Source organism: Hypanus sabinus, chromosome 16 (assembly GCF_030144855.1).
Source record: "Hypanus sabinus isolate sHypSab1 chromosome 16, sHypSab1.hap1, whole genome shotgun sequence".
Taxonomy (NCBI): domain Eukaryota; kingdom Metazoa; phylum Chordata; class Chondrichthyes; order Myliobatiformes; family Dasyatidae; genus Hypanus; species Hypanus sabinus.
In genome coordinates this window covers 64,876,778-65,001,399 of record NC_082721.1, presented here as the reverse complement: position 1 = coordinate 65,001,399, position 124,622 = coordinate 64,876,778, and the positions used below count along the sequence as shown (strand labels likewise).

At 45.5% G+C, this 124,622-nt stretch overlaps 1 protein-coding gene across 1 annotated transcript; it reads right to left on the bottom strand.

Moving 5' to 3' along the window:
* Positions 1–15,201: 15,201 nt before the first annotated feature.
* LOC132406385 (adhesion G protein-coupled receptor E2-like) lies at positions 15,202–97,155 on the bottom strand. The gene is made up of 21 exons (XM_059991988.1): positions 97,091–97,155; positions 88,222–88,317; positions 86,916–87,032; positions 86,065–86,202; positions 79,400–79,540; positions 69,629–69,760; positions 63,544–63,684; positions 55,217–55,348; positions 48,697–48,782; positions 47,419–47,514; positions 43,887–44,061; positions 41,866–41,985; positions 38,723–38,910; positions 37,810–37,980; positions 36,068–36,262; positions 34,479–34,714; positions 25,584–25,650; positions 23,246–23,337; positions 20,458–20,626; positions 17,612–17,698; positions 15,202–15,487 (listed from the first exon to the last, which is right to left on the bottom strand). The coding sequence occupies exons 1-21, from the start codon at positions 97,128–97,130 to the stop codon at positions 15,446–15,448; spliced, it is 2,661 nt and encodes an 886-aa protein (XP_059847971.1). The 5' UTR covers positions 97,131–97,155; the 3' UTR covers positions 15,202–15,445.
* Positions 97,156–124,622: the final 27,467 nt, after the last annotated feature.

Here is a 124,622-nt window from a genome sequence, read left to right as displayed (position 1 = left end):
AAGAGGCTGTTCTGACGTGATGACGTATAACGTGGAATTTTGTTACCGCACTTTCTGTTCAGTGTTTTGTGTTACAATACATGAATTGTTACTGTTTTTCATAAACATAAGACACTTCACATCATTTTATTTGTGAAAATATACAGTGACCACTTTACTAGGTACAGGAGGCACAGAATAACGTGGCCATTCGGTGTATTATTGCTGTGTATGCTGTTTACTCTGTGGGTTTCTTGCAAACAAGGAACTTCACTGCAGCCTGTATATAACAACAGGATAAGCTAAACTAACCTAGAAGCAGATACATGAAGGAAATTGAAGCAACTCTTAGACAGGTACGTGGATGATGGAAAAACTGTGGGCTGTGTTGCAGGAAATGGTTATTTTGATCTTAGAGTAGGTTAAAGGGTCAGCACAACATTGTGGGCCAAAGGGCATGCACTATTTTGTATTGTTCTATGTTCTAATCTACTCGGAAGTACTGAAGGACTCCTGGCATTTGGGTGTTTCACTGATTCTCATGGTTAAGGTCTTGATCACAATCTAATGGGCAGACCTGATTCACTGCTGCAGAGTTGTTGTTGGTGTCAGTGGAAAAGTTTCAGGGACCTAGACAGAGCAACCTGTGTTTTAATGAGGATTATTTCAGGGAAGTGGATTGTTACAGAACAAAATCTGATCGCCAATTTTCACAAAGTTCCCTGTGGCCTTCCTGTCTACCCCCCATCACGTCCTTCAACAGCACGAGGGGGTGAACCAATTATGAAGGGGTATAAGAGCATTCTAACTGGTTGCATCACTGTCTGGTTTGGGGGGGGGGGCACTGTCCAGCATGGAAAAAGCTGCAGAAGGTTCATTCTCAGCCAGGTCTATCATCAGAATCAGAATCAGGTTTATTATCACCGCATGTGATGTGAAATTTGTTAACATAGCAGCAGCTGTTCAAAGCAATAAATAATATAGAAGAGAGAGAAAAAAGTAATAAATAAATAAGTAAATGAATTACAGTGTATGTATATTGAATAGATTAAAAAATGTGCAAAAAACCGAAATATGTGATAATAAAAAACTGAGGTAGTGTCCAAGGGTTCAATGTCTATTTAGGAATCGGATGGCAGAGGGGAAGAAGCTGTTCCTGAATCGTTTAGTGTGTACCTTCAGGCTTCTGTACCTTCTACCTGCTGGTAACAGTGAGAACAGGGCATGTCCTGGGTGCCGGAGGTACATAATAATGGACGCTGCCTTTCTGTGACACCGCTCCTTGAAGATGTTCTGGAAACTTTGTAGGCTAGTACTCAAGATGGAGCCAACTAAATTTACAACCCTCTGCAGCTTCTTTTGGTCCTGTGCAGTAGCTCCCCCATACCAGACAATGATGCAACCTGTCAGAATGCTCTCCATGGTACATCTATGGATGTCTTTGAGTGTATTTGTTGACATACCAAATCTCTTCAAACTCATAATGAAGTATAGCCCCTTTCTTGCCCTCTTTATAAATACATCGATATGTTGGGACCAGGTTAGATCCTCAGAGATCTTGACACCCAGGAACTTGAAACTGCTCACTCTCTCCATTTCGATTCCCTCTATGAGGATTGGTATGTGTTCCTTCGTCTTACCCTTCCTGAAGTCCACAATCACCTCTTTCATCTTACTGATATTCCTAATTCTTTTAATTTCACCTAATGTATCCTGTGCCAAATTCAATTTCTGTTTCTTCTCTAGTTCCTTCAGCCTATTTTGTAATTCCTCTAATGTTTTATTCCTTACCTTTTTCTTAAATGAAGATATCGCTATAATTTTCCCTCTTAAGACCGCCTTCAGAGTATCCCATAAAATGGGAGGTGAAACCGCTCCATTATCATTAAATTCTAAGTAGAGATTAGTTTCTTTTTTAATGTGTTCCTTAAAGTACAGATCATTGAGTAGACTTGAATTTAGTTTCCAAATAGTATTCTTTGGTTATAGGTCAAAATCAATAGATAAATATATAGGTGCATAGTCACTTACATCTATTTTTCCAATTCCACAGGTGTTTATTTTGTCTTTGTCTTTTCCAAATGTTATGAAATAGCCTATTCTTGTATATACAGAATGGGAAGCAGAATAATGAGTGTAATCCCTTCTGTCAGGGAAAAGGTCCCTCCATATATAAATTTAACTAATATCCTCAAAAAGTGTATTGACCATCTTATGTAAAGATTTTGTTTCATAGGTTTTTCTACTGGTAGAGTCTAAGTTTTGTTGTAATTGTAAATTTAAGTCCCCCCCCCCCACATATCAGGAGACCTTCTGTTTCCATTACCATAATATCAGTAATTTTCTGAAAGAAACCAGTATCACTTCCCGGGGTTCATATATATTCAATAGAGTAACTGAATTGCCATCTATATTCCCCCTTGCCAGAATATATCTGCTGTCTTTATCACCCATTTAAAATACGTTTTCAAATTTTAGCCTACTTGAGATAAGAATAACAACTCCTCTCCTATGTCCTGATTTATATGAGGAGAAAAACAGATTAGTGAAGCCCATTCTCTTTAGTTTTTTATGCTCATTATCACTTCAATGAGTTTCCTGCAAATATACTAAATGGGCTTTGTCTTTTTTCATTTTGAATAAAATTCTATTACATTTGATTGGATTTAATAGCCCATTACATTAAAAGAAATGAATTTTACCTGGTCCTTAGCCATCTGTATTTATCTGTCCATGTATCGTTGAAATTAGAATAAAACTTAATGGATCTACTCCCTGAACAAATAAGAACCAAGAAACGCAAATAATAACAAAAATGGCAATGAACGTGTGATTCCAAGGCCGAGGTCTCTGGTAGATGACCCTGCATTGAGCTAGAGGAAATGCCTAGCTGTGGGGGATAACCCCTCCTACTTGAGAGTTGAGAGCCCCCGCGTTGCAGTATTCATAAAAGTCAGTGAACAAATCCATTACACAGAAAAGATTTCCCTGTGTACTCTTCCTATATATATATATATGTATACACACACACAAATATATATATATATATATACATACATACATAAATACACACACACATTACACACATACACATATATGCACACATATATATATATATTCTCATTTTGGTGGGGGAAAAGGAGTAAGTGAGTGAATAAAGAATAACAACTAATAACAAATATCCACATTATATTAAGAATTTCTCGAGATAGGTATATCACCATGTACTTTTGCTTCCCTTTAGCTTCTCAACATTTTTAAAGTTAGCCAGACCTTATGGCTCTTCTGAAGGGGGTGAGGTCTGTCTTTGGGAAACTCCCAGTTTCTACCTGATATATTTCTCTCGGCCTCCCCCTGCCTCCTGCCTTCTCGATTCACGCATTATTTCCCAAGCGGAGTGGGATAATTCTTCAGTCAGGCTTTCCCTCGTTTTGGTCATGCTGACTGGCAACCCTCTGGCCTTCTTGTCTGTAGTCGCCTCTTCCACTGTCTGGTACAACCGCGTCCCGTTGTCTTAAAACACTAAGTTTAGCAGGGTACGGAATTTGAAATCTAATCTTATTTTGCTTTAGTACTCGCTTTACTTCGGAGTATTCTTTGCGTTTCTGGAGGACCGCGGGGGGGGGGAGTAATCTTGGTCGAAATATATTAATTTATCCTCTAAAAACACTCTCTTCTTACCCGGGCCCTTCGTAGAATCTCCGCCTTGGTGCTGTACCGCAGGAATCAAATTATTATTGAACGTGGCTTTCTATCCTGGGTAAGTTTTGGGACGAGCACACGATGGGCTCTTTCGACTTCCGGCTTCATAACCGAGGGAAGATCCAGCGCGTCCCGCAGTAACTTTCTGACAAACTCCGTCATAGACGAGCCCTCCACTCCTTCGGGAACGTTGTAGATTCTGATATTTTTCCACCGTGACCTTCCCTCCAGGTCAAGCAGTTTACCTTCTTGGTGATGTATTATTTTTATTATCCTGCTCAGTATCCGTTGCACGTTTTGAACGCGATCTTCCACCTTCTCCATTCGAGTCTCTGCCACCGCTATTTTTTGATTATTTTTTTGATTTTTTGGCGAGCTCTGCCTTAATATCACGGAGCTGCTGCTTTATATCTTTCTGCACCTCTATTATCTCTTTCAGGATTTCGAAGACATTCGCCGCTACGACTGAACGAGGACCAGCCTCCGCCTCGCTAGCAGACGGTCGGGTAGGAGAGCCGCTCGCTGCACCCCTCTCGGATGCAGTCTCCGCAGTGTCGCTTTTTTATTTCCATTTCTTCTCCCCATTCTTGCCCGTCTTTTCAGTTCAAATATTTTTCGAAAAGTATTATATTTGATGGGTAATACGCGTTTTTCCGGAGGAGCTGTTGACGATGACGGTGATTCTCGACGATGCCGTCACCGGACGACATGGGAGCTTTTCAAGGAGGACGTGCCACAGATGACCCTCACGGCCGTATCCAACTCACGGTGGGAGTGCCGCGTGGAAAGTGTGGAAGTCCTGCGTTGCCAGCTTCCCGATGTTGGCAATGCGCTCCTCTCACTGATTGAACATGCCACACAGAAAGGTGACAGTGAAACCACATCTGCAGCCAGAGGCCTAGAACAGGAGATCATGTCATGGAAATTCCTGCTGACTGTTATCATCTGGTACAACGTTTTCCATGAGGTGAATTGTGTCAGCAAGCAGCTCCATAGCCCACAAGAGGGAATCGTTGTGCTACAGCGCGAGGTGCTCTGAAATTTCTCAAGGAATACAGAGAGAACGGCCTTTCATCCGTCCAAACAGATGCCAGAGACATAGCTGAAGAGGTAGGCATGCCAACGGTCTTTCCTACCGCACGAATCAGAAAACCAAATCGCCAGTTCCAGTCCGAGTCCCAAAATGCAGATCCTTCCCTGCCAGTGGCACCCGAGGAACGGTACAAGAGAGAAGTTTTCCTTCCATTAGCGGACTCTGCCATCACAGGCAGTACTGAGCGCTTCAAGCTGATGGAGTCATTTTACAGTCTGTTTGGCTTCATTTATGGAAGAGAGGAAATGAAAAAGTCACCCAAAGTCGCACACTGAAAGACAGCTGCGTAAACATGGAGAGGACGCTTGGTGATGTAGATGCTGAGGACCTTTTGCGCGAGGTGTCGGCTGCTGTCAGTGCCGTGCCTGCAAAAGAAACCACTGGCCTGCAGATTCTGAGCTACATTTACAGCAACAATCTGGTTGAACTGTATCCTAACCTCACCATTGCTCTAAGACTCATGCTGACAGTGCCTGTGACTGTAGCTAGTGAAGAGAGAAGTTTTTCGAGGCTAAAGCTCATCAAAACGCATCTGAGGACAACCATGCTCCAGGATCGTCTGTCAGCTCTTGCTCAGATATCAATTGAGCATGAAATAACACGACCACTGGACAAAGATGAGCTCATTAAAGCATTCTCAGCACTCAAGCACAGGCGAGTGGTGAAGTTCTAGTGGTAAGTCTTTTAACACATTTTTAGCAGAAATAAAGTTTATAATTAAAATAATAAAATAAACCACGTATTTCACTTAAAATGTGTTTAGGCGGTTAGGCGGGGTTTCCACAAATCGTGATTTCTCTCTCCCGCTTGCGTCCCCTCTCTCTCTCTCACTCTCCTGTTCGCTCTCCAGGCCTCACGTGAGCTGGCCGTGGTGCTGAAAGAGCGCGAGAAGCAGATTGTTGTAAACTTCCAGTCGTTAACTTTCAGACACTGTTCATTGAATAAATAAAGTGTGAATTTTCATTAAATATTACTTTGCTTCTGTTATTAATTTAATTAGAGGGAAATTGTTTAAGCTGTTCATATGTCAGCTGATACCTAACACGTAGTGCCATTCAATGCAGACTAGTTGCTGAAAAGGTCGAGGCTTCTCACTCCAAAGCGAAAAATGTCATTGTTTCAGTTTTTAATTAAGAGAATTGTTTGGATTATGTTGAGCTGTCTGTTCATTATGCTGAAAGTGCTTATAATGCATCAACGTTTAAGTCCGAAATTATACCATTATTGATGCAAACCAACTTGAATATTTGCTGTTCTTTTTTTGGGGGAAGCGGGGGTAGGGTCCCACATTAACTCTTGAAACCGGCCCCCAGATACTTAAGGCCGCGCTACTCCGCGGCACTCGTTTCCGCAACCCGCAAGAACAAGTCCCTCTCCTCCTCCTGCTCCAAGAGTAGCTCCCAGTCAGACTATTTCCATCGTTCTGGGAGAGGAACTCATGCAGCTTGGACGGACCCGCCTCTCTCCCGCTGAGTGACTCCAGAGATTTGAGAGCGGCTGAGAGTCTATATTGCAGCCAGTCCGACCACTTCCGAGCTACCTGTCCCCTTTGGCCAAAGAAGGAAGGCTCACCAGTAGAAAGAGGTACTCTGGTGAGCCAGACAACATTCCCTTCTGTTCCCAGAACGCGGATGCAGATCCCGGCAACTTTATGTTACAACAAACTATCCCTGCATCTGTCAGCTCTAGTAGACTCCGGTACTGAGAGCAATGTTCTGGTTGAGGACATAACCTCCCGAGCCGGAATTCCTCGGGAGCCGTTGAGTGCCCTTCTGGAGGCCCGGGCGCTGGACGGCAGACTTCTGGGCCGGGTCATACACTGCACACCACCCCTGTCTCTATTATTCTCCGGGAACCATCGGGAGCAGGTACAATTTAACTTAATTTCCTCCCCTTGAGCTCCTACAGTTCTTGGGTATCCCTGGTTGGTTCGCCATAATCCGCATATCGACTGGTCTACTGCGAAGACAGCCAGCTGGAGTTCGTTCTGTCACTCCACTTGTCTTCAATCGGCCCTTTCCCCTGTGAAAGTCACCACGACCTCGTCTGCCGCTGACAGCCCTGACCTATCCAAGATTCCGGCAGAGTATCACGAACTGGGAGAAGTGTTCAGCAAACAACGGGCCCTTTCCCTGCCGCCACACCTCCTTATGATTGCGCAATCGACCTTCTCCCCAGGGCCTCTCCAACCACCAGTCGGCTGTATAACCTGTCCTGGCCAGAAAGGGAGGCAATGGGGGCGTACATAAATGAATCTCTCGCGGCCGGCATTATCTGGCCCTGATCCTCCCCTGTTGGAGCAGGTTTCTTCTTCATGGGGAAGAAAGACAGTTCACTGCGCCCCTAGACTACCGAGGCCTAAAGAGCATAACTGTAAAGAACAAATATCCACTGCCCCTTCTCAACTGCCCCTTTTCGAATCACTTCACGGAGCCTCCACCTTTGAAGTGCCTAACATCTGGTCGGGATAAGGGAGGGAGATGAGTGAAAGACCGCGTTCAACACCCCTCTTGGTGACTCCGAATACCTGGTCGTGCTATTCGGCCTCACCGATGCCTCCGCCGTTTCCAGGCCTGATAAACGATGTCCTTAGAGATTTCATTAACCGCTTCATGTTTGTTTATTTAGATGACATTTTAATCTTCTCCAGTAATCTTCAGGAACACACCCACCATGTCTGTCAGGTTAGGCACAGGCTTTTGAGAGAACAAACTACTCGTAAAAGCCGAGAAGTGCGAATTTTACGTTCCCTCAGTCAATTTATTAGGATACACCAACGAGAGCGGGCAAGTGAGGGCGGATCCCGAAAAGATCCGGGCGGTAGCGGAATTGCCAACACCTACGACACTCAAGCAACTCCAGCGATTTCTGGGGTTCACAAGCTTTTATTGTCGTTTCATCAGTGATTACAACCGGGTGGCAGTGCCGCTTACTCGACTCACCTCTCCTAAGACCCTTTTCAGTGGGACCCCGATGCCTCCTCGGAGCTGAAGAGGAGTTTCACCTCCGCTCCCTTCCTGGTCCAACCAGACCCCTCTTGTCAATTTACTGGGGAGGTCGACGCCTCTAACGCTGGGGTGGAAGCGGTCCTCAGAAACTTCATCCGTGTGTCTCCTTACCTTGCCGGCTGTCCCCCGCCGAACGAAATTACGACGTAGGGAACCGGGAGTTACTGGCGGTCAAACTGCTTTGGAGGAGTGGAGGCACTGGCTGCAGGCAGCGGAACGTATGCTTATCGTCTGAACCGATCTCAGGAACCTTGTATGTTTCCAAACCGCCAAACGTCTGAATCCCCGCCAGGCCCGTAGGGCATTTTTTTTTTTTTTTTTGGTCGGTTCCTCCGGGGTCAAAGAACGGGATGCCCGATGCTCTCTCCCGTAAATATGTCTCCGAGGAGGCCCTTCCCAACCCCGAGACCATCCTTCCGCCATCCTGTGTAGTGGCTGCTATCATCTGGAAGATCGAGTCCACAGTCAAAGAGGCCCAGCGGACTCAGCCGGACCCAGGCAACGGACCCTCAAATCGCCTCTTTGTGCCTGACTCCGTTCGATCTCCGTTTCTCCAGTGGGGCCACAAGTCTCATTTCGCCTGCCATCCCGTGATTGATCAGACTCTGACCCTTCTGAAGAGGCACTTCTGGCGGCCCTCCATGGACGCTGATACCCGTTACTTTGTCTCTGCCTGTTCAGTTTGTGCCCGTGGAATAGCCTTCCTCCGACCACCTGTTGGATTGCTTTGTCCCCTACCTGTTCCTAGCCGCCCTTGGTCTCACATTGCGCTGGATTTCGTTACTAGTCTACTCTCTTCACATGGGAACACTGGTGTACACACCCTGGTGGACCGCTTCTCCAAAGCTGTGCACTCCACAGCCCTTCCCAAACTCGTCCATGATGTGGGAGGTCAGGGACACTGATGGTGCCCCCGGCTGCTGCAGCCATGGAAAGTGTGTCCAGATTCAGCTTCTGAAGGAGCAAGTTGAAGTACTGAAGAAAGAACTAGATGACCTCGGGTTCATCCGCGAAAATGAGAGTTTTCTGGATAGGACCTACTGTGAGGTCGTTACACCAAGGATATCAGAAGAGAGAAAGGGATTGACGATGAGGAAGGAAAGGATGCTTGAAGTACAAGAGACCCCTGGGGATGTACCTCTCATAAACAGGTTCACCCTCTTGGAAGCTGTCAGGACAGAAGATACTGCCAGTCTGAGAGGCGGACAGGTCTGTGAGTCGAAAATTGGTACAGAAGCAGAGCCGAGGAGTCAGACATCAGGAAGAGCCGGGGTAGTAGGGGACTCCATAGTAAGAGATACAGAAAGGGGTTTCTGTGGCAACAGGTGAGATTTAAGGATGGTGTGTTGCCTCCCTGGTGTTAGGATCCAGGACATCACAGACCGATTGCAGGGAATCCTCAAGGGTAAAGGTGAACAGTCGGAAGTGGTAGTGCATGGTGGCACAAATGACATCGGGAAGACGAGGAAGGACATTTTGCAGCGGGACTTCAGAGAGTTCGGAAGAAGGCTGAAAAGCAGAACTTCTCGGCTGGTTATCTCCGGTTTGCTTCCAGTTCCTCGTGCTGGAGTGGGAAAGAACAGGGAGATAATGGATCTGAATGTGTGGCTGAGGAACTGGTGTAGAAGGCAAGTATTTACATTCTTGGACCACTGGGGTATGTTTTGGGGTAAGGATAAATTGTACAAAAGGGACGGGTTTCACCATAATGGGTGGGGGACGAGCATTCTGGCAGGCAGGTTTGCCACTGCAACACGGATGAGTTTAAACTAAGTAGTGGGGGGCAGGGGATGAACTGGAAATATAAAGATGGAGTTAAAGGGAAAGTGAAAATAAGAAAATTTAAAAAGGACAACAGAATCAATGGAGCAGAAAGCGCAAGGAGAGATCATACAGTATGGCCAAGTGAAATAGGAATTGATATGAAAGGTGAGGGGAGTAACAAATTAAAAGTATTATATATGAATGCATGAAGTATTAGGAATAAAATAGATGAGCTTGAGGCTCAGTTGGAAATTGGCAAGTATGATGTCTTGGGAATAACAGAGACATGGCTTCAAGCTGACAGGGCCTGGGAAATGAATATTCAAGGATATACGTCTTATCGAAAGTACAGACTGATGGAAAGATGGGGTGCAGTGGCTCTGTTGGTGAGGAATGATATTCAGTCCCTTGCGAGGGGGGACATATAATCAGGGATTGTAGTATGGATAGAACTGAGAAGTTCTAAGGGTAGAAAGACCCTAAAGGGAGTTATCTACAGGCCCCCAAACAGTAGTCTGGATGTAGGGTGTAATTTGAATGAAGAGTTAAAATTGGCATGTCGCAAAGGTAATGATACAGTTGTCATGGGGGATTTCAACATGCAGGTTGACTGGGAGAAGCAGAATGGTACTGGACCCCAAGAAAGGGAGTTTGTGGAGTGCCTCCGAGATGGATTGTTAGAACAGCTTGTACTGGAGCCTACCAGGGAAAAGGCAAATCTAGATTTAGTGTTGTACAATGAACCGGATTTGATCATAGACCTCGAGGTAAAGGAGCCATTAGGAGGTAGTGATCATAATATGATATGTTTTATCCTAAAATTTGCAAAGGAGAAGGGAAAATCGGATGTGTCAGTATTACAGTTGAACAAAGGGAACTATGGAGCAATGAGGGAGGAGCTGGCCAAAGTTCAATGGGACTATACCCCAGCAGGGAAGACAGTGGAACAACAATTACAGGTATTTCTGGGAATAATGCAGAAGGTGCAGGATTGGTTCATTCCAAAGAGGAAGAAAGATCCTAAGGGGAGTAAGGGTCAGCCATGGCTGATGAGGGTAGTAAAGGACAGTATAAAAATAAAAGAGAGTATAACAGTAAAGATGAACAGGAAGCCAGAGGACTGGGAAGCTTTTAAAGAGCAACAGAAGATAACAAAAAAGGCAATATGCGGAGAAAAAATGAGGTACGAAGGTAAACTAGCCAAGAATATAAAGGAGGGTAGTAAAAGCTTCTTTAGGTATGTGAAAAGCAAAAAAATAGTTAAGATCAAAATTGGGCCATTGAAGTCAGAAATGGGTGAATTTATTACGGTGGGGGACAAGGAAATGGCAGATGAGTTGAGCAGGTACTTTGGATCTGTCTTCACTAGACACAAACAATCTCCCAGATGTAATAGTGGCCAAAGGAACTAGGGTAATAGATGAACTGAAGGAAATTTATATTAGGCAAGAAATGGTGTTGGATAGACTTTTGGGTCTGAATGCTGATCAGTCCCCGGGACCTGATGGTCTGCATTCCAGAGTACTTAAGGAGGTAGCTCTAGAAATCGTGGACACATTGGTAATTATTTTCCAATGTTCTATAGATTCAGGATCAGTTCCTGCAGATTGGAGGGTGGCTAATGTTGTTCCACTTTTCAAGAAAGGAGGGAGAGAAAAAACAGGGAATTATAGACAGGTTAGCCTGACATCAGTAGTGGGAAAGATGCTGGAGTCATTTATAGAAGAGGAAATTACAACACATTTGGATAGTAGTAGAAGGATCAGTCCGTCAGCATGGATTTACGAAGGGAAAATCATGCTTGGCTAATCTTCTGGAGTTTTTAGAGGATGTAACTATGAAAATAGACAAGGGAGAGCCAGTGGATGGAGTGTTCCTGGACTTTCAGAAATCTTTTGATAAAGTCCCACATAGGAGATTAGTGGGCAAAATTAGGGCACATGGTATTGGGGGCAGAGTACTGACATGGATTGAAAATTGGCTGGCTGACAGGAAACAAAGAGTAGTGATTAACAGGTCCCTTTCGGAATGGCAGGCTGTGACCAGTGGGGTACCACAAGGTTCGGTGCTGGGACCACAGCTGTTTACGATATACATTAATGATTTAGATGAAGGGATTAGAAGTAACATTAGCAAATTTTCCGATGACACAAAGCTGGGTGGCAGCGTGAAATGTCAGGAGGATGTTATGAGAGTGCAGAGTGACTTGGACAAGTTGGGTGAGTGGGCAAATGGATGGCAGATTCAGTTTAATGTGGATAAATGTGAGGTTATCCACTTTAGTGGCAAGAACAGGAAGGCAGATTACTATCTGAATGGAATAAAGTTAGGAAAAGGGGAAGTACAACGAGATCTAGGTGTTATTGTACATCAGTCAATGAAAGTAAGCATGCAGGTACAGCAGGCAGTGAAGAAAGCTAATGGCATGCTGGCCTTTATAACAAGAGGAATTGAGTATAGGAGTAAAGAGGTCCTTCTGCAGCTGTACAGGGCCCTGGTGAAACCCCACCTGGAGTATTGTGCGCAGTTTTGGTCCCCAAATTTGAGGAAGGGCATTCTTGCTATTGAGGGAGTGCAGTGCAGATTCACAAGGTTAATTCCCGGAATGGTGGGACTGACATATGTTGAAAGATTGGAGTGACTGGGCTAGTATACACTGGGATTTAGAAGGATGAGAGGGGATCTGATTGAAATATATAAGATTATTAAGAGATTGGACATGCTGGAGGCTGGAAGCATGTTCCCGCTGATGGATGAGTCCAGAGCTAGAGGCCACAGTTTAAGAATAAGGGGTAGACCATTTAGAACAGAGATGCAGAAAAACTTTTTCACCCAGAGAGTGGTGGTTACGTGGAATGCTCTGCCCCAGAAGGCAGTGGAGGCCAAGTCTCTGGATGCTTTCAAGAGAGAGTTAGATAGAGCTCTTACAGATAGCAGGGTCAAGGGATATAGGGAGAGGGTAGGAACGGGGTACTGATTGTGTATGACCAGCCATGATCACAGTGAATGGCGGTGCTGGCTAGAAGGGCCGAATGGCCTACTCCTGCACCTATTGTCTATTGTCCATCACGTCTTCCGCCTTCACGCGATTCCATACAATTACAGCATGAGCATGGAAACAGGCCATCTCAGCCCTTCTAGTCTGTGCCGAACGCTTACTCTCACCTAGTCCCACTGACCTGCCCTCAGCCCATAACCCTCCATTCCTTTCCTGTCCATATACCTATCCATTTTTTTTTTTAAACACAATATCAAACCTGCCTCTACCACTTCTACTGGAAGCTCGTTCCACACAGCTACCACTCTCTGAGTAAAGAAGTTCCCCCTCGTATCACCCCTGAACTTTTGCCTCTTAACTCTCAACTCATGTCTATTCCCTCGGGCATTATACCGCACCGGGGCCCCCAATTCACCTCTCAAGTTTGGAGATTGTTTTGTCAAGCCCTTCGAGCCTCAGTAAATCTGTCGTCCGGCTTCCATCTGCATATGAACGGGCAAACAGAGCAAGCTAAACAGGATTTGGAAGCAGCCCTGTGCTGCATAACAGCCAACAACCTGTCTGCCTGGAGCACCCATCTCGCTTGGGTAGAGTACGCCCAGAACCCCTTGGTCAGCACCGCCACCGGAATGTCTCACTCTGAATGCTCCCTCGGTTACCAACCCCCTCTGTTCTCCACTCACGAAGATGACATTGCTGTGCCCTCTGTTCAGACCCATCTCCGCCGGTGCTGCAGGATCTGGAAAGACACACGTGCATCTCTGCTCCGTTTAGCCGACCGCAACCGGAGGATTGCCAATCGCCATCAGATTCCTGCACCAGATTATCGGCCTGGACAGAAGGTTTGCCTCTCTTCTAAAGACAACCCCCTCAAGAACGAGCCCAGGAAACTGGGACCATTCCAGATTGAGAGTATTATCAACTCCTCGGCGGTCCGACTCAAACATCCCAAATCTATGTAGATCCATCCTACATTCCACGTTTCCCAATTGAAGCCGGTATCTGTCAGCCCTTTATGCCGTTCTGCTGAACCCTCTCCACCTGCCTGGGTCATTGACGAGCGCCCAGCATACACCGTATGGCGATTATTGGATGTGCGCCGCCAAGGCAGGGGCCTCCAATAACTGGTCGATTAGGACGGCTTCAATTCCTGACCACTTAGAACCGTTTGTTCTCAGTTTTGCTCCATTTTCTAGGTTTACCTATGAAGTTCCGTGTCGAGATCCCTCCTGTTTCCTGTTCAACGTTCAAATCCACGTAAGAATCCTAACTCAATCTCCGTGCCTGAGTCCTGCACTTGGGTTCGCTCCAGTCGCTCAATGCAGCACAGGTTTACTACACTGACAGATAGTATATCATGAAATGAATTATTTTGTGGCAGCAGTACAGTGTAAAACATAAAAATTACTATGTTATAAAAAATAAACAGAGCAGATGAATAGTGAGGTAGAATTCATGGACCATTCATAAATCTGATGGCGGAGGAGAAGAAGCTATTCCTGAAATGATGGGTGCAGGGTTTTAGGTTCCTGTACCTCCTTCCTGATGGTAGAAATGAGAAAAGGGCATGTCCCAGATGGTGAGGGTCCTGAATAATGGACTCTCCCTTCTTAAAGCACCACGTCTTCAAAATGAAGACCCACACCTACATTTGAGGAAATGTTTCTTCTCCATCATCCGATTTTTGAAAGGTCTATGAGTCCATGAACCGTACCTCACTGTTCCTCTCTTGTACTGCTCTCCCTCGACCAAGGCTCTGGGTTCTCGTCATGCCCATGTGCCTCGCTCAGCACAGGAGTACCTTGCCCAGCCCAGTGCTGGGTTTCCCTTGTCCCATCCAGAAGTCCCTCGATCCATCCTGTGCCACTCCTCGTCCTGCAGCCTCGTCTTGTCCTCTGGAGTCCGAGCCTGAGTCAAGACACAGGTTCTGGGTCCTTGTCCAGTCTCTGGCTCGGAGACCAAGCCCAGGCTTCTAGTTCCCAGTTCCATGTCCTGGTTCTGCTGTCCTGGTCAAGTCCTAGCCCAGGCCCGGAACGCTTGTCTTGTCCAGGACTGGTGTCATGTCCAGTGTCCTTTCTTCCCCATTTTCCTTGCTGCTGTGCTGTTCCTAGTGCTGTTCCAGATACTTCAGTGTCTGTGTCTTGCATTTGAGTCTGCTCCCAATGCCCGCTTATGACACTTGAAGTGGTGTGTGTGTGTGTGTGTGTGTGTGTGTGTGAACGTGTGCCTTCATGTGTGCATCTGCCTTTCTGTGTGAGTGCATGTGTGTGTCTCTGCCGCACGTGTGTTTCAGGGCTCTGTGTGCATGTGAACGTTTGCCTTTTATGTGCATGTGTGCATTTGTGTGTATGTTTCTGCTCTACAGTCTGTGTAATGAGTGTCTGCATGTGAACATGAACTGTGCACATATCCAGGTTCTGTATCAATCTACTACATGGGTTTTGTATCCGTTAGAGTCTGGTGTGCATGATGTACATGAACTTTATGTCTAAACTGTACAGATGCAACATGTTCGGTGAAGGTCAAGTTCAAATCTCATCTCACACTGAGTTCAGGTAAGATCTCAACAATGTTGGCACCAAAGTCATCTCGTAAGGAATAACTATCAGAGTACCAGGATATCTGGGAAAAACTTGGAAATTTAGCAAAACTCCTGAATTATTTTTTATAATCACACTGATAATAACACCAAATCTCATACATATTCCTATACAGACTCATTTTCATACACACACACTTCTAGAACTCCAGTTAGATTCTGCCTTTTTAGAAGCTCAGTACAAGCCAAATAATTCTGCTGGTGTGACCACTCCCGCAATGTTGCTTTCCATTCTTGGGAGCCAGACGCAGTGCGAGAGCGAAAGAGAATGAAAGAGAGAAACTCCACTGAGAAGGATCCTGTCATTGGGTCTTGAATGCCTCTGATTGCATTACTTTATAAGTCTAGATAAAACAAAATGAGATTGCTATTATTTGTCTTGTTGCAGACAAAACTTAGTTAAGACCAACTTTAAGGAGGTAAAATTCTCCTATTTACTGCCCTGGGGGTTCTGCCAGAAGAGTCAAAGCTCCTTGAGATTCATGGTCAGCAGGAGGGCTTGAATGGGAACAAGAACCACAGTGAGCTCATCACCTGTGTTGGCCCACAATGGTCTGTTGGGAAGCTGGTGCCTACTCGTGTGTGGTGGGCAGAGGATGGGGCAAGGCCAAGGAACCTTGCTGAGACCCTGCAGACACCATTCCCAGCAAGGAGAGCAAACTGACTTGTTATTCAATCATCAGATCTCATGCAGCAGCAGAGGGCAGCAAAAAGCCAAGTGGAGGCAGAAACAATCTCACCATTTGCATGGATTAGAGTTTCAGCTGTGAGGGTTCACTGTCCATTGTCAGGAGCAGTAACCCCACCAATGTGGGACTTAAATAGGTGGTTCGGGGGGGGGGGGTCTGTGGGTCTCGAGCTGAGATCACGAGAGAATGTTGTAGGAATCCAGCGGTGTGTTGGGCCCACTATTGTCACCAAGTGATTCACACTCATAGATTTCTTTATCAGGAGACCAATCATTATGGATCATTCATATCATCTCCTCCTCACTGACAGTCAAGGATGTGTGCTGAGCTCATGGCTCTACTCTGTCCAGACTCCTGTGGCTAGGCCCTGCTCAAATACCATCTACTTCATTAGGAGTTCGAGGAGACACAAGAAGGTGCATCCATCTTTAAAGACCCTCAGCATCCGGGACATGCCTTCTTCTTGTTACCACCATCAGGGACGAGGTACAGGAGTCTGCTATAATCAGATTTCTGAACAGCCCATGAACTCTAAACAGTTGCACTATTTATTTTGTAACTCTTAGTAACTTTTATGTATTGCACAGTGCTGGAACGAGAAACCAAGTAATTTCACAATGTATGTCAGTGATAATCAATCTGTTTTGGCAGTGAAATAACTGTGATGGTTAATAATTAATAAATAATGATGTGGATTGTGCTAATGTTGTAACAGAAAACCACAGACAAAAATTGTTTATCATTGTTGTGATAGAAAATTGGATTTACTGCTAGACCCTTGGATCATCATTTTATTCTGCAATCTTACCTAGACTCAGTGAACTCTTCCTATAGATCCCATTCTGTTAACAAAATATAGTGTTACGGGTAATCTCATCAACTGAGAATGTAAAAGCTGCATCAAACTCTTGTTCAGCTAGATCAGCTTTGCCTGGTTTCCTAGTGTTCAATGGTTCAATTTAATATCAGAGAATGTATACAGTGTACAGCCTGAAACTCTCACTCTTCGCAGACATCCACAAAACAAAACAAAACAAAGAATGACTGACAGAAACATTAAAAGCCCAAAGACCTACCCTCTCCTCTCCCATGCACAAGCACTGACCCTCCCCCTCACTTTCCCCCACTTGCACCAGCAAAAACACTGACACTGCTCCCCCCACCACAAGGCAAGCAAAAGCATGGTGTACACTACAACCCGATTCTGATTCTGATACAGCAAGGCAACAGGCCTGTGGACGAACTAGTCCATGCCAACCGAGATGCCCCATCCTAGCTAATCCAATTTGCCTACTTTGAGCCCCTATTTTGCTAAACTTTTCCGATCCATTTACATCCAACTACCATTTAAAAATTGTTTTGTACCTGACTCAAGCAATTCCTCTGGCTGCTCATTCCACATGTATACTACAGTAAATGTGGCTGGTCTGGTTCAGTTAGTTAACGGTGACAGCTCCAGGATGTTGATGGAAGGGACTCAATGACATCATTGAATCTCAGGGATAAGTGGATTGGTGTGTTCTTGATGGAGGTGGTGATTGTTTGTGAATTATTTCCCATTTCTCAGCCCATGCCTGATTGGAGGAATGAAGTTCCTGAAATATTCACTCTTTCTCCCTCTACAGATGTCAAAAGAGACCATCAATGTTTGGGTGGATGATCTTTCATTGGAGGAGTTTTGATGGAAGATCATCAACTCTAATCACTCAATTTATTTCTGCCTCTGTGGACACAGCCTGGCTGTCTGAAGGTTTTTGTCCTTCTGGAACAGCTTCTCACCTCAGACATGTTCATCTGCATCTGTGAGGACTCTGTGGTGATGCTCTTCCGTTTACTGGTCAACCATTTCCGTAATTCATCAACCACCTTCAATGAAATGAAAATGATACATTAGTCACACCCAGTTTTAATGAATTTTATTTTTGCACAATTAAATTGTTTGATTCTTTGAGCTCGACATGAGTTTTGAACGTCTTTCATTTTCTGTTATTTATTTTTGCAATGGTCATCGCTATCTATTTTTGTGATGGTTATGCAAAAATCATAATGTGGCTTTGAATGGAGAGAGAAACCTTTACACACTAACTAATATTTTGTAGCATGCTTTAAAGAAGTTGCTTTAATTCCTACCTAGTAGAATAAAACTATCTTTCAATCACCCTTCAGAGTCCCAAGGCCAAGTAAGAATTACAATTTTATATTGTAACTATGTCCCATTGGCACCTCCAGTGGATCATTCAGACAGAAACAAGTCCAGCAAGTTTCTTTTATCAAAGTGCAATGAAATCATGATCTTTGAAAAAATTTACAGTGGCGGAGAGCTTCTGGATAAGGGGGTGAAATGTTATGAAGGTGAAATGAAAATGAACATTAGAGGTCATGATCAAATCAGCCTGATCTTATTAAATGGTGATGAAATCCTGAAGGACCATGTGGCTGACTCTTTCTTCAAATTCATAGCTCAATAAAAGACTCCCTAACTATTCATTACTATGGTGATTATATGCGGTGAGTAAGATCAGGAGAAGTTCATAAGATTTATGGAGACATAGAGGAATACTGTTCGGATAGAGGCCCTTCGAAAAGCTCAAGCCATATACAGTTCTCACCTGTAGTTCCAAATTCCTGTGTTAGACCATGAGACACTGAAGCAGAATTAGTCCATTTGGCCCATTGAGTCTGCTCCTTTCAACCCCCGTCCCTCAAAATGTCACGGTCCGGAATCCGCGTTCCGGGTTTCGATCCGGTCTGAGTGCTCCGGACTCCGGGTCCTGCAGTTGTCCCTCCCATCACCCGTGAACTAGTTAGGACCCTCCTGGCTCAAGGAGGCACACCTGTGACTCATTGAGCTGCAGGTGTTTATAAGGGGCCTTGGGACTGGGACCAGGCAGGTGGTCGTTTTGTTCTGTATCCTGCTCTGCCCTGCCCTGTTTGCTGGACTGTTCTGTATATGCTCTATCCGGTTGGTCTTGATCCCCTGCTTCTCTCCTGTGTGCTGGTCCCGCGGTTCCACCTTATTCTCCTTGCTTGTGCTGCCACACTGTCAATTGCCTTTCCCAATTTACCGGAGTATCATGGTAGTCCTGCTGTTCTCCCTGGACCCAGCATCCTACCCGTTGCCTCTGTCGGGCAGGTCCAGTTGGACTGCAGCTGCCCCGGCGGGGGTTTTGCCCCCTCCTACCCGTTGTTTCCATCCGGCAGGGCCGGCTGGACTGCCGCTGCCCGGCGGGGGTTCTGCCCCTTCCACGTATTGCTCCCTAAGGGTGGTGCCCCGCACCTGTCCAGGTATCCACGACTGGCACAGGCCTCTGTATTTTCCGCCTGGGTGGTGGCCCTGCCCGGGATCCATGCGGCCCGTCCTAGGGACTCCTACTCTTTCCTCCCTTCGATTCCCAGGGACTGTGCCCTGCATCTGCCCATGTGTCCACAACTGGCCCAGGCTTCTGTGTTCCCACCAGGGAGGCAGCCCTGCCTGGGATCCCTGCGGCCCGCCATAAGGAATCTACCTATCTGCCTACCTACCTGCTTGCCTGCCCCAAACTGTGGGATCTGCCTGTTTGCCCGAACTCCGGGAGCCTGCTCCGCTCTGCCTGTCTGACACTCTATCTATCTGAACCCCAGCTCTACCCTATGGCATCTCCATCCTGCCCTCCCCCTAAGAGGTCAGTTATTTAAAACAGAGTTGAGGAAGAGCTTCTTCTCCCAGAGAGTTGTGGAGGTGTGGAATGCACTGCCTCGGAAGATGGTGGAGACCAATTCTCTGGATGCTTTCAAGAAGGAGCTGGATAGATATCTGATGGATAGGGGAATCAAGGGATATGGGGACAAGGCAGGGATTGGGTATTGATAGTGAATGATCAGCCATGATCTCAGAATGGCGGTGCAGACTCGAGGGGCCGAATGGTCTACTTCTGCACCTATTGTCTATTGTCTATTGTCTATTGTTTATTGTCTGCATCTGCGTTTGGGTCCATCCGGCCCCCGTTCCTGACACAAAGCCCCAACCCTCCATGTACATATCCAAATACTTCTTAAATGATACCACTGTACCTGCCTCAACCATTTCTTCTGGCAGCTCATTCCATTTACTCACTACCCTCTACCTCTCAGGTCCCTTTTAAATTTTTCCCCTCTCATGTTAAATCTATGCCCCCTAGTTCTAGTCTCCCCAGCCCTCTGGAAAAGACTTATCACCCATCTTATATATGTTTCTCATACTTCCAAACATCTCTGCAAGTTTGACTCTCATTTTCCTACGTTCCAAGGAATAGAGACCTAAGCTGGCCAACCTCTCCATATAACTCAGGCCCTCTAATCCTGGAAACATCTTCAAATATAGTCTGCACTCTTTCCAATTTACCATGACTTTCTGATAACCGGATGACCAAAATTATACACAGTATTCCAATTGCATCCTCACCAACAAATTATGAAACTGCAAAATAATGTTCAATCTCCAATGCTCATTGCCTTGTATAATGAAGGCCAGTGTGCCAAATTCCTTTTTTACCTCCCTGTCCGCCTCTGACACTGCTTTTAAACTCATACTCATAGTTTCCTCGGTTCCTTTACGTCCCGAGTGCCCAACCATTCACAGTATGTGTCTGTAGGGAAGAGGTTCTTACCCGGCGATTGAAAACGCAGTAAATAAGGAAAACGAACAGACCCTGGAGACTGTTGATGACTGTGAATAAGTGGGAGAACACTGCAGTGCTCTGATCAACTTGAAATATTCCGAAGATCCACGTGGATCCCAAAACAAACATTCGTGCTGCAGCTTTAATGGTTAGGGTTCTGTAGAGAAGAAGGAAAAAGAAACCAGGTGAATGAAAATCACAGGAATGAAGAAATTCTCTTCATGTGGGATCTTTCATACCCTCAGGGTTTTCTCAGTGGCCAACAGCATATTCTTGTGTTTATTGGATACATTGCTGGGCCCCAGGCATCACTGGAAAGGATATTGCTTATTGCATCAAAACTGCCCTTGAGAAGGCGGTGGTGTGTCACTGCCTGGCAGTGCTGCTTTCCTTCTGGTGCAGGTGCTCCCATGAAATGGTTCAAAAATGGGTCCCAGGATTTAGACTCAGTCACGGCAGAAGAGCAGTGATATATTTCCACATCAAGGTTCTGTGCTACATAAGACATGAAGCAGATGCAGGAGTTGCCTCTTTGAACCTTCCCTGTTATTTGGTAAGATCACAGTTAGTCTAATCTAATCTTGGTTTCCACAATACACACCTGTTCTCTGTAAACCCATTGACTCTTTCATAGCTCAAACATTTGTTAATTTCTGTCTTTAGAATACTCAATAACTGCATATTTGCATCACTCAGGGGTTGATCACAATCTTCCAAGTTATGAAGTCTTTCCTGATTCGATTTTGAAATGTGTCATCCCCATCCGGAAACTGTTCTTTGCTCTGAGTGCCACCATCGTCTGCTCAACTTATTCTCCATCCCCTTCATAATCATTTGTTTTTCAAAGTTGGCCCTTCTCACCCTTCTGAAGTATACTGAGTGAAGTTCCATTCTGCTTAAATGTCTCTCGAACATTGGATCAGCCTGGTAAAACTTCTCCACAGAGCACACCAGTCAATTTGTAAACATAGCCAAGAATGGGTCCTGAGGGTGAGTGGGAAGAAGCCTTCAGGGCTGCTGAGTATCACCTCATCTGCCTATGCGATCTAGCCCCAGAAGGAGTTCTTCTGTCATAAAGTCCAAATGCCTTCTGAAGACCCAATGGCTCCTCCTTCTCTACCATATTTATTATTAGATTCATGATAGGAATCATGCATTTCCCTTCATGATAAAATGTTGGCTATCCCTGGTCATGCTCAGATTATTGAAGTGTCTTCTGAATGAGACCTTAATGATGTGTCCCATCTTTTGGTGATACCATCAAACTTACATTGTCTGTGCACCTGTTCCTGGTCATTGGGTTTGAGGGTAAGTGGCAGCAATCGTGTCAGTCCTGACACTGTTCTCAGATGGCATGTACACAAGAACATTTCCAACAGCAATCTCTGGCCAATGAACTAACCAGCTCCCCACTTTCAGTGTCACCATTGGCAGAGATCAGCACCATGGACAGAAGCCCTTCCTGGGAACCTGCTAATTGTCACCGCACTTACACACCAGGGTTCAATTGTAAAACAATCTAATTCTACTATACAAGATAGAGTTAATTTGCTGTTACAAAACAACAAATATCATGACATAGACTCAGTGGTCACTTCATTACGCACATTTATAACTCTGTTCGTTAATGCAAATATAGAATCAGCCAATCATGTGGCAGCAATTCAATGCATAAAAGCATGCAGGCATGATCTAGAGTTTCAGTTGTTAATCAGAATGGGGAAGAAACCTGATGTAAGTAACTTTGGCTGTGGAATAACAGTTGGTATAAGATGGGGTGGCTTGAGTATCTCAGTTACTGCTGATATCCTGGGTTTTTCATGCACAACAGTATCTAGCATTTACAGAGAATAGTGTTCTCTATTCTGGTTGAATAGAGAATTCAACCTGGTTGAAGCTGAAAGGAACAGAACTGTAACTCAAATAACCATGCATTACAACAGTGATGTTCAGCAAAGATTCTTTGAACACACAACACATCAAACCTGGAAGCAGATGGGCTACAGCAGCAGAAGATGTTGGTGTATGTAATAGACATGCCTAATAAAGCCACCACTAGTATGTCTGCGATAATAAAGTTTTTCAGTGCTAACAAACCTGATTCTGATTCTGAAAGGTGAGGTATGTGCAAAGAGATCTTGGTGTCCCCTCCCTACAATTATCCAAAGAGGATGCAAGTGCATATATTTACTTTGTAACATCAAGGATGCCTCAGACATTTGGGACCTAGCCACATGGGTCATGTGCTGTTGGCTCTCAGTAGGAGTGTCTCTGTGTTTTGCCAGGTCACAAACAACAGCAGCTTCCATGTCAGCTTCCATGTCAGCAGCTTCCATGCCCCATGTTGGGGTCCCGACAGGCTTGGCTAGTGATGCACACATAGTGGAACATAGAATAGTGTACATGGCACAAAAGAGACCCTACAGCCCATGATGTTGTGCTAAACTTTTCACCTTCTCCAAGATTAAGCTAACCCTTCTCTCCCACATCGGGCTTCATTCTTTTTTCATCCATGTGCCTATCTAAGAGTCCTTCAAATGTCCCTAATGCACCCCCCCCCCTCTACCAGTAACCCTGGTAGTGTGTTACACACTCACACCACTCTCTGTGTGAACAACGTACCTCTGAGATACCCCCCCCCCCTTCACTCAATACTTTTCCTCCAATCACATTAAATTATGCCATCTTGTATTAGCCATTGTTGCTCTGGGAGGAAGATGCTGGCTGTCCACTCCATGCCTCATATCATCTTATATACATCCATCAAGTCACTTACTTGGTTTCCTTAAGCTTCGACACCTCCTTGTCGCGTGAATTGAAATGGCGTCTCAGTAAGTAGAGAGTCAAAAATAAAAGGACTGTATTGACCTGGAGAGAGACAAACAGAGAGTGCATGAGAGGGAGAGATTGCAAGAAGGAAAGAGTGTGTGAGAGAGAGAGAGTGAGGGAATGATCGAGGGAAGAGTAAAAGAGGATGAGAGAGAAGAAGAGTGAGTTTCAAGAGAAAGGCAGAGTGGATCCTTCAAATCCCACACTGAATTCACCCCTCCCATTTTCCATTCTCACTCACTGACACTCACACTTACTCCTCAATGTTCATTGTCTTTGCCCGTGACACTCTCTCTTACTTTATCTAAAATTCTCCCTGTCCCACAGAATTCTGGAGGAGCTCAACGGGCCAGCAGCATCTATGGAAAGGTGTTTCGGGCTCAGACATTTCAGCAGCTCTGGGGAGATTTAGACTTGTTCAGGGTAGCCCTACCTGGAAGAGACTTAGCAGTGTGGTAATCGAATGCTGGAAATCTAAGCAACAGATGGAGAACGGTGCCAAAGGGTCTTGGCCCGAAACGTCGACGGTACTTTTTCCCATAGATGCCGCCTGACCTGCTGAGTTCCTCCAGCATTTTGTGTGAGTTGCTTGGATTTGTAGCATCTGCAGAATTTCTCTTGTTTCTGCTTGTCCAACATGTCTCCCCCTCAGACTCTCCACTCATACATTTTGGAAAACCAACATTCTTCCAGGGGGTGGGATTTTTCACAGAATCAAAATGCACTGGCATGACTAGGAAACCCAGGAGAGGAATTAACTGGGAATTGTTCACCCTCAACCACTATGCTGAATCAGTGGGATCTGTGAGCTGGGAATTCCAGGCCAGAAGGTTGGGAAGCAGGCCCCCAGTTTCTGTACTTCTTTCCTCCATCCTGCCCTGAATCAATGACCTGGTGCCCCTCAACCTGCCTATTCCTCCTCACTGCTCTTCTTAATTATGCAGAGAGACACAACCAAACCCAAGACCTAGGCCCACCCTACTCAGTGATAAATAATAGGACGATGAAAATGGTGGAAAGAGATACCATACTTCAACAACAGGAATTGCTTTTAGATCAAAATCTTTCATCATCTCCAAAGTGTGAAACATTTGACGAACTGTCCCAACACTTGGGGTAAAGTGGTATCTAATCTGCAAATGTGCCGATGTCTCAAAGGGATGAAAGCAACCATGAAGATTCCGTTATCACTGGGCCCAGTGCACACACGACTCAGAGAGGGTCTGGGGTGGGGTGGAAATAATGGAGGAAACTACCCAGGGTGAGCAGGCTGGGTGCCTCCCTTGTGTTGGTCAGTGGCTGGAGTTCAGGATAACACAGGGTTCAGGTTGATAGAGGCAATGGCTCAGGGTTAGGAGAAAGGGTTGTAAATTTAGTGGGCTCCATCTTGGGCACTAGCCTGCGAAGTAACCAGGACACCTTCAAGGAGAGATGTCTCAGAAAGGTCGTGTCCGTTATTAAGGACCTCCAGCACCCAGAGCATGCCCTTCTCTCACTGTTACCATCAGTAGGAGGTACAGAAGCCTGAAGATGCACACTCAGTGGTTCAGAAACAGCTTCTTCCCCTCTGGCATCTGATTCCTAAATGGACATTGAGCCTGTGAACACGACCTCACTTTTTAAAAATACATTATTTCTGTTTTTGCACAATTTTTAATTCATTCAATGTATGTATACTGTAACTGATTTACTTATTTATTATTACTATTTTGTTACTTTGTCGTCTATTATGTATTGTATTAAACTGCTGCTGCCAAGTTCACAAATTTCACAATACATGCTGGTGATAATAAACCTGATTCTGATTCTGATTCTGAAAGCAACAGATCAGAGGTCAAAGGCCAGCCCCTAGGTCAGAGCTGCGATTCACACACACCTGAGGGCCAGGTTCACTGATATTTCTTCAGTTATCAAATGTGCTGACCACGCTGAGTGTCAGACACATAAATATTGAGAGGACATGATGCTTCTCACAGTCCATGAGTTATTCGTGAGGGGTTGCTACACTGGACACAGCCCCACAGCAGAGGCACCACCCTTGACTGTGGTCCTTCCCCACTGAGCTTTTGCAGTGTCTGCACCGAGCTTCAGTGCACCCCCAAGCTCGTCCTTCTCAACACTGGACACCAAGAGACTCTAGTGCACAGTGATATCTAGTGTCTGTGAACCCTGGGCATAGAGATACACACCATGTAGACACACATAGGGGCCTGAAAGTGAAGCACACAACAAGAGAGAACCCTGGTCTGGAATGGCTGGTGTGTAGAGAGAAACAGGAAGCTTACCAGAATCACGAAACAGACCGGGCCCTGGAAACTCCAGTTAAACCCCGACTCGTGCTTCAGCCAACAGCTGTGAAGATGGAAGAGTTTAATCACTGGGTGGCAGTCAGTTTGTGAATTACATTGAGAACGTCAGCGGATCTACATTGCAGGAAATTGGCAGCCAATCTCTGCATGGCAAGATCCCAAACAATATCAGTGCGCTGATGACCAATCAATGCCATTGGTTAAGGGATGTTGGCTTGAATGTGGGGGAAAACAGGCTGTGCTCTTCTTGGATATAATTTTGTTTGATAAGTTCTGACCATCTGAAACCACAGACAGGACTGTGATATCTCCTCCAATGACAGCACCAGCGACAATGTGACTCCCCTTCAGCTCTGCACTGGAACTCAATCTCTGTCCAGAGAGTTGGACGTCTGTCATTAAACTGGGAGGATGGATCCACTTAGCACAGGATGGACTTGAGAAGGATGGGAAGGGGCACCACCCCGTCTCCCTCCCTGCCTCACATGCAGAGACTAGGGTTGATAGTGACCAAGTCCAACAGCATCAGGCAGCTTGTATTTCAACAGGAGCCTTCTTTGCCTCTCTCATTGTGGTCAATCCCAGAAGAAGTTGAGGGAATGATTGGCCATTAGCCTATCAACTCTGCAATGTTTTGTGAGACTAGGATCTCAGCCAAACTCACTTTTGCATGTCCTTGGATAGAAATCAGTGGGATATTAGGTCACTGCAAACTCTCCCCTTTGATCACAGGTCAACAGGCTGCCGAGGTGGGTGGACACTTGTTGGATCAAGGTGTAAAGAGCTGTGGACCTAGATTGGGGAAATGTGTTCCAGTCAGGTCTGTATCACGGTCCCGATCGATAATTCCCTATCTTGCTCCTAACTACCTTTGATTGTGCCATGGTTCAACCATTACTTTCCCAGTTGCTTCTAATTCTCTCTGATGATGGCACACTTGGTTTCCATCAAGACCTGCAGCATAAGAACCCTGGTGTTACAAACACTAGTTGCCAGATCGTTGGTTTTGCCTGTGTGGTGATTAACATTTCCCGACCGCTTAGAACCGTGTGTTACAAGTTTTGCTCCAGTTTCAGGGTTTACCTATGAAACCCCATCTCTCTGTGTCAAGGCTCCCTGTCAAGGTCCCTCCTGTTAGCTGTCCAATTTTCACTTCCGCATAAGCATCCTAACTCAGTCTCCATGCCTGTGTCCTGCGCTTGGGTTTGCTTCATTCGCTCATTGCAACAGAATGATCTGGTCGCAATGGACCTGTGCAGGCTTGAAAACCTTGCAACAAGCCTTCGCCAGCCAGTGCTCCCTACTGGGTCTGCACGATCGACTTCTCCGGGATGTCATGGAGAAACTCCATTCCTTGTCAGCTAACGTAACAGAGATCAGTGACCAGGTGGACCATGTATCCACTAATTTTACTCCATCCGCTCCTGGAACTTTGTCTAGCCAGCCCAGACAGCCTGTATTGGCAACCCCCTACGCTTCAGCAACACCCCTGCCCAGAGAGCCTCACGTACCTGAACCAGAGCACTACGCTGGAGATTTGGGAAAGTGCCAGGCCGTCCAATGCTTCTTGGTATCTGACCAGCAGTCATCCACATACTCCCGGGATAAGTCAAAGACAGCTTATATCATGGGGTTGTTGCGGGAAGTGCCTTAGCGCGGGTTACAGCTGCCTGGGATAATCAGCTGGGTATCTGCTCATCTTTCCCCACCTTTATCACAGAGATGAGAAAGATCTTTGACCACCCTGTCCATGGAAAAGATGTCGCTACACATTTACTCACTCTCTGTCAGCCCTCATCTATGGAATGCTCTGCATCAGAAGGCAGTGGAGGCCAATTCTCTGGATGCTTTCAAGAAAGAGTTAGATAGAGCTCTTAAAGATAGCGGAGTCAAGGATATGGGGAGAAGGTAGGAACTGGGTACTGATTGTGGATGATCAGCCATGATCACATTGAATGGCGGTGCTGGCTCGAGGGTGGAATGGCCTACTCCTGCACCTATTGTCTATTGCCTCATGCAGTGTTTCTGAATATTCCGTGGAGTTCCGGACGTTAGCGGCTGACTCGGGGTGGAACAGTGAGGCACTCCGAGGGGTATGTCAGAATGGTCTCAGTGACAAGATGAATTGGTGGCAAGAGATGACACAACAGCCTAGATTCCTTGATCTCCCTAGCCACCAGGTTGGACTATCATCTTTGAGAATGCCATAGGGAAAGATCTGGTCGTCCACCACCCTTGGCCACTCCACGGCACTCTTCACCGTCTCCCACCAGCACGAGCCTCTCTTCTCCTCCTGCTCCTTGAATAGCTCCCAGACTGGCCGTTTCCACCGCCCCGGGAGAGGAACCCATGCAGCTGGGATGGAACCGTCTTTCTCCCACAGGGCGACTCCGGAGATTGAGAGCGGGGGTGTGTCTCTATTGCGGCCATTCCGGCCACTTCCGAGCTACCTGTTCCCTTTGGCCGAAAGGGAAGGCTCACCAGTAGAAAGGGGGACCCTGGTGAGCCAGACAATATTCCCTTCCATCCCCCGAACCTGGATGCAGGTCCCAGCTACATTACGTTACAACCAACAATCGCTGCCTTCGTCAGTTCTAGTGGACTCCGGCACTGAGGGAAACTTTTTGGATGAAGGCTCAGCTTCCCAGGCCGGAATTCCTCGGGACCTATTGAGTGCCCCTCTGGAGGCCCGGGCACTGGACAGTGGACTTCAGGCCCGAGTCACACACTGCACAACATTCCTGTCTCTTATTCTCTCCGGGAGTCATCAGGAGGAGGTATGATTTAACTTAATTTCCTCTCTTCAAGCTCCTATAGTCCTTGGGTAATCCTGGTTAAGCCGCCATAATCCCCATCTTGACTGGTCCACCGGGAAGATAGCCAACTGGAGTCTGTTCTGTCACTCCACTTGTTTACAATCGTCCCTGTCCCCTATGAAAGTCACCATGACCTCACCTGCCTCTAAAACCTCCAACTTATCCAAGGAGCAAACACGAGGAAATCTGCAGATGCTGGAAATTCAAACAACAGCACACACAAAATGCTGGTGGAACACAGCAGGCCAGGCAGCATCTATAGTGAGAAGCGCTGTCGACGTTTTGGGCCGAGACCCTTTGTCAGGACACTTATCCAACTTATCCAAGGTTCCAGCAGAGTATCACGACCTGGGCGAAGTGTTTATTAAACAACAGGCTCTTTCCCTGCCTCCACACTGACCTTACAATTGCTCAATTGACCTTCTCCCCGGAGCCCCTCTACTCACTGGTTGGCTGTATAACTTGTCCCAGCCAGAAAGGGAAGCCATGGAGGCTCACCTATATGACTCTCTCGTGGCGGGCATTTTCCAAGCCTCATCATCCCCTGTAGGTGCAGGTTTCTTCTTTGTGGGGAAGAAAGATGATTCACTGTGTCTGCACCTGTAGCATCATCATAAAGAATTAGTATCCACTGCCCCTTATCAACTCTGCTTTCAAACCACTTCACGGAGCCACCATCTTCTCCAAGTTGGACCTACAAAGTGCCTACCATCTGGTCAGGATAAGGGAGGGAAATGAGTGGAAAACAGCTTTTTACACCCCTCTTGGTCACTTTGAATACCTGGTCATGCCATTCGGTCTCACCAATGCCCCCGCTATCTTCCAAGCCCTGATAAGCAATGTCCTTAGGGACTTTATTAACTGTTTCATTTTTATTTATTTGGTTGACATCTTAATCTTCTCCCGCAGTCTTCAGGAACACACCCACCATGTCTGTTAGGTTCTACAGAGGCTTTGGGAGAACAAACTATTCGTTAAGGCTGAGAAATGCGAGTTTCATGTCCCCTCTGTCAGTTTCCTGGGGTACATCATCGAGAGCGGGTAAGTGAGGGCGGATCCCGAAAAGATCCGGGCGGTGGCGGAGCAGCCAAAACCCATGACACTCAAGCAACTCCAGCGATTTCTGGGATTCCCAAACTTCTATCATCGCTTCATCAGGGATTACAGCCGGGTTGCAACGACCCTTACTCGACTCACCTTGCCTACGACCCCTTTTCACTGGGACCCTGAAGTGGACTCAGCCTTCTTGGAGCTGGAGAAGCGATTCACCTCCGGTCCCGTCCTGGTCCAAACTGACCCCTCTCACCAATTCATTGTGGAAGTCGATGCCTCCGACTCTGGGGTGGGAGCGGTCCTCATCCAACATTCTGGCCCCTGACCAAAAACTCCTTCCCTGCGCCTTCTTCTCTCACCGGCTGTACCCCGCCGAATGGAACTACTGTCACGTACCCCGTGACCAGGTTAAAGAACCGGCAGAAACGGAAAACACTTTGGATTCTGGTATTGCTAGTAACAAATAGTGTTTATTAGTAAACTAAGCAATATAGTACTATAAAATGCAAATATATGAAACAGGTTAGCAATGATATATACAGAAGTGTGGAAATAGGAACCAAAACCAGGCTCTTTCAAGCCTAGGGGTAAATGGATGGAGTCTTACGATGGTGAAGAGTTCAGTTCGAGGTAGTTGTTTGAGGAGGAGGGGGGGAGGGGGAGAGAGAGGAGGAGTGGAGGAGAGAGAGAGGGGGAGAGAGAGGGGGGAGAGAAAGTGAGCGAGAGAGAGAGCGAGAGAGAGAGAGAGATGATGCTGTTGCTGTCGTTCTTCCTGCTGTCTTCCGAAGTCCTGTTATGGTCACCGACTGTGACCACCCTACATATGACCGTTCTTCAGTGGTGGACCTGTCACCCAGGCGAGGGTGAACACACAAACAGCTCCCCCACCAGTCGCACCTTCGCACACTATGAGCCACTGATCAATTTTCCTGGATCGATCTTCCAAAACCCCACATTCACATGGGTGCACAACACTCTTTCAGTGTCCCGTGGTGAGTCTGTCTGTGTAACAGTGGATCTGCCTTTTATCTCCACATGCTGGACACCAGCTGTCCATCAACCAGCTCCGCCCTGCCGTCTCTGCAGGAATCTTAACAAGCAGGCAAAGTGTCCTTGGAGAAAGGTAAATAATCAGCAGAGGAACCATAACATTAAATCTTGTCTCGCTCTCTCTCATTTGCACTGGATGCCTACCTCCTCTCTCTCTTAATAGCAGCACAGTTCATGGGGGTCAATCCTGGACCCCGTTTCAAGCTCAGTTTGCCCATCACACTACAATGTAGGGAACCGGGTGTTACTGGCCGTCGGACTTGATTTGGAGGAGTGGAGGCACCGGCTGGAGGGAACAGAATATCTGTTTATTCGCTGGACAGATCACAAGAACCTCGCATACATTCAAACCACCGAATGCCTGAATTCCTGCCAGGCCCATTGGGCATTATCTTTTGGCTGTTTCAGATTCACACTCACCTATCATCCTGGTTCCAAGAACAGGAAGCCCAATGCTCTCTCCCATCAATATGTCTCCAAGGAGGACCTTTCCAACCCCGAGACCATCCTTTCACCATCCTGTGTAGTGGCTGCCCTCATCTGGGAGACCGAATCCACAGTCAAAGAGGCCCAACAGACTCAGCCGGACCCAGGCAATGGACCCTCCAGTCACCTCTTTGTGCCTGATTCTGTTTGGACTCATTTTCTCCAGCGGGGGCACACTTCTCATTTCGCCTGCCATCCCGGAATCGATCGGACTCTGTCCCTTCTGAAGAGACATTTCTGGTGGGCCTCCATGGACGCTGACACCCATTCCTTCGTCTCTGCCTGTTCTGTTTATGCCCATGGAAAAGCGTCCCACCGACCACCTGCTGGGTTGCTTCATCCCCTACCTGTCCCTAACCACCCTTGGTCTCACTGGATTTTGTTACTGGACTACCCTCTTCACAAGGGAACACTGCCATGCTCACCGTGGTGGACTGCTTCTCCAAAGCTGTGCATTTTATAACTCTTCCCAAAGTCCCTACAGCCCGTGAGACAGCCGACCTCCTTGTTCAATATGTCTTCCATCTTCATGGAATTCCCACTGACCTTATTTCTGACTGGCGCCCCCAATGCATCTCTCAAGGTTGGAGATCCTTTTGTCAAGCCCTTGGAGCCTCAGTAAACCTGTCTTCCAGCTTCCATCCATAAACAAATGGTCAAACAGAACGAGCTAACCAGGATTTGGAAGCAGCACTGCGCTGCATAACTGCCAACATCCCGTCATCCTGGAGCGCCCATCTTGCCCGGGTCGAGTACGCCTACAACTCCCTGGTCAGCACCACCACCGAAATGTCTCCATTCGAATGCTGCCTCGGTTACCAACCCCCTCTGTTTCCTGCATATTCAAGATTCAAGATTCAAAAACTTTTTTGTCATTCTAACGATACATCAGCTCTGCAGGGCAGAATGAGACAGCATTTCCCAGGAGGAGTGCAATCATAACATAACAAACGCAACACTAAATAATAAGCACAACAATAAATAGTAAAGCGCAACAGCCACATGTCGGTCAAGATCAAGTTATAAGTGTCCAGTGCAAGTTAACAGTGTCCAAAGCAGAGTCAGGTAGAGCAGCTATTTAGCAGTCCGACTGCCTGTGGGAGGAAGCTGTTTAGTAGCCTTGTGGTTTTAGTTTTGATGCTCCTATAACATTTACCTGATGGCAGAAGAACAAACAGTTCATGGAGAGGGTGTGAGGGGTCTTTAATGATGTACCGTGTCTTCTGGAGGCATCAACTCTGAAAGAGGTCTTGGACAGAAGGTAGGGAGACCCCAATAACCTTCTCTGCTCCCCTAACCACCCTCTGCAAGGCTTTTTTGTGGGCAGCACTGCAGCTGGAGTACCAGATTGCGATGCAAAAGGTCAGCACACTCTCAACCACTCCTCTGTAGAATGTAGTTAAGATGTTAGTGGGGAGTGATGCTTGTTTAAGCTTCCTCAGAAAGTGCAATCTCTGCTGGGCCCATTTCACAATCCCAGTGGTGTTCCTGGACCAGGTGAGATTGTCCGAGATCTGCACCCCAAGGAACTTGATGTTTTCCACTCTCTCCACTGTGGAGCCGTTGATGCTGAGGGGTGTGTGCTCAGGCTGAGACCGTCTGATACCGACGATCATCTCCTTGGTTTTGGTGACATTAAGCATCAAGTTGTCACTGCACCAGCTCTCTAGGTGTTTGATCTCCTCCCTGTACATTGTTTCATCATTTTTGCTGATGAGCCCCACCACTGTGAACTAATCAGCAAATTTAATGATCAGGTTCTCCTTGAATCTGGCTGCACAGTCATGTGTTAGCAGTGTAAACAGCAATGGGCTAAGCACACAGCCTTTTGGGGATCCAGTGCTCAGTGTGATGGAGTCAGAGATGTTCCTGCCCACATGGACTGACTGTGGTCTCTCTGTCAAGAAAATCAGAATCCAGCGACACATGGCAGGGAAGTCATATGAAGATGACATCGCTGTGCCTTCAGTTCAGGCCCATCTCCGTTGGTGCTGCAAGATCTGGAAGGATACACGCTCGACACTGCTCCACTCAGCCGACTGCAACCGAAGGATTGCCGATCACCATCGGATTCCTGCACCTGATTATCGGCCTGGGCAGAAGGTTTGGCTCTCTTCTAAAGACATCCCCCTCAAGAATGGACCCAAGAAACTCACCCCTCACTTCCTGGGACCACTCGAGATTGAGAGTGTCATCAACCCCTCAGTGGTCAGACTCAAACTGCCCAGATCCGAATTGAAACCTGTATCTGTCAACCATTTTTGCCCTCCTGCCGAACCCCTCCACCCACCCGGATCATTGATGACCACCCAGCATACACCATCTTGCTCCTATCTTGCTCCTAATTTCCTTTGATTGTGCCACAGTTCCAACCGTTAACTTGCTTCTAATTCTCTCTAATGCCGGTACACCTGGTTTCCATCAAGACCTGCAGCATAAGAACCCGGGCGTTACAACCACTAGTCACCAGATTGTTGGTTCTGCTTGTGTGGTGATTAACGTTTCCCGGCCGCTTAGAATCGTGTGTTCTAAGTTTTGCTCCAGTTTCAGGGATTAGCTATGAAACCCCATCTCTCTGCACCAAGGTTCCGTGTCAAGGTCCCTCCTGTTAGCTGTCCAATGTTCACTTCCGCATAAGCATCCTAACTCAGTCTCTGTGCCTGTGTCCTGCACTTGGGTTCACTTCATTCGCTCATTGCAACAGGTTAATTGGTGGATGCATTGAGATGCCAAATGGTCTCCTCCTGTTGCTCTTATGATTCCTAAGATTCTCCTCCGGCCTATAGACAATGTCGGACCCCTCAGTGGCTCAGCAGCTGAGGTCAGTTGGGACAGGAGCTGTCAACGTGTGAAGTCAAACCCTCCCCAGTCTCCGGGAATATCTCAGACACGATCCATACTAACCCTCGCAAATGTTTTCCTTTTTACAAGTTTCACAGCAGCTTCCTACACCTCTCCATGCAATCACCACTTGGGGAATATTTAACACAGTATTGTCAAGGTTTCTGATGAAGGATATCGGGTGAATTGTATGCTTTGTTCTCAGAGCTGGTACAGGACTCAGCTCACGTCCTGTGTGAGGGCAATGGTGCAGCCAATTGCGCCGCTGCCTCCAGGACCCGGGACAATCCTGACCTCGGTTGTTGTCCAAGTGGAGTTTGCATGTTCTCTCCATCACCACGTCAGGATTTCTCCGAGAGCTTCGGTTGGATCCCAAATCCCAACAGTGTGTTATTGACAGTAACTTGCCCCTTGTTGTGGGTGGGTGGAGAAAGCATCAAAGGGGAGTGGATGGGAATGTATGGGAGGATAAGATGCAGGGGTAGAGGGAGATAGGGAGAGGGGCAATGGGACTGATGGGCTAAATCCACAGGAAACCAGCATGGACCAGATAGAATGAAAGGCTCTTTCTGCATCATAGTCGGTTGTATCACTCTATCACATTTCCTTATCGTTTAATACTCACTCGGTCTCTGTTCCATAGCCTCCAGGGTTTACTGCCGCTGAGATAATGACGATCACAGCAGGAACAGCATAAGCAGAAACGTACAGGTATCTTGGTTTGATGATATGTGTGCGAGTGTAATTGGTGACTGTCAGGTGTCTGGACATGATGAAAAGCTGCAAACTGTCCAGGAACATCCAGACGAAGACAGCAAGGAAGAGGTAATGCAGACACCCAGCAATCAGGGCGCACGCAACCTAAAGAAAGAGGCAACACAGTGGATAGTGAGCAGCTTGGGGCAAAAGCAGAGGGCAGTCAGAGACAGGGACGCAGGCAGGAACATGCAGAGACACATAGACGGTTATAGACAAGTGGAAAGAAACAGAGAGAGATAACCACAGCTAAAGACATTCACACGGACACAGAATAAAACACACGGCATCAGAAACGGACTGATAACCTTTTCCAGCTCCCTCTTACCTCTTCTCCTCACCTGCCTATTATCTCCTCCGGTTCCCATCCTTCCCTTTCTCCCCTGCTCCACGTTCCTGTCTGATCAGATTCCTTTTCCTTCAGCCCTTTAACTTTTTCACCTATCACCTCCCAGCTGCTGCATTCGTACCCACCCCCACCACCCACACTCCTTCCCCTTCTCCTCATCTCACCTATCACCTGCCAGCTTGTATTCCTTCCCCTCTCCTCTCCCTCTGATTCTGACTTCTGCCACCTTCCTTTCCAATCCTGATGGTCTCAGCCCGAAATCTCAACTGTTTATTCCCTCCATAGATGCTGCCTGACCCACTGAGTTTCTCCAGTGTTTTGTGTGTGTAACTCAGAGATACTAACACAGAGACACGGAAATAAACCAGTACACCAACACATGTACACAATGGAAGAGAGAATGTGCAAACATATAAAGAACACGGTGGGGATACACACCAAAGATATATTAATGAGTAGTAATTCAGTGATACAATTAGAATAATACACAAAGGAGATGGAGGAACTCCAAGGGTCAGTAGGTATCTATGAAGGGACACGGACATTAGACGTTTCACATTACCTGACCTCCTCTGTTCCTCCAGCTCCTTTGTGATTTGCTCCAGGTTTCCAGTGTTTACAAACTCTTGTGAGTCCATAAACTTAGAACAACTTTGGTACTTTTTACAAAATATCTTGTTGCAGCTCCAGATCTGCAAAGTGTGCTGATGTCACTCATTCTCCAGTGACTGGGAAACTCAGTGACACGGTTAATCCACTGCACCCCAGGGTGAATGTGAATGGGGAGGTTTGGAGTGTCCCATGAGGTCATTGGGCAGGAGAGCAGAGAGAGGGAAAGGGCAACGTTCTGTGGTGACAGGACCGTGGGGAAGGGGTGGGTCTCCAATGCTTGGAGGCTTTGGCCACCATTGCAATGAGGATCTGATTAAAGGGATGGCACACTGGTCATGATGGGCCAATGGAAGGAGAGGACACCAGAGGAGAGTGGTGGGAGAGCAGGAACTGAGATCCCACCACTCCCACGTTAAGTCTTGCTTTGCCGCAGAATTTGACTAACTGCACATTCAGAAGACATCTGAGAATTAGAGGTGGTAATTTGGGTTTCTTACCGGCTGTTTAATCCACATTCCGATCAGAAAAATGAACTGTGCCAGGAAGAGGGTGATACTCAGGTGCTTGTGGAGATTGGTGTTAGCATTCTGGATGGATTTGCAGTTGACAAATACGGCGATGGAGGCAGCGAGGCAGAGCAGGGAGATGATGAGGCCGATGTAGGTGATCACCTCCAAGTGCCAGTCATCAATCTGCAAGCACAAAGTGGGGAACCACGCTCAGGAATCGGCTGTGATAGAGTCTCCAGGGACAGCATTAGACATGGTGAACACTGGTGGTACAAAGCAATTGCACTCACCACTACACTACAATGTCATCCACATCTGATACCGCAGTGTATCCCTGGCACAACTAATAAAGGCAGGAACGCTACAGTGCCACCCATAACTAATACCGTACCATAACCTTGGCACGTCTAACAAAGGTAGGAGCAATAATTGATCTGCTGGAGGAACTCAGCGGGTCGAGCAGCGTCTGTGGGAGGAAAGGAACTGCCGGTGTTTTGGTTTGAAACCCTGAATCAGAACCAGAACATCAACTCAGTCCTGATTCGGGGTTCAGAACTGAAATTTGACAATTCCTTTCCCCCTGCAGATGCTGCTCGACCTGATAAGTTCCTCCAGCAGATTGTTTGTTGTTCCTCAGTCCAGTGTCGGTGCTCCCTCGAGTATCTGTAATAAGGGTAGGACTTACAGCATGAATGGTGAGGACCTGGTGTGTGGAGGAACAGTGTGTACAAGTCAATGTATTCCCAAAGGTGGAAATAAAGTTCGCTAAGGCAGTAAAGAAGGCACGGGTTAATTCCCTGTATTAGTCAGGCAACAAAATGTAAGTGAGGTACAGGCAGGAAATGCAAAACTTTAAGCAACATTGTGTAGACCACAGCTAGGGTACCGCTGAGTGAGCTGCTGGACTTGTTCTCTGAAACTGAGGCTACGTAATTTCCTGAGAAATGGTGACAGAGGGACTCCTCCTCTTACAAGCCTCCTGCCAACATTTGGCGGTTATCGTGTCTCCCTCCGCACTGTGGGAAAGTGTCATGAAAAATATCAGTGGAGAGGGTGAAGAGAAGTCCTGGCTCACTGAACCTATCCTCTTAAGACATGCTTTCCAATCTGATAAATCCCCCCTAAATCTTCCACATCATTCCTATAGTGAGGCAAACAGAACTGAACACAGTGCTCCGAGAGCAATCTAACCCACAGTTATATCGAGTTGGAATATTTCTTTGTGGTTCTTGAACTCACCCACTCCCCCCCCCCATCTGACTAAGGAAGGCCACCACACCATATGCCTTCTGAACCATCCTTTTGACTTGCATGGATCAGTGTTTTGTTTTCCTTGCAGCAGAGGGTGCTGATGGAGCACAGAGTGAATAGATACTGGGAAAATCTACACCATAGCAGAAGTGTCGAAATGCAGTCACAGAGGTTGAGCAGACGGGGTAAGGATTTTGAAGGGATTTGTGGAAGGATTGTTTTCACCCATTGGGACACACTGCCTTGAGGGGGTGGCAGAGGCAGGTGCATCACCACATTTCAGCGACATCTAGACAAGGATTTGTATCACCAGTATATAGAAAGCTACAGAACAAATTTTAATGCAGGTGACCCTCGATGATCAGCATGGAGAATGTGGGCTGAAGGGTCTGTTTCTGTGTTTGTGTCTCTCTCACACTGACTCTCCTCATTCACCCTTTTCATCTGACTACAGATTTTTCTGTTGAATAATTTCTTACCTCAGTCTGAACTGGAGCCATTAAAACAGCAAAGCTTGTCAGATGGTTACACTGGCAGATTACATGGGTCTGATTGGAATGGATCCGTTCACAACCATCAGATAACCAGACACTTCTCTCTTTGGTATTACTCCAATAGACACATTCTGGCTCTTCGCCATCTTCCTTTTCCTGTTTCCAGATAGGAACATATTCTTTCAACCATTTTTGAAAATATTCCAATGACAACTTAAATCTTCACAGCCACCGGACAGGAGACACTGGTTAGAAACAGAGCGAAGCTCCACCTACATTGTCCCATCAAACTTGCGAAGTGCAGGGCAATAAAATTAGAAAAGATTACCTTTATTTGCCACATGAACATCAAACCTTTGAAACATACAGTGAAATGCATTATTTGTGTCAATGACCAACACAGTCTTTGATGAACCCCATGTGGTCACAAAGAGAAAGAACAAGCTCCTCACAGACACTGGCAGGAATTGAGCCCCTGTTTTATTGCTGGCACTGTAAAGTGTTATGTCAACCACTCTGCTACTGTGCAAACTCGATGGCTGAATGGGTAATTACAATGCAGTAATGGGTATTTTCCTTTCAATGAAATGGTGGTTGTATTTTGTAACCATTTACTCAATAACCTGAGTCTCATGATGTGCCTCATGACCAGTCTCTAAACATTCCCCCATCTCTCTCAGGTGAGGGATCTTCACTTCCTCTATCAGGCCCCATTGTACTGTCCCTGAGTAATGGTGACTGGAAAGGCCACCATAAACTGACCTGAAATGGCCCAAACCCAGTTTCCATGGAAATGTTATAGCTAAACCCAGGATCTGCACCTGTTCAGCTTCCCATTTTGCATTTTAGCAGGAAGTTTATCTACAATTGGGGAACATTACAGATTGTAACCACAAACCTGGTTCAGCTTCAGAGTCAAATTGAACTTTTCCTTCAGATTAGAGCTGATATCCTTGTTGCTGATGGTGGCGGCTATCACCTTGGAGTTTAATGACACATTGTTCTGAGATGGACGGCCGCCTTTAATCTCTTGGTTCAGCAGAGATTCCAAGTCTTTGAATACAATTAAGGAAAAGGCCTGAAACTCTGTGGAGATAATAGATCAGCCTTTGGTGAATGTGGAGAGACATCACTGAAACACTCCAGCAACTGGATATAAAGGCAGGTCAACACAAAACACACACATTTCAGTAGCGCTTTGAAAGTCTATTAAAATCAGCTCTCAATGGGGATGGACAAGGAGATCATCATGTGGGCTGCTTTATCATGGATGGTGTTAAGTTAATTTATGTTGGTTAAGCTATACTCTTCCAGGTAAATGGGAGTCTACCACATTCCTGACCTGTGTCTTGTGGATGGTTCAAAATCTGGAGATCCACAGAAAATGGTGTCTTTCTGGGAAAGGAGATAAGACCATAAGACCATGGATCAGAATTAGGCCATTCAGCCCATCGGGTTTGATCCACCATTCCATTATGGCTGATTTATTATCCCTCTCAACCCCATTCTCCTTCCTTCTTCCCTTAAACTTTGATGCCTTGGTAACCAGAATCAGAACCAGATTTAATATCATTGGCTTAAGTTGTGAAATTTGTTTCTTAGGGCATTAGTGCATTGCAACGCATAATAATAATAATAATAATAATAATAATAATAAACCTTTAAATTACACTAAGTAGTATTCATAGAGAAAATTAAATTACATAAGTAACGTGCAAAGATAGCATAAAGTAAAATGGTAGTGTTCGTGGTTTCATTGTCCATTGAGAAATCTATTGGCGGAGAGGCTCCTGAGATGCTGAGAGTGTGTCTTCAGTACCTGTTTCTGTGTCGTTGATGGTAGCAATAGGAAGACAACATGTCCTGAGTGATGGGTTTCCTTAATGACAGATGCCACCTGTTTGAACATTGCCTTTTGAATGTGTCCCTGATGGAGCTGGCTGAGTTTTCAACACTCTGCAGCTTTTTCTAATCCTGCACAGCGGCCGCTCCATACCGGACAGTGATACAAACGGTTAGAATGAACCGTTCTTAAGCTGTGCCTAGCCACACAGTCATGGGTGTAGAGAGAGTAGAGCAGTGGGTAAGCACGCATCCCTGAGATGCACCAGTCTTGATTATCAGCAAGGAGGAGGTTATTTCTGATCTGCACTGACTGTGGTTTCTCGATGACGAAGTCAAGGATCCAGTTGGAGAGAGGGGCACAGAAGCCCAGGTTTTGGAGTCTGTTGATTAGAACTGAGGATATGATTGTGTTGAACGCTGAGCTGGAATCAATAAACAGCAGCCTGACGTAAGTGTTGCTATTATCCATGTGATCCAAGGCCAAGTGGAGTGTCAGTGAGATTGCATCCAATTGTAGCGATAGGCACAGTTTATTCTATTTTATTTAGAGATTCAGCATTTAACAGGCCCTTCTGGCCCTTTGAGCTGTGTCACCCAGCAACCCACTGATTTAACCTTAGCCTAATCACGGGACAATAAACTATGAACCGGTCTGACTTTGATTGGCGGGAGGAAATCGGAACACCCAGTGGAAAGACATGTGCACACGGGAAGGATTGTACAAACTTGCTTCCGAAGGACACTGGAATTGAATTCCGAGCTCTGATGCCCGAGCTGTCTATGGTACCGTGGCACCCTCACCACAGGTCCAGCTCCTCGTTTGGGTAGGAGTTGATTCTGGCCACGACCAAACTCTCAACACACTTCATCATGGTAGATGTGAGTACAACTGGGTGATAGTCATTGAGGCAGATCACCCTGCTCTTCTTGGGCACTGAAATGGTTGTCACCCTTTTGAAGTGGGTGGGAAATTCCAGCTATGGCAGTGAGAGATTGAAGTTGTTCTTGAATACTCCCACCAGTTGGTTGGCACAGGTTTTATTTCCCTACCAGGTTCACCATCAGGACCTGACGCCTCTTGAAAGCTGTTCTGATGTTGTCCTCTGACACAGAGATCATAGGGTCACCAGATACTTCAGGGATTCACGCAGGCATAGATTTATTCTCTCTTTCAAAGCCCACATAAAAGGCACTGAGCTCATCTGGGAGAGAAGCATCACAGCCATTCATGAAGTTAGGTTTCTCTTTGGAGAAAGAAATGGCTTGTAAGTCCTGTCAGAGCCGACATGCATTTGATTCCATCTCTAACTTCAATTGGCATGTGTTTCTCTCTCTTAAAATAGCCTTCAGTAGGTGATATCTGGACTTCTTGTGTAGCTATGGATCACTGTCTAGAATACCACATATCCAGCTCTCAGCAGTCTACAAATCTCATGGTTTATCCAAGGTTTTTGGTTTGGTAACATCCAGTCTGTTCCTGAAGGCACACCCTCATGATTCCCACCTGAGTTGCATGCAAAGAGTTGCCACTTATCAGCACCATCAGTAACCTATCAAGCCCCATTTTAAATATACCCAATCACTTGGCCTCCACAGCCTCTGACTAAAGAAATACCTGCACACCTCTATTCCCACGGGATGTCCTTGTATGCAGAGGCTGTGCTCTCTGGTGCAAGACTCTCCCTGGCCTTTCAATATTCGATATGTTTCAGTGAGATCCGCCCTCATTCTTATCATCTCCCTCATATGTTAACCCATTCATTCCCACAATCATTCTATTGAACTTCCTGCTGACCCTCTCCATGATCAGATGAGCAGATATTCTGAACATAGCAAATATCTGTCGGTCTGCAAACTACGTACTGAGATTTCTCAGATTAATACAGAGTTTGATATCGTAAACTGGATCTTACTGTCGATTACACATGGACTGAAAACAGTAGCCAAGCACTGCTCATTCTGAACTACGTTTGATTTCTACTCAAGGCAGATTTGTCTTCACTGAGGTTTACACAATAAGATCAAACACAGCAGCATATTTTGATGTAGGGGAACACAGACTGATCCCACAGAATAATAGTTCAGTCCAACAACCTGGGCAAGGTAAAACATCCCCTGTGAATGAGTCTGTAGATCACTGGCCAAACTCATTCTTATACCGTGTACACAAGCATGGGAAAGAAACAGAACATTTACCAGTGTTATTTTCTCCAGCAATGGTTCTCCAGTAAATCTCAAAGGAATTATTCTGAATGTCCAATTTCACCAGTTGGTCTCCACTCGCATTGTTCCTTTCAGGCACCTTGACCTTAAGAACTATGAGGGAAGTTAAAGTAAGGTGAAGCATTCAGAGGCAAAAAGGATGTTCTCTCTCTCTCTCTGCTGAGAACGCTTTAATCAATGCCTCTCTGCAAAGTCTTGTTCAGGCTTTCTGAGAATCCCATCTGATGGATACAATTTGCAACTGGGCTTTCTTGGGCTGAATTAGCTTATTGTAGAAAACAATTAGTCTCAGCTCCCACAGAACAGAGAGAAAATACTCATGCATATTCTTCACTGTCTGGTGGCACTGATCAAAAGTAGGTAAAATGATAAATTCTGGCTCCAATATGTTAGCTCACCAGGTCTAATATCTTACCAGCACCTATCCTTGGCACAGACAGTGATCTTGACTCCTTACCAGAGGTAGTGAGGATTCCTGCTCCCATATCACGAGCACAGAACCTACACTGAAGTTTCATGACTTTATTCTCAACTTCAGAACGTCCTTCTAGATGTTATTCTTGAAGTGTGGTGGAATTAACATAAGAGATGATTGAGCTACTCTGTGTTTGGCTGTCATGCTTAGAGGGAGTGCAGAGAAGATAGAGCAGGAAGATCCATTGACAGACCAGAGAATGTGGCATTGTTCTTCTTTAGCAGTGAAGGTTGAGAAATAATCTGATAAAAATTTTCAAGATTGTCAATGCTTTGGGCAGAGTTAATGAAGAGAATGGAGCATAGAAAACCTACAGCACAATATAGGCCCTTTGGCCCACGAAGTTGTGCTGAACATGTCCCTACCTCAGAAGTTACTAGGTTTACCCATATCCCTCTATTTTCTGAACTCCATGTACCAATTCAAAGGTCTCTTAAAAGACCCTATCGTATCCGCCTCCACCACCATTGCTGGAAGCGTATTTCAAGCAATGGTCTTCCATTGAAGAAGGGTGGAGAACCAATAACCAGAGGTTTAAAGGTGACTATTGTTGAACCGGGGTGCCAGGAGAGAAACCCTTTCCACAAAGTGAGTGGTCACAGAACTCACTGCATGGATGGGAAGTGGAATTATTTCACCATGAGCTTTCAAATGGGAAAACACATGGAGTGTCGGAGAGAAAATAATTATAGGGTTATCGAGAAACAGGGGATGATCAGACTGTAATGTACCTGTCAAGACCTAGTATGGGTTCAATGGGTAGAATGGTCTTCTGCACAATGTTTCTATGATACTACACTGCTGATGAATACTTTGGAGTAGTTTGTTTGGAGACAGTGAGGTCACAAAGAAATTAGATAGCTCATATATAATGTGAATGAGGGTTTGTGGATAAACTTGTCTGGGATCTTTGGTAGAATTCTCCTGGTCTTCTATGATATAGTGTCCTGTATTCTCCCCAACAGAGCGAATGACAGAATGTCCCAAGCAAATGAGGCAACTCTGACGGTGTGGCACCCCCTCAGCCTAGACATTGTGCTCAACAGGCAGCAGTGAGGGTGAGGGTAAATTGTGCAAAACATGAGAGCAGACACTCACAATCAGTGACGTGGCATGTTTCAGCACAGTCTTCCAAAGCAACCTCATGAAATCAGAAATAAAAGCAGAAAATGTTGGTAAATTCAGCAGGTCAGGTATCAACATTAGAATGAAAAATGGTTAACCTCTTCAGCATGAAATGTTAACTATTAATCTTCCCAGAAATGCAGCCTGAACTACTGACTACTAGCATTTTTCTTTCTTCCACATTTCCTGTAGCTTGATTGATTTTTAAGCTTTAGAAATATTAAACAAAGATTTCTATCAAGAGCCCACATATTAATCTTTTTCAGAACCAGCTGATTACTGAGAAAGTAATCTCCACATTTCCTTTCCTTAACTTGAACCAGTTTCAGTATTGATAACTAGCATTGAGGACCTTTGCTCCAGTGGTCAATGTTTTCAGAGTCCAATACTTTACCGAAAGAGTCTGTTTCTATGGTCTCTGCCTTTGAACTGGGTAGTTTCAGAGCAATCGCCATTGCCATGTTCTCCAAGAGGTCCACTGTGGTCGTTGCCACCTCCAGCCTTTGAGTGGTCTTCATGCTCACCAGCCGGGAAGTATTAAGAACACTGTTTACAAATGTTGTTATATCCTACAGATGAAAAGGAACACCTCATGAATTGAGAAGCAAAATACTACAGATGTTGGATGTATGGGGAAAAAATGGAAAATGATGTTTTTCCAATGAAGGGTCTTTGCACAAAATCATTAGTTTTGTTTCCCTCTCCACAGATGCCAGGCCTGCAGAGTCCAGCAATAGAGGCTCTAAAAACAGGATTGAACGAGTCTGAAAAGGGGTGTCCACTCCGCCAGACCTGTCGTGGTACAACCCTCCCCACCATTGAGGACACCTTTAAAAGGTAGTGCCTCAAGAATGCAGCATCCATCACTCAGGACCATCACCACCAGGACAAGCTCTCTTCCCATAACTACCATCAAGGAGATAGAGAAGCCTCAAGATGCATACTCAGCATTTCAGGAACAGCTTCTTTCACTACCATCAGATTTCTGAATGATCCGTGAACCTCACTATTCCACATTTGCACTATTTATTTGTCATAATTTTAAAGTTAAAAGTACATTTAATATCAAAGTCCATATACTACCTACAACCTTACAGGCAGCCACAAAACAAAGAAATCCAGTAGTGTCATGGTCCGGATCGGTTCCCCTTTAAATTTAGTTAGGTTGCATTATGACCCGGACCATTGACTCTTTGTTCCCTTCTAATTCCGTTTCACGTGTCCCTTGAGCTGGCAATTAAGGTGATCGACTCTCGACCTGAACTGGCAGCTTATAAGCCCCTGGCTTTAGCCGTTCGGGGCGAGAGTGTTAAGAAGACTTAGCAAGTCGCCGTCACTACAACAAGCCAGAGTTATACAGCCCACATGGGAGTATCACCTTCCTTCGCCAGAGTGGGTCCAGGCAAGGTCAATCTGCCAGGGGTGAGTTAAAGGCAGAGTCCTGACTTGACGTTCATGCCCATTGTCCGTGTCTACCCTCGAAGAGTTCCGGCTCGGTGCCTGAGTTGAAGGCGGAGTTCTGGCTCGATGTTCACGCCCTCTGCCCACGTCTGTCCCCTTGAAGAAGAGTCCTGGCTCAATGCCTGATCTGAAGGAGACCTGGCTCAATTTTCCTTGTCCTGTGTTTTGGTGTCCGCGTTTCTGGCTGCGTGATCCATGGTGTCCGCGTTTCTGGCTGCGTTGATTCATGGTGTCCGCGTTTCTGGCTACGGCGATTCATGGTGTCCACGTTTCTGGCTGCATGTTCTTGACACTGAACTGACTCCACAACCAACAGACTCTCTTTCAAGGGCTCTACAACTCAGTATTATTTATTTACATTTTTCATCATTTGCAAGATTTGTTTTCTTTTGCACATTGGTCATATGTCACCCTTTGTTGCTTATAGTTTTTAATAAATTCTATTGTATTTCTTTATTTCCCAGTGAATGCCTGCAAGGAAATGAACCTCAGTGTTGTATATGGTGACGTATATGTACTTTGATAATAAATTTACTTTGAACATTGGCAGTTCTTTTAGTTTTCCATGGCTGTTGGATATTCCTGTTGCTATTGAAAGCTTACCTTTAAGAAGCTCTCTCTTAATGGAAGGAGTTGTACCCCTTCCTGTTTTTATTCCTACTGCACTAATTGTTGAATCTTTCTCCACCTTTTTTCTTCCCTTCTACTCTACTCCCTTTTTCTCTCCCTTTGCTTCCCCTCTTTGACTTCCTTTCTTTCTCCATTGCCTTCTGTTCCCCTGCTCCCACTTTCTCAACCCTTACCCTTTCTCCATCTCTTTATGACTCCCTTTGCCTTTTACGTCATTCTCTGGTCACCAACCCAGTGCAGACACTGTGGGCAAGAGCAATGAACGTTGCCCCATAAAGCTGTCATTTCCAATCCTGTGCAGCTCTGGATGTAAGTGCATCTTCTGCAACAACACACACTACAAGCTGGAGGAACTCAGTCAGTGTCAGGCAGCATCTATACAGGGAAATGGAGAGTCAACATTTCAGGTAAAGTCCCTTCATCGGGACTGGGCAACCTTCTGTGATTCTGGGAGGCAAATACATTTTCTGGTGTCACCTAATTTTATCCATATTCAATGTCTGCTTTAGGATACCTGTATCTCCAGTACATCTGCTCAACTGCCCATATTACAGAGTGGCAGAAATACAAGGCACATCAGGCTGGCGGATGAAGAAACCCTCACCACATTTAGAAAGTACGATGCCAACACTGAGATGGGATTCGGTTGAAACAGCACAGATACAATGGGCAGAATGGCTCCCTGTTGTGTTGTGAATATCCCATGATTCAGTGAGAAAGGTGCCGGAAGAACATACTGCCATTCTGTAACACCCATGTAACCTAACTCCATCTGGTGATCTTCCCCCATCCCGTTACTACCTTCAGTTAACAAAACCCATCCATCTCGTGTCTAGAATCCACCTTTGACCCAACACTGAGGAGTGTTCTGAGTTTCCACCACCATCTGAGTGTACAAGTCTTTTCAAATTTCACTCCTGAAAGGCATGGCTCTAACTTTCAGACTCTGCCCTCTTGTTCTGCTCTCCCGACCCCGACCACACTCCATATTCCCTCCCTTCACATCTGCTCCTCTCCAGCTCTGTTTTCCATAATACATAGATCATAGCACAGTACAGCACAGTAACAGGCCATTCAGCCCACAATATCTGTGCTGAACATGATGCCAAATTAAAACCATTTCTCTTTTGTATCCACATGATCTATATCCCTCCATTCCCTGAAACATCGCCTGTTTATTGAATAGTGTCTTAAACACCACTATTTCCACCTTTACCTCTGACAGCCTGTTCCTGACATCCAACACTCTGTGTAAAAACCTGTCCCGCACATCTGTTTTAAACTTTCCCACTCTCACCTTAAATGCATGTCCTACAGTATTTAGTGTTTCTACCCTGGGAGGAAGATTCTGACTGTTTACTCTGTCTATGCCTCTCTCAGCCTCTGCCTCTGATGCTCCAGAGAAAATGACCCAAGTTTGTCCAACCTCGTCTTATAGGTTGTAACATGAAAACAACAAATCACCTTGCCAGTTCTAGCAGAAAAATTCTTCCCCCCCACCCCCACCCCCAAGTACCATAGTTTTTAGATACAGTATCTATGACTCTCTTTCTGACAATGTGTTCAAGATCCTCTGACTAAGGAAAGTATCTGTTCAACTTCCTTCCCAACTTGCTGCCAAATACTTCATAGCAATTGTTACTGATGTTTCTGGATAGGTGAAAAGATCTTTACATATCCTCTGTGGTCTCTGCTTCAAGAAAGCCAAGTTTATCATCATTCCTCAGTCAAAATCCTCCTGACTATATCCTTGAAAATATCCTCTTTACTCTCTCCACCTCAGGAACACACCACTTTTACCCCAGGATAAAACTGTTGGGCTTCTAATTCCTTACCTTGGTATCGTTTGTCCCACTGAAATTCTGACAGATTTTATCACGGTAGCAATCAGCTAACTTCAGCACATCTTCTGCAGAGTTTAACTGGGCAATCTGAAAATACAACAGCTAAATATTCAGGAACAAGCAATCAAACAGAGAAATAATCAAAAGTCACAAGAAATCAGAAAAAAAAAGTTTGAAAATGAAGCCTTTAAAAATCTTTGGCTTCACAGGTGACTCTAACATAGTGTCCGATGGCAACTCCTACTGAAGGTCATGTGGTCAATGAAAGGACACCTCTGAGCATGGAAAAGCAGGAAGAAATAGCTTAAAATAAGGTCTTGTGGCGACCCAATTCCTAGCGCACTCGAATCGGCTCACAAACAGCCAACGCGCCGGCACAAAGGCCAGTCCCAAAAGGGCGCCAGGGCTGCTTCACCAACAAAGCTGTGAAGTTTGAATAAAATCTTCTTTAACTGCAGATTACTGACTCCGTGTCGTTATTTTTGCGCTGCATGTAGCACACCGCTACAGTCTATCCTTTATTCACTGCCCTTCACAGTCTCAGCATTCCAACATGTTGCACAGGGTCTGGCAGAACTGTGGGACAGACCTTGGCCAAACAATCCACAGACGTGATCAGCTGATCAATTTGAAATTCAGTCATGAATGCAGATAGCATGGAACCAGGCCCTTCAGCCCACTGAGTGGATGCTGTCCCTCAAATTCCCATTGATGCTAATGTTAAACTCATTCCTTTGTATTCTCTTTACATTATGATAGAGACATTTAAGAGGCTCTTAGATAAGGACAGGGAAGTGTAGAGAATCATGGATATGAATGTTGTGTAGGCAGAGCGGATTAGTTTAGAGAGGTGTTTAATTATTAGCTTCCACCAGCATTTTGTGCACAAGTCTTTCCAAATTTCACTCCTGAAAGGCATGGCCCTAACTTTCAGATTCTGCCCACTAATTCTGGAACTTCCTATGCCCTCTCGACACTGTCCACACTCTCTCCATTCACATCTGCTCCTCTCCAGCTCTGTTTTCCATAATACATAGATCATAGCACAGTACAGCACAGGAACAGGCCATTCAGCCCACAATATCTGTGCTGAACATGATGCCAAATTAAAACTAATTCTCTTCGGTACCCACATGATCACTGACAGCCCAAGAAACACTGTTGACTCTGGTGAGGACTGCATATGCAGGAAAACATTCCAACAGATCCACATCCAGGGATAATGGAAGTTAAGTTTGCTCCTTGGAGAAACGGAATGAGTTCTCATACCTGCTGGGCGTTTGCTGAATAATCCAAGTTGCACTGTGACTGCGTAGAGTTCTGCTTCTCAGAGACAGGACAGGAAAGTGGATCCACTGGAATGAAGATGGCATTTTAGAGATCAGTGCGTCTAACTGCCAACTCTACCCCCACCTTCCTGCTGTTCACCAATCAGGCAGGGAAGCGCTGACCTCTGTAACTCCAAGCTGGTGTACTCCCACAACGAGCAGCATCAGACCCGGACCCACAGGACTGTGACTCGACGTCACATCTTCCTGACCCCAAGAACAACTGTGGATGTCTCACCCAATCCCACACCCACTGTCACCCAAAGGAACCGGTACCATGGTTGGCATTGTACTTGTAATGTTGGCACAAGCCACAATAATGTGGAAATGTTGGTATGGGCCCCATTGCTGGTTTGGGAGGGACAATTTGTAAACATCTCCACAGCCATGAAACCAGTTAAATGTGTAAGTGATCAGCCCTCTCAGGTTGGAGGAACAACACCTCATATTCTGTCTGGTTAGCCTCCAACCTGACAGCTTAAACACTCAATTCTCAAACTTCTAGTAATTTCTCACCCTCCCCTTCTCTCTTTTCCATTCCCTCCTCTGGCTCTCCTCTTATCCCTTCTGTTCTCCTCAGCAACCTATCATCTCCCTCTGGTGTCCTTCCTCCTCCCCTTTCTCCCTCAGTTCACTCTCAACTAAAAGCTTTCCCTTCTTCTGCCCATTTTACTTTCTCCACATCTCTCCTCCCAGCTTCTTACTTCATATCTCCTCCCCCTCCCACCTACATTCTCCCTCGCCTGACTTCACCAATCACCTGTCAGCTTGACCCCTTCCCTCCCCCCACCTTCTTATTCTGGCTTCTTCACACTTCCTGTCCAGTCCTGATGAAGGGTCTCAGCCCAAAATGACGACTGTTTATTTCTCTTATTAGAGGCTACCTGACCGGCGAGTTCCTCCAACATTTTCTGTGTGTGACATCAGGACACATGTTTGATGTGAAGTTGTTTCAATGGGCTGGGGTGAGACCATTCAGCACCAAGTGACAAGGAGCTGAATTTAATCATCTCCATTATACATTAAATAATCTTGTTCACACCCCCCATCTCTACAACCCCACTCTCTGCTCACTCATCACCTTCCCACCGCTCACTGAGACCAGTCCAACCTGTTCTGAGATCAGTCTGAGGATTGGGGCCAGGGGGCTGAACATCATGGGGTGAGCTGTCCCTGTCTGAGATCAGTCTGAGCACTGGGGCCAGGGGGCTGAACATCGTGGGGTGAGCTGCCCGTGTCTGAGATCAGTCTGAGGACTGGGGCCAGGGGGCTGAACATCGTGGGGTGAGCTGCCCGTGTCTGAGATCAGTCTGAGGACTGGGGCCAGGGGGCTGAACATCGTGGGGTGAGCTGCCCGTGTCTGAGATCAATCTGAGGACTGGGGCCAGGGGGCTGAACATCGTGGGGTGAGCTGCCCGTGTCTGAGATCAGTCTGAGGACTGGGGCCAGGGGGCTGAACATCGTGGGGTGAGCTGTCCCTGTCTGAGATCAGTCTGAGGACTGGGGCCAGGGGGCTGAACATCGTGGGGTGAGCTGTCCCTGTCTGAGATCAGTCTGAGGACTGGGGCCAGGGGGCTGAACATCGTGGGGTGAGCTGCCCGTGTCTGAGATCAGTCTGAGGACTGGGGCCAGGGGGCTGAACATCGTGGGGTGAGCTGCCCGTGTCTGAGATCAGTCTGAGGACTGGGGCCAGGGGGGCTGAACATCGTGGGGTGAGCTGCCCCTGTCTGAGATCAGTCTGAGGACTGGGGCCAGGGGGCTGAACATCGTGGGGTGAGCTGCCCGTGTCTGAGATCAATCTGAGGACTGGGGCCAGGGGGCTGAACATCGTGGGGTGAGCTGCCCGTGTCTGAGATCAGTCTGAGGACTGGGGCCAGGGGGCTGAACATCGTGGGGTGAGCTGCCCCTGTCTGAGATCAGTCTGAGGACTGGGGCCAGGGGGCTGAACATCGTGGGGTGAGCTGCCCCTGTCTGAGATCAGTCTGAGGACTGGGGCCAGGGGGCTGAACATCGTGGGGTGAGCTGCCCCTGTCTGAGATCAGTCTGAGGACTGGGGCCAGGGGGCTGAACATCGTGGGGTGAGCTGCCCGTGTCTGAGATCAGTCTGAGGATTGGCGCTCTGGGGTCATGAGGAAGTCCTCATCAGAGGGCTGGAGACCTTTGGAATTCCGTCAGCCCTGGTTTCTCAGACTACTGTGTCAGTTCAAGTCTGACCTTTATATTTCTGGGGATCAAGCAGAGTCGTGGAGTTTCGGGTGGGTGGTGGTGGAGGGGGTGGGGAGATCAACATGATCCTCTTGTGGAGGAACGGTCTTGAGGTCTGGGGGCTTGTCAGAATCATGGGGAGAGGTTGAGAAAAAAATACAATGAGTCTGTCTTCTTTGTACTAACTGTCATCGATGAGGAACCGAATGCATGGGTGTTAATCGTCTGAGAGACAACAACGGCTTGTTTGGTACTTTGATCAATGAGGAACCGATTGTATAGGTACTAATATTGTATAAATTGAGGAAACAGTGTCTGGAGACTGGCTGACCTCGTGTGATTGGATTTACTGTATAAATTTGAATTGTAACCTCGTGTTGACAGAGACTTGCGGAAAGGTTCCAGCTGAATTGACGAATTAATGCGGCGACCATCTCTAAGTTTGGACTCAGAACAAGACAGGCTTTGGAAGAAGGGGCCTGAGAACTCTGATTAAACGACAGTACTAAAAAATAAGGCAATTAAAGGATGGTATTACAACGAAGGCAACTGAGACCTTGGGATTAGAACCTAGATCCATTGGCCAATGAAAAAGGGAGAGAAAATTATATGGAGAATACGATTGTATGTCTTTGAGTGTACATCTCTGTTTGTCAGAAAGGTTTTTACGTCCTTTGTAGAGAACAATTAACAGGCAAGTAAAATGGTTAACAGGAACGGCAAACCCCAGGAAGGGAATCGGAAAAATAATTCTGGATCAACACTGCATGCCAGGATTCGACCTGTTGATTCTTTAACGACAAAAGATTCAGTGTTCCAGATTCACTCCCCTGCACACCCCTGACTGACGCAGCCCCAGCCTCACTCCCCACTACCTCCAACACACATTGCACTGATCCAGGCTCACTCAGCACTACCCCGAACCCATGGACCTAGCTGCAGAACCACTTCCCATCATCCCCGACACACCCCATCCCCTACATACCCCAAACTGACCCAACCTCACACCCACCATCAACCTCACACTCAGCTGTTCCCCTGTCTCAGCCTCCACCCCCACTGTCTCCTCCACACCCCCATACCGAGACACAGACTCGCTCCCCACTGTCCACATACATCCCCCTTTGATTCAGACTCACTCTCCACCATCTCCTACACACCCCACTGTCTACTACACAACCCAAAACAGACCCAGACTCAAACTCACTCACCACCGACCCCGACACACCCCACACTGACCCAACCTCAGCCCCCACCCCACTGTCCCTACGCACCCCACACTGATCCAACCTCAACCCCCACCCCACTGTCCCTACGCACCCCACACTGACCCAACCTCAACCCCCACCCCACTGTCCCTACGCACCCCACACTGATCCAACCTCAACCCCCACCCCACTGTCCCTACGCACCCCACACTGACCCAACCTCAACCCCCACCCCACTGTCCCTACACACCCCACACTGACTCAACCTCAACCTCCAACCCCACTGTCCCTACGCACCCCACACTGATCCAACCTCAACCCCCACCCCACTGTCCCTACGCACCCCACACTGACCCAACCTCAACCCCCACCCCACTGTCCCTACACACCCCACACTGACTCAACCTCAACCTCCAACCCCACTGTCCCTACGCACCCCACACTGACCCAACCTCAACCCCCCACCCCACTGTCCCTACGCACCCCACACTGACCCAACCTCAACCCCCCACCCCACTGTCCCTACACACACCACACTGACTCAACCTCAACCTCCAACCCCACTGTCCCTACGCACCCCACACTGACCCAACCTCAACACCCACCCCACTGTCCCTACACACACCACACTGAACCAACCTCAAACCCCCACCCCACTGTCCCTACGCACCCCACACTGACCCAACCTCAACACCCACCCCACTGTCCCTACGCACCCCACACTGATCCAACCTCAACCCCCACCCCACTGTCCCTACGCACCCCACACTGACCCAACCTCAACCCCCCAACCCACTGTCCCTACGCACCCCACACTGACCCAACCTCAACCCCCACCCCACTGTCCCTACACACCCCACACTGACTCAACCTCAACCTCCAACCCCACTGTCCCTACGCACCCCACACTGACCCAACCTCAACCCCCCACCCCACTGTCCCTACACACACCACACTGACCCAACCTCAGCCCCCACCCCACTGTCCCTACACACCCCACACTGACCCAAACTCAGCCTCACACCCCACTGACCCTACATACTCCACACTGACCCAACCACAACCCCCACCCCACTGTCCCTACACACCCCACACTGACCCAACCTCAACCTCCACCCCACTGTCCCTACACACCCCACACTGACGCAACCTCAACCCCCACCCCACTGTCCCTACACACCCCACACTGACCCAACCTCAGCCTCACACCCCACTGTCCCTATACACCCCACACTGACCCAACCTCAGCCCCCACCCCACTGTCCCTACACACCCCACACTGACCCAACCTCAGCCCCCACCCCACTGTCCCTACACACCCCACACTGACCCAACCTCAGCCTCACTCCCCACTGTCACTACACTCCCCACACTGACCCAACCTCAGCCTCACACCCCATTGTCCCTACACACCCCACACTGACCCAACCTCAGCCCCCACCCCACTGTCCCTACGCACCCCACACTGATCCAACCTCAACCCCCACCCCACTGTCCCTACACATCCCACACTGACCCAACCTCAGCCTCACTCCCCACTGTCCCTACACACCCCACACTGACCCAACCTCAGCCTCACACCCCACTGACCCTACGCACCCCACACTGACCCAACCTCAGCCCCCACCCCACTGTCCCTACACACCCCACACTGACCCAACCTCAACCCCCACCCCACTGTCCCTACACAGTCCACAATGACGCAACCTCAACCCCCCACCCTACTGTCCCTACACACCCCACACTGACCCAACCTCAGCCTCACACCCCACTGTCCCTACGCACCCCACACTGACCCAACCTCAGCCTCACACCCCACTGTCCCTACACACCCCACACTGACCCAACCTCAGCCTCACACCCCACTGTCCCTACGCACCCCACACTGACCCAACCTCAGCCTCACACCCCACTGTCCCTACACACCCCACTCTGACCCAACCTCAGCCTCACACCCCACTGTCCCTACACACCCCACACTGACCCAACCTCAGCCCCCACCCCACTGTCCCTACACACCCCACACTGACCCAACCTCAGCCCCCACCCCACTGTCCCTACACACCCCACACTGACCCAACCTCAGCCTCACACCCCACTGTCCCTACACACCCCACACTGACCCAACCTCAGCCCCCCACCCCACTGTTCCTACACACCTCACACTGACCCAACCTCAGCCTCACTCCCCACTGTCCCTACACACCCCACACTGACTCAACCTCAACCTCCACCCCACTGTCCCTACACAGTCCACAATGACCCAACCTCAGCCCCCACCCCACTGTCCCTACACAGCCCACACACACCCAAGCTCAGCCTCACACCCCACTGTCACTACACACCCCACACTGACCCAACCTCAACCCCCACCCCACTGTCCCTACACAGTCCACAATGACGCAACCTCAGCCCCACCCCCCACCCCACTGCCCCTACACACCCCGCACTGACCCAACCTCAAATACCCACCCCACTGTCCCTACACACCCCACATTGACCCAACCTCAACCCCCACCCCACTGTCCCTACACACCCCACACTGACCCAACCTCAACCCCCACCCCACTGTCCCTACACACCCCACACTGACCCAACCTCAACCCCCACCCCACTGTCCCTACGCACCCCACACTGACCCAACCTCAGCCTCACTCCCCACTGTCCCTACACACCCCACACTGACCCAACCTCAGCCTCACACCCCATTGTCCCTACACACTCCATACTGACCCAGCCCCAGCCTCACTCCTCACATTCCACTACACACCCCAAAGTGTCTCCTTGACAGTCAATGATACACAGAAACTTGTAGAGACACAAGATGCTCTGCAGATTCTGGAAATCCAGAGCAACACACCTACAACTCAGCAGCTTTGTCAGAGACTGTGCAGGGAGAAATGGAGTTGATGTTTCAAAGTTTAAACCTCTTCACTAACACTTTGAAACACAAATTAATTTTTGTTGCACGAGTTCTCCCTGACTTGTGTAGTGTTTCCAGCATTGGTTGTTCTGATTCTCAACTCTTAGTAATCATTCTATTATCACCTGTACAGGCCAGCTGAGTGTCTCCCTGCTTCTGGTGATATCCAGCTTTGCAGACGCAGAAGAAAGACCCAAAGGAGTTACGACAGGTCGTGTTCACTCTGCACGCATTTTCATCCTGGCATTCATCCACATCTGTTGAAGAGAGGAAGAGAGGTACAAATATTACCAACTCAGATGTAGTCATAGAGTCATAGAGGACTACAGCACAGAAACAGGCCCTGCTGCCCATCTAGTCTGCGCTGAACTGTTATTCTGCCCAGCCCCATTGACCTGCACCCAGAACATAGCCCTCCATACCCCTCACATCTATGTACTTATTCAAATTTCTGTTAAATGTTGAAATTGAACCCTCTTCCAATACACCCAATCCTCGTTATATGCGGGGGATACATTCCTCACAGTCAACACATAATGTGAATATGCATAATGTGAATAATTATTTAAATGGAGAAGATAGGGATGTGTTCTGGAGGGCTTCCTAAATATGTTTTATCTGTAATTTATTCATAGTTTCATACCAATACGACACAAAAGCAGTACCACAGAACAACATTCATATAATATTTCATCAATTTAAGCTAATATTCAACGTAATAAATCATAGAAAGTTAACATACTAGGGTGTACAGTACTCAAACCCTTAAGAGCATGGGGGTTTAGTGAATGGTAATCTAAGGCTACATCCACACTAGACCGGATAATTTTGAAAACACCTGTTTTACGTGAAAACGATAGGTGTCCACACTATGCGTTTTTGAGAATATCTCTATCCATGTTGAAACGGAGATTTCGGTGAATCTCCTCCTACTGCACATGTGCAGTACACATACCAAAAACAAGCGATATGGTTGGTGTCAAATCTCGCCGTGAAAGTGCGCATTTGTGTAGGTACTGACCAGAAAAACTTAAAATGACAGACACCTGTTGGCTATCGTGCAGGAGAACTTAAAAGTAAAACAAAATAAAAATACTGGTGCGTACGGAGGCAACCAACAGGGAGTTCACGGACAGATTAACCCGGCTGATGACGAACATTGAAAGACTAACTCACTCTGTTGCATTAATAAAGCACCTTGTTAAATGTGCAAAACATGTCTGCATCAGTGTTATCTTGTATTTCCATACAATGTTACATTCGGCTGTTACACATCTATTGTCAGAGAAGTACTTGCATAAATAGGTAAACCACCTTCATACAAGCAAGGACAGAAAACAGGGCAAAGTGAGTATACTTATTTATTCAGTAAGTTATGGATCAAAGTATTTAGTGAGTACATTTCTAACTCTTCTGGCTTCAGTCTCGTTGCCGTCTGTTCTGAAATGTTTAAGTTGTGTTCAAGAAAACAATGAAATAGCACGCTGCCATCGGATAGTGTTTTCAGATTTCCCTGGTTACCCCGTCCACAGAGATCTTCCCGAGCAGCGTTTTCAAAAATACCCACCCTGGAAAGCATTTCTGAAAAGCTCCAGTTTCGGGGGATGATGGTTTTGGGCCATTTTAGTGTGGACAGAGGGTAAAAACAAAGAGAAAAAGCTTCGGTTACGGATTTATCCGGTGTAGTGTGGACGTGGCCTAAGAGAGGCTTCATATTACAGTCTCCTTCGGCATTGGAACACATAAGCAGAGTCAATCTATACTTTGCTGCCTTGAAACCTGACTCAGTCTGTTCATCCTTACTTATGTAAGTGTGTTTCGGCATACGCTTCCAAAAAAGCCCGGTCTCGTCTGCATTAAACACCTGCTTTGGTGTGATGCCTGACTCAGCTGTCATAGCCCGCAACTACACAGGATAGCGATCAGCAACTTCGTGGTCAGCACTAGCTTGCTCACCACGCACGGCTAAGTTGTGAAGCCTGTGACAATTAACGAACTTAGAAAACCATCCCGTACTTGCATTAAAGCTAACAATTTCATTTGACACTTCCTCACTAGCCTCTAAACAAAGGCGACCATAAATTTCCAAAGCTTTCACGTGAAGATGATCGGAACTAAGTGTTGTTTTTTCCTTTCTTTCATGGTCAATGTACAAACTCAACATTTTCTCCATTTTTGTCATAATCGGGTTATGCACGTTGGTAACAATCTTTGAAGACACTTGTGGTGAATCAATCACTGCACTTTTTATCTTCTCAGCATTTTTCTTTAAGTTTCTGATCGTGGACTCACCCAGGCCGAAGTAGCATCCCAGAGCTGTGTCACTTTCACCTGACGGCACCCTGTTTAGAATTTCCAACTTCTTTTCAAGTGTTGAAGTGGTTCTCTGCTGCTTGTCTGATGGTCCAGAATTTGACATCAGATGCTTAGGAGGCACAGTTAAATACATCGAGCACAAAATCACTGCACCGTAGGTAAAAACAGCAAAAGTTTAAGAGTGCAAGGTCGCACATACACACATTGCCAAAACCAATGTGAGACTAGCGGGGGTGAGACTGTGAGGCTTGTCCACCTGACTTGTATTGGTGGGAAAGCAGTGCTCCTCGCATAACTGTGAGTTTACGACGCATATTAGGAGAAGTTGGTAGAAATAGGTTCCTCGCATAACTGAATCTGTATTGTCTGAAGACGCAGATAACGAGGATTCCACCGGCAGCTCGTACCACTCTCACTCCACCCTCTGAGTGAAGATGATGATAATGATGACTGGAAAGTGAATGGTGTGTGGAGTCCCACAGGAACATCACTCAGATCTTTGTTCCTCATACTCTACATCACAGATTATTAACCATTTCCTGCATGGATTCCCCTGGATCTAGCATCAGGGAGGCACAGTGCTGCATCTACTACAGATGCTGCTCCACAGGCCCCAGCACCCCGGGTCCAAATGGAATTCAAATTCCTCCACAGCAGCTGCAACTGAGGAAATGATTTGTCATAGGGACATCTCTCACTAAAATGAACAAGTTCTCTCAAAAGGTGATCCGTAATATCCTCCTGGAATGACCCCCTGGATTCACGATAGGTGTTCAGTGTTCCAGGCCTGGTGTTTGGTGAATGCTGTGCCCTGGAATCGATGCTGATGTTTGAGGTCTGATGGTCCAATCAGAAGTCCAGAAGTCAAGGCCCTGAAGGCTTTGTGGGCCAAGTTCTGATGTCTCCAGACAGACTGAAGGCACTTATGCTAGAATCAGACTTGACACGGGTTCTCAAGTTACTTTACTCTACAGATCCTTTTCAACAGGCTTTTGACTCATTTCCTGTTGGCTCCTATCAGTGCCCTTGAAGTTTGGGGGCTTAATGCTGATGATTACCCTCATGATGGTTTTTTGTCATTGACACTGGTGTATTCAGGAGCAGATATTGCGGTAGCTGAGACTACAAATACACTTGTGTTGGTTTGCTCAGATCCAGTTGTCAAAGGTAAAGCTGACATTCTTGTGGGAACAAACACTTCTATTGCAAACATGAGTAAATCTGCAGATGCTGGAAATTCAAACAACACACATAAATGCTGGTGGAACACAGCAGGCCAGGCAGCATCTATAGGGAGAAGCACTGTCGAGTTTTGGGCCTTCATCAGGACTAACTGAAAGGAAAGGTAATAAGATTTGAAAGTGGCGGGGGAGAAATGCGAAATGATAGGAAAAGACCGGAGGGGGTGGGGTGAAGTTGTTATGCATCCGTTTTTGAAAAATTCAATCTAAAGATTGGAAAAGAAAGAAATAGTCTCCTCTATTAGGAAAGTTGACATTGAAGTCAGTCAACTTTGATGACTCACCAATACCAGAGGATTGGGAAAAGAGAATAACTGATAAGATGTTGGAACACAAAGACATCTTTCCTACTGACAAGATTGCTGTTGGTTGTTCCACGAGTACTCACCACACTATCATAGTGACAGAAGACACACCTTTCCATTCATCACCATCGGAGATTGAATTCAGAGTGATAATAACTCATTATGAGCCTACAGTGAGGCAGTTTCAGTTACAAGGTCTATCTCTAACTCTTCTCCTTCCCTCCCTGGATCACACCAGTATCCCCATGGATTTTCCAGCCCCTCACTGACTCTGCTCCCAGATAGTGATATTGGATCGTGTGGAGTTTCCGATCTTGGATCAGAATTGTAACCACCATGCCAGCTGCAAATGGCTATTCTGGACAGAATTGTTCCTGGAGAAACTCAACAGGTCGTGAAATCCATGCCCATCACAATAACCCTACTGTGGGACTTGCACAGAATATCCTTCTTTACTTCGAGGTATCTGAAGGACAATGTTGAAGGGATGTCAATGACAACCACTACTTTGAATTGATTCTCTATATCGTGGTTATATTAAATCCTTACATTCAAAGATCCTCCCTCTGGTGAGGCTGGCAGTCACAGAAAATGTCAGAAACCCTATGACGCAGTTACACTGGTGGGAACCCACTGTGTCGTTACAAGTTGCATATTTGTCATAGGGTGAGTATTCACAATTGTCGATATCTGTGAGAAAGGACAAAATCGTTCACAATGATAAACACTGTTTGCTCCTTGTTACAGGTGCACTCTGTGGGTCTGCATGGAGCAAAACATAGGCATGTTGATAAACACAGACCAGACCTTCCTTGGAACAAACAATTCAGTGATTTTCTTGGGAAAAGACTTCAGAGTCGAGGCAGAAAGACGGGTGTGTGGAGTTAAGGTACAGACCAGCCTGGATTGAATTGAATCAGGGAACCAATAGCTTCCCACCTGCTGAAGGCCAAGATGGTTGCTCGCCTGCTCACTTGCTTATTGGATCTGGAAGTTGCCTATCAACACCTGCAGATCCCACTGGAGGAATCAGCGGTAGCCCCACCTTCTCCGGTGATGTGACCAGTTAGAATGCTAAAGATGGGCCATGGAGAACATTCTGACTTGTTGCATCTCCGATTGGTTTTGAGGAGTCACCACAAAGGATGAGAAAAACCTGCAGAGTTGTAAATATAGCCCACACCACTATGGGTAGTCACCTTCCCACTAACAAGGACAGCTTCAAATTGCAACGCCAAAAAAAGGTGGCATCCGCCATTAAGGACCCCCAAGACCTGCCCTTTTTACAATAATACCATCAGGTAGGATGTACAAGAGCCTGAAGACGCACGCTGAGTGTATTGTTTACAGCTTCTTCCTCTGCGACATCAGATTTCAGAACGGACAATGAACCCATAAATACCTCCTCACTATTTTCACTCTCTTTTCTCCCTACTTATTTAAAAACAGGAGGTGGAGCGAGGTTAAGATGGCGCTAAGGTAGGGGCCGTTGTAGATAATGAAGTAGGTTTTCAAAGTTTGCAGAGAGATTTAGGCCAGTTAGAAGAGTGCACTGAACGATGACAGATGGAGTTTAATGCTCATAAGTGTGAGGTGTTACATTTTGGTAGGAATAATCCAAATAGGACATACATGGTAAAGGTAGGGCATTGAAGAATGCAGTAGAACAGAGTGATCTAGGAATAATGGTGCCTAGTTCCCTGAAGATGGAATCTCATGTGGATGGGGTGGTGAAGAAAGCTTTTGGTATATTGGCCTTTATAAATCAGAGCATTGAGTATAGGAGTTGGGATGTAATGTTAAAATTGTACAAGGCATTGGTAAGACCAAATTTGGAGTACTGTGCACAGTTCTGGTCACCGAATTATAGGAAAGATGTCAACAAAATAGAGGGAGCACAGAGAAGATTTACTAGAATGAAACCTGGGTTTCAGCAGCTAAGTTACAGGGAAAGGTTGAACAAATTAGGTCTTTATTCTTTGGAGCATAGAAGGTTGAGGGGAGACTTGATTCAGGTATTTAAAATTATGAAGGGGACAGATAGAGTTGACGTTGATAGGCTTTTTCCATTGAGGGTAGGGGAGATTCAAACAAGAGGACATAAGTTGAGAGTTAGGGGGCAAAATCTTAAGTGTAACATGAGGGGGAATTTCTTTACCCAGAGGGTGGTAGCTGTGTGGAACAAGCTTCCAGTCAAAGTGGTAGAGACAGGTTTGGTAATGTCATTTAAAGTAAAATTGGTTAGGTATATGGACAGGGAAGGAATGGAGGGTTATGGGCTGAGTGCGGGTCAGTGGGACTAGGTGAGAGTAAACATTCGGCACAGGCTAGAAGGGCCGAGCTGGCCTTTATCTGTGCTGTAATTGTTATATGGTTAAACGTCGACTCCTTTGCTTGCATATTCAGAAACAGGCCTATTTCCATCTTTAATATCTTTATTTTTCCCAATCAGGGTTCTTGTGAAGACCCTGCCCCGGAGTTACACATCGGTTCTTTGTGGGAATGGGACCTGTTCTCAGGGTTTCAGGAATGCCTGTTATTCGGCACACCGAGGGTTCAGCCTGAGAGTCCGGCTCGGATTCAGAAGCTTAAGGTCTCGGGGCTCTGGAGACGGGCGGATCGAGGGTCGGTGCCACAGCAGGAGACCCGTGTATCGTTAAGGGAGTCAGGATATCTGCTGTGGGCCTGAAGACTCGGGATCTGTGCAATCTTCAAGCACAGAGCTCGAAAAAAGTGATGTAACAGATTTTTAACATCGTAAACCAGCGGGTTGTTGTTATGTCTCCCCGCTCACTGGGGAGAAAACGGGGATGCCTCCTTCTTCCTTATCAGGGAGAGAGAGAAGCTGTGGAATGTCGAATGCCGGATGAAATGTGAAGTCTGTGGGGTAACTGCAAGACTGTCTCTTTGCTATTGCTTTGCTCACGATGAGTGCTTGGAGACGGTCCCGATGCTTGCTTTATTTGCTGGTGGGGGAAGGGGATTGTTGCTCGCTGCTCTTATGCGCGTGAGGGAGGGGAGCTGGGGGGACTTTGGGGTTCTTATGTTTATCTGTTGTTCATTCTTTGGGACACTTTTCTGTTTTCATGGATGTTTGCGAAGGAAAAGCATTTTAGGATGTATATTACATACATTCCTCTGACATTAAATTGGACCTCTGAACCACCCAGTGGAGAGGTGTACTGGATGCCCGTAGCTCTACTCATCTTTAATGTTGCCCTGACCCCAGAACGGGGTTGATCACATCTCAGTCCCAATAGATTTCCCAGCCCCTCCACTGAATGGGCTCAGAGAGTAACATGTTGGTCCATGTGGGAATTTGGGATGCAAGATTGTAGCAGTAGTGACCACGGGAGCTAGCACTGTCAATCAGATTGGACACAGTCCTCACAGTTGTATTGCTTGATCTCCTGTGTCCAAAGGACCTGCCTAGTCTATAAATTCTGTCCCTGTATCTAAAAATATCTGGAAATAATGATAAAACAAAGAAAACATCATCGTTTACCAACCATGGCATTTACACAATGCAGACCCTGTGAGTTAATTCTTTAATTCCAAGAATATCTTCAAGATAATCCGGGAAGATTGATGACACCCACAGAGCCTTGTGATTAATTTTCACTTTCATGGTGATATAAAGTCTCTACCTTCACAAAACCTTCCTGCAGTGAGGCTGACTGTCGCTGGAGTTGCCTGAAAACCTGCATTACAGTTGCACAGGTAGGAACCCGACATGTTGTAACAAGTTGTGAGGGGGTGACACGGAGAGGATTCACACTCATTGATATCTCTTACTTGTCTCTCACTTTCTCCTGGACATCGGTGTGGCTGTACAAATTCACATGGGACAAGCTACACCTGAACTTTGGTGGGACATGAGTCCTTGTTTCAATCCTGTCCAGCCCATCTCCCTCAGCTTTCTCCAGTCCATCAACAATTGCATTGATGCTGCTTCCTACGATCATACAGAACTGAGAAATGTTACCATTTTAGATGCCAAACTCCAAGCTCCTCTCATCTTTGCATGGTCCATCTCTGACTATTCCCCTCCGTGTCCCCATGGATTACTCAGACCATCACTGAACCTGCTCTGAGAGGCTGACATTAGACTGTGTGGGAGTTTGGGAATCAAGTTTGCAATAGTAATCACCATGGCAACCAGAGGTGCCTCCTCCAGTCTCACCTGTCCCTGGACAATGCAGTACTCTGTTTCTTGTTCCGAAAGGAACATGACTGGTCAATGAATTCATTTCACAAACTCTGAAATATAAAGTCATGGAGTAATACAGCAGAGAAAAAGACCCTTTGGCCCATCTCATCCATGCCAACCACAATGAGCTCTTCCCATTTGCTTGTCAGACCCTTTTCCCTTCCCATTTGAACTAATGATCAGATTTGTCAAAGGAAACAAAAGAAAAACCAATGATAACTTCCCCGCCTCCCACAATGACTCCCCTGTGTAATTTACACAGGACAGAGCCTATTAAATTCTTCTTTTTTTGGGGGACTCTGTAGGTGAATTGTGGAGGACTGATATCCTCAATCAGTTGGGATTTATTTACCATTTTCATGCTGAGACAAAGTCCTTACCTTCACAAACTTTCCCTGCCATGAGGTTGGCGGTCGCAGGTAATGCCTGAAACCCTGTGTTGCATTTGCATTGGTAGGATCCCACTACATTGATACAAGTTGCATGTTCGTGACAAGGTGAGGACTTGCATTCATCGATATCTGTGTGAACAGGGAAAATCTCTCTCAATAGTAAACATGGATTGCTCCCTTTTATACCCGGGCTCTGTGGGTCGGGATGGAGTAACTCAGCACTGTGTTGTTTAATCCAGAGAAGACCTCCACTGGAACAAAGGATTGAGTGAGTATTCTTGGGAAGAGGCATTATGGTCTGAGAAAGAAAATCAAGTGAATGGATTAACAAACAGGTGGAATTGACTCAAGGAACCAAATGGTCGGTCACCTGTTAGAAACTGGGATGGGTGGTACCCTGCTCTCCATTTAATGAGCTTATTGATAACAGTGTGGAAGGTCGGCAGCAGCCTCACCTTCTGTACTGGAGCTGCTTTTCACTGGATGGGAGCAGAGGAGGAAAGAGGACTCTCTGTGCTCCACTCCTCTTTAATGTGACTGTGGCATGAGCAGGTTTAGTCACATGTAAATTTCAGTTAATTGCCCACTCCCTCCCTGAATCTGCATTGGAATGTCAGCATTGGAAATACTCAATAGGTCAGGCAGCATCTGTGAATGGGAAACAGAATGCTGGGAGATTCCAGCATCATCCCTGGTTTCAGATTTCCAGCATGCTCGACTCTGCATCCTTCATTTTCATTTTACTTTCTCTTTAATTGTGGCCATTCATCCATTACCTGGATGCATTGTGTCTCCTTTAACAAGTTGGTCTCACCACTCTATCAGGGACACACTTTCTTGTCTCCTTTTCTCACGTTTCCAGTTCCTCATTCCACAGCTGCTGTCAGATCCTCAGAGCTTCCGCACTTCCTCATCTGGGATTTCCAACTTCACAGTTTGCAGTACTTAAGCCATAAGACATTGACCCATTGAGTCTGCTCCACCATTCCATCGTGGCTGATTTATTATCCCTCTCAACCCCATTGTTCTGCCTCTCCCTGTAACGTTTAATTCACTTCCTAATCTATCATCTATCAACTTGCACTTTCCTTCAACAATATTTTTATTGCTTTTTAAATAAAGAGAACATAGTGTAAAGGAGATTTGTGCAGTGCATAACAAATGTAATAACTGTACAACTCACATTCAAAAAGAGACGCACGCATAATGCAAATGTTATTCCACACTCTGGCTCCCTCTTCTCTTCTCCTCAGCAACCTATCATCTCCCTCTGGTGTCCCTCCACCTCCCCTTTCTCCCTCAGTTCACTCTCCTCCCCTATAAGCTTTCTCTTCTTCAGCCCATTTTACTTCCTTCACCTCTCTCCTCCCAGCTTCTTACTTCATACCTCCTCCCCCTCCCACCTACATTCTCCCTCACCTGACTTCACCAATCACCTGTCAGCTTGTCCCCTTCCCTCCCCCCACCTTCTTATTCTGGCTTCTTCACACTTCCTCTCCAGTCCTGATGAAGGGTCTCAGCCAAAAATGACAACTGTTTATTTCCTCTTATTAGATGCTACCTGACCGGCGAGTTCCTCCAACATTTTCTGTGTGTGACATCAGGACACATGTTTGATGTGAAGTTGTTTCAATGGGCTGGGGTGAGACCATTCAGCACCAAGTGACAAGGAGCTGAATTTAATTATCTCTACTATACATTAAATAATCTTGTTCACACTCCCCCATCTCTACAACCCCACTCTCTGCTCACTCATCACCTTCCCACCACTCACTGAGACCAGTCTAACCTGTTCCTCCTGCAACTGACCTGAGGACTGGGACCAGGGGGCTGAACATCGTGGGGTGAGCTGCCCGTGTCTGAGATCAGTCTGAGGACTGGGGCCAGGGGGCTGAACATCGTGGGGTGAGCTGCCCCTGTCTGAGATCAGTCTGAGGACTGGGACCAGGGGGCTGAACATCGTGGGGTGAGCTGCCCGTGTCTGGGATCAGTCTGAGGACTGGGGCCAGGGGGCTGAACATCGTGGGGTGAGCTGCCCCTGTCTGAGATCAGTCTGAGGATTGGGGCCAGGGGGCTGAACATCGTGGGGTGAGCTGCCCGTGTCTGAGATCAGTCTGAGGACTGGGGCCAGGGGGCTGAACATCGTGGGGTGAGCTGTCCCTGTCTGAGATCAGTCTGAGGACTGGGGCCAGGGGGCTGAACATCGTGGGGTGAGCTGCCCCTGTCTGAGATCAGTCTGAGGACTGGGGCCAGGGGACTGAACATCGTGGGGTGAGCTGCCCCGTGTCTGAGATCAGTCTGAGGACTGGGGCCAGGGGGCTGAACATCGTGGGGTGAGCTGCCCGTGTCTGAGATCAGTCTGAGGACTGGGGCCAGGGGGCTGAACATCGTGGGGTGAGCTGCCCCTATCTGAGATCAGTCTGAGGACTGGGGCCAGGGGGCTGAACATCGTGGGGTGAGCTGTCCCTGTCTGAGATCAGTCTGAGGACTGGGGCCAGGGGGCTGAACATCGTGGGGTGAGCTGCCCGTGTCTGAGATCAGTCTGAGGACTGGGGCCAGGGGGCTGAACATCGTGGGGTGAGCTGTCCCTGTCTGAGATCAGTCTGAGGACTGGGGCCAGGGGGCTGAACATCGTGGGGTGAGCTGCCCCTGGCTGAGATCAGTCTGAGGACTGGGGCCAAGGGGGCTGAACATCGTGGGGTGAGCTGCCCCTGTCTGAGATCAGTCTGAGGACTGGGGCCAGGGGGCTGAACATCGTGGGGTGAGCTGCCCCTGTCTGAGATCAGTCTGAGGACTGGGGCCAGGGGGCTGAACATCGTGGGGTGAGCTGCCCGTGTCTGAGATCAGTCTGAGGACTGGGGCCAGGGGGCTGAACATCGTGGGGTGAGCTGCCCGTGTCTGAGATCAGTCTGAGGACTGGGGCCAGGGGGCTGAACATCATGGGGTGAGCTGCCCCTGTCTGAGATCAGTCTGAGGACTGGGACCAGGGGGCTGAACATCGTGGGGTGAGCTGCCCGTGTCTGGGATCAGTCTGAGGACTGGGACCAGGGGGCTGAACATCATGGGGTGAGCTGCCCGTGTCTGAGATCAGTCTGAGGACTGGGGCCAGGGGGCTGAACATCGTGGGGTGAGCTGCCCGTGTCTGAGATCAGTCTGAGGACTGGGGCCAGGGGGCTGAGCATCGTGGGGTGAGCTGCCCGTGTCTGAGATCAGTCTGAGGATTGGCGCTCTGGGGTCATGAGGATTTCCTCATCAGAGGGCTGCAGACCTTTGGAATTCCGTCAGCCCTGGTTTCTCAGACTACTGTGTCAGTTCAAGTCTGACCTTTATAGTTCTGGGGATCAAGCAGAGTCGTGGAGTTTCGGGTGGGTGGTGGTGGAGGGGGTGGGGAGATCAACATGATCCTCTTGTGGAGGAACGGTCTTGAGGTCTGGGGGCTTGTCAGAATCATGGGGAGAGGTTGAGAAAAAAACATGAGTCTGTCTTCTTTGTACTAACTGACAATAGGTCACGTCATCGATGAGGAACCCATTGCATGGGTATTAATCGTCTGAGAGGCTTGTTTGGTACTCTGACCAATGAGAAACCGATTGTGTAGGTACTAATATTGTACAAATTGCGGTAACAGTGTCAGGAGACTGGCTGAACTCATTTAATGAGATTTACTGTATAAATTTGAATTGTAACATCGTGTTGACGGAGACATGCGGGAAGGTTCCCTGTGAATTCACGAATTAAGACGGTGACCATCTCCGATTTCGGACTCAGAACAAGACAGGCTTTGGAAGAAGGGGCCTGAGAGCTCTGATTAAACGACAGTACTAAAAAATAAGGCAATTAAAGGATGGTATTACAACAAAGGCAACTGAGACTTTGGGATTAGAACCTAGATCCATTGGCCAATGGAAAAGCGAGAGAAAATTATATGGAGAATACAATTGTGTGTCTTTGAGTGTACGTCTCTGTTTGTCTGAAGGGTTTTTACGTCCTTTGAACAGAGCAATTAACAGGAAGGTAAAATGGTTAACAGGAAGGGCAAACCCCAGAAAGGGAATTGGAAATAGAATTCTAGATCAACACCACACGCCAGGACTCAGCCTGTTGAACCCTTAACGATAAAACCCACGAACAGGAACACCCGATAGAAGATAGAAATATAGGAAGAAGGAATTAGGGGACTGGTTTGCTCCCCAGGGTCGCCCGCGGACAAGGTTTTCTTGGAAACATGACACAGCAGGTCTTCTAACTTCTTCCAGGGATCTGTCTGGGTGGAGTGGTGAGGATTGGTTTTATGGCGGACCCATTGATCTAAAATAAGATTCAGTGTTCCAGACTCACTCCCCTGCACACCCCTGACTGACGCATCCCCAGCCTCACCCCCCACTACCTCCAACACACATTCAACTGACCCAGACTCACTCAGTACTACCCCGAACCCATGGACCTAGCTGCAGAACCACTTGCCATCGTTCCCGACACACCCCATCCACTACATACCCCAAACTGACTCCACCTCACACTCAGCTGTTCCCCTGTCTCAGCCTCCACCCCCACTGTCTCCTACACACCCCCATACCGAGACACAGACTCACTCCCCACCATCCCCATACATCCCCCTTTGATACAGACTCACTCTCACGATCTCCTACACTGACCTAGTCCCAGACTCACTCTCCCCCATCCCCTACACACCACAACCCAAACAGACCCAGTCTCAAATGCATTCACCACAGACCGCAACACACCCCACGCTGACCCAACCTCAGCCCCCACCCCACTGTCCCTACACACCCCACACAGACCCAACCTCAACCCCCCACCCAACTGTCCCTACACACCCCACACAGACCCAACCTCAACCCCCCACCTGACTGTCCCTACACAACCCACACTGACCCAACCTCAGCCTCACACCCCACTGTCCCTACACAACGCACACTGACCCAACCTCAACCCCCACTCCACTGTCACTACACACCCCACCCTGACCCAACCTCAACCCCCACCCCACTGCCCCTACACACCCCACCCTGACCCAACCTCAACCCCCACCCCACTGCCCCTACACACCCTACACTGACCCAACCTCAGCCTCCCACCCCACTGCCCCTACACACCCCACACTGACCCAACCTCAACCCCCACTCCACTGTCACTACACACCCCACCCTGACCCAACCTCAACCCCCCACCCAACTGTCCCTACACACCCCACACAGACCCAACCTCAACCCCCCACCTGACTGTCCATACACACCCTACACTGACCCAACCTCAGCCTCCCACCCCACTGCCCCTACACACCCCACACTGACCCAACCTCAACCCCCACTCCACTGTCACTACACACCCCACCCTGACCCAACCTCAACCCCCACCCCACTGTCTCTACACACCCCACACTGACCCAACCTCAGCCTCGCACCCCACTGTCCCTACATACCCCACACTGACCCAACCTCAACCCCCACCCCACTGTCCCTGCACACCCCACACTGACCCAACCTCAGCCTCGCACCCCACTGTCCCTACACACCCCACACTGACCCAACCTCAGCCTCGCACCCCACTGTCCCTACATACCCCACACTGACCCAACCTCAACCCCCACCCCACTGTCCCTGCACACCCCTCACTGACCCAACCTCAGCCTCACACCCCACTGACCCTACACACCTCACACTGACCCAACCTCAGCCTCACTCCCCACTGTCCCTACACACCCCACACTGACCCAACCTCAGCCTCACACCCCACACTGACCCAGCCTCAGCCTCACTCCTCACATTCCACTACCCACCCAAAAGTGTCTCCTTGACAGTCAATGATACTCAGAAACTTGTAGAGACACAAGATTTTCTGCAGATTCTGGAAATCCAGAGGAACACACCTATAACACAGCAGCTTTGTCAGAGACTGCGTAGGGAGAAATGGAGTTGATATTTCAAAGTTTAAAACCCTTCAGTAACACTTTGAAACACAAATTCATTTTCTTTGCACAGGATCTCCCTGACTTGTATTTCCAGCATTGTCTGTATCGATTCTCAGCTCTCAGTAATCATTCTATTTTCACCTGTACAGACCAGCTGAGTGTCGCCCTGCTTCTGGCGATATCCTGCTTTACAGACGCAGTAAAAAGACCCAAAGGAGTTACGACAGGTCATGTTCACTCCGCATGCATTTTTATCCTGGCATTCATCCACATCTGTTGTAGAGAGGAAGAGAGGTACAAATATTACCAACACAGATGTAGTCATAGAGTCATAGAGGACTACAGCACAGAAACAGGCCCTGCTGCCCATCTAGTCTGTGCTGAACTGTTATTCTGTCAGCCCCATTGACCTGCACCCAGAACATAGTCCTCCATACCACTCCCATCTATGTATTTATTCAAATTTCTATTAAATATTTCTATTAAACCCGTTTCCAATACTTCCACTGGCAGCTCGTCCCACTCTCACTCCACCCTCTGAGTGAAGATGATGATAATGATGACTGGAAAGTGAATGGTGTGTGGAGTCCCACAGGAACATCACTCAGATCTTTGTTCCTCATACTCTACATCACAGATTATTAACCATTTCCTGCACGGATTCCCCTGGATCTAGCATCAGGGAGGCACAGTGCTGCATCTACTACAGATGCTGCTCCACAGGCCTCAGCACCCCGGGTCCAATCGGAATTCAAATTCCTCCACAGCAGCTGCAACTGAGGAAATGATTTGTCACTGGGACATCTCTCACTAAAATGAACACGTGTCTTAAAAAGTCATCCATAATATCCTCCTGGAATGACCCCCTGGGTTTGGAAATAGGTGTCTGATGTTCGAGGCCTGGTGTTTGGTGAATGCTGTGCCCTGGAATCGATGCTGACAATTGAGATCTGATGGTCCAATCAGAAGTCCAGAAGTCAAGGCCCATTGGCTGGAGCCAGATCTGCAGATCTCCATGACTCCACTGGGGAGGAAGAAACCTGGTGTCTGTAGGCCCAAGTCCGGTCTGCTCGAGGCCTGTCCTGGGTTTAAAGGACTGTGTATGTGCGTCGGTGGGAGGGAGGAACTGGGCTTGTTTTTGCTGTTGTTGCTTTGTTTCTTCTTGTGTTCTGTGTTGTTCTTCTGAGCATTGTGGGCTTGCTATGTTGGCACTGGAATGTGTGGTGACACTCGTGGGCTGCCCCTAACACAACCTCAGGTATGCTGGTTGTTAGCACAAATGACACATTTCACTCTCGGTTTTATCTACAATCGAGAATCTCAACACCTGAATCTCGGGGATGGATATATGGTGAGCTTGCTAAGTCTAGCCCGACCCACCTTTGGAACTCACAAAGCAGAGGAAAGCTGCTGCAAAGGGTTTCCTTACTGAGGATAGGACTGGTATTTTCTGTTACAATTGTGAAGAAGGTGGACATTTCAAACGAGATTGTGAGAGACAGGAAAATCTTCAAAAAGTAAACCAGTGGGTAAAACAGAAAAAGATGGGAAACAATGAGTTACTTTACTCTACAGATCCTTTTCAACAGGGATTTGACTCATTTCCTGTTGGCTCCTATCAGTGCCCTTGAGGTTTGGGGCCTTAGTGCTGATGACTACCCTCATGATGATTTTTTGTCGTTGACACTGGTGTATTCAGGAGCAGATATTGCGGTAGCAGAGACTATTGATACACTTGTGTTGTTTTGCCCAGATCCAGTTGTCAAAAGTAAAGTTCCCATTCTTGTGGGAACAAACACTTCTATTGCAAACACGAGGAAATCTACAGATGCTGGAAATTCAAGCAACACACACAAAAATGCTGGTGCAACACAGCAGGCTAGGCAGCAACTATAGGGAGAAGCACTGTCGACGTTTCAGGCCGAAACCCTTCATCAGGACTAACTGAAAGGAAAGATAGTAAGATTTGAAAGTAGTGGGGTGGGGGGGAAATGTGAAATGATAGGAAAAGACCAGAGAGCTGGAACATAGCTTCACCCCTCCCCTCCATCTTCTCCTATTATTTCACATTTTCCACTCCCCCTCCTACTTTCAAATCTCTGACTATCTTTCCTTTCAGTTAGTCCTGACAAAGGGTCTTGGCCCAAAACGTTGACAGTGCTTCTCCTTATAGATGCTGCCTGGCCTGCTGTGTTCCACCAGCATTTTGTGTGTGTAGCTTCCATTGCATGAAGACTCATGGGAGCATGGAAAGAGAGAAAGGGAGAGAACTTTCTGAGAACTTCGTCTATTCTCCCTGTATTCAGAGCTGCTTTTGAGAATGAGCAAGTTTCTCTGGTGCAGGGTGATGAGAATAAAAGAGGAACTGTGTGGTGTACTCAGTCTAAACCAGTCACTATACCTTCTGCCGGAGGAGTTCGAGTGACTGGAACATCCAGATTTTCAGGAATGCCTAGTGCCCCAGCCACTTTTGTGGATGCTCCTGACGATCAGGAAGAAAAGCCACTCTTGTCTGCAGGAGTGCTGGTGAGACCTGAACTGCAGAAATCTTTGGCTGTCTATTCTAACAGGAGAACAGTGATTGTCAGCAACACCTCAGGAGGAGGTGTCAGGAGTTTCTAGTTTCCCAGTTAAGAAAAAGGAAGAGAAATAGTCTCCTATTTCTATGTTTTTGTTTTTTTTTAATTTTAGAGTGTTTTTTCCATCTTTTTAATTTTCTCTGGTATCCTGTTTATATTTAGGTTTTGGGAGGTCTATTATATGCTGTTACCTATAGTTTTCACTCATATGTTAACTGCCAACAATGTAATCTCACTCCCTTTTTACTGTTATGACTGTTATGCATCTGTTTTTGAAAAATTCAATCAAAAGATTGGAAAAGAAAGAAATAGTCTCCTCTATTAGGAAAGTTGACATTGAAGTCAGTCAACTTTGATGATCACCAATCGCAGAGGATTGGGAAAAGAGAATAACTGATAAGATGTTGGAACACAAGACATCTTTTCTACTGACAAGATTGCTGTTGATTGTTCCATGAGTATTCACCACACTATCATAGTGACAGAAGACAGACCTTTCCATTCATCACCATCGGAGATTGAATTCACGGTGGGATAGTTAACTCATTATGAGCCTACAGTGATGCAGTTTCAGTTACAAGGTCTATCTCTAACTCTTCCCCTTCCCTCTCTGGATCACACTGGTATCCCCATGGAGGAATTTACGTATTCTAGGACTGCCTGAAAATACTGAAGCTGGTGATCTGTTAAAATTCTTCTCAGATATGTTGTACTCACTTTTTAGTGAGACCCTGGAAGCTAGCCCTTTAATTGACAGAGCCCATAGGATTCCATTTTCTCAGCGTTCATCTGAATTACATCCTCGACCAATTATGCTTTCTCTGCATTATTATATGACTAAAGAAGCTAATCTTCAAGAAGCCATAAAGAAGTGGAAATTAATCTTTAACTCAGCACAGATTCATATAGTTGAAGACTATCCTCCTGAAATCTTTGCCAAAAGAAGGAAATACCTAGAAGTTATGAGTGAAATGTATAAATTAGATTTATACCCATCTCTTCACTTTCCAGCAAAGCTGATAATTTTTCCTGAAAAATCTCAGTCACTGAGCATCTATTCTCCTCAGGAGGGATGGGAGTACATTAAAAATCTTAAAGTTAAGCCTACTGAATAAAATATTAAGGTTAACCCAGTTACTCAATAGCCAATTCTGAAGTATTTGCTGTACGAGTTGTTTATGGATCTTCTGAGCTAAGCATGTCCTATACCTTTACAGTCTTTGGTATGGGACGTGGCTGATTTAATTTTTTTTTTACCTTGTTAATAATTAGTACATATATAACTGTTTTGTAGGGATCCTTTATAGTATTGTACTCGAATGGTCCGTGTAGGACCAGTTGTCTACTAATCTTTTTATTTCTTTTATTTGTTTCAATACTTAAAGTTTTAGGTCTGTTTTATATATATACTCATTTACTTTTCTTTTTCGAGAGAAAGAATATTGTTTGTAATATTATTTGCTCAGATTTATTCTCTCTTTTTGAATATGTGTTTAAGATACTTTAGCTGATTCTAAGATGGCCGTTGTTGATTATGTTTTTATTACTGTTAGGCATAACATTATAGTAGCTGAATTTGGTTTGTGCCTTTTATTATGGCTGTTTTCCATGGGATCTTTGCTTTATTTTAATATATGGAACTGCAAGATGGAGAACAGGGTCAAGGGTTATTAGCTTAGCATGGGACCAGCCTATTGGTCGCTTAATTCTTATCTTTTGGGAGGTGGGAGGGGGAGGGGTCTATTAGAGTAGGTTTTTTTCTTGATTGGGCAGTTGTTTTGATGGAATTCTCTTTCGTAAATGCGTCACTCCTTCTGGTTGTACCGGCAACTTTTGGTTTCATCTGTACTTGTGTAACATTTCTTTTATGTAATCTTAAATTCAATTTTAAACATGGATGTTAATAAAATTAATATAATATCTTGGAATTGGAACATTGTCAATCACCCCATTAAGCATAGAAAGATTTTTAAGAAATTAAAAACACTTAATGCAGATATTATTTTTGCGCAAGAAAATCATATACGAAAACAGGATGAGGACAGGTTTTTTTGTTTTTGGAAAGGTCCTCTGTTCCACTTGCTGTCTAATTGTAAGATCAGAGGTGTTTCTATATTTCTTAGCCCCAAAATCCCTTTTTTCCACTTTAATACTACTACTGATTCGATTGGAAGATCTTTAATTGTTACTGGTTTATTATGCAAGCTAAAGGCAGCTCTGGTATGTGTGTATACGCACCTAAAGTAGATAATTCTGAATTTTTTTTTTTAAGAAACTTTTTTCTGAGTTACCGAATCTCAATGAATATAAAGTTGATCATGGGTGGTGACTTTAATTGTTGTTTAAATCTAGCGATTGACAGGTCATCAACCAATTCGTCGCTTCCTAATAAAGTGGCAGCTTGTATTAAGTCTTTTTTATTAGAATATGGCCTCGTTGATATTTGGAGATATAAACACCCCAGTGATGAAGATTTCTCTTTTTTCTCACACGTTCATCATAAGTATTCTCAAATTGATTACTTTTTTGTAGATACACGTCTGTTAAACTCCATTGTTGAATGTGCACATGACATCATTGCGCTCTTAGATCACGTGCCTTTAAAGTTAACCCTTAAGCTATCGGATAGCTTTTTGAAAATGTCACAGTGGAGACTGAATCCCATATTGTTACAGGATCCAGCTTTAGTTAATTTTATAAAGGAGCAAATTTCTATAATTTTTGAATTTAATACAACTGAAGGAATGTCAAATCTGGTTATATGGGACATGTTGTAATCTTTTCTTAGGGGACAGATAATCTCATATTCAGCAACCTTGAGAAAGAAAACTAAAGCAGAATTGTCTGTGCTTATTAATAATATTAAATAGATAGATAAAGTGTATTCAGTTAAAACTACTGAAGACCTATATAAAGAAAGGGTCGAACTTCAATCACAGTATGATTTGCTTCTGACCTTTCCCATTGAACAGCAAATTTTTATATCTGAAAGTTTATTTTATATGCATGGGGAAAAATCTGCTAAGCTTTTGGCAGGTCAGTTAAAGGTTGGGATGGTCAGAAGACAGATTTTAAAAATTTGTCGACTGGATAGAACAGAAACTTTAGATCCTTATGAAATTAATAAGGTGTTTATGGACTTCTATTCTAATCTTTATAAATCTGAATTCTCTGATAGCACTATTATTATGAATAGATTTTTGCAAAGGTTAAACATACCTCAAATTTCGATTCAAGATGTTGATATGTTAGATGCAACTATTAAACAAGAGGAGATAGCCAAGGCTATATCCTCTATGCAATTAGGTAAAGCTCAGGGACCTGATGGTTATATGGTAGAATTTTACAAGACTTTTCATGAAATGCTTATACCACATCTTCATCAAACGTTTACCGATTCTATATCCTTTGAGAACCTTCCTAAAACTTTTTATGAAGCACTAATTTCATTGATTCCAAAAAAATGAAGACCCACTGGAATGTGTATCCTATAGACCTATTTCTTTATTGAATGTAGATTTTAAAATCCTCTCTAAGATTCCAGCAAATAGGCTTGAGAATACCTTGCCTAATGTTATCTCAAACGACCAAACAGGATTTATCAAAAATAGGTACTCACACTTTAATATTCAAAGATTGTTAAATATCATCTATTCCCCCTCAACCAAAGAATCTAAATGTATTGTATCTTTAGATCCAGAGAAAGCCTTTAAAAGGGTGGAGTGGCCTTACCTATTTCAGATTTTGAAGAGGTTTAATTTTAGTCCAGGACTTATTTCCTGGATTAAATTGATTTATCATGTCCCAGCATCTGCGGTTATAACTAATAATCTAAAGTCTCCATATTTTAGATTATATAGAGGAACCCGCCAGGGATGTCCTCTTAGTCCTTTATTATTTAATTTGGCTTTAGAACCACTTGCTATTGCTCTTAGGGATTCTAATTCTGTGCAGGGTATTAAGAGAGGGGATAAATTACTTAAGGTTTCGTTATATGCGGATGATTTATTAACTTACATTTCAAATCCTAGGAAATCTATTCCTTTTATGTTATCTATATTTACGGAATTTGGTATTTTCTCTGGATATAAACTTAATTTACATAAAACTGAATTTTTCCTATTAATAATTATTCTGATTATTATGATCAAATACCTTTTAATATTGCCAAAAACCATTTCACTAACCTTGGTATCAAAATTACTAAATATTTTAAAGACCTATATAGGTATGATTTCTCCCCTTCAGTTGAATGTACTCAACAGGTGCTTTCTAAATGGTTGCCTATATCGGTGTCATTGATAGGTCGAATAAATGCTATAAAAATGGTTATTCTACCAAAATTTTTATATATATTTCAAGCAGTTCCCTTTTTTATTCCAAAAACATCTTTTGATAAAATAGATTCTATGATTTTGTCTTATGTTTGGAATAATAAAAGCTCTAGACTGAATAAACTTTTTTTGCAAAAACCAAAAAAAGATGAAGGACTGATCTTACTAAACTTTAGATTTTATTATTGGGCAACTAAAATTCATTATATTACTTTTTGGATTTATGATATAGATGACCAAGATCGCCCTTCATGGTTACAGTTGGAGGAAAATTCAGTAATGGGGTTTTTGTTAGCTTTTTTATTAGGAGCTTCCCTTCCGTTTTCACTCTCCAGAACAGGTAGACAAGCTCTCAACCCTATTGTTAAACATACTTTAAAAATTTGCTTTCAGTTTCATAGATTTGTTGAATGAAAAGATTTTCTACTTTCTAGTAATATTTATACTGATTTTGTTTTTAAACCATCAACTTTGGATAAGGCTTTTTTAAAATGGAAAATTAAGGGAATAAAAACTTTTTTAGGTTTGTTTTTACAGGACTGTTTAATGTCCTTTTCACAGTTAATGGATAAATATGACATCTCTAATACATATTTTTCAGATACTTACAGGTTAGGAATTTTTTTACGTGATTTTTTACCGAATTACCCCTTGGCCTGCTCTTTAAATTTGGCTTATGCTATTTTTCAGCTTAAACATTTTCAAAACCAATTAATAGCTATCACTTATAAACAGTTAATGAATGCTTGCAATTCGCCTAATGATAGGGTTCAACGCATCTGGGAAGTAGAACTTCAACATTCACTTTCAGATAATCAATGGAGTTTAATTTATTATGTAGTCAATAATTCATCTATCAGTGCATGCCTTACCTTAATTCAGTTTAAGACAGTACACAGGGCCTATATGTCCAAAGATAAATTGGCGCATATTTTTCCTAATATAAGCCCTATTTGTGACAGAATTAATGCAGAAGAGCTGCTCTAACTCATATACTTTGGTCATGTGTAAGCTTAAACAATTTTTGGAGGGATGGGTCCGGAATATTATCTAAAGTTATTGATGCGGATGTTCAACCCAATTCACTTACAGCAATTTTTGGGATTATTCCAGAGGAAGCAAGCAAAGCATCTGCTTCCGCTCAACATGTGATAGCCTTTTCAACTCTACTGGCCAGGAGAGCTATCTCGTTCTACTGGAAAGACCACCTGCTGATTTTTATTGGCTCTCCTCCATTATGTCACATCTAAGCTTGGACAAAATTAGAAGCCGGACATGTGATAAATCTTTTAATTTTGAACAAGTCTGGTGACCCTTTATTCAATATTTTCACATGATTTAATTTATTTTTATTTATTTATTTTTCTTTATTCTCTTTTGGGAAAATCCTTATCCGTGAAGGTTTGGAGATGACTGGAAGGATGTTGGGTTTTTTTCTCTTTCTCTTTTTTCTAATTTTATCCTCAATTGGACTGCCCAATCTTTCTTTTTCTTTATTTTAGTTTAGTTAGTGGGGTTTTTCCCCTGTTTCAAATAAAATTTCCAATCTTTTTTTATGATTGGTATGAGGAGTTGTAGTGTTTTTTGGACTATATTGTATATATAACAGCGTAACATTTTACCTATCTGATTTTGACATTATATACTTTGATTTTTATTGCGTTTTATATGTCTTTTATATTATCTGTTTGCTAAACTCCTCCTCTGATTTGTATATTCTTTATTTGAAAATCAATAAAAAGATTGAAAAATGAAATGAGAGCTAAAACTGTCAATCAGATTGGACACAGTCCTCAGTTGTATTGCATGATATCCTGTGCCCAAAGGACCTGCCTAGTCCATGAATTCTGTCCGTGTCTAAAAATATCTGGAAATAATGATAAAACAAAGAAAACATCATCGTTTACCAACCACACGATTTACACAATGCAGACCCTGTGAGTTAATTCTTAAATTCCAAGCATATCTTCAAGACAATCCAGGAAGATTGATGACACCCACACAGCCCTGGGATTAATTTTCACTTTCATGGTCATATAAAGTCTCTACCTTCACAAAACCTTCCTGCAGTGAGGCTGACTGTCGCTGGAGTTGCCTGAAAACCCATATTACAGTTGCACAGGTAGGAACCCGATATGTTGTAACAAGTTGTGAGGGGGTGACACGGAGAGGCTTCACACTCATTGATATCTATTACTCATCTCTCACTTTCTCCTGGACATCGGTGTGGCTGTACAAATTCACATGGGAATTCACAAATTCACATACACCTGAACTTTGGTGGGACATGAGTCCTTGTTTCAATCCTGTCCAGCCCATCTCCCTCAGCTTTCTCCAGTCCATCAACAATTGCATTGATGCTGCTTCCTACGATCATACAGAACTGAGAAATGTTACCATTTTAGATGCCAAACTCCAAGCTCCTCTCATCTTTGCATGGTCCATCTCTGACTATTCCCCTCCGTGTCCCCATGGATTACTCAGACCCTCACTGAACCTGCTCTGAGAGGCTGACATTAGACTGTGTGGGAGTTTGGGAATCAAGTTTGCAATAGTAATCACCATGCCAACCAGAGGTGCCTCCTCCAGTCACACCTGTCCCTGGACAATGCAGTACTCTGTTTCTTGTTCCGAAAGGAACATGACCGGTCAATGAATTCATTTCACAAACTCTGAAATATAAAGTCATGGAGTAATACAGCAGAGAAAAAGACCCTTTGGCCCATCTCATCCATGCCGACCACAATGAGCTCTTCCCATTTGCTTGCCAGTCCCTTTTCCCTTCCCATTTGAACTAATGATCAGTTTTATCAAAGGAAACAACAGAAAAACCAATGATAACTTCCCCACCTCCCACAATTACTCCCCTGTGCAACTTACACAGGACAGAGCCCATTAAATTCTTTAGTTGGGGGACTCTGTAGGTGAATTGTGGAGGACTGATATCCACAATCAGATGGGATTTACTCTCCATTTTCATGTTGAGACAAAGTCCTTACCTTCACAAACTTTCCCTGCCGTGAGGTTGGCGGTCGCAGGTAATGCCTGAAACCCTGTGTTGCAGTTGCACTGGTAGGATCCCACTACGTTGATACAAGTTGCATGTTCGTGACAAGGTGAGGACTTGCATTCATCGATATCTGTGTGAACAGGGAAAATCTCTCTCAATAGTAAACATGGATTGCTCCCTTTTATACCCGGGCTCTGTGGGTCGGGATGGAGTAACTCAGCACTGTGTTGTTTAATCCAGAGAAGACCTCTGCTGGAACAAAGGATTGAGTGACTATTCTTGGGAAGGGGCCTTATGGTTTGAGAAAGAAAATCAGAAAATGGAGTTAAGGAGCAGATGTAATTGACTCAAGGAACCAAATGGTCGGTCACATGTCAGAAACTGGGATGGGTGGTACCCTGCTCTCCATTTAATGAGCTTATTGACAGCAGTGTGGAAGGTCGGCAGCAGCCTCACCTTCTGTACCGGAGCTGCTTTTCACTGGACAGGAGCAGGGGAGGAAAGAGGACTCTCAGTGCTCCACTCATCTTTAATATAACTGTGGCAAAGAGCAGGTTTAGTGACATTTAAATTTCAGTTAATTGCCCAATCCCTCCCTGAATCTGCATTGCATTGCAAGGTCAGCATTGGAAATACTCAGTAGGTCAGGCAGCATCTGTGAATGAGAAACAGAATGCTGGGAGATTCCAGCACCGTCCCTGGTTTCAGATTTCCAGCTTTCAACTCTGCACCCTACATTTTCATTTTACTTTCTCTTTAGTTGTGGCCATTCATCCATTACCTGGATGCATTGTGTCTCCTTTAGCAACATGGTCTCACCACTATCAGGGACACACTTTCTTTTCCCATTTTCTCATGTTTCCAGTTCCTCGTTCCACAGATGCTGTCAGATCCTCTGAGCTTCTCCACTTCCTGTTGTATGATAACAAATCTGAGTCCGAAGAGTTTTACCGGGAAATGCTGGAGGCCAGGGATTTATGTACTGAGGAAAGTGAGAAAGAATGGACCTTTAGTCTGGCTGGGAATTCTGAAAATATTCAAGAAAGGGGCCCCACACCTTTTGGAACTTTATTTCCGAATTGAGGATTGAGTAGTGGATCTTCTCAAGGTGTAGACTGGACATGATGTCCCTGAGCCACTGAGCGTGGGTGGGCAGGGCAGCATCCCTCCACCTGAGCAAAACTGGCCAACAGAGAGGCAAAAGACAGCGTGTGATGTTTAGTCGCGCTTAGGTGCATGTCCCCCTCTCCGGAGTTACCGAAAAGGTTGATCAAAGGGTTAGGTTTCAGATTGTAATTAAGTATTTGGGATAGAGTTTGGAAGACATCTTTCCAGTATTTTTCCGAACTAGGGCATGTCCAGTACATATGGATAAGGGAAGCCTCGATCCTTTTGCATTTGTCGCAACAGGGATTAACATCTGGGTAAATGTGAGATAATTGAGTTTTAGACAGATGGGTCCTGTGTACGACCTTGAACTGTAACAGGAAGTGGTGGACACATAGAGGTTGAGTTAACTAATTTGAGGACTTTATCTCCTGCCTCCTCCAACAATGAAAAATTTAAATCTTTCTCCCAGGCAGTTTTAATTTTGTCAAGATAGGCTTACCTTAGAGCTGCCATCTTGTTGCAGATAATAGATATTAGACCCTTGCGCAATGGATTCATACAGAGAAACAAATCAATGAAGTTTATGTCGAGTGTCTTGGAAGTTTGGTATCAGAGGCTGGATAAAATGTCTGATTTGCAAACATCTGAAGAAATGAGTGTTGGGGAGATTAAACTTTGCAGACATTTGTTCAAATGATGCAAAGCAGTTGTCTAAAAAGGATCTTTAAAGCACCTGATGTCCTTTCTGTACCAGTCTTGAAATGTTGAATCATGTATAGAAGGCTGGAAGAGAGAATAGGACTTGAAAGAGAGAAGCCATGGAGACCACTATGCTTTCTGAGCTGAGCCCACACTCTCAGGGTCTGCCTGATGACAGCATTAGCGATCGGTTTAGATGTACGAAAAGCGAGTGCGGATCCAAGAAGAGTGGTGATGGAAATATTCTTAGTAGAGTTCAGCTCCATTGTCACCCATAATGGGCAGTCAGACTGATTATAAAAATGAGACAATGAATGTTAGCAGCCCAGTGGTATAAGTGGAAATTGGGCAGAGCCATGCCCCCAACACTTTTAGATTTTTGACAATGAACTTTATTCAGTTGGGGACACTTGCCCTTGCATAGGTAGGGCAATATGACTGAGTCTAGAGAGTCAAAAAAGGCTTTAGGAATGAAAATTGGTATGGATCAAAAAAGGTATAAACATTTAGGAAGTATGTTCATTCTACCAACGTTGATTTGGCCCATCAGGGACATGGACAGGGTGACAACTCTAACATTTGTGCTTCTCTATTTATTGGAAAACGTTCACTCTTGTGTAAGTTAAGTTTGTATCCAGAAAACTGGCTAAGTTTGTCTAGGAGTGAGAACATGGGGGGGGGGGGGGGGGTAAGGAGGTGACTGGATTTGATATAAAAAGTAAAAGATCAGCAGCATAAAGGGAAACTTTGTGCTCAACTCACCCCCTCCAAATCACCATCAGGTCTGCACAACTACAGAATGCAATCGCCAGTGGCTCTATGGCCAGATTGAACAGTAACGGGCTTAAAGGGCACCCTTGGCAGGTTCCACATTTGAGGTTGAAGGGTTGGGATTGCTGAGCATTAGTCAAAGCAGAGGCAGTGGAACACAAATATAACAATTTAATCCACGTGATCAAATTTGGTCCGAAATCTAATTTTTCTAAAACAGCAAAGAGGTAATTCCATTGCATAAGGTTGAAGGCTTTCTCTGCATGTAAGGAAATGACACATTCAGGGATTCCAATTGAAGGTGAGTATAAAAATTAAAGAGGTGGTGTATGTTAAAAAAGGGGAGGTGGTTTTTGACAAAGCCAGTTTGGTCTTCAGAAATAATTGAGGGTAGGACGTTATCAAGTCTACAGGTCCAGACATTAGCTAAAATTTTGACATCGACATTTAACAGAGAAATTGGCCTGTAAGACGAGCATTCTGTTGGATCCTTGCCTCTCTTTGCTAGAAGAATGATGCGTGCCTCATTAAATGAAGCTGGCAATTTACCTTGTTTAAATGAATCAGATAGAACCAAGGTTAATTGAGGTAAGAGCAGTGATGAAAATGATATAAAGAACTCTACAGGGAACCCGTCGGGTCCTGGAGATTTACCATTCTGCAGTGACAAGATGGCTGTGGATATTTCCTCTAATGATATTGGCTCTCTCAGTCACATTTTGAAATCAGGAGAGAGCGTAGGGATACTTAAGATGTTTAAAAAATTCTCAACCAAAATGTTATTGTTTGGGGATTCAGAACAATAAGATCAGGAGTAATAATTCCTGAATGTGTCATTGATTTCAGAGTGATTTGAGGTGATGCTTCCGTTTTCCATTCAAAGTTTTGTGATGTGCTGTTTGGCTTTAAGGCCCCTTAATTAGTTGGCTAAAATTTTGCCAGATTTGTCACCATGGATATAAAACCGGCTCTTGTTCTTCAAAAGTTGGCGTTATTGGGTGAGTGGAAATAAGATCAAATTTGGTCTGGAGTTCCACTCGTTTTACATACAGCTCTGGATTTTTAAATAGAGCATAATGTTGCTCTATTTCTTTAATTTGATTGGCCATATTCAGTCGTTCTTTATGGGTCTTTCTTTTCATATTCGCAGAGTAGGAGATTATTTGACCTCTGAGGTATGCTTTCATAGTGTCCCAATCAACCAGGCTTGAGGTTTCAGGTGACATATTGGTGTTAAGGAAAAAGATTATATGCTCCTCCATAAATTTTACAAAATCATTATCTGACAGTAAGGTCAAATTGAAACACCAGTGCTTATTTATTTGTGGAAGGCCAGGAAGAGTTATGGACAGGACAACCAGGGCATGGTCTGATATCACTAAGCTCTGATAAACACGGGAACAGACCGAAGGAATCAGCTGATTATTAATTATAAAATAATCAATTCTAGTAAAGAAGTGATGAATGCGTGAGAAGAAAGAATATTCTCTGTTATTTGGGTGGAGAAAATGCCATACATTGGAGATGCCATAGTTGGAAAAGAAGGACTGAATTAATGAAGCAGATTTGCTTAGTACTCTAGGAAAAGGAGATGATCGATTTGGCTCCGGATCTAATTAACAGTTGAAGTCTCCACCTAGTATGAGAGAGTGTGAACTGAGATCAGGCAGTGCAGGAAAAAATGTTCAAAGAAGCCCACATCGTCTGAGTTAGGAGCATATATGTTAGTCAGCACTACCAATGTATTATATAATTTCCCCGAGACAATGACAAAACGGCCGTTTGTGTCTGATATTGTGTTGTGGAGCTCAAAGGGAATATTTTGGTTAATGAGAATTAGGAGTCCCCTGGCTTTAGGCTGAAAAGTGGAGTGGAAGTGCTACCCCTCCAATCGTGACGTAAGATAGAAATTATCAGAACTGCGAATGTGTGCTTTTTGTAGAAATGCAATTGCTGTATTAAACTGCGAGAACACCATCCTTCTTTTAACGGGGTGCTTCAGCCTCTTGACATTCCACCTCACAAAATTGAACGGACTAACCATTCTCCTTTAAAAAAGATACAGATTGATAGGCATAAGCGGTATCAAGATTTTGGGTATCAGCTCTGAGGGAAAAGTGTAAAACAAAGAGAAGCAGTGCAGAAATAAATCCTGTATAACAAGGACTTTTAAAGGTTCTTAAAACAGTATTGACATTAGAATATCCTCCCCCCACCCCAACCCACAAGACAGCTGCCAAAGAACATAGCAACAAGTCCTTAAGATCAATAGTCACCCAACAGTACAACTTGCTATCACTCGTAGCATCATCTGTCACCCCATTATAATTTAAAGGAAACAGTAAGCATTTAACACTCCTAAACTGACATTGTGCTTAATGAGAGGTAAACAATTTCCCCAAGGTTTGTTAAACATGGCTCTGAAAAATGAACCATAAAAGAGAGAGAGAGAGAGAGCGAGAGAGAGCGAGGAAGCTTGAGTGAATATTATTCTGCCCTTCATAGTAGTCAGCACCTAACCCGGCCAAGTCAGGCCAGACCTCGCTATCCAGGCACTACTAATGTTGCCTGCAGAGGGTATGGAAAAAAAAGTATTTTATGAAGAGTTCCATGCAGTGGGGAGGCTATTGATGTAGTTCCGTGCTTTGTCAATGGAGCGTAGCCACTTCTTATCACCACTGGGAAGTGTGATGCCGAGATGCGCAGGATATAGTAGGAGAGGCCTGAGTCCTCCGTTCTATAGCTCCATCATTACTTCTCTGGACTCAGCTCTCAGGCTCAAAACTTCAGGACAGTAGTCTTCCACAGCCCGAATCTGTTGGCCATAGCTTCCCTCTCCACCGGGCCTCTCTGACCAGCAGATCTTTAATTTTGTGGTGGTGCAGGCAAAGGATAGCCAGACATGGTTTCTGTCTTGGGGCTGATTTAGCTGCTAGTGAACGGTGGGCTCTGTCAATCTCTGGCAGGGACGTGAGGGTCTCCTTCCCGAAAATCTCACAAAGCAGAGTGAAAAAAATTCAGTAGGACACCCACCTTCGATAGATTCTGGCAAGTCCAGGGTGCGTAGGTTCTGCCATCTGCTCCGGACTTCCAAGTCAGTAATTTAGACGTTAACCTGATACTGTTTTCACATAAGCTGGAGCAGATAGTTTCCAGTTCACTGACGTGCTGGATCAGATCGCTCGTGGTGAGCTTGAGAGAAGGTAAGCGTTGGCCATTGTCCTCCACTTTGGATTGTATTTGGTCAAGTTTCACTTCCAGCAGGCTGAAAGAAGATTTGAATTCGGCTGCTAACGCCGCACGATGTTGGTCTAGTAGTGTAGAGATGGCCTCCAGTCAGGCCAGCCACTGATTTGTCTTTTTTCCCAGGCTTAGTACTCCTGGAAGTGATTGTGAAGCAAGTGTAGTTGCAGACAGGTGGAAGAGCAAAAAGTCTAACAGGTTGGTATGAGAGAAGGGGAAGAAGGAGTGTGGAGATAGAAAATAGAACGGAGCACTTGTTCTCTGCGACTACTCCATATGGCTGCCGACCGGACGTCCCCCTCAACTTGCACCGAATGACTTGGCCTCCATGGCCATCTGAGGCAATGAATTCCTCTGATTCACCACCCTCTGCTAAAGAAATTCAAGTGAGTACAGGCCTAGAACCATCAGACGTTCCTCATACATTAACCGTGTCATTCCCGGGATCATCCTTGTGAACCCTCTCCATTGCCTCTTTTCTTGGATATGGCATACTGTCCCAAGTAACTAAAGGGAATCTTGGCAACTTTCGCGATTAGTTTTTGTTCTTTCGGAGTTCTCCCAAACAGGACCAGTTAATCAGAGACTTGTGAATGATGTTTATATGATGCTAAGTGCCTGTGATGCTGCTGCATGTAAGACCGAAAAATCAAAAGATATAGGAGCAGAATTAGGCCATTCAGCCCATCAGGTAAGTTTTAAATTCCACCAATGCATACGTGCGTATATTTGTGCATATTACAATAACCTGAACTTTGACTTTGAACTTGACCACCCTGGAGATTGGCAATTTGACCTTCATTCTATGTCACGGTTATTTATGGTCATTACCTTCACAGCTCCTCCTTCCATTGGAGCCAGCCTTCTCAGTCGACTGAAAACCGGTGCTGCAGATGCACTGGAATGAACCATCTGTGTTCTGACAAGTTGCTTCCTGGGCACACGGAGAGGAATTACATTCGTCGATATCTGCACAGACAGAGAAACACTTCAGGTATTACTCGACTACACATTAAGGTCCCTTTACTCTTCAATACTCTCTAGGGTCCTATCATTCACGGTATATATCTAACCTTTGAGATCTCCACCCTCACGCTTATCAGAGTTAAATTTCATCTCCACTACCCTGCCCAGACTTCTGTACAAACTCCTTACAGATGGCACTGGAAATGAACTCCAAACTCTGACACCCTGAACTGTAATAGTGTCGCACTAACCACCTCTCGACCGTAGTGCCTCATAGAGTCAAAGAAAAGTACAGCTCAGAAGGAGGCCTTTTAGCCCATCCAGTCCATGCCAAACCATTTAAATGGCCTACTCCCATCGACCTGTAACTGATGCATGACCATATCCCTCCTTGCCCCTGCTATCCATGCCCCATCCAAACTTCTCTGATACATTGAAATCAGGTTTGCTTGTGCCCCTTGCACTGACAGCTCATCCCACACTCTCACAACCCTCTGAGTGAAGAAGTTCCCCTCATGTTTCCCTTAACCTTTCACTTTTCACCCTTACCCCATGACATTTCATGGTCCCACCCAGCCTCAGTGGAAAAAGCCTGCTTGCATTTACCCTATCTATACCCCTCAAAATTGTGTTTAATTCACAGTCTCTAACACATTCACAACTATAATTTTGTCTTGAATTTTATTCTTTACTTCATAGTTATTTAAAGTCCTCACCTTCACAGCCCTGATTGATTGTATTGTACCCATCCTTGCATTGACACTTGTAAGAACCAACTGTGTTCCAACACTTTTTGCGAGGTCCACATGAAGTCGTTTCACATTCATTGATATCTGTGTAAAGAGGGGAAATTCTTTACAATTGTAAACATTTTGCTCTCCATTACAAGTGGTTTCTACTGTAGTTGGTGGAATTTAGAAAATTACATCAGGGGCGCCACGGTAGCGAGCAGATAGCCCAACGTTATTACAACTCAGTGCATTCCGAAGTTCAGAGATCAATTCCGACACTGTCTGGGAGGAGCTTGTACATTCTCCCCAGGAGTGTGGATTTCCTCCAAGTGTTGTGGTTTCCTCCCAGTGTCCAAAGACGTACTGGTTGGTAGGCTAATTAGTAATTGTAAATTGTCCCGTGATTAGGCTTGAGTTAAGTAGATTGGTTGCTGCAGTGTGGCTTGTTGGGTCAGAAGGACCTGTTTCACTCTACATCTCAAATAACTTAATATTTTATTTAGAGTGGAAAATAAATTAAATGATATTTCTGATCTTTCTGATGTGTATTTAATACCTCAGAAATATTTGAGCTTTCTCTAAATATATTCTTTGATTAAGTATTTTGTATTCATTTAAATGATTAATTCTGGGTTATGTGTAAAAACTAAAAGTATGTGAATGGCATACGTCATCCTGCCAACATATCATACTTGCACATCCCACTAAATTAAAAACAAAACTAAATGTACATGGCTCTGAGTAATTTGAGTAATATTGTAAATATATTCTTTGATTAAGTGTTCTGGATAATTTAAATGAAACAAAATGTACATGAGTTATCCCTGGCTGTGTCTCTGTGGTTTTGCTTTTAATTAGTTTTATGTTTCAGAGTTACAAAACATAACACTTTCTCATTACAAGGTGTTTTCACTCACAGAACTGCCATTCACTGGATGCTCTAGAGTCTTGTGTGTGAAAATCCGGGACATCAGCAGTTTCTGAGATACTCAAACCACCCCGTCTGGCACCAACAATCATTCCACAGCCAAAGTCACTTACATCACATTTCTACCCTATCCTAACGTTTGGTCTGAACAACCGTTGAACCCTCTTATTTTGTCTGCATGCTTTTGTGCATTGAGTCGCTGCCGCATGATTGGTCGATTGGACATTTGCATTAATGAGCAGATGTACATGTGTATCTAATAAAGTGGGCACTGAGTGTATGTTCATTGAAACCATTAATTGGACTGTATCATCAACATTAACCTCAACCAAAATCAGTCACCTGAGGGAATTTAAAACTCACCAGAACAGTCGTTTAGTGATGGGTCAAATTGATAACCCGGTTGACAGCTGTGATTTTGGGACAGAATGTCTCGGAACATACCACAGCACAAGATAACTAGAAGAAAGAAAATGAAGCAGTTACACTTTTGTTCCATCATTTTTACTCCTTCTCTCCTGGAACACAACACCCCAATACTGAACGTAGCCAGGGCTGATGACAGCTATGGGAGGGGGAGAGGGTTAATAGCCCCACCTCCTGAGATGGGTAAAAACAGTCTTTGGATTGATGGCGTTGAACACAGGAGTGTCAGTGCTTTGTTCTCAGTGACCAAAATCCAGCCACCGGTGTTGACTTCTGACACTGGTGTCCAAAGCTCACATGACTCCACATCACCTGTTGAAGTTATCTACACTGGGTCAGGAGGCTGATGGTTATAGGGTAATAACTTCCTGAATCTGGTGGTGTGGGAAACAAGTTTGACTTCATTTGCACTTTGGCTGTTTGTTAGTCTTTCTTTATGTAGAGGTTCTATATAAAATTTACTTTACTTCTTTATTTTCTTGTAAATGTCTTCAAAAAAATAAATCTGAGGGTGGCACATGGTAACATATAACTACTTTGATAATGTATTTACTTTGAACATTTAAATTATAAAAGTTAACTAATAGCCAAACAAGGTGTTATGAGATAGAATTTGTGAGTTCATGGACATTTCAGAAATCTGATGACAGGACTGATGGCAGCTGTTTGGAAAACATTGAGTGTGGGTCTTCAGGCTCTGTACTGCTTTGTTGATGGGACTATTGAGAAGAGGGGAAATCCTGGATGGTGAGATACAGGAGCCTTAGATCCCACAACACCAGGTTCAGGAACAGTTATTACCCAGCAACCATCAGGCTCCTAAACTACCAGGGATAACTTCACTCTCCTCAATGATGAACTGATTCCACAACCTCTCGACTCACTTTCAGGAACTCTTCATCTCATGTTCTCTGTATTATACATTTACTTTTTTATTATTTGCATGATTTGAACTCTTTTGCACTCAGTTCTTTGTCATTCTTTGTTATTTATAGTTTTTCATAAATTCTATCGCATTTGTTTATGTTGCAGAAAATGGCTGCAAGAAAATGAATTCCTAGGTGGTATAGGATGACACATACTACAATCATCACAAGTAATTGTCTATAACTTCCCTTTGGAAGAAGAAGAAGAAGAATGGCCCTTATCAGAGCACCATCTTTTGTTTCCGTAGCTAGCTATTCTTGTTTTTATGAGGCCGAGTTGCTCGCTCGACCCTCAACCCAACTTGGATTCCAACTCAGGAACCTTCGCTCCGGAGTCTTGAGCTGATATTATTGCACTACCAAGCAGGACAACTTCTCTTTGGATTTGCAGTCAATTCAACATGGCATACCCATCAACAAGAGCGTGGAAGAGTGTGAAAGGTCGGGAATATGCCGAATTGAAGCCATAGGTTCCAGGCACCAGACAGTATCGTCACGACCCTTTGACAAAGTTCCACACAGAAGGTTAGTTAGTTAGGAAGGTTCAATCATTAGGTATTAATATTGAAATAGTAAAATGGATTCAACAGTGGCTGGATGGGAGATGCCAGAGAGTAGTGGTGGATAACTGTTTGTCAGGGATCTGTACTGGGTCCAATGTTGTTTGTTATTTACATTATGATCTGGATGATGGGGTGGTAAATTGGATTAGTAAGTATGCAGATGATACTAAGGTAGATGGCGTTGTGGATAATGAAGGAAGTTTTCAAAGTTTGCAGAGAGATTTAGGGCAGTTAGAAGAGTGGGCTGAATGATGGCAGATGGAGTTCAATGCTGATAAGTGTGAGATGCTACATTTTGGTAGGAATAATCCAAATAGGACATTCATGGTAAATGACGGGGAATTGAAGAATGCAGTAGAACAGAGTGATCTAGGAATAATAATTCCCTGAAGGTGGAATCTCATGTGGATAGGGTGGTGAAGAAAGCTTTTGGTATGCTGGCCTTTATAAATCAGAGCATTAAGTATAGGAGTTGGGATGTAATGTTAAAATTGTACAAGGCATTGCTAAGGCCGAATTTGGAGTATTGTGTCCAGTTCTGGTCACCGAATTATAGGAAAGATATCAACAAAATAGAGAGCATACAGAGAAGATTTACTAGAATGTTACCTGGGTTTCAGCACCTAAGTCGCAGGGAAAGGTTGAACAAGTTAAGGCTCTGTTCTTTGGAGCGTAGAAGGTTGAGGGGGTACTTGATAGAGGTATTTAAAATTATGAGGGGGATAGATAGAGTTGACGTGGATAGGTTTTTTCCATTGAGAGTAGGGGAGATTCAAACAAGAGGACATGAGTTGAGAGTTATGGGGCAAAAGTTTAAGCGTAACACGAGGGGGAATTTCATTACTCAGAGAGTGGTAGCTGTGTGAAATGAGCTTCCAGTAGAAGTGGTAGAGGCAGGTTCGGTATTGTCATTTAAAGTAAAATTGGATAGTTATATGGACAGGAAACGAATGGAGGCGTATGGGCTGAGTGCGGATCAGTGGGACTAGGTGAGGGTAAGCATTCGGCACGGACTAGAAGGGCCAAAATGGCCTGTTTCCGTGCTGTAATTGTTCTATAGTTATATAACGGAACACAATTTGCCGATGGAGATATACAAACTGAATCAAGAAGGCGAAGTCCTGTGTATCCTGGTGACAAAACCCATTGTTCGGACAGGGAGTTAAGTACAGGGCCAGATTGAAAAAGTCAGGATGTTGAAGCCTGGGGCAATGTATGAGCCGGTTCTGATCGATGCTCCACAACTTTTACTCAGCTCTGCACTGGACTGTGGGGCTCTCTTGACAGACTTCAGTTCAAAACGCTATTTGTTTGCAGTTACTGTCTGCAAGATGTTTGTTTTTCATTTCACATTGGGTGTTCCACGGTCTTCTTTTTATGGGTTATTTTACTCTTTATATGTGGTTTCTTTGTTTCGTGGCTGCCTGTTAGAGATAAATCTCAAGGTTCTATAATGTCTACATACTTTGATAATAAATGTACTATCAGTTTTGAACCAGCACCCCTGCAGCACATTCCACTCACCCAGCAATTGTTAGAGTTGGAACAATACTCATTCCTGACTTTTACTCAGATTAAGGATCAAATGGATTTGCTGAGAAACTCCAACTAATTGAGGGCGGGGATTTGCTCATCCACTCCGTGTCACAAAGCAAATGTAGAGAGACAGGGCAGGAGAGGGTTAAATACAATTTAAATATCTCTCTGTACCAGGAGTTCACAACCTGGGGTCCATGGATCCCTCGGTAAAAGGTCAGGCTCCATGACATAAAAAAGGGTTAGGAACTGCTGCTCAACACTATCCCATCGAATGCTTCCGGAGCAGTGACTGTGTGGGTTAAATACAGAGTAACACATTTCCTGAGCAGGGATATCATGGGTTAAATACATGGTAAATCTCCCTCTGCAATGTACCACAAGCACATCTGAGGCAGGGACATCATGGGGCAAGTACAGAATGAAGCTCCCTTCACATTATCCCATAAATATATCGTGGGCAGAGACAGCATGAGTTATATACAGAGTGAAGCCACCTCTACCACATCCAATCAAACAAATGTGAGGGGGCAGACGAGAGGCTGAGGTCTGCAGTGGAATTCCTTCAGAGGGGCACCAATTGAGAGCCTGACTCAAGCTGTGAAAGAGCCTGTCCCAGGACAAAGGTACCAGGGTTTGGAGAGTCCACTAGTAGACCTGCAGCTCATAATGTACTAAAATTCATTTTGAAAGTCTCAGATAATTTGAACTGTGACTTCCTCTTCTGACTGGTGGGGAAATGGTGGAGGCTTCATCACCAGATCATGAAGATATACTCGATGACAGCTCCTCCTCTACATAGAAGCACAGAAGATAGGATGAGACTATTCAACCCTTCAAGCCTGTGCTGTCAGTATGATAATTATAGCTGGTCCTCCATCTCTGACCATTTTCCTGCTCAGTCCCCAGTCAAGGATCCAGAGGGAATAGGAGACTTGGCCCGTACCTTTAACAGAAATGTTCTCGCCTAATCAATCCAGTCAGGATGCACACACAGTTTGTGGGACAACCTTCCAAACAATGACTCTAATACTCCCTAACATTGGTGGAACCGACCATTCTCCTCCACCAGCTCTCAATAAGATCAGTCTCCAGGACGTAATGACTTTGAAGATCCCCAACAATTCTGGAAGCAAGCACTCAGGAAAACCAGGTGACTGGGCGGATGTCCCTCTCGTGACACTGGGTGGTCATTGCCATGTTAGTGACTTGTGTGGCACCCAAAACCATTCAGCCCATCCATCCCACACCAGCTCCAGCAGAGCAATCCCATCTGTCCTGTTTCCCTTCTTATTTCCCTGTTTCCTGGCAACATTCTCCCTCAGATTCCCATCAGCTCCCCTTTGGTTATTTTGCTCTTTACCTACACGAAGAGGTAGTTTCCTGTGAGAATTAACCCTGAATATTCTTGGGATGTCAGAGCACCCAGAGGAACATTTCCAGGAAGAACATTGTGAAGTCCACAGACAGTACCTGAGGTCATACTGAACCTGGGTCTGGTGACTCTCACTTCCTCAGAAGCTCGAGTCTAGTCTCCTCCCTCAGCACCAATGGCAGCATCTTTGCCCAGAGATCATTCACCCACCGGGCCATGTGCTGGCACATGTGATCCACCCGCAACAATACCGTGAATTCATGGCTGGTCCATTCAGGGTGATGTCTGTCGTCTGAGATCTGGTCCAACATCCTCAGAAGGTTGGTCCATTGATTTCCTCTCCCTCTTCAACCAGGAGAAGATGCTCAAAGGATGGGCCAAGAGCACCTTTACTGGACTCTGGACTCATTCAATTATCCAAGGACCAGAGAACAGGCCCTTCAGTATTCTGCTGAACTAAAGAAACCAGTAACTAAACTAAACTCTTCCTTTCTGCCAAAACAATGTCCGTATCCACCTCTGCTTATTCATGTACCTACGATATTCCAGGTAACCCCTACCTTGTGTTAAAAACTTGCCTCGCACATCTCATTTCAACGCAGCAACCCCCCCCCCCCCCCATTAAAATCACACTCTCCAGTATCAGACATTTCAACCCTGGAGAAACGTACCAGCTGTCTGCTCTATCTATGGCCTGCTAACCTTAGCAATTTCTATCTGTCCTTCCCTCAGCCTCTGCCACTCCAAAGAAAATAACCAGAGTTTGTGCACCCTCTCCCTGCCATACAATCCCTCCATTCCAGGCAGCAGCACAGAAAATCTCTTCAGCACCCTCTCCAAAGCCTCATATCATTCCCAGACTAGAGCGAGCAGAACTGAATGCAATACTCCAGTTGCCGCCTAACCAGAACTTTATAAAGCTGGTAAACTGACCAGTTGATTTATTAATGTCACATTAACCGAGTTCCAACAAAAAAAACTTTATTATGCATGTCATCCCTATAGAACATTTCATTACAACAGTGAATTGTGGTAGTAGGAGGAAAAACAATAACAGATTGCAGAATGAAGTTAAAAATATCATGCACTGACCGGCAGACAATAAAGCACAAGGTCAAATTAGGTTGACTGTCCGATCAAGACTCAATGTTATAATTTCCTTAATCATAAACTCAGTTCCTCAAAGGAAAGAGAAGCATGCCATTTGCCTTCTTTACCACCCCAGTAACCTGTGTAGACTCTTTCAGGGAACAATGGATTTGAATCCCATGATCCTTCTGAATATCAGCATTGTTAAGGCTTCTGCCATTAACTGTGTACTGTCTCTCTATCTTTGGTGTGTCAAAGTGCAATGCCTCACACTTGGCCGGATTAAACTGTATCTGACCTCATCCTGTCCATATCTGCAGCTGATTAACAATTTGTTGGCTTTTGCACATTGGTTGTTTATCTATTTTGTTTTGTGTGTTTTTTCACTGATTCTACTGTGTTTCTTTGTTTTTACTATTAATGTCCATAAAAAAATAAATCTTAAGGTTGTTTATGGTGGCATATATGTACATTGATAATAAATTTACTTTGGATTTGAATTTAAACTTTCATTTATATTCTGCTGTAACCTTTGGCAATTGAATTTAATTGGAGTAAGGAGAATTATGAGGCTATCAGGCAGGAAATTGGAAGCTTAAATTGGAAACAGATGTTGTCAGGGAGAAGTACAGAAGAAATGTGGCAAATGTTCAGGGGATATTTGTGTAGAGTTCTGCATAGGTACGTTCCAATGAGATGGGGAAGTTATGGTAGGTTACAGGAACCGTGGTGTACAAAGGCTGTAATAAATCTAGTCAAGAAGAAAAGAAAAGCTCATAAAAGGTTCAGCAAGCTAGGTAATGTTAGAGATCTAGAAGATTTTAAGGCTAACAGGAAGGAGCTTAAGAAGAAAATTAGGAGAGCCAGAAGAGGCCATGAGAAGGCCTTGGCGGACAGGATTAAAAAAAACCTCAAGGCATTCTACAAGTATGAGAAGAGCAAGAGGATAAGACTTGAAAGAATAGGACCTATCAAGTGTGACAGTGGGAAAGTGTGTATGGAACCGGAGGAAATAGCAGAGGTACTTAATGAATACTTTGCTTCAGTGTTCACGATGGAAAAAGATCTTAGTGAGAATAGTGATGACTTGCAGCAGACTGAAAAGCTTGAGCATGTAGATATTAAGAAAGAGGATGTACTGAAGCTTTTGGAAAGCATCAAGTTGGATAAATTGGTGGGACCGGATGAGATGTACCCAAGGCTACTGTAGGAGGTGAAGGAGGAGATTGCTGAGTCTCTGGCGATGATCTTTGCATCATCAATGGGGACGGGAGAGGTTCTGAAGGATTGGAGGGTTGAGAATGTTGTTCCTTTATTCAAGAAAGGGAGTGGAGATAACCCAGGAAATCATAGACCAGTGAGCCTTACCTCAGTGGTTGGTAAGTTCATGGAGAAGATCCCAAGAGGCAGGATTTATGAACATTTGGAGAGGTATAATATGATTAGGAATAGTCAGCATGGCTTTATCAAGGGTAGGTTGTGCCTTACAAGACTGATTGAATTTTTTGAGGATGTGACTAAACAGATTGATGAAGGAAGAGCAGTAGATGTAGTGTCTATGGACTTTAGCATGGCATTTGATAAGGTACCCCATGCAAGGCTTATTAAGAAAGGAAGGAGGCATGGGATCCAAAGGGGCATTGCTTTGTGGATCCAGAACTGGCTTGCTCACAGAAGGAAAAGTGTGGTTGTAGACAGGTCATATTCTGCATGGAAGTCAGTCACCAGTGGAGTGCCTCAGGGATCTGTTCTGGGACCCTTACTCTTCGTGACTTTTATAAATGACCTGGGTGAGGAAGTGGAGGGATAGGTTAATAAGTTTGCTGATGACACAAAGGTTGGAGGTGTTGTGGTTAGTGTGGAGGGCTGTCAGAGGTTACAGCGACACATTGATAGGATGCAAAACTGGGCTGAGAAGTGGCAGATGGAGTTCAACCCAGATAAGTGTGAAATGGTTCATTTTGGTAGGTCAAATATGATGGCACAGGTTGACTCTATGGTTAAGAAGGTGTATGATGTATTGGCCTTCATCAATTGTGGAATTAAATGTAGGAGCTGAGAGGTAATGAGGTAATGCTATATAGGACCCTCATCAGATCCCAATTGGAGTACTGTGCTCAGTTCTGATCGCCTCACTACAGGAAGGATGTGGAAGTTATAGAAAGGGTGCAGAGGAGATTTACAAGGATGTTGCCTGGATTGGGGAGCATGCCTTATGAGAATAGGTTGAGTAACTCGGCTTTTTCTCCTTGGAGCGACAGAGAATGAGAGGTGACCTGATAGAGGTGTACAAGATGATGAGAGGCATTGATCATGTGGATAGTCAGAGGCTTTCTCCCAGGTCTGAAATGGTTACCACAAGAGGACACAGATGCTGGGGGTTAGGTACAGAGGAGATGTCAGGGGCAAGTTTTTACGCAGAGAGTGGTATGTGGAAATGGCTACCAGCAGCTGTGGTAGAGTTGGATATGATAGGATCTTTTAAGAGACTTTTGGATAGGTACATGGAGCTTAGAAAAATAGAGGGCTATGGGTAAGCCTAGTAATTTCTAAGGGAGGGACATGTTCGGCACAACTTTGTGGGCCAAAGGGCCTGTATTGTGCTGTAGGTTTTCTATATTTCTGTTTCAATCTTTTAGACTATCCATAACAATACCAATCTTTTTCTGAATGATCTGCGAACTTACTCACCCACTCATCCACATTTTCATTAAAATCATTTCTAAATATCACAAACAGCTGAGCTCCAAGCATTGATCCCTGTGGAACACCACTGGTCACAGACCTCCAGTCAGAATAACAGCCCTCTACCACTACCTTCTGTCTTCTATGAACAAGTCAACTTTGAATCCAATCGAATCACCTGGGTCTGTACTCACTGGAATTCAGAAGAATGAGACGAGATCCCATAGAAACATAAAACTTTTAAAGGATAGATAAAGTAGAGACAGGAGAGTTGTTTCCACTTATAGGTGGGACTAGAACTAGGGTATGTAGCCTTAAGATTCCAGTGAGTAGATTTAGGATGGGGATGAGGAGGAACTGCTTTTCCCAGAGGGGGAAATTTTCTGCCCAATGAAGCAGTGGAGATTACCTCAGTAAATATATTTAAGAGAAGGTTGGATAGATTTTTGCAACCCTGCTGAAAAAAGGGGGTAGTGTTGTAGAACTCGACATGGAAAGGAATGGAGAAGCAACAGAAATATGATGACGGAAGTTAATGGGGAGGGGAGGGCAGGGAGGGAGAGGAGTTATAGAGGGGAGGGAAAAGAGTGGACCAGGGACAGAATGAGAAAATTTCCAGAATGAACACTTACCCAGAAGAGGCAGGCAGCTGCTCATGTTGCCGAGACCCATTCTCTGCACACCTCAACCTTTCTAGTGTCAGCTTTGGGTTTTATACTCCGTATTATCTCATCATCTCACTGACTCCACAATGGAGAAGGAAATGAACCTCCCTTCCTGAAAATGTCAAAGGCAAGAATCCTGATGAAAGTCTCAGCCCAAGACATTAACTCTCTCCTCTCCATAGATGCTGAGTTCCTCCTGCATTTTGTACGTGTTTTACTGCATTTCCAGCATCTGCACAATCTCTTGTGTAAAGTCGGGCATTGTGGATTTGTGGCCCAACTATCAATCAATTCCAAATACCTGTCCAGGATCTGTGCACCACGTCAGCAGTCTCTATCCCAGTAATAGATCAGTGTGAGCAGGGGGAACACGTTAATTAGCAGCCACAGGAATGTATCTGCCACTCAAGGGTGCAGGTTCACAATAACGGAACAAGTGAGAACAAGTAAACACAAGAGATTCAGCAAATGCTGCATATCTTGAGCAAAGTCACAAAGCATGCTGGAGGAATTTAGAAAATCAGGCAGCATCTTTGCAGGGGATTAAACAGCTGATGCTTCAAATCAGAATCAAGTTTAATATCATCGGCATACGCCGTGAAATTTGTTGTCTTTGTCACAGCAGAACAATGTGTTACATAGTAATAGAATAAAACATGAATTACAGTAAGTATATATGTATATATAATTGAATAGTTGAATTAAACTAGTGCAAAAATAAAAATAAAATAGTAGTGAGGTAATGTTCATGGTTCAATGGCCATTCAGAAATCAGATGACAGAGGGGATGACTGAATTGTTGAGTGTGTGCCTACTTCCTGATGGTAGCAATGAGAACAAGGCATGACCCTGGGACCATGATGATGGATGCCACCTTTTTGAGGCATCTCTCCTGGAAGATGTTTTGGATACTACGGAGGCCATTGTTCATGTTGCAGTTGACTGAGACTGAGTTTACAACTTTCTGCTGCTTATTTTGATCCTGTGCAATAGCTCCCCCACCCCCATACTGGATGGTGTTGAACCCAGTTAAAATGCTCACCATGGTACATCTGTAGAAATTTGAAAATGTCTTTGGTGACAGACCTGACCACCTCAGACTCCTAATGAATATAGCCACTGTCCGGCCTTCTTTGTAGCTGCATTGGTCTGTTGGGTCCAGGACAGATCCTCAGAGACATTGACACCCAGGAACTTTAAATTATTCACTCTTCCCATTTCTGATCCCTCAATGAGAACCTGTGTGTGTTCCCTCATCTTACCCTTTCTTAAGTCATCAATCAGCTCTTTGGTCTTACTGACATTGAGTGCAAAGTTGTGGCTGCGACACCACTCAAGTTGCTGATAAATTTCATTCCTGTATGCCTTCTTCTCACATCTGAAATTCTGTCAACAATAGTTGTATCATCAGCAAATTTATAGATGACATTTGAGGTATACCTAGTCATACATTCATGAGTGTAGAGAGTAGAACAATAGGCTAAGTATTCATCTCTGAGGTGTGCCAGTGTTGATTGGAGATGTTATTTCCAATCTGCACAGACTGTGGATTGAAGTTGAGGATCCAATTGCAGAGGGAGTTACAGAGGCCCAGGTTCTGGTGATTTTCGATCAGGACAAAGAAAACTTTTGTGCTAAAGAGCATCTTGACATAGATATTTATATTGTCCAGTTGATCCAAGGCTGCATGAGGAGCCAATGAGATCGCATCCACTGTAGGCCTCTTGTGGTGAGAGATTGAAAACCCCTCCCAATCAGCCCAAGACCCTTCATCAGGTCTGGAAATGAAGGGGGAAGAAGCCAGAATAAGGAGGTGGGGGAGGGGAGGAGTACAAGCTGTCAGGTGATAGGTGAGACCAGGTGAAGGTGTGTGGGGGAGGGGAATGAAGTCACAAGTGGCAGAGGGTGATCATTGGAAGAGGTAAAGAACAGGTGAAGGGAAAACCAGGGAAGAAAGGGAAGGAGGACAGGAACAAGAGGGAGAGATGAGCAGGTGAGGAGAAGGGGCAAGAGGGTAACCAGATTGGAAAAATAGAGAAGGAAGGAGGGAGGGGGAGCAAGAGGAGGGAGAAAGGTAATTTCATATAATTCCCCCTTCCTCTTTCTCTCTTTTTCCATTCCCCTGGTCACCCACTTACCCTTTTTCTTTTCACCTTCTGTTGTGATGGAAAATAACTGGTTCTTTGAGTCTCAACAGTAGAGGCCTGGACACACACGGTTTTAATAATAAGGAATTTATTTACAAGTGGAAGTCAGGTCAACACAACCAACTACAATGCACAGGAAGCGGTGTGGGGACAGGGTACGGTTACACAAACAAAGAACAAGGGAAAAGCACTACAACAGCTATCCCCCTTGACCTTGGATAGCTGCGGCTCCCTTTCCAGGAGAAACAATAGACCTTCCCAAACATAAATCAATGCACTTACCTTCAATGTGGTGGTCTGTAGAGAGGGGGAGCCAAGGACACGTCTTTTAAAGCATGGGGCTGGGCGAGATAATCCAATTAAGGTGACCAATAATTTAGGTGTGCATTGATTAGTTGGGAGGGACCAAATGTTGATTGGCATGTGGTGTGTCCTCCGACCAGCCAGGTGGCAATGGGTCTGTCACGTGGCCGGTATCTCTGGATACACTCCACCTCTCGGAAGACGCACCACATAGCCAACACACATAAGGGGGTGAAACAAAATCGCATATACCAGAAATAACCATTTTTAAGCAGCTAAGTAAATGCAGAGACACTCTTAATCAGCTGGCATGCGCAACATAGTATAGAAATGGCTATGATTACCAGAATGAGTGCGATGGACTAGTGAATGACAGTTGCCCACCACCCCCCTAGGGACCCAAGCGGCCACCAATTGCCCCATGAGGTGTTGTGCTGGAGGAGCTGGTCCCTTGATTTTTGAATTTTAGCCACCGAGTCCCGAATGTGAGCGATGTTGCTGGACTCATCAGGGATAAAGGTACAGCATTCCTTTCTGCACACGTTCCACCATCAGCAGCGAGTCGGTAGTCCAGGGCCGTTCGCTTCTGCAGAGCGACCATCCTGACAGCTGTCAGTTCTGCTGCCGTTCGGGTGAGGGCATCCTCCGTGTGTTGCAGGGCCACTGCCGTCTGGTTGGCCAGAGTCCCGAGCACACTGGTCATCTGGATCACCTCCCGGGACAGCCGGGCCGGACCATCCTCCGTGTGTTGCAGGGCCACTGCCGTCTGGTTGGCCAGAGTCCCGAGCACACTGGTCATCTGGATCACCTCCCGGGACAGCCGGGCCGGACCATCCTCCGTGTGTTGCAGTGCCACTGCCGTCTGGTTGGCCAGAGTCTCGAGCACACTGGCCATCTGGATCACCTCCCGGGACAGCCGGGCCGTACCATCCTCTGTGTGTTGCAGGGCCACTGCCGTCTCGTTGGCCAGAGTCTCGAGCACACTGGTCATCTGGATCACCTCCCGGGACAGCCGGGCCGTACCATCCTCCGTGTGTTGCAGGGCCACTGCCGTCTCGTTGGCCAGAGTCTCGAGCACACTGGTCATCTGGATCACCTCCCGGGACAGCCGGGCCGTACCATAACTGGGAAAGGCCATCATCCAGAACCTCTCCGCCTCTGTAATGGCCCTCTTGTCTCGGTGGCTGCTGTATGCTGGATGCTCCCCAAGGTCATTCAGGGGGTGGATGAAGGGCACCACATATGCTGGAAAGCAGCAGCCGTACCAGCTCGTGGGGAGCCACGGGTAGGCTCGGTGGCCGCAGATCCAGTGGGTCCTGTTCAGGGTCCAGGGAGCTCCCAGCTTAGCGGCATCGTCAGCAGTGGTCACTGGGGCACCCGGGTACCAGTTTCGCTGACAGTTGCTGTGACCAACAGAAAAGTTAGAAGTGTGCGCATTGCGGAGTCTGCACCAGCATTCGTTAGGTCTACTCAGTGCCTGTGGAATAACTCTGAGGGTGGGGACTCGGGTGGATGTCAAATTGCAGGGAGGGAAATACCAGTTCCTGAAGCACCCACCCCATCGGGGGTCAATGGACGAGATGTTGTGTAGTGGGGAGGAGAGTGGTGGGGGACTGCCAGCAGGGCCCCCCCCCAAACAGATATACCAAAACCAGCAGGGGCAAACAGTCTGTGTAAACAGTTCATCTCAATGTCATCCAGCGGGATCAGCGTGAGTGGCAGCGCATCATCGGCGTGTGCTGGGGCCCGCAAGCAGATCCAGTAGTCCGATCTGCTGGTGTTGCTGGTAAACTCGTAAGCGACCCTGAGGAAGGTGTTGGCAGCTGACACGGACCAGGAGGGATGACTGGAGTCGCACCATTGTCCTGTAGAGGGAGACGGAGATGGGTGGGGGCGGGGGTAGGTGTAGGAGTAAACTCATTCCTGGCTGGTTAAATGCCAGGTATGTATACAGGACAAATCAGATTTGCCCGGAATGGCAACCCAGCAGGTGTCCCCTGGACCGCGTGCGACAATTTCTCCCTTTCTGGGCAGGCTGTGCGGCTGTCGGATCCATACTCTGCCCAAGTCCTCAGTCTCGGGGGGTTCAGTGGTTTCCCAGTCGGGAGACGGGGACTGTGCCAGGTGGCGGGCCAGTGGGCATCCCCCTTGGCTAGTGGGCTGTGTGTTTAACTGTTCGATGGCCTGCTGAAGGACACTTAGCCGCCGCTGCAGCGTGCAAGAGGGTGTCAGAGTGCGAATTTTTTCCTTGAGCAGGCCATTCATTCTTTTAATTAAGCCCAATGCCTGGGGGTGGTGGGGTATATGGAACAGCCACGAGATCCCGCCTCAGCCGCCCAGGTCTGGGCTTTGGTCCCAGCAAAGTGTGAGCCCTGATCGGATTGTACCTCCCATGGGACCCCATAGAGAGAGGAGAGGTGCTGTAATCCTCTGATGGTGCCATTCTGGCCGGTCCTCTCACAGGGCACCGCCACCAGGACACCGAGTATGTGTCCACCATCGTGAGGACATACTGCTTCTTATTCTGTTGCGGGAGCGGTCCAATATAGTCAATTTGCCATACCTGACCCGCTCCCGTGCCGCCGGTGGCCATATCGGCCAGTCCCATGGCTTGACTTGCTGGCAGACGGGGCAGTTATCTACAGAGGTTTTACATTGATCGAGTGTCAAGGTGATACCGAATTGTTCAGCCCAGCGCTGCGTGCCATCGGCCCCTAAGTGGCCACCTTTGCGGTGTGCCCACGCATCTAGTGCACTGGGGTCTGTGTCGGGGTGGAAGTGGTGGCAGATGATATTTGGGCAACCTGGTCCACAGCAGCGTTAAACGTTGCCTCTTCATTATCTTTCCAGGTATGGGCATCCACCATGTGGATTTTTCTGTGGATAGGCTGGTCCCAAATGAAACGCCAGTGGTGCTGTCCATGTATTTCCCACCCCATGCCTTACCACCGGGCCATCCACACCGCAATGCCGTTAGCTACTGCCCAGGAGTCAGTATAGATGTGGACTGGTCCGGTAGTGTTTTGGAGGGCGAGGGCTACTGCCGCCAGCTCGGCAAGTTGACCGGAACCCCCCCTCCCTCGATGGTTAAAATTCTACCCATGGCGGGATGAAGTGCTGCCGCTTTCCAAAATTGTTTACCCCCTTTCCAGCGGCTGGAGCCGTCTGTGAACCAGGCGCGCAGATTGCTGTCGGGGTCGAGGGAATCGAAGGGTTGACCCCAACATGCTGGGGAGGGTTGTACCTCGGGAATGTCTGGGGCAGGGTCCTGGGACTGGGGGAAAGCCATGACTTGTTCATGGAGGCGGCTTGACAGTGGAGGACCTCTGGACACGGCCCTCCTTGTGAGTAGAATCGGGGGACTTGACCCATCGCATTATGGGGAGATGGGGGCGAAGGACGACAGGGTCGGAGCCCCTGAGCCCCACGAATCTCTGTTTGTCAGTTTTATTCGAGGGGACGGCAAAATTTAAAATGTTATTTTTGGCGGCATCAGGTATGCTTCTGTGCCCAGAGTTCCATTGTACTCCAAGGAAAATGACACCCTGGCTGGGGCCCTGTATCTTTTCCATATTAATGGCCCAGCCCCGTCCCCTGAGGGATTCGATTAGCATGTGAAGGGCCTTTGACACAATGGTCTCAGAAGGACCTAGGAGAGGAATATCCTCTATATAATGGGCAATCGAAATCTCCGGTGGGAATTGGACGTTGTGTAAATCGCAGGAGACAAGGCCATGGCAGATAGTGGGGCTGTGAATGTAGCCTTGGGGCAGGCGATTAAATGTGTATTGTCTGCTATCCCAAGTAGAGGCAAACTGGTCTCGGCTATCTGAGTGCAGGGGAATCGAGAAAAATGCATTCGCTAAATCGACAACAGCGTCCCAGGGTTTATGGGGACGGCCTGTGATGTCTTCAATAAGGGTGACAGTGTCAGGTACAGAGGTGGCGGGGTGGGGGGGGTTGCAGCCTTGTTCAATTGCCTATAATCAACGGTCATCCGTTTCCGCTTACGGACGGGCCAAATGGGGCTATTGAAAGGCGAGGTAGCGGTTCTAATAATTCCCTCCCGTAACAGGCCTTGAATGGAGTCTGCGATTTCTTGGCGCCCCCCCCAGGCACTCTGTACTGACTGTTATAGATGATCTTGGAGGGTGGGAAATAACAATTGGCTCCCACTTAGCCGCCCCGACAACAATAGCGGTTCGCACGATGCCGAAGGTGACCTTGCCCCTGTTTGTTTCAAGTGATTGTCCCTTTAAAGCATTGATCCCGAGGATACATTCCGGGGAGGAGGCAATAAGGACTTGTCTGGGGGAATGGTTGCCTATGGCTAGGTGAAGGGTGACCTCCCTAGCTGGTAACAGGGAGCCCCCCAATCCCTCTATCTGCATATCCGTACCCCTCCATAAGGCAGGATTGCCTGGGATAATCGTGTGCTGGGCACCTGTGTCGACAAGCACCATCCACCTCTGTGTGTTTCCCTTTCCCCAGTGTACCGTGACGGGTATATGTGGCCTCAGGTCCCCCGGGAGGGAAAGGGCAAGAGAGCAAATGTGTCGGGGGCCCTGGCCTTCATCCTAGGGGAGGGGGGGAAGAGGGCTGCCATGCCGGGGGTGAGGCACTTTGCTGGCGGAGGTGGGACATTTCCTGCCTGACGAGCTGTCTGAGTTCTGCTTCGAGGGCCTTCGAGACAGTTTCAGGTAAGGGATGCGCGGAGGGTGGCTCGGTGTGGGTGGTCTTTTTGTAAGTAGTCTTCCCCCTGCAATGCTCCTTCCACAGTATCCCGCTAGTTACGGTCGCAGGCACCTTGATAGATGCCGTTGACCAGTGCCCATTCCCTGATAACCCGGGTGCCCTCACTGACCGTATCCCATTGCGGGCGCCCATGTAGATCCCACTCCAGAAATGTGGGATAGCAAGCTCGTACCGCGGTCACTACCCGATCCCACAGGGTTGTGCCGTTGCGGATTTCCGCTTGTGGCACCCACAGCGCATTGTTTACGCTCTGCTGGTCAGAGAGGCTTCCCAGGGCGCTTGCCTCCTGATGGGAGAGGCTGAGGTTGGGCCCCTCTCGTCCCACAGCTGGAGCAGCCAGGCCGCGAGGTGCTCACCTGGTCATTGGCGGTACCTATCTGCCAACTGGGTCAGCTCCTTGGGGGAGAAGTCCCGGCTCTCCGTGGTCTCGGAGTGACTAGGGGAAGGTCCGTCCGTCTCCCCCTCGTTCCCTTCCTCCCTGCGGTGAACCTGGGACTGCGTGGTGACGGGTCGGGCATGTTGGAGCTCTGGTGAGAAGGAGGAAGAGTGGTTGTGGGACCTTGATTCCTCGGGCACCCCCTCGTTGTCACTATCCAGCCAGATGTCCCCATCCCCCAGCCGTGGGTCCAGCTTGTCGCCACACTGGACTGAGGCTCGAATCTTTAACGGGTCCGGCTGCCAGCCAGACCGACGGGCTGCCCTGGCCTGCTGGAGTTTTATGAGGCGACAGGCAAGTTCAGTTCCCCGAACTTCAAGGTCATCGGCTCGGGCCTGGGCAGCTTGTGCTGCTTCCTTCAGCCTGCAACTGAGGTCTTCAATTTCCCTGTCCTTCTGACCTCACAAGTGCTGCAGGTGATCGGTAATTCTAACCTGGGGTCTCAGCAGGGACGCAAACAACCAGAAGGCACCCCTTTGACTCCCCTTGGCTTTGGGGAACGCAGATTCCTTCAGGAGGGAGACCACATGATGGCCCAGCTTCACTCCACCGGGCTCTAACTGCTTAGACCAGTCCACTGGTTTTCCGTGGTCTGCCAGCATGCTGGCCAGACTCTCAAATCCCTCCCTTTCATCAGCCCACCCGGGGATCTTATCATGGACACACACACACACTCACACAGTCCAAATTTCACCATTTCCAGTACTTGAGATCATAAGACCATGAAGTATACAAGCAGAATTAGGCCATTTAGCTCACAGTATCTGCTCTGCCATTCCATCATAGCTCATTTATTATCCCTCTCAACCTCATCCTCCTGCCTTCTATCCCTAACCATTAACATGCTTACTAATTAAGAACCTATCAACCTTCACTTTGAAAACAGACAATATTTTGGCCTCCACGGTGATCATTTTAGCTGCCTATCATTACAGCTAATCTCATGGTCACATGGTCTATCACTAAATCTTACATTTCCCTTTCTGGATCACACCTGTGTTCCCATAGATTTCCCAGCCCCTCACTAAAACTCCTCCGAGATGTTGGACCATGAGGAGTTTGGGATCAGGATTGAAATAGTAACCTCCAGGCCAGCAACAGATGCCAGCTCTGGTCAGACCTGTTCCTAATCATCATGTTACACCATCATCTGTTGACAAAGGAACATGATTGGACACTAAATTTATTTAACAAATGACATTATTCAGAGCTGATCATCAGTTGTGTCAAAACAACAACACAGGCAGACACAGAATGCTGGAGGAACTCAGCAGGTTATGAACGTGAAAGCCAACACAGTGATTCTCCTGTGGGGTGTGCACAGAGCAGTGCCTGTGATATTCCTCTTTATCCCAGGAATCTGCAGGACAAACCTGTAAGATTGTCAACAATAACCTCTACTCAGGCTTGCTTCTCCATTTCACGGTTATTATTAAATCCTTACCTTCACAAACCTTTCCTACAGTGAGGCAGGTGGTCTCAGGCAATGCCTGAAAACCTGCAGAGCAATTGCACTGGCAGGAACCCATTATTTGTTCAAAGTTGCGTGTTTGTTACAGGCCAAGGATTCACACTCATCAATATCTGTGTAAACTGACAAATTCCTTCACAATGAGAAGCACAATTTGATACCTGTTGCATGTGTACTGTGGGTCTGAATGGAGCAAAACATAGGTATGTTGCTTAGACATAGATGACACCCTTGTTGCAACAAACAATTTTTTGGTTTTCTTGCAAAAGGCCTAAAAAGCTGATGCAGAAAGACAGATGGCTGGGGTTAAGGAACGGAACCCCAGAGTGAATCAAATCAGGAAACCACTGGGTTCCCACCTGCTTGAGGTTGAGATGGTTGGGAGGTCATTGGATCCAGAAGTTGTCTGTCATCATCTGTAGATCTCATTGGAGGTCATCAGTAGCCCCACCAACAGATTACAGAAACATTGATCAGCTCAAACCTTTTGTGAGATCATCAATGGCCTATGCTCCACTAGGAGCTGAAGGCCCAAGAGGAAGAGCCATCTTGAACAAAATGTGATACATTCACTCAACTCACTCCATTGTTGAAATGTTCCCATGACCAATGGACTCAATCACAAGAACTCTTCATCTCATGTTCTCAATACTTATTGCTTATTTATTTATTATTACTTTTTATTTGGACAGTTTGTTGCCTTTTGCAACCAAGTTGGTGCAGTGTTTAATTGATTCTTCTATGGTTGATATTCCATAGATTTATTATATATGCTCATAAAAAGAATCTGTGTTGTATATGATGACATGTATGTACTTTGAGAATAAATTTACTTTGACTTTGATTATGATGTTGGGCCATTCGGATACTGGACTTCAACAGTCATGACCACGGTAGCTAAAACTGCAACCTGTGCTCTGAAAGGTTGTGTTGCACGGTGGTTTCCTGTTTCCAAAGGATCTGCCTGGTCCATAAATTCTTGTTCCTGAACCTAAAAATATTTGGAAACAATGTTTACGAAGAAATGAAAACCACGCTGTTTACCAACACCACAATGTTTCTGTGGTATTTATAGACTGTAGTCCCCATAAAAGTTACTTATTCATTCCAAGGTCTTCAGAACCTTGGTCTGGAGGACTTTTGACACCAACACTGCTTTGGGATTTGTTCTCCAGTTTCAGAGTGATACAAAATCATTACCTACACAAACCTTCTCTGTGGTGAGTTTGGTGAAGGTTACCACCCTGCTCTCTGTTCCTTGGGACTGTTGACAACAGTGTGGAAGGTCGGCAGCAGCCTCACCTTCTGTACCAGAGCTGCTTTTCATTGGACAGGAGCAGGGGAGGAAAGAGGACTCTCAGTGCTCCACTCATCTTTAATATGACTGTGGCAAGACCAGGTTTAGTCACATTTAAAATTCAGTTGATTGCCCACTCCCTCCCTGAATCTGCATTGGAAGTACAACATTGGAAATACTCAGCAGGTCAGGCAGCATTCATGGGTGAGAAACAATGCTGGGAGATTCCAGCATCACCCCTGCTTTCAGATTTCCGGCATTCTCGACTCTGCATCTTACATTTTTATTTTACTTTCTCTCTAACTGCAGGCTTTCATCCATTACCTGGGTGCATTGTGTTTCCTTTACAAATTTGGTGTCTCCACCCTATCAGGGACACTTCTCTGCCTCATTTTCTCACCTTTCCAGTTTCTCTCTCCACAGATGCTGTCTGATCTTCACCACTCTCTCACTTGGGATCTCCAACTTCACAATTTGCTGTACTTAAGCCATAAGGTCTTAAGACATAGGCCCATCGAGTCAGCTCCACCATTCTATCGTGGCTGATTTATTATCCCTCTCAACCCCATCTCTCTGTAACCTTTTCTTAATCTATCATCTATCAACTTAAATTCATCCAATGACTTGGTCTCCACGACCATCTGAAGCAATGAATTCCTCCAATTCACCACCCTCTGCTAAAGAAATTCAAGTGAGCAGGGGCCTAGAACTGTCAGACATTCCTCATACGTTAATTGTGTCATTCCCTGGATGATTCTTGTGAACTTCCTCCGGACCCTCTCCAATGCCAGCACATCTTTTCTTAGATAAGGGGCCAAAATATGGTCTGACCAATGCTTAAAAAGCTTTAACATTACATTCTTGCTTTTACATTTCCGTCTTCTCTTTTATTCAGCATTAATAATCAGATCTATTCAAAGATATATAGCCCCCCACTATTTTTTGACCTTACCCCATCCATGACATTTACCCTCAGAGGCTCACCCTTGAGACTATTCTTTAATTTCAGGAATTGCCCCAACACTGTGAATCTCTGCTAGTCCGCTGGGGAAGTCAACAGCCCAACGGCTGTGAATCCATGTGTCTGCTCGAGGCTGGAGGCCAAAGGCAGCCTGTCCTGGAGTTAGAGAGCTGTGTCTAGGTGTTGGGAGAGGGAGCAATGTTGTTTGTTTTGATGCTGTTGCTTAGTCATTTGGTATGTCTGTTTTATGTTTTTGTCCCCAAGCATGGTGGACATGCTATGTTGGCACCAGAATGTAGGGTGGCATTTGCAAGCTATTCTCACAATGTCCTTAGGTTGTGTTGGTTGTTATCGCAAATGAGCCATTTCACTGTGTGTTTTGGTGTTAAATAAATCTGAACCGGAACTCCCTTTGATCATTTGATTCTTCAGCCACCTGCAACAATTCTGCAGTTTAGCAACACTATGGCCACTTTGTCCAAAAATAGAAAATTTTTATATGAATTGTGTTCTTTCTTGGACAAATTATATTTAATTTATATAGTGGATTATGGTTATTTGGGACTCTTTGCGACTAGTACATCTTGATCTGATTAATCGGCTGCCCCAATTAGCCAAAGTTTCACAGGTATAAACAAAGACAAATTGAGTAACAATTTACATATTTAAATGAAATACAGAACAAATTAGAACAATACCAATAGTAATAAAGTACTATAAAACTGTATCAGTTCCTAATAGTTATCAATGGAGGAACTCATCCAGTGTACACAACGAACAAAATCAGTGCCGATCACGAGGACAGACAATAGACTGACTTCAGACAATGCTATTGATGATTGCATCCTCCAAAGCGTCTTTTTCATTGTAACATTCTACATGATTGTTGATACTTTCAAATTCTTTGTGGTACCTAACTTGTTGAAGTAGTAAAATTGTTTAGTTTCATTCCCGACTATTTCTGGCATCTCCAAGCTGCAATGCTTGAAACTGCAGCGAGCAAGCCCACTCGGAATTACCTTAAAAATCACTGCTTTTTGAAGACAAACACAACTGACACTACATTGGAAACCGGTTAATTAAACTATCAGTTAATTCGGGGAGCTGTTTATTTGGGACAACTCCTAAAGAACAAAAACTAAATTGAGAAAGTAGGCTGGTTTCCCATCTACGCTGCTTAATTGGGGCAGAAGCCTTTCCAGTTTCTAACTAGTGTGAGTCATGTACACCATTTTCAGAACAATCAGCCTTTAAACAGTGACAGCTGTGTGTTTGTGTTCAAAAAGCAGCAACATTGTCACTGAAAGCTGGCAAGAAATTAGCAGCAAGACAATTTGAGACTGTTTTGCTCACCAGAGTTTCAACCGTTCAGGCTTGAAGATACCAGACACGGCCACAAGTGAAAATGAAACTATTTCACTACTTCAACAAGAAGGAATTATAAATATTTTGAAAATCATCTTGAATGTTGTTAATGAAAAGATGATTTGGAGGATGCAATTATCTAAAGTACCGAATAAAGGCAGTCAATTATCTGCACTATCTGTCTGTACTGATTTTGTTCATCTACAGCCAATCATACGTACACAGCAGATTAATTCCTCTGTTCACAAGATCACAAGACAAAGGAGCAGAAGCAGGCCATTCAGCCCATCGAGTCCACTCCGCCACTCCACCATGAGCTAAACTATTCTCCCGTCTAGTTCCAATTTCCGGCTTTTTCCCCATATCCCTTGATACCCTGACTAATTAGATACCTATCAATCTCCTCCTTAAGAACCCTCAATGATTGGACCTCCACAGCTGTGTGTGGCAACAAATTCCATAAATCCACGACCCTCTGACCAGAAAAATTTCTCATCTCTGTTTTAAATGTGTACCCTCTAATTCTAAGACTGTGACCTCTTGTCCTGGACTCACCCAACAAGGGAAACAGCCTTTCCACATCTACCCTGTCCAACCCTTTCAACATTCGAAATGTTTCTCTGAGATCCCCTCTCATTCTTCTAAACTCTAATGAATACAGTCCAAGAGTCGACAAACACTCCTCATATGTTAGTTCCTGCATGCCAGGAATCATCCTCGTGAATCTTCTCTGAACTCTCTCCAACATCAGCACATCCTTTCTAAAATAGGGGGCCCAAAACTGCACACAGTATTCCAAATGGGGTCTCACCAGTGCCCCATAGAGCCTCACCAACACCTCCTTACTCTTACACATTATTCCTCTTGAAATGAATGCCAACATAGCATTCGCTTTCCTTGCTGCCGATCCAACCTGGTGGTTAACCTTTAGGATGTCCTGCACTTGGACCCCCAAGTCCCTTTGCACTTACAATTTTTGAATTTTCTCCCCATCTAAGTAATAATCTGCCCGATTGCTCCTTCTTCCAAAGTGTACAATCGTACATTTCTCAACATTGTATCTCATCTGCCATTTCTTTGCCCACTCTCCTAAACTGATCAAGTCTCTCTGCAACCTTTCCATTTCTTCAACACTTCCTGCTCCTCCACCTATCTTGGTGTCATCCACAAACTTAGCCACAAAACCATTTAATCCATAATCTATATCATTGATATACAGTGTAAAAAGAAGAGGCCCCAACACGGACCCCTGCGGAACACCTCTAATAGCTGGTTGATAACTTTGATAACTGTTGATAACCATTAAGAATTAATATGCAGTTTGATAGTACTGCAATAAAATTGTTAGTTTTAATTAATCTGTATGTCATTTAACTACATAAATTGTTACTCAATTAAATGATAGTTTTGTAGCGGTGTGCTACACGCAGCACGAAATAACGACACGTAGTCGATGAGCTGCAGTTGCAAAAGAGATTTATTCGAACTACGCGGCCTCGCTTTAAAGCCTTCCTGATCCCGCCCCCTCCGGGCGGGAATGCTGTAGGGAGCACGTATTCACAGTCCCGTCCCGCGCACGGGCTTTTCCCCTTGCTGGTGAAGCAGACTTGGTGCCCTTTTTGGGACTGGCCTCAATGCCGGGGCGCGCCGAATTGTGAGCCGGTTCGAGTGCGCTGGGAGGTGGGTCGCCACAGTTTCACTTTTTAAATAAGTGCTACCAATTTCCATGAAAATTCGGCTAATTGCGGCAGACACTGATTGGGCCAACATGTACTGGTCCTGATGTGTCTCAATTATCTAGAATTCACTGCATTAAAAACTTTCTGGGAGTGTGGTGTCTAACACACACACACACAAGTGCACATGCCCGACACTAGTTACTGTTCAGCAACAGTGTCCTGCCCCAATTAAATGGCATATAGTGTCCCAGGTAACCAAAGGGAATACTGGCAATGTTCACAATTAGTTTTTGTTCTTTCAGAGTTCTCCCAAAGAAGCAGCTCTCCGATTAGCCAATGCACCAATTAATCAGAGAGTTGTGAATGACGTTTATATGATGCTATGTGCCTGTGATGCTGCTGCAGTAAGACCAAAAGATCAAAAGACATAGGAGTAGAATTAGGCCATTCAGTAAGTTTGACATTGCACTAGTGTATACACACATTGGTGCATATTACAATAAACTGAACTTTGACTTTGACCTTGGCCATCCTAGAGATTGCCAATTTGACCTTTATTCTATGTCACGGTTATTTATGGTCCTTACCTTCACAGCTCCTCCTTCCATTGGAGCCAGCCTTCTCAGTCGACTGAAAACCTAAGCTGCAAATACACTGGAATGAACCATCTGTGTTCTGACAAGTTGCTTCACGGGCACACGGAGAGGAATTACATTAGTCGATGTCTGTGGAGACAGAGAAACACCAGAGATCAACTGACTACACATTAGGGTCCCTTCACCCTTCAATACTCTCTAGGGTCCTACCATTCATGGTATATATCTAACCTTGAGATCTCCACCCTCACACTTATCAGGGTTAAATTTCATCTCCACTACCCTGTCCAGAATTCTGTACAAACTCCTTACAGATGGCACTGGAAATGAACTCCAAACTCTGACACCTCGAACTGTAATAGCGTCACACTAACCACTGCTCTATCATAGTGCCCCCTAGAGACATAAAAAGTACAGCATAGGAGGAGGCCCTTTGGGCCATCTGATAAGTGGCAACCCTTTAAGTGGCCTACTCCCATTGACCTGCACTGGAACCATAGACCTCCATCCCCCTGCCAACCACATACCTATCTAAACTTCTCCTAAATGTTGAAATCCAATTCACATGCACCCCATGTGCTGACAGCTCATTCCACACTCTCACAGCCCTCTGAGTGAAGTTTCCCCTCATGTCCCCTGAAACTTTTCATCTTTCACCCGTACCCCATGACCTCTAGTTGTAGTCCCACCCAACATCAGTGGAAAATGCTTGTTTGCATTTTCCCATCTACTGTATCCCCCTCATAATTTTGTTTAAATTCAGTTTTTAACACATTCAGAACTAATAATTCAGATCTTGAATTTTATTCTTGATTTCATAGTTATTTAAAGTCCTCACCTTCACAGCCCTGATTTATTTCATTGTACCCTTGCTTGCAATGACGCTTATCAGAACCATCTGTTCAAACACTCTGTGAGGTCCACATGAAACATTTTCACATTCATTGATATCAGTGTAAAGAGGAAAAATTCTGTACAATCGAACATTTTGCTCTCCATTACAAGTGGATTGTACTGTAGTTAGTGGAACATAGAAAATAACACAGTAACGCCACAGTACGTGTAGCGGCTAGCACAACGCTATTACAACTCAGGGCATTCCGAAGTTCAGAGATCAATTCCGACTCTGTCTGGGAGGAGCTTGTACATTCTCCCCAGGAGTGTGTGGATTTCCTCCAAGTTTTGTGGTTTCCTCCCAGTGTCCAAAGTCGTACTGGTTGGTAGGCTAATTGGTTATTGTAAAATGTCCTGCGATCAGGCTAGGGTTAAATAGGTGGGTTGCTACAGTGTGGCTCATTGGACCAGAAGGGCCTGTTCCACTCTATATCCCTAAATAAGTAAATCAAATTAACCTTGACCTTTGTAGCGGTGTGCTTTAAAAAAGTACCAGATTATCTTCAAAACTATTTGTTTCACATATACCCTTCATCGAAGGCCTCTCACTGTCCTCAGTGGTCCATGTGTCAAGTCCAGACCCACCAACGTGCCTGCCACATACATATCAATCCCCTCTTCACACCAAGGACACCTCCCGGAATATTGTGTAGCACTACCATTGAGTTAAATCGACTGGTGTGTTGGCCTTCATTAGTTGGGGATTTGTGTTCAAGAGCAGTGAGGAAACATTGCAGCTCTATAAAACTCTGGTTAGACCACACTTCACATTCATCCATACTGGAATTTATGTACTTACTGGAGAAGCTGCTGTAGCCCATCCACTTAAAGGTTGAATATACAGTGCTGTGCATTCAGAGATGTCCTTCTACACACTACTGTTGTAACACATAGTTATCTGAGTTACTATCACCCTCCTGTCAGCTTGAGCCAGTCTGGCCATTCTCCTCTGACCTTTCTGTTGTGTATTTAATATTCCAGTAACATTTGAGAAATATTGTAAATATATTGTTTGATTAAGCATTGTTGTACATTTAAATAATTCATGATGGGTTATATGTAAAAAAATAAAAGTATGTGAATGGCATACTAAGGGGAAAACAAAACTAAACGTACATGAACTATCCCTGGCTCTGGCTTTCTGTTGTTGCTTTTAATTAGTTATATTTTGAAGTTACAAAACATTGCACTTTCTCATTACAAGGTGTTTTTGCTCACAGAACTGCCATTCACTGGATGCTCTAGAATTTTCACTGGAAAATCCATGAGATCAGCAGTTTCTGAGATACTCAAACCACCCCGTCTGGCACCAACAATCATTCCACAGTCAAAGTCAGTTAGATCACATTTCCACCGCATCCTAATGTTTGGTCTGAACAACAGTTGAACCCTTAGACCATGTTTTCATGCTTTTGTGCATTGAGTCGCTGCCACATGATCGGTCGATTGGACATTTGCATTAATGAGCAGGTGTACACGTGTACCTAATAAAGTGGGCACTGAGTGTACATTCATCGAAACCGTTAATTGGACTGTATCATCAACTTAAACCTCAACCAAACTCAGTCACCTGAGGGAATTTAAAACTCACTGAAACATCAATGCATTTGTCGATGTAGCATAGGAAAATTTGAGGAGCAATGTTGGTGTAGACTTGGAACATGGACTATTCTATGTAGCCGATGAAAAGGCTAGCACAGCTGGGTCACATGTCTGCCAACAGCTACGCCATTGGTTTGAGAGAAGTTGGAACAGCCAAAGCAGTAATTATTGAGAGCAGTGAATTGATCTGCAAGACACAGGTGAGTGGTGGGAAGAGAAATGGTTGAATCTGTTCAGAAGCAGAGAGCTTTAAGGCCCTCCTGATATGGGGCAGAGGTGTATTGGGATTGGACACCCAAAGAGAAAATGAGACAATGTACTAAAACTCACTTGCAAGAGCCCAGATAATCTGGACTGAGACTCGTGCTTCTAACTGGTGGGGAAATGGTGGAGGCTTCATCACCAGATCATGAAGACATGCTCGATGACAGCCCCCACTGCACATAGAAACTTGGAAGAGAGGATGAGACCATTCAAGCCTGTGCCATCAGTATGATAATTATAGCTGGTTCTGCATCTCTGACCATTTTCCTGCTCTGTCCCCAGTCAAGGATCCAGAGGGAATAGGAGACTTGGCCTGTACCTTTAACAGAAATGTTCTCGCCTAATCAATCCAGTCAGGATGCACACACAGTTTGTGGGACGACCTTCCAAACAATGACTCAAATACTCCCCAACATTGGTGGAATTGACAATTGTCCTCCAGCAGCTCTCAAGAAGTCAGTCTCCAGGGCAAGACAGGATGATCTTCAAGATCCTTGAGGCTGTCTGGAAGCAAGCATTTGGGAAAACCAAGTGCCTGGTGGATGCCCCTCTCATGACACTGGATGGTCATTGCCATGTTAGTGACTTGTCTGCCAGCCAGAAGCCATGTAGCCCATCATCCCACACCAGCTCCAGCAGAGCAATCCCATCTGTCCTGTTTCCCTTCTTTTTTCCCTGTTTCCTGGCAACATTCTTCCTCAGATGCCCATCAGCCCCCCCTTGGTTATTTTGCTCTTTACCTACACTAAGAGGTAGTTTCCAGTGAGAATTAACCCCAAATATCCTTGAGATGTCAGAGGCAACTGGAGCACTCCGAGGAATATTTCCAGGAAGAACATTGTGAAGTCCACAGACAGTACCTGAGGTCAATACTGAACCTGGGTCTGGTGACTCTCACTTCCTCAGAAGCTCGAGTCTAGTCTCTCCCTGGGCATGTGCCGGCCCATGCAATCCACTCAGAATACCATGAATTCATGGCTGGTCCCTTCCGGGTGACATCCATTTTGTCTGAGATGTGGTCCAGCATCCTCAGAGCTGGTCCACTGGTTTCCCCTCCCTCTTCAACTAGAAGATGCTCAAAAGCTTGGGCAAATAGCACCTTCACTAGACTCTGGACTCATTCAATTGGCCAAGGAACAGAGGACAGGCTCTTCGGTATTCTGCTGAACTAATGAAACCAGTAACTAAACTAAACTCTTCCTTTCTGCCAAAACAATGTTAATATCCATCTCTGCTTAGTCATGTGCGTATAACATTCTGGGCACTGCCTAGTTTGTGTTAAAACTTGCTCTGTACATCTTCTTTCAACTCCTCCCTCCCCATTAAATGCACACCCTCCAGTATCAGACATTTCAACCTTACAGAAACATACCAGCTCCCTGCTCTATCCCCTTCTAACCTTATCAAATTCTGTCAGGCCTTCCCTCAGCCTCTGACATTCCAAAGAAAACAACAAAGTTTGTCCAACTTCTCCCTATCGCACAGTCCCTCTAATCCAGGCAGCAGCATGGCAAATATCTTCAGCACCCTCTCCAAAGCCTCATATCATTCTGAGATTAGAATGACCAGAACTGATCACTGTGGAATACCATTGGTCACAGACCTCAAGTCAGAACACCACCTCTCTACCAATACATTATATCTTGTATGATCAAGTCAACTTTGAATCCGATCTACCCAATCTTCATCAATCTCATGAGTCTTAATCTCTGGATCAGCCTATCATGAGAGTCATTGTAAAAAGCTTTCTAAACTCCATGTATACAAGATCGACAGCCTGACCCTCAACAGTGATGTTCATGATCTCCTGGAAATCTCAATCAGGTCTGTAAGGCTTCCCTACACAAGTCCATGCTGACTATCCCTAATATCAATGCTTTTCCAGTTGTGAGTTTCCTGATGTAAGGTTCACAAGCCTGGAATTTCCTGATTTGCCTCATTATCCTTCACAAGTAGACAAACAACACCAAAGTTCAAAGTAAATTTAGTATCAAAGTACATACCTGTCACCATATACCAACTTGAGATTCATATTCTTCAAGCATTTTTAGTACAACTACATTAGAATCAGTGAAAATATGCATTCATTGTTAAAAGTTCATTTATTTATTTATTTTTGTATTTTCACAGTTGGCTGTCAATTTTGGTGTGTCGCTTTTCATTGATTTTATTGTATTTCTTTGTCCTACCGTGAACGCCCACAAGTAAATTAATCTCAGGGTAGTATTTGGTGACATATACATTCCTGGAAATGCAGTTTACTTTGATCTTTGAACAGAGACTTGACAAACAACCAATGCGGAAAAGACAAAATGCCAGCTATTCTCCAGTGTTCTGCGAACTCGCCTGTAGCTAAAAAGGATAGAAATGTTTCTGCCAAGACCCCAGCAATCTTAAGATTATAAAACTTTACTTTTATAGCAGGGACCATACCCTTCAGTCCAAATGGTCCATGCTGTATACAGCATCCTCCCTGCTAGTTCCAGTGGTCTGCATCTGGCCCCCAACCCTCCAAGCCCTTCCACCCTCGCCCATGTATCTATCAAAATCTCTCTTCAATGTTGCAGCTTTGACCACCTTGACCACTTCCTCTGACAACTCACTCCAGGTGATCACTACCCTGTATGGAAAGGAGTTACCTTTACACGTGTAGTGAGAATTCCCCATCCCGCACCAATGACCCCGTCTCCCATTTTCAACCACCCTCCTCTTCCTGGAGACCTTGCTCTGGTCTTCAAAGTTCAAAGTAAATTTATTATCAAAGTAGATCGATGCTACCCAGAGATTAATTTTCTTGTGGGCATTCACAGTAGATACAAAGAAACTCAATAGAATCAATGAAACGCTACAAAGACAAACAACCGATGTGCAAAAGATGATAAACTGTGCAAATCCAGAACAAATAATAATAAATACATACATAAATAAATAAGTATAATGTGAACCTCATGCCCTTTGAGTACTGGCCTCCACTCTCTGCCCCAATCCCAATCTTTCCATCAAAACTGCTGGAAAAAAAGGGGGTATTGCTGTAGTCTTGAAAATGGTAATGAATGGACAAGCAACAGGAATATGAGGAGGAAAGTTAACGGAGAGGGGAGGGGAAGAAAAGGGGAGGGAGAGTCTAGGAAAAATGGAAATAGAGGGGAGGTGGAGGAGAGGAAGCAGGGAGGGGGAGAGGAGTGAAGAGGGCATGGAAAAGAGTGGACCAGGGACAGAAAGAGAAAAATTGCAGAATGAACACTTACCCAGAAGAGGCAGGCAGCTGCTCATGTTGCCGAGACCCATTCTCTGCACAACTCGCCCTTTCTAGTGTCAGCTGTCACTGTGAGCTCTGGGTTTTATACTCTGTATAATCTCACCATCACACTGACTCCACAGTGGAGAAGGAAATGAAACTCTCTTCCCGAAAACGACTAAAGGCAAGAGTCCTGATGAAAGTTTCAGCCTGAAATATGAACTCCATAGATGCTGCCTGATCTGCTGAGCTCATCCAGCATTTTGTGTGTTAGACCGGATTTTCAACATCTGCAGAATCTCTTGCATAAAACTGAAAAGATTCATATTTGTTGGACATCATGAGGTTATGTCCCAACCATCATTTCAATAGGAGGCCAAATGTCTTTGGTGACAGACCAAATCTCCTCAAACTCCAATGAATATAGATGCTGTCATGCCTTCTTGTAGCTGCATTGGTCCAGGATAAATCCTCAGAGATATTGACACCCAAGATCTTGAAGTTGCTCTGATCCCTCAATGAGGGCTTGTGTGTGTTACCTCACCTTGAGGGTAGGAACTCCCACTGTAGCAACAGAAGATTGAAAACCCCTCCCAATCAGCCCAAAATCCGCCCAAATCAGCCCAAAATCAGGTCTGGAAATGAAGGGGGAAGAAGCCAGAATAAGGAGGTGGGGGAGGGGAGGAGTGCAAGCTGTCAGGTGATAGGTGAGACCAGGTGAAGGTGTGTGGGGGAGGGGAATGAAGTCACAAGCAGGGGGGTGATCATTGGAAGAGGTAAAGAACGGGTAAAGGTAAAACCATGGAAGAAAGGGAAGGAGGACAAGAACAAGAGGGAGAGATGAGCAGGTGAGGAGAAGGGGCAAGAGGGAAACCAGAATGGAAAAATAGAGAAGGAGGGAGGAGAAGCAAGAAGAGGGAGAAAGGTAACTTCCTGTATGTCTATGAAGGTTCCCAGTCATCCAGACCATTATATATCAAACCGTAGTAAATCAGGGCAACTGGACTTGCTGTCTTGTGTTTCACCACTCATCCGAGGGGATTCTTCAGTTCTAACCCGTGGTAGGTAATTTTCCAAATTATAGACTCTTTGTATTTGTATGTACAACAATCACAGGAGGATCATTTTGAGTCAGAGGTAATGACAGGGTCATTGGTCTTATTATTATTTTACTATTAGCATGAATAGAGGTGTGAACTGTTGTGGAGATGCTGGGGTAGAGATATTAGGACTGCATTGTAAGTAACTGATGGGTGGTGTTGTACCCCACCCCCTCCGTTCAGGGATGGGTTTTCCAAATTAACAAAGATGGCTTCTTTAACCACGCCCTGTGCAAAATGTGCACATTATTATTATTAAAGGAGTGTCCCTTGCCCTGCAGATGTAGATATACAGCTGAGTTTTGACCTGAGGTGTTAGGCCTATGTTGGGCCATCCGTTTGTGGCGGTTGTTTTGTCTCGCTGATATGCAGATCTGAGCAGTTCTCATTGCATTGGGATAGCCTATACAATAGCGATCTGTTATGTTTGGGAGTAAGATCCTTGGGGAGGATGAGTTTCTGTCTGAGTGTGGGTTTGTAGGCTTGAAAAACACAGGGATTTGGTGTTTGCTGAAATAAACAGAGCAATATTGTACATGCTATTCAATGCAATGAGAAAAGCTGTTTCTCAGACAGGAGTTGATATCTTTCATAACCAGTCTCTCAAAACCCTTCATGACCTGGGATGTAATGCTTCTGGGTGATAGTCATTGAGGCAGGTTACCACGTTCTTGGGCACTGGTATAATTGAAACCTGCTTGAAGCAGTGAAGTACCTCAGACTGCCGAAGCAAGAGGCTAAAGATCTCAGTGCACACTGCAGCTGGTTGATCAGCACAGGGTTTTAGTACTTGGCCAGTTGGGCTGGTTGCTTTTTGTGGGTTCACCTTCCTGAAGGCTGTTTGCATGTCAGCCTCAGAGTCTGAAATCCCAGCATCATCAGGGGCTGTGGGAGTTTCTGATGATTCATCCGTTTTGATGGTCAAAACAAGAGTAAAAGGCATAGAGCTCACCTGGAAGCGAAGCCCTGTTGTCACCTGTCACTTGATTTAACTCTATAAGAGGTGATAGCATTCAAGCCCTGCCCTGCTGTTGACCATTCTTTGTTGATTCAAGTTTAATCCACTTCACCCATGGTGAGGCTTCCCGAGCTTGGACCTGGACCTCTTGTAACATTCTTGGTCACCAGACTTGAATACCTCTGATCTGTCACTCAGCAGATTGTTGATCTCATGGTTCACCCAGGGCTTCTGGCTGGGGAAGACTCCCAATGATTTTGTGGGGATACACTCACCTACAACTGTTTTAATAAAGTCTGTTCCAACCATGATTCAGATCACCAGATGAGGTAATCAATCCACCAATCCCGTAGCTGCTCCTCTGCCTCCATGGCCACCTCCTTGTTGCCCTGATCGCTGGGGCTTTGCTCTTTAGCCCCTGCCTGTAAGCAGGTAGGAGAAGGACAGCCCAGTGATCCGATTTACCAAAACGCTGACTGGGCATAGAATGGTGGGTGTTCCTTATGTGTAGAGGGAAGTAGAGCAGTGGGATAAGTACCCATCCTTGAAGTGTGCTTGTGTTAATTGTCAGTGAGCAGGAGGTGTTGTTACCAACCTGTGCTGACTGTGGACTTCCAATAAGGAAGATGAGGATTCAGTGGCAGTTGGAGCTACAGTGGTCCAGAAGGATGGTACTGGGAATGAAAGGGTTAACAAATGAGGGGCATTTGATGTCTCTTGGCTTGGAATTCAGAAGGATGAGAGGGGATCTCATTGAAAACCTACCAGATACTGAGAGGCTTGACTAGAGTGGATATTGTGAGGATACTTCCTGTGGCAGGGTACAAGGGCACAGACTCAGACTGGACAAAGTTAGAGAGAGGTGAATCAATGGAATTCGCTACCACAGGTAGCTGTGGAGGCAAAGTCATCATCGTGTGTATTTAAGTTAGATTGATAAGTAGATGATTGGTAAGGGGTTTTAAGGGTTACAGGGAGAAGATGGGAGAATGGACTTAAAAATCCAGTCATCATTGAATTGCAGAGCAGAGTCAATGGGCCAATTGGCCTAATTCCACTCTTATGTCCTATGGTTTATGGGCAGACCTCTTTACCTATCGATTGAATGATAAGTGGAAACCCCTCCAAGTTGGGGGTAAATGGAATTGAAGAATTTAGAGGAAAGATGATAAAGGAACAGAATGATAGGCTGGTAGTGGGAGTGGATTTTGAGGAAGAGAAACACTGCCACATGCTCGACAGGCTGTCTCTGTGTGTGCATTCTGTATAACCAGATGGAAGCCTCTACGGGTTCTTACAATATTTCTAAGTCAGATATTTTTTACAAGAAGACAATGTTACAGCAGCTGCATTAAGATCTGAGAACCATAAAAGAAACACTCCTGCAGGTTGGTGAGCAGTTGTGTATTGGATTAATGGCAAAAAGTGCTGCAGTATCAATAAAGCTCAGCTGGTGGCGCCAGTTAGCCACATTGACACAAGAGGTCCTGCACCATGCTGGAGATGGAGAGTGATACACACAATGTGCTGGAGGAGCTCGGCAGGTCAGGCAGCATCTATGCGTCGGAATAAATAGTTGATGTTTTGGGCTGAGCCTCCGTCAAGGAAGGGGACAAAAGTCGGAATAAGAAGGTGGGAGGAGGGGAGGAAAAAGTACGAGGTGGCAGGAGATAGTTAAAATTTCAATGTCAACTTTATTGATAGAACACATACATGTCACCACGTACAACGCTGAGATTATTTTTCCTGCACGCACACTCAGGAGAGGGGTGGGTGAAGTAAAGAGCTAAAATTTGGTTAGTGGATGAGATAAAGAACTGAAGGGGCAATCTGATAGGAGAGGACAGAAGACCATGGAGGAAAGGGAAGGGGAAGGAGCACCAGAGGGAGGAGATTGACAGGTCAGGAGATGAGGTGAGAGAGGGAAATGGGAATGGGTAATGGTGAAGGAGAAGGGGAAGCAATTACCAGAAGCTGGAGAAATTGATATTCATGCCAATGGAGGCTACCCAGAGAGAATATAAGGTGTTGCTCCACCAACATGAGTGTGGCCTCATTGTGCCAGTAGAGGAGGCCATGTTCTGACATGCCTGAATGGGAATGGGAAGTAGAATTGAAATGGGTGGTGACCAGTTCAAAACATTTTCTGTTGCACAATGCATTAAAGTCTTTTATTATCATGTGTACAATTCATGTATGGACAAGTGCAATGAAAAACTTACTTGCAATAATTTGACAGGCACACAGCATCACTTACATATCACTCACAAGAGAAACATAAATTAAACATTAATTATCAACCTATGCAATAAAGAAAAAACAGAATCAGGTTTATTATCACTGACTTACGCTGTGAAATGTGTTGTTTAGGGTAGCATATCGTGCATCAGATTAAACAATTACAATATGTTACAATTAGAAGTTTAGAGAAAATGTTTACTGCAGCGCTAAGGAGTCATAGTGTTGTCGTGGTGAGGTAGTGATTTTGCTGGTAAGTTTATGAACTGAATGATCAAAAATGTCAAAGTATGCTTAGCCCACTGCTCTACTCTCTCTACACCCATGACTGCGTGGCTAGGCAGCTCAAATACCATCTATAAATATGCTGACAATACAACCAATGTTGGTAAAATATCAGGTGGTAACCTGCTCTAAGATCAAAATAACCATTTCCTCCAATATAACCCTCCATTTTTCGATCATCCACATGCCTATCTAAGAGTTGCTTCAATTTCCCTCATGTATCTTCCTCTAGTTTAGTTTAGCTTATCCTGTTGTTATATACAGGCTGCAGTGAAGTTCCTTGTTTGCAAGAAACCCACAGAGTAAACAGTATACACAGCAATAACACACCAAATGGCCACGTTATTCTGTGCCCCCTGTACTTAATAAAGAGGCCCCTGTATATTTTCACAAATAAAACGATGTGAGGTTTTTACGTTTTTGAAAAACAGTAACAATTCACGTATTGTACCCCAAAACACTGAACACAGTGCGGTAACAAAATTCTAGGTAATACGTCATCAAGTCAGAACAGCCTCTTAAAGTGAATCCTAAATGATTGTCAATGGTAGTGAATACTGTACGTTTCCACCAATTACATTACCGTACACACTCCCCCTCAGAATTCACTAAAACTGGCATTGTGAGCCCGTCCGGAACTCGGATGAGCCACCCAGCTCGGATGCCATGGTCCATGGGTGGAGGAACCACAGGTGTGTTGACACGATAAGGGTCACATTGTGACAGCGGGGCACGGTAGCAGAATCTTCGAAATCTTGGTAGAATGGTTTAAGAAGAACTTCTGAAATACGTCCATGTTTACCCCTCTTATCCATGATAAAAGTCTTTTCTCTGATTCAATATGTGGAATGGGCCATCGTAAGGAGGCCTCAGAATATGTTGGTGTGTGTCATGAAGGACAAAAACAAATGAGATGAAATGCAGGTCAACAGGAATCCAAGAGTGCTGGACACCATGAGGGGAGGAAGGAATAGGAACAAAGGAATTGAATCTACTGAGGAGGATGGAATGCTGTTGAGAGGCTGGCCAGGCAGTCACGGTGTCAGGAATAAAATCACCTGGCACTTGTAATGGCTGCCCATGTACCAATTTAGCTGGGGATGACAGCAGCTTCTCTCTTAGAAACATAGAAAACCTACAACACAATACAGGCCCTTCAGCCCACAAAGTTGTGCCGAACATGTCCCTGCCTTAGAAATTACTAGGCTTACCCAGAGCCCTCTATTTTTCTAAGCTCCATGTACCTATCCAAAAGTCTCTTAAAAGACCCTATCGTATCCACCTCCACCACTGTTGCCAGCAGCCATTTCCACGCACTTACCACTCTGTGTAATAAAATTACCCCTGAAATCTCCTCTGTACCTACTCCTAAGAACCTTAAACCTGTGTCCTCTTGTAGCAACCATTTCAGCCCTGGGAAAAAGCCTCTGACTATCCACGAAATCAACGCCTCACATCATCTTATAAACTTCTATCAGGACACCTCTCATCCTCCTTCTCTCCAAGGAGAAAAGGCCGAGTTCACTCAACCTATTCTCATAAGGCATGCTCCCCAATCCAGGCAACATCCTTGTAAATCTCCTCTGCCCCCTTTCTATGGCTTCCACATCCTTCCTGTAGTGAGGCAACCAGAACTGAGCACAGTACTCCAAGTGGGGTCTGACCAGGGTCCTATACAGCTGCAACATTACCTCTCTGCTCCTAAATTCAATTCCATGATTGATGAAGGCCAATACACCATACGCCTTCTTAACTAGAGTCAACCTGCACAGCTGCATTGAGCGTCCGATAGACCCCAAGATCCCTCTGATCCTCCACACTGCCAAGAGTCTTACCATTAATCCTATATTCTGCCATCATATTTGACCTACCAAAATGAACCACTTCACACTTATCTGGGTTGAACTCCA

What these genes read in the sequence shown, in the direction of transcription:
- LOC132406385 (XM_059991988.1), bottom strand. Translation starts at nt 97,130, where the DNA reads ATGGGTCTCGGCAACATGAGCAGCTGCCTGCCTCTTCTGG. An exon ending in AATCAATCAGGGCTGTGAAG is followed by an intron (nt 86,203 to 86,915) that starts GTGAGGACTTTA and finishes CTGTCTGTGCAG; the next exon opens with ATATCGACGAATGTAATTCC. An exon ending in GAATGTGGATTAAACAGCCG is followed by an intron (nt 34,715 to 36,067) that starts GTAAGAAACCCA and finishes CTCTTTCTTTAG; the next exon opens with GTTGCGTGCGCCCTGATTGC.